This window comes from Paroedura picta, chromosome 7, assembly GCF_049243985.1.
Source record: "Paroedura picta isolate Pp20150507F chromosome 7, Ppicta_v3.0, whole genome shotgun sequence".
Lineage (NCBI taxonomy): Eukaryota > Metazoa > Chordata > Lepidosauria > Squamata > Gekkonidae > Paroedura > Paroedura picta.
The window spans coordinates 70,245,760-70,352,654 of NC_135375.1; the positions used below are offsets into that span (position 1 = coordinate 70,245,760).

At 41.6% G+C, this 106,895-nt stretch overlaps 2 protein-coding genes across 5 annotated transcripts; one reads left to right on the plus strand and one right to left on the minus strand.

Moving 5' to 3' along the window:
• Positions 1-1,363: 1,363 nt before the first annotated feature.
• LOC143841078 (cytochrome P450 1A1-like) lies at positions 1,364-41,614 on the minus strand. 2 transcript variants are annotated; one of them, XM_077344788.1, is made up of 8 exons: positions 41,529-41,614; positions 28,607-28,733; positions 9,891-10,733; positions 8,743-8,866; positions 4,193-4,282; positions 3,969-4,089; positions 3,077-3,163; positions 1,364-2,298 (listed from the first exon to the last, which is right to left on the minus strand). In XM_077344788.1, the coding sequence occupies exons 3-8, from the start codon at positions 10,731-10,733 to the stop codon at positions 2,016-2,018; spliced, it is 1,548 nt and encodes a 515-aa protein (XP_077200903.1). In that variant the 5' UTR covers positions 28,607-28,733; positions 41,529-41,614; the 3' UTR covers positions 1,364-2,015. The 2 variants fall into 2 exon arrangements, with proteins under 2 accessions (XP_077200903.1, XP_077200902.1); XM_077344787.1 differs by lacking the exons at positions 28,607-28,733; positions 41,529-41,614 and adding an exon at positions 16,510-16,655.
• Positions 41,615-42,777: 1,163 nt separating this feature from the next.
• On the plus strand, positions 42,778-89,274 carry ALDH1A1 (aldehyde dehydrogenase 1 family member A1). Of its 3 annotated transcripts, none has more exons than XM_077344791.1 (14): positions 42,778-42,796; positions 59,643-59,714; positions 70,357-70,461; positions 71,369-71,509; positions 76,082-76,211; positions 76,894-76,955; positions 78,015-78,143; positions 80,650-80,763; positions 82,067-82,169; positions 82,666-82,850; positions 84,117-84,281; positions 86,023-86,180; positions 87,668-87,742; positions 88,680-89,274. In XM_077344791.1, the coding sequence occupies exons 2-14, from the start codon at positions 59,652-59,654 to the stop codon at positions 88,750-88,752; spliced, it is 1,503 nt and encodes a 500-aa protein (XP_077200906.1). In that variant the 5' UTR covers positions 42,778-42,796; positions 59,643-59,651; the 3' UTR covers positions 88,753-89,274. The 3 variants fall into 3 exon arrangements, with proteins under 3 accessions (XP_077200906.1, XP_077200904.1, XP_077200905.1); XM_077344789.1 differs by lacking the exon at positions 42,778-42,796 and adding an exon at positions 54,588-54,667; XM_077344790.1 differs by lacking the exon at positions 42,778-42,796 and adding an exon at positions 58,491-58,618.
• The last annotated feature ends 17,621 nt before the right edge of the window (positions 89,275-106,895 follow it).

The following is a 106,895-nucleotide window of genomic DNA, read 5'->3' on the forward strand; positions in this document are numbered from 1 at the left end:
TTCTGCTCTTTCCCTGCTGGCTTTCAGCCTCAAACTCTAGATGGGCCTGAACTCCTTGTTTTCTGGGAGTTATGTGCCTGGCAGATTAGTTTGCTTCCACACCAAGATGGAGGGAAAGAAAGAAAGGCCAACAAAATAAAAGCTTCCTGAGAACAATGACGTCTCAACTTTTCTCTGTTTACCTGAGATTCTGATCCTCCATGCATCTCTTAGACATGAGGGAATCAACTTTGTTCTGTCTATCTTAGATCAACTAAGCAAATGAAGCAAATTCCAGAGTCCTCAGCTTCCATCCTTGCCCTGTTATTCCCATCCTCTACATTGTCTGTGCTACCAGTTTCTTCAGAATTCCTTTATGATCGTTCTCATACATGGAGGGCATGCTATTCTTTTACCTAAAAATTGAATATTACCATGGTCAAAAAATGAATACTGTAACCATTTTGTTAAAAGAACAGAAATTGTTCTGAACTTGAAAATGTCAAGCATGGCACTGATGATAACAAAATGGAAAAGCTTCACATGAAATTGCAACCCAACACAGAAAGAAAACGTAGATGGAAGGATGCCTATCCCAAAATTCATACCCAAAGTAATAAGGTAGAAATGATTGCAGGAATTCTTTTCTTCTTCTGTGTTACTGATACAAATATGAACTTGAACAGCCTTGCTTACCAGATAGAGGCCAAGCAGCCAATGGGGAGCTGCGTGATTGGCCACTTGGTCCCCGAGTGGCACTCGGAGGGGCGAATCAGGAGCCGCTTTGCGGCTCCTGATTCGCCCTTCCGAGTTTTTATCCCAGACAGGGCCCACTCTAACTCCTCCCCAGGAGGCCTTAGCGCTTTATTTAATCCGCTCCGCAGGAATGGTTAAAGATTGCTTCCTGTTGCGTCTGATGCTTTATATTCTTTTGATATTCATTATCAAATTATTGCTACTTCAGGAAAAATGTGTTCGTTTTTTATCTATTCACTGTTTACAAGTATCCTGGGTACTGTTTAGAAAGATAGGGAAGAAATTAACTGACAAAACAAATAAATATTGCTGATTTGTCTTTAGTCTTTGTCTCTCTCTAGAAGTTCCTTGTGAGTTTTTATTCCGATACTCCGCAGGGCAAGTGTTCCCTCCCACCCACCTGCGGTGCCAGCAATGTTTATTTTTATTTTCAAATGTTCATAGATACATGCCGCTCCACTGAGAAGAGAAACAAACCAGGGGGAAGCGGACATTGAAAGTGGCAATATGTGCATGCTCTGACATGCCCTGAAGTTTGGACAATGTTTGGTAAACCAGGCTACTCCCTGTGTTGCCCTGCAATGGCACTGGTTCAGCTGACATTATTTATTGAAGCATCACAGTGAGGTAATTGGCAGCAACAAATTTAATAAAAATTCAAAATAAGAATGTAAAAGAATCAGACAAACACAGTTTGAAATGTTTCCTTTTCACCAGAAGTATAGCTGAAATGGCTTCATTCCATTATAGTCCTGAGACAGAATTTGGATAGTTATCAACAAAGGATAGCCATGATATTACATGAAAACAGCCTAACCACACTGCAATATTTTTCACCCATACCAGTCAAAATAAGAATGAAATAAGGATTTAAACTATAGACTTTTGTTACAAAGATTTTAATTGTGTGATTTCCAATGCAATCCTAAGTATATATCTTCAGAAGCAAATACTGGTTTTTCATTACTCAAAAGAGTATTTCTCATCCTGTCTCATACATCCTCTGGTCTATTCATATACTACTTCAATTTCTATACATATATGGGAAAATATTTGCTTTCTTTAACAAGTTGGATGCTAGCATGTGTGTGTGTGTGAGGGGAGGGGACGGAAATGGTAACAGATCTATGAAATTCTGTTTAAAAATCCTAAATTTTAAAGTCACATTCTTCAGAATACATTGAGGATAGTAGTTCCACAAAACTCATGGATGTCCACCCATTAATATTACATTATGACAGAGTTTTAAAAGTGAAGCATTTCTCTTTTTACAGAGCTGATCAGGTGCGCGGCACCACCTGAAGCCGGTATGGTTTAGGAGACATCAGAAGGCTATATACTGGAGTTAGATCTAACTGATCTTCAGCAGGCTTCTCTAAGCTCAAGTGTTGCAAGATACTGGTGAGGATAACAAAGACTTCGTTGCGGGCTACTTCTTCTCCCAGACATTTTCGTACCCCCATTCCAAAGATCATAACCTTCTCAGCCAAGCTCTTGTTGAGTTCTCCATTTTCATTCAAAAACCTCTCTGGTTTAAACAAATAGGGTTTCACCCATAAGGTTCTGTTGTTAAAAAAATAAATAAATGTGTTTTCACTGCATTTGAAAAGTAGTTTTTATCTAGGAAGCAAAGACTAGCTAGCCTAAAACCACCATTTATTTCAAAAGCTGAATGCAACTCTGTGCTTATAATTTCTCATCCCTGAGAAATAAAGGCAATATCATCTACAGAATTTTTATTAAATTCCAATATCCCAGTTTTTAGTGAGGGAAAATGTTCTTTCCTTGTGACTAAGCATATATGAGTTTGAATTGTGGTCAGTGCTAAAAATATTTGAGACTGCATACAGGAAAGTAAAGGATATGTTGTCCAAATCAAGCATAAACACATAATATGATGGTCAATAAAGTGCAACCTATATTACTAAGGCTTCAATTGTATTGCTGCAAGAAAAAATACCACTAATTATCATAATGCATAATACGGTTTAATTTGGATATTATGACAGCTTACTAATTTGCTGGTAATTTACTTTTGCCTTATATCCATGTGCTTATGATCCTTGTTCCATTTAGTCTGAGGAAGAGTGCTTGGACTTGAAAACTCATGCCTTGAATAAATCTTTGTTGGTCTTAAAGGTGCTATTGGACTCAATTTTTGTTGTTACTCATGGATTGTACATCCATGTGCATGCACACGCACACAAACACACTTAAGTCACAGGAATATTTTACTTAGTTCTACCTCTGCATATACACGCGTAGTACACCATACCTTGTTAGCTATATAATATATATCACGTGTCCACAAGCCAATATTCTTTTTAAAAATGGTACTTACTCATCATGATTTACTTGATACATATTCACAAAGATACATGTGTTTTGGGGAATGTAGTATCCTTTAAGAACTGTCTCTCTGGTGGTACTAAAACACCAAACATACATCATTTTAGCTCAATATGGTCCACAATTTGCATCAGACATTTAGTAATATAACCTGCAAAGGCCTGTATGCAAGTTAGAACTGCCATTTTTTGTTTGTTAATTTGTGGAAATGTGGGCATCTGTATAAATGGTTCAGGGTTGAAATACTTCTGGCAGTCCATCTCTCCCACTACAAGGACAACAGTATCTGTGATAAAGTATCCCAACATTTTATTTTATTTCTTATATGTGCTCCCCAAATGTTATTGAATGAAAAGTGATGTAACAAAACTTGTAATCCCAGTAAAAGTGATTTTCTTGCTTAAGCACTTTGTAATTTACAAGCAGATCTATTATTTATATATTATTTATATTCCACCTTTACTTGTGTTTCAAGCTAACATACAACAGTAGTTAAAAACATTTTCAGTTAAAACCCAAATAAAATTGCAACCCCCCAACGTCTCCCCCATTCCTGTTCCAAGTCTAACTAAATGTTTCACAGAAGTGTCTGACTACCAGTGCCATTCTAAGCAGTTATCCTTTTCTATGTCCTCCGTAGGCTTACTAGGCTGTAACTGTTTAGGATTGTACTGCCAATTCCACTTTAACCCACCCAAACGGCTCACTGTCAGTTCCTGGTTTCTCTCCGCTTTCTTGATATGCCCATCTAGTAGATTACAATCCTTACCAGTAGGGACTTTTACTCAGCATCCTATTGACTCTGTATAAAATATTAGTAAAACAGTAGTGCTGGAGGAATCAGCTTTCTCTTAACATAAACTAGGTATAGTTCTGCTTCTTACCAGTGAGGAATAGTGAATGGCATAAAGGAGGTGTGCCTAAACACTTCATTGATGAATGCTTCCATATAATGCAATTTTTTTCGATCATCAAATCTTGGTGGGTTTAGTCCAATCTTTCCATCTGCAAAGAAGCAATTTGAATTTAATTACAGAGATGTTCCTACCTAAATGATTAATTCCCCCCCCCAAAAAAAATCTTTTTCATATATCAAGAATAACATTACCAATTTCTTCTTGAATTTCTGCTTGCATTTTGGGATATTTTATCAAATACAGGAGCATCCACTGCAAACATCCCGATACAGTACTAAAGCCTACAAAATAAACACATTCAGATAACAGTGAATTCACATCTGAGGATGGTTTCCCACTGAAGCCATTATCCAATGTGCATTTGTACATTGTATCGTTCCTGTTCTGTTCTATGTGAACCACCCTGAGCCTTCAGGGAGGGTGGTATATTAATATAATTAATAAATAAATAAATAAATAAATAAATAAATAATTATGTTGAAACCACTGACATTTCACATAATGTAGTATGTAAAACTACTAGAACTTATGTCCTTATGATGCTCTAAACTAAATTAATAGGTTTTCATATAACCCTCCAGACCTTTTGATTTTACCTTTGTGCAAACTTAAGTTAAAAGCCTCAGATGTTCTGATAAAAAAGGAAATCACAAGGCACAGTGATATAGTAGTCTTCTCTATGTTTATAGGTGAAAAGTTTATAACATAAAGTCATAAAGAGTCAACCAAAATGGGATCCTAGGTTAAGTGACCCGCTTTCTGTTTTATCTTCGTCAGTGGTTGCTCTTCCAATATACTGTCATAGTAGTAGTCGTAGTATCACATTTGCAAAATGCTCATAATCGTCTGGGGATTTCATGAAATGTTCTGATGCCTATGAGCTTTGTTCAACTGAAGCACTTCTAGTTCACTGTGATAGGCAGAGAATAGTAATATACTTCTGCAGCATTGCAACCAATCAGCTAACAGAAACTGTGTATTGGAGAAAAGATCCGACACGGTGTGGTTGTTAGAAGTTGGATTTGAAGGCTGAGAGTCATACATTAGCCTTTGATGGCTGAGTGAAGAGAGTTAATCTAACTGGATTGGGAACTGAGGTCTGAAGAGGTATTAGATCATTGGTGAAAGTTCCCTGTCTGGGTAGTTAACTGAGCTGTTACAATAGGCTTAGAAGGGTTTTGTTAGCCTTGGTATACAGAAAGCTATGTTGACATTATATACCTGCCCAAGAGAGTGGTTTCCAGAGGCATATAATGTATAAAACCTAATATCCTACACCCCCTGATTGTGTATTAATATTTACATCAGAACAAAGTTCTAGTCCAGTGCCATCTTTAAGACCAGCAAAGTTTTATTAAAGATATAAGCTTCCAAGTGCATGCACACTTTTTCAGATACAGTGTGTCTGAATTTGAATATTTCCCAATCAAGTTTCTTTTTAATTCTTTTATGGAAATCCTGGCACACTGTAGTAGGCAAGAAACTGTATTGTAATGGAGGAAGAAATCCTGTGAGGTGGTGTCTATGAAATCTTGTCAAAACCATGCATTTATACACTTTTACCATGACTATTGTTACTTCATTTTATCTTTCCTTGCTGTTAATCTGTGCATACATTTGTAGACCATAAGATGGGTTCAATTAGGATTCAGAAGGTGAGGCGTGAAGGCCTGGTATCTGCCACCTCTGCCATTACATTGGGAGGGATAGGTGGTAAATCTGCCTAATGTTTGGGCACAAGTTATCTGTGTCTTTGGAATTCAGGCTAGGCTGCTATGTCTGGTGGCTAATTTCATTTCACCATGAGAAGTCATAGGAGGGGGAGCCATCAGAAGTTTCCATGCCTGAACGACATCCTGAGGGTCCTACAGATCCGTGGGGAGGTAGGGAGACCGAACTCTCCAGATTAACAGCGGCGTGTGCTCAAGGTCACGATGGCGCCCTTGTCGCAAACAACTCTCTAAGCTTGAAACGACCAGCTGACCCTACATTCTTCCCAGACCATCTTTTACCAGACTGACAGGAGCTGAAGTTTACAACAGTAAGGATTGAAAGCTTTCTGGCTTTTCCTTTTCTTTTCCCACAAGCTCTTCCCCCCCCCCTCCTCAACCAATTTACAAGTGAATTCCCTCTTTCGTCGAGTGAGAGACTCCCAGCTAATTATACCCACTAACCAAACAAAGAGAGAGCTTTGAAGATTTGTTGGTGAAAGTTCAGTGGGGGAAACTGACTTGATACGGAGATCGACAAACTGATAATTTGGGATCGCTCGTGCTCCCGCGAGACCTCACGAGACTTTCTGTTTATAGTTTGTGACTGCCTAGAACTATGGAAGAATTAACTAAGGCACAGCTTTTCCATTTGTTATGCGAAGGAAACTCAAAGATACTGAAAGCAGTCAATAAGCTGGAAAAGGAAATCCGTGGGATTAAGGGGGAGCTTTTGGACAGAGCCCATGGTCTGGAGAGACCAGCTGATGACGCAGCTCAGCCAATAATAAATCAAACGAAACTTCAATGTTTGGAAGTTAATCAACAGGAGAGGGAGAGAGCTAGAGATGTAAAAACTCAAAGTACCTTTGAAGAACTTGGGAAAACAGATTTAAGGAAGGAAAGCACCGAAAACCTGGAAGTCTATTTAGAGCAGGAAGTGATTTGGATCAGCAAAATAAAAAGAGTCTATTCAAAAGCGACAGCACCCAGGAAGCTATCAGGAGATATTTCTGAGCGACCAGAGGAAGAGATCCAGATAGATAAAGTATACAGAGCCTACTCAAAGGCGACTGCAAGCAAGAATCAAGTAAGAGACTTCTTTGGCCCTGACAGAAGGACAATCAGAAACACTCTACTATGGAAAAAAACACAATTTCATTTTATGCGACCACCTGAAGGATGAGTTGAACAATGGAGTATTCTCCTGGTTTCCTGTGGGGAAGACAGCAGCAGTAACTTTTAGGACAGGACCAATATATGAAGGGAACTGACTTTATATCATCTAAGGCAATAATAGAATATATCCTTATAATAGATTATACTCTCATATGTATCAACAACTACTCTGCTAAGAAAGATGGTAATAACTTCTAGATCAGGATCAATATGTGATGGGAACTGAATATGTATGCCAATATGTATGCTAAAAGAGGATGACAAACTATGCTTCATAGGTATTAACAAGACGGCAGCAGTAACTCTTAGGTCAGGGCCAATTTATGAAGGGGACTGACCTTATATCATTTAAGATAATAACAGAATATATTCTTATAATAGATCATATTCTCATATGTATTAACAATCACTTTGCTAAGAAAAATGGTAAAAACTTCTAGATTAGGAATAATATGTGATGGGAACTGAATATGTATGTTAAAAGAGGATGGCAAACCATATCAGCTGGTCGCTTTTTTCTTAATTTTTCTGTAAATGCTTCATATAATAATAAATAATAAAATTATAATAAAAAAAAGAAGTTTCCATGCCTAAAGTTGGAATCAGGGAGGGGGGGGGGGGGAGAAGGGGATGTGATGATATAGGAAAGCTTTGCATCAGTCTTAGCAAAGAATCAGAGAAGCCCTGTTTTCACTTGTTTCTGAATAAAGGTATTTTCTTCAATGAAGTCTGCTTATTGGGAATTTCAACTGGAATCTCATATATCCATTACATGCATTAGTCTTTTCATCATAGCTGCAACACATTATGGGTGTTAGAGGCTGACTGAAAAATTAATCGGTACTCCTGGAACTATTGTTTTCAATTATTCAACATGTCCTGATTTCCAATATTACTCATGTTGAATAACAAAGTGAACTGAACTAGATTGTCTGGAATTGTATTCTAAACATGTGCTGAACATTTGAGATATGATTTGACACAAAGATCTGAGGACTCCAAACCATCTATGGAGGTCAGACTAGAAAATATCATAGCAGGAAGTGCAGGATCTACCATCATCTTTCTTAACCTCTCTAGTCTTAATTCAGATTCACTCTTCCAAGTAATCTAGGAATACCCTTCTGATTGCCCACAAAGCCCTTCCTAACACAAAAGATCATAGATCTGCTTAGAATAAATGCATTTTAACATCCGCATTGTCCATTGTGATTTTAATACTGTACTGACAGTCTGACTCTTAGAGGGTATGTGGAACATACCCAGGGGCTCTGGGGCTACTTGGTCAGGGCTTCCTCCCTCCTTTGCAAACACACATACACAGAGAGATTCCCTTACATTCTCCCCTCACCTGTTGATTTCCCAACCTCCTCCTTGGTTCCTCCTTACTCACTCACTCACTCACTCACTCACTCACTCACTCACTCACTCACTCACACACACACACACACTTCCCGTCCCCCTTCCATTTACCCCCTTTACCTGTTCGTTTTCCAACCTCCTCCCCTCCCTCTCTCCCTCCCTCTCAAGCAAACACATACACACAGAGACTCCCTTCCCCCTCCCCCTTTTATCTTCTTACATTCTTACCCTTGGGCCGCCTCTTCTGCTTCCTCAGCCCCTGCTGGCAGCTCAGGCTGGGCCCACAGGAACAGTGCTGGCTGGGCCCCCAGGGGTGGCATGGCCACTAGCTGGTTCTCCAGCAGTGGTGTGACAAGATGGTGCCTCAGCCTCCTCAGCTGCCTTGGACTCTTCTGGCACACTCCCATGGGCAGGGCTACGGACATCACATCCGTATTCATATCCATTTGAGGGGGATGCCAGAAGATGTTCCACATCAAAAATATACTTACCAGCTCCAAAGATATCATTAACAGTATTTATTATCTTCTCACTAGATAAGGATGCAGCTTTCCCATCAGATTTTTTTTCATTGCTCACACTTAACAGAGCATCAGTGATGTCTCGGAGATGGTTCTAAAAAAAACAAACAAAACCCTCAATGCTGTTTGTGCCTAACCACTTTTCAAGCTACATGATTTGAAAACAATTGCATGTTTGTTTGACAGTCTTGAATGAAAGGTGGGAGTGCAGAATAGAATTCTCCTTCCCAAAGGTCCCCTCAGCCTAATGGAAGAGAAATGGCTGGATCTCCTGAGGTGAGGGGAGCTCGAAAAAGATGAGAAAAGCACTGAGACAGGGCTGTATCTTTACCTACAATTCTTGCTTCCTGCATGAAATCCCAGCCTGCCCATCAGGAATTGTGGTAGGCTGGGTTGCCCAGGCAGCTCTGTCGCAGTTGTCCTGCTCCAAAATAAGTTCTTGGACTCTCTCTCCAGGCCTAATGGACCAGTTCAAAGTGAACTGAGTTTGGTCTCGGGAGTGGGCAAGTGCATGGGTGGGCAGGGCAGGGGCCGCCTTCTCTTTCCCACCCATGCATACAGCCCTCTCTGTAAAACAATATAGGTATTTATGTATGTATGTCTGTGTATATACATACATACAGTATACAAAGTATTGAAATAAAATAATATTTCAGAGTTACAAATCTTTTGCTTAATGTATATAAAATTTCTAAAAAAACACATTTGACAGAATATTGGCAATAATTTTTTTTGCTGCCATAGCAAACAGACATTCTATATGAGATGTTAGAATCAATATCTGACTTCAAGAGTATCATAGCAGAGTCTGATTCTAATTCTGAATACACCTGCTTAAGATTGCTCTCAATGTGCTAGAAAAGCAGTTCTACAGAACTAGGTCCATCTAATTGCTTTTACTTAGACATGATTCAAGCCTCATGAATCAGGGAAATCAAGAGGAGGTATTATGCACAATTCTTTTTTTTTTTACCCTTAGCCACACAGTGCATAAGATTTAATGCCTGGATGTATTTCATTGAATGTGGGATCATTTGCTACCTTATACATTGCTAATTATCAAGCAAGGAAGTCTTTCTGAGATGTAGCATTTAAAATCTCTATTTTTGAACTCTTACCTCATCATATGTAGCAAAGTGGTCTTTAACACATTGGGCAACAAATTTATTGAAATTCCCATAAAATTCACGAGCAGCTTTTGCATTGGGGAGTGGAAGGTAACGAAGACAAGGTATAAAATCTGCTGGGTTGAACACACTGGAGGCTTTCTGAAAATCATTATTTAGCTTGATGATACTTAAAAACTCTTTGTCAGTGTGGTCGTATCTCTTGCCAAAGCAGAGAGCACAGACCGCATTAGCCACAGCCAAGGTGGTAACAGCAGTGGGGTCAAAGCTGCCATCCTTTGCTGAAAGTTCCACAAAGGTTTTCACCAGTTCTGAAGCTTCAGCACAGACATGTTCTTCAAGAAGACAAGTGCAATCTGAAGACTTGGCTTCTGACTTAGCAAGGGATCTTAAAGCTTTGCTGGCAATTTTCTTCTGAAGTTTCCATTGTTCATCATACTGCACTGAAAAAGACATGCTTTCTCCATTGGCAAAGAAAGAAAAGGTATGCATATCAGGCCGACCAGCAAAACTTTCCCCATCTCTCATCAGTACCTGCTTCACGTTATCAAAGCCATTTACTACCACGACTGGCACCATTCCCAGCTTTATCTGAAACACATCTCCGTATTTCTTCCTCATGTGGTCAAATGAAATGTAAGGATGCTCCCCCAGCTGCAAAAGATTCCCCACAACCGGCAGTGCCCAAGGGCCTGGGAGAAGTGGATGTTTTCTTGTTTTGATAGTAATTAAAATCCATATAGAAATTAAAATAGATGCCATTGTAAAAAAGACAACAGTGACTTCTGGAAAGGAAAGCTCAAAAGCAAAATTCATTTTTGGTAAAGAAAGCATCTGAAAAAGAAAATATTGTTTTAATTGGAGTAGGTTACAAGCTACTTTGAATACATGTATTATTATAGGAAGACAGTTTATAAATATATTTTTTTTTTTTTAAATTCCAACAACTTGTATGTGGACATGTAAACCATCAATATCAAACTACAATTTTCCAGCCTTTCACTCAATAGAATCCAATTACTTTTCAGGGTCATATTTAAGGGCTTATTTACTGATGGAAGGATTCAGAGGTTCAGGTTTGCCATCCTAGAAAAAAAATGAAATGCCATGTTCTTAACCTACCTATTGTGGCTTCAAATGGTAAAAAAAAAACCACTAGTTTTCCTGAATAAGAAAAGGCCTCAAAGCACTTGGTAAAGTATCAGCCTTCTGGTTTTCAAACAGTCCAGGAGCAATGGGACAGGTCCTGTTCGGGTTCTACTATTTCACTTCTTGTGGATCCATATGAAGAAGACGGAGAATTGATTCTTATATGCTGCTTTTCTCTACCCAAAGGAGTCTCAAAGCGGCTTACACTCGCCTTTCCTTTCCTCTCCCCATAAAGACACCCTGTGAGGGAGATGAGGCTGAGAGAGCCCTGATATAACTGCTCGGTCAGAACAGCTTTATCAGTGCTGTGGCGAGCCCAGGGTCGCCAAGCTGGTTGCATGTGGGGGAGCATGGAATCAAACCCAGTTAGCCAGATAAGAAGTCTGCAGTCTTAACAGTTACACCAAGCAGCCTTGCTGGTCAGGCTAGGAGGTGTATAGATGCAGTTCTTGGAACCCAGAGGTTTCCCCTCTCTCAGGATTAAATCATTATTACTGAACACCAATAAGTCTTTTCAGGGCTGGTTCTGCACTTTGTTTTTTTCCCATTGTCAATCCTGCTGAATTCAGATCTATTTGAACCTGGTTCTTCCTCCTTCCTATCCCCCGAATTGAAACAGAAAGTGTTCTGCACTTGAGTGGGGAGGGCAGTGATGGTCACAAATCTGCTTGTTTATGTTTCTTTTCCTGAACAAGTGAGCGGGGCGGAATTAATGGAGAGTGTTTTATTTCTTGACTTTTGATTCCGAGCCAGAGCAAGCCAGAGGGAGGATCCAAGCACAATGCGAGGCTACTTGTTTTCTTTTCCTGAAGGAGAGGGAAGGGGGGAGGTAGCAGCAGCCTCATAGGGAATGAGGCAAATCTCTGCTGAGAGAAGTGTGGGCTACTGAGGTGCAGTCACTTTAAAACAGGGTGAAAATAAGTCCTGGGAGGGGAGTCATGCAACCAGGAACCAGAAAGTCTTTGAATTGACGCCCTGGCCAATCAGGGAAGACTGCTTTGCTACATCAGCAAAACGCAGAAAATCTACACCTATACTGGGTGCTTTCAAAGCCAGTTTTCCAATATAGCAACTTATATCCACAGCTGAATATTGTGGGGGATAGGTAGGGTCACTGTGATTCAATCATGGAAGTTGCAGAGGGAAAATTTAAAGCACCTAAAATCAAAACGGAAATCAAATACAGCGCAGATGGGAGGGGTTTATTCGGGCTGGGAGAGGATAAAAAGCAAAGGGCAGACTCGACCCAGGACTAACTGCACTATAAAATCTTACACTGAACTGTAGGTTGCTTTTTGAAGGAGAAATATTAACTGTATCCAATAAAGTTAATATTTCTCCTTCAAAAAGCAACCCACAGTTCTTTGAAAGCTGAATACAAGCCATGTATAAAATATGTACAATATATAATCAGTCTTACTTAATCGTATATATTTTATATCTATCCTACTGAATGGACTTTGTAAATTGTAGCAAAGTTCATGATGAGTCATGATTTGCAAACTGGGTGTGGCACACAAAGCATCAAACAAATTGCATTTCCCAGTCAGTGCACATTTGTGTTCACATGTCAGATAAGACAATCAAAAACTATTAAGTCATATATGCAAAGCAACATCTCTCCTTCTGAGGTCTGCTTTACCATTGTACAGATATGAATTGTAGGTAGGCATACTGGTTCACTGAAAAATTACCTGAGGAAAAGTCATGTAATGCCCTCTATTAGAACCACCAATCACAATATCAAAAGGAAAGTAACATAACCCAATTGGGCTTCCATTGACTTTTTACCCAGACTCAAAAATTATATTCCATCTTTATTAAGGAAGGTTTCCTTCCTTGTCTAGCAATCTTAAAGCCTAGATATGTGTGGTGGGTGGTATTGGATTACTAGTGAAAGATATGTTTTTCTGCTAAGAGGTACGGTTTGCTTTATAGGTTACAAAGTTGAATCCTGACCTTCCCTTTGGTAGCTGCTACCACACAAGCTAACCCCAACTTCTCTGCTCCCTACAACTCTCCCTATGCCTGAATTCACCCAAAGGTGGGATTTGTACATATGGCTTCCTGGTGACAACTTGGCCAACTGAAGAAAATTTTCCTCCAGTTTTCACTGATCTGTCACCATATCCACAACTATCTCCTTTCCAGGATGAAACTTTGATCCTGAAAGCATATTACTTAAATCAAGTCCCAATTTTGAACACAGCCAAACATCCCAGAATCATATAAACCAGCTTGGATGTAGATAGCATCACAGTGCTTCACTCTTCCCCCTTCTGCAAGCCAATGAGTGTCAGAGAAGGCTTACTTCCTCAGTGCATGTGCGTGAGGATCTCAACTCCTTTTGAGAAAAACCCTACTTCTCCAAACTCTTACCCTGAGGTTTTGGGGTCCCCTTTTTCCCATAAGCTGCCCTCAACTTCTCTATTCCCTACAACTCTCCCTATGCCTCAGTGACCAGAAGATGGGGTTTGTACCTATACGCAGATGAGTGACAAAGTGAATGGGTATTCAATAATATCAGATCACTTTACAAGATGAACATTGCACTAACTAGCATCTATCCTACAGAAAAGTCAATGTAGATATATGGGAAACTAATCAGGATGTTTCAGGGCACTAGAAATAAACCATAAAGGAAATAAGCAGTTAACCTATGCTGTGTTACCTTGGCATTTTTTCTGCCAAATGTGGTGGGAACTTAACAAAGGCTGGTCTTGAGCCTTGCAAGCCATCAGGTTCTTGTTCCCCAGTTCCTCCTATCTCTTATTTCCTTTCTCCAAACAAGCTGACCATTTTAACTCTTCATCTTCCAGGCGAGACAAATCATTTGTCTACCTACTTTAAGGTTTAATGTTAACATATTTTACATTATTGAGTTTTAGGGCCCAAGCCAGAAACTATCTATCTTGACTTCCTGGTGACAACTTGGCCAAATAGAGAAAGTTTCCTCCAGTTCTCAGTCATCTGTCACCATATGCTTAGCTAACTAATCTCAAGATGCAACTCAAGAGGTGTGTGTAGTTTTCTAAGCTAAATGATCCCCCATCCATTACAGATGTCACTTATGACTCACTACATCTCAGGTAACCTCAACAGAAATAACTGTCATCAAACAAGCCCCCTCCGCCCCCTTAGAAGAACAGGCCAACAGCCCAATTCAGCCCACTGAAGAATGCCTGGCCTCCTATTGCCAAGAGGGGTCTGAATAGATCCATAGTTGTGGCTTCAAGGCAGTTCATTCTGGGATGTGAGGGCAGGATTAGGCTTGGAAGTGGTTATGTTTCAGGCTTTTCCCAACCTGACTCTCAATATATGGCTTGGTCAGACAGCAGCACCTAAGGACTAAATTCCTAAGTACCTCAGGGTTTTCTTAACCCCAAGCTGTCCAGGGGGCATAATTTGCCCCTGTTGTGTGTGTCTGTTGAGGGGGGCCACACACATAATGTGAGATTGTTTAGCTGCAACAGAATTATATTTTCTGATTGGAAAAGTCCACATTTGTCTTGATCAGCATGAAACAGCTGCCTTCTATGGTATTACTGAAATAAACTGCTCTCCAGTGAGCTGCAGTTTCCCTGCTGGTGCCCCAAAGTAGAAAATGTTTACTTCAAGATTTCCTTTTCCCTGCTTTAGAATTCCTGGAAAATATCTTACTTCTATGACATGAATTTTGTGTATGCTGTTAGGTTTTTTTGCATTTTTTTTTCAGGCGCAAAAGTCCTGGAAAACATAATATGCACCAATTGTCTAAGTCTAACCCTTTAAGTCTGTCTCTACAACTACAAAACTATCCTTTCTGTCATAACTGGAAGGTGGCATGATTTAAATGTTTTTCTTCCCAGAAAAAAGTTAGAAAAGGAAAATATTTGATCCCTTTCATAACAGAGGCTTCCTTTCCACCTACATTCCTAAGGTCTGTGCTGTTTCCCACACAGATACATGCACATGCAGTTATTCTACTGCAGCTGTGGCTGCCAATGCAGGGTAGAAGCAACAGAGCCTGGCAAATCCCTGCCTCAGTCCCTGGGAGTGGCCATTCCCCACATACACACACACACACATGTACGTATGTACGTATTTATGTATGTATGTATGTATGTCTCTCTCTCTCTCTCTCTCTCTCTCTTTCTATATATATATATATATATATATATATATATATATATATATATATATATATATATATATATATATATATATATATATATATATATATATATATATATATATATATATATATATAATCATACCATTATAATAATTTGTACTAGATACTTTGAATTCTGAGCTATAATTTTTAGTCTCTACCCTTTTCATTGCAGAGATATTAGGGGGAGGGCATATCTCTGCAATGAGTGAGACTTTTCAAAAGATTTGGCATTCAGAGACACAGTACAGATTGTTCTAAAGATACCTAATTACCAATGAAAAAAAGAAAGTCCCCATCATGGCAGGGAGATGGCCGCTGCAGGGAGAAGGAAACAGATCAGGTGGGTAGCTGTGTTATTCTGTAGTAGTAAAACAAAGTTCCAGTCCAGTCCAGTGATACCTTAAAGGCCAATACTCCAGGGGTTAAACTTTCTTGAGCCAAAGCTTATTTCATCAGATTTCATTGCCATGATTTCCCCCAAAACCTTTCTGCAAGGCAGATTTGAAAAAGATCAGAGGAAATCCATGGAAACCCTGGAAGATGCTGCAGGGACACAGGGGAAAACTCCCTTCCCAGAAGCATCATACACAAGGGAGTACAGCTCAGGCTGAATAGGCCTATGTTTGTATATTGGACCGAGAAGAAATGTCATTTAAAACAGCTTCTCTTCTGCCTTCCATGTTGAGAAATGACAACCTGAAGATCCGGGAAAAATGTTCTTAGCATGACTTATCTACACTGGCAGCCACGGCGGTATAGGGGTTAAGAGTGTCAGACTAGCATCTGAGAGGTCCAGGTTCAATTTCCCACTTGTGCCAAGAAAGCTCTCTGGGTGACTTTGGCCCAATCACACTCTCTAAATCTAACCTACCTTAAGGGGTTGTTGTGAAAATAAAATTGAGAGAATTAAGTTAGCAGCTTTGGGCCCTCACTCTTATTTCTTGGCACAGAAAGCACATTTCGGGGTCCAGTCTTCCTGCACTGCCCTGAGACATCATAGTTAGGGGCAGTATATAAATTAAACGAATTAGTATTAATAATAACATTAATAATAATTAGAAACACCAGATTTAGAGTTTATTTTCTGATATTGTGCATATTCCCAAACAATATAACTGTTGGACAAGCAAAGAAGAAATCTCACGTTTCCTCCCCTGGAAACAGGAGATGAATTAGACGTAACGTGCCCCGAAGCAAAGAACAGCGCCCTTTCGTCCTTAAAACATACTGGTGCAAACCAAACCCAAACCCGATCGTCTCCTCTTTCGTTTAACCCCGCGGAGAAACTCTCTGCACACAGCTCACCTGTATGTGAATGCAGAAGATCAGCTGTGATGCGCAAAGTGAATTCTCGAGGCGTTTTCTATTCCTACCGACTCAGGCGGTTCTTTGCAAACAGCAACCCTCCCGGCCCCCTCCCGCTTTCCCAGCACAAGCCTTGCTTCCACCGGAGAGCTTCTGGACGGAAACTCTCACGCCCCCCCCCCCCCCATCCTTTCCTGCCCTCCGAACGCCAGGGGACATTGTGGAGATCAAAGCTTTGGCTTCGCACGGCTCCCCGCTGCGCTAAGGGCTGGAGTTCATTGTCTATCAGTGGAATTACGTTTCGAAGCGGGAGTGGAATCGGCCGCGGTGGCCGGACGCGGAGGGACCCTGTCGATTGCAAGAGAAAGTAGAGCTTTGAACGGGTGCGGATCTCCTCCTCGCCAGCGATCGACTGAGACCTCAGGCCGCAGCACAAAGCTGAGTTTTGGGGGGTGAGAAGGCACCTCGTGGGGTGAACGTCGCGGCCTCCCCCTAAACTTGAGCCCTTCTCCGACTGCCGGTATAGAAATAGGTGTGTTTGGAGACACTGCTGAAATCTGTATGAAAAGAATGGCGGTCGATGAAGGTAGTCTCATAGTGCTAAGAGATGCCCCAAGTGTCTGACATGCTAGGTTCGGGTAGTGTTAAGTATGCCCTCCTTTTGGCAACTATCTGTATATAAAGTTTTACATTCAGATTACCCAAAGCCCATGGTGAACCGCCCCCCCCCAAATCTGTGTGAAAAAATAGAGTGAACTGTTGCTGCAGTCACAGAAGTTATGTTCATGCACAGCCTAGTTCACATTGACATTTCCCACTGTGAGAAATGTTACTCCCAGGTTCACAAAGTGGGCCATGAATTGATTACCATGGGTACAACAGGTGTGTACTTATATGATGCTACAAACAGAAAAGCAGTGAAGCGCTTGATGGTTTGTTGCGGGGGGGGGGGGGTTTGTAACAGCACATTGGCAGCCTGAAAGTATATAAATGTGATATATAGAAAGAAAGAAAGAAAGAAAGAAAGAAAGAAAGAAAGAAAGAAAGAAAGAAAGAAAGAAAGAAAGAAAGAAAGAAAGAAAAGCATGCTTTTGAATGACATGCATTTTTTTTGTACTGGGGTAAACCCCTTCTAATTAGAAACAAAAATTCAGGCCTATTTCTTATATTTAATCCATTACATAAATAAAAAGAGCCATAGGGCTTACTGAGTGAGTCTGGGCCAGTTACTAGCCTTTATCATGAGGTTATTGTAAAGATAGAAAGGGGGGGGGGAGAAAACCACATATGTGACTTGAGATCTTTGGTACAGTAAAGTAATAGCATGTTTTAGAAGAAGAGTTGATTCTTATATGCTGCTTTTTCTCTGCCCGAAGGAGTCTCAAACAGCTTACAGTCGCCTTCCCTTTCCTCTCCCCACAACAGACACCCTGTGAGGTGGGTGAGGCTGAGAGTGCAAAATTAAACCCGGTTTGCCAGATTAGATGTCCACACTCCTAACCACTACACCAAACTGGCTCTCTTAAAATCCTTCTCTAGATGTATTACACTTTTTGAAAATGCTGAACTACCAGGGGAAATGAAGAAATTACGTGCAGCCCTCCACAGGGTATTCTCTGCACAAAGCATATAATAATCCAATCTCATTGGGATGAACCAATCCTAGAACAGAATGGTTGCCCAGCATGGCATAATATTTTGAGGTCCACAAATAAAAACTGACAGAATGAAGAATGGCAACTAAACAGCAATGAAAGCATCTTGTACAGCAGTCTCTAGACCTCATTGTGAACCTAACTTGTGATTTTAGCGCAAGTCTTCAAATTATGTTCCTAGTTCTATTAAATATGAGAGAATGTCTTATACATTATAAATTCCACCACTGTAGACTACAAACGCAGAAAGCTGCTTTAGGGGAAGATTGTTCAGCGGGAAGGCTTTGTGCCTGTAGGTCTGCCAGTGAAGTTCCTACACAACTCAAACATTGGTTTTCCATGAGTTTTCCAGGCGTTGCTGTTTTTGTATCCTGGGGTGAATCTGCACTGGGATTTTACCCCAGTGATCCCGAATTAAAGAAAGTCATCTATATGTTATTTGATTTCCATTTTGATATTTAGCTCTTTAAATTTTCCCTCTGCAACATCTATGATTGATATGCAGTGAAATTACCTTTCCCCTGTGATACCCAGGAGCAGATATAACTTGCTACATTTGAGGAAACCGCTCCAAGAATCGCAGTATTAAGTCTAGATGTTCTGAAGTTTGCTGGATGAACTTACTGCCCCATGCGTCCAATGCTGATGTAGCAAAGCAGTCTATTGCTGATTGGTCAGGGTGACAATTCAAAGACTGTCTGGTTCCCAGTTGCTATTCCCTCACAAGACTTTTTTTTTTTGCCCTTATTTTGGGATCTATTTTAAAGTGACTGTGCTCCAAAAATCTACATTTTTATGAGCAGAGATTTGCCTCTTGGATTTACTTTCACCCGCCTCGTTCTCTGCCAGGCAGCTGCCTCCCCTCCCTCCCTCCCACCACCCCGCTCCTGCAGGAAAAGAAAGATAAACAAGGAGCCTTATGCCCCACTTGCCCCTCCCCCAGCTTGCTCTGGCTGTATCAACAGGAGACAAAAGACAGGAAATAAGCACTCTCCAGCCTTGTGCTCCTTCAGTGCCAGTTGGAGCTTCAACCCCCCCCTCCCCCAATCAAGCAGGAAGGAGACTGAAAATTGGGACAATGCAAATGCAGAAAGGTGATGTGTTTAAAATCAGGAAAAAGGAAGGCTGTAGATACAGGTTCAAATCGACCAGAATTCAGCAAGATTTACAGTGGGGAAAAATGTGAGTGCAGACAGTAGGTTTCTGCTACTGTATTCTCATCTGTTCTTTTGTTTCTGTCTTTCTATGGTTCAAATCTGTCCAAACTCCTGTTGTCAAGTGATGGCATTCCATTCTCTTCCCACACATTCCACTTGGAGACTGCTTTTCCATGAGGACTCCAATCCAGAAGGCACTGCAGCAGAAGTGGCCAGCTGCCGACACAACGGAGGAGCCACTGGTCCATGTCATTGGACATTCTGTAGGGGCAAATAACCAACGGCCCTCTGCACAGAGACCCTACTACACACCCAGAGGCTATGGTACCCGTGAATCAGCATCTGTGAATCAAGCAGCAACAATCTTGTCTAAAGGAAGCTTTAAATTTGATGAGGGAACTATAGGGACACAAGAACCGAAAAAAGTACTCAAACATAAGAACAGTGAAGTTGTTATGCTCAGACGGATATACATATCAAGGGGAGGTGAGTGCAAGAGAATCCTTTTCTCTTGCCATTTTGTCAATTTGCTGAATTACTTTTACTGTCCAGATTATGACTACAACCCAAGGCTGCTTCATACCTAGGATTTATCATGAGCCAGATAACTGTACTATAGGGAGAATGTATATATTGTTATGTCTAGTACAGTGTGCTTTGGTTTTCTGAGAAAACAGGCAGTCCAGCTACCTCAGTTTGTTTTTATGAGGAAGCAAGGGAACAACTGACAGGATATTTGCTGGTATGGACTGACGGCTTAAATCTGACAGCTTCAACTACAGTTAGAATCCTCTTAAAGAATCGACCATTGCTTCCTTTCCTTATTATCAAATCACAGTAACTTATTTTCTGCATCAAGACAGTACTTAGTGTGTTTTTCAGTTAAGTAAAGGGTTAAAGCCAGAGTGTGTGGATTCCTAGAGAGTTCCACCCCAACCCTTGGTGAGTTCCTTTCTTCCCTTCCCAAACACATCTGTCTAATTTCTCATATAGAAACACTGAAAGGATTAAATGGATTTATTTCATTTTTCTTACTGTGCTTGCCTCCCACTTTTCCCTAAACATTATTTAATGATCTCAAGGAATTTTTGTTTATGAGCCAGTATCAAGTCTTAGCAATCTTTCACTTAAGGAAAAGGGAAACTTACTAAGGCCTCTCCTGTAAATGACCACAAGAGTGTCGCTCTTCCTGCAGCTGGTGGCTATACAGTAAGGAAATCATCAATACAAATAAATAAAATTGTTATTCTGGAAGAAAAACCCAAGCCTGGGTCCCTCTGAACCACTGCTTCCTCAACTAGTAAGCAGTGCTCAAACCTCTGGGTCTTTGAGGTTAAATGCACCCAAGAAGACCAAAATATTTAGAAAAATACAAACAATCTTATTGAGCAAACAAAATTAAAACTACTACTAGGCAACACAGTCTCTAGAGTTAATTAGCAAAGATCACAACAAAGGCTAACTTTTTCTTTCCGACACTTTAATACAGGCTTTCTCAGCCAGGGTTTCATGAAACCCTGGGGTTTCTTGATGGCCATGGATGGGTATCCTGAATGGGTGGGAATTAATTAATGTTTAATATATTTTTGAAATTTGTTAACATTTATTGGGTGATATGACCATAAATGGTCATGTCTATCCATCCTCACTCCCCAAATGACCAGTGATGGGCCTGGAGGGGGTGATAAGGGGAGGGGACCCAGGTGGGCATGTACACAGCTATGCTTCCCAACCATATTCCTCACTATTGTGCCACTAAGACCGTGGTTCTCAACCTTGAGGTCAGGACCCCATTTGGGGTCTCCTGGCCCCTTCCCCATGGTTGCCAGGTTGCCTGCCGCTGTGGTGGCAGGTGGCAGCATGTGAAGGTGTGTGGTGGTGATGGCAGGTAGTGGCAGCAGGGCGGAGGCCGCAGCCGGCGGAGGTGGGCGGAGGCAGCGGAGCCATGACAATGGCTGCCTCCAAGCCACCTCGATGGCTGTGTGCATGCATGCGCACACACATTTCCAGTGCCCCACTGGCTCCTTCTGTAGCTGCTCAACCTGTCTGGAGGGTCGCGCCAGCACCTACCGAGGAATGTGCCAAAACGCTTCACTCAGCTCTTTCAGAGCTGGCAAGAAAGCGACCCCATCCCCCGCGGGTCCAAAGTCACCCCATCCTGCCCGACTCCATCCACCAAGCCCTGCGTGCTCTGCAGCAGGGCCGCCGTGGACACCCCCCCCCCCACGGTTAAAAGAAGGGAAATAGGAAAGAAGCGTCAAGTCAAGGGAGCAAGACGTGTGCCCAAGCAGGGCCTAGAGTGGGACAGCAAGCAATGTGGATGTGGTGGCAGCGGCGGCAGCAGTCCCCTTCCCTGGGCAGGGCCCTCACCCCCCTCCAGTCACCTCCTGCAGGGGGTCACCCATGGTCACAGCTGGGGGGGGTGGCAGAATTGCCTCTGCAGCGCTAGCTGGCAGCTCCTCCAGCTGGGTCCCTGCTGGGCTTCGGTGCCGAAGTTGGGGTCACAGCGAAGAAAAGGTTGAGAACCACTGCACTAAGGTGGTTTAATACCTGGCTGTACCAGTCAAAACTGCAGAGTCCTGGCTAGAAGCCTATGCAATCTTTCCCATGGAATCAAAAGTCAGTATTACCCTTATCTAAGGTCAAATTATAGTTTCTTGCTTTCTGGCCTCAGATGATCTTTGGAATCCAATCAGAGCTCTCCAAGAGATTGTGCAACTTCCTCCTGGCTCCCTCCTCCCATCTAATTTTACTGATCAGAGTGCAGGTTTTTTTAACCAATTACCACATTCTGATATTAAGCCTTGAAAGAGATACAGATAGTATCTTAGAGAAAGGCTAATTAGAAACACCTGCAAATTGAACCAGGACCCCCCCCCCAATTATGTGTGTTAACCCTTGGTAAAACTAGGGTGCTTTGCCCCTCAACCAGGCACACTGTGGCCCTTAATTTTTTGCTCTGTCAGAGAAAACCATTTCATTAGATTATCCCCCCCCCCAAAAAAAATGTTATGTCTTAACATTTGGGAACCAAATTAGTCATATAATGGTAAGCTAAACAGTATCTTTTGAAAACTACTTTCTTGTCCACCCTAATCATTAAAAAGTTTCTGATCCAGGGGCCTCAGTTTCTGTTATCTTCCAGGTATTCTGCCATGTCATAAGTTTCTTATTCATTTTGCTTTTCTGAGAACTGAACTGCCACTAGACGTGAAAAATACACCAGTGTCCAGACATAATTATTTAAAAATGTTAATGCGTATTCATCAGTTGGCATAAACAAGATTTTCATTTGGGCCAAATAAAGTAGAGAAATCAGTGTAGATAAGTATATAATGTTTAGCAGTAGAACAAAAAAGCAAAGTAAATAATTTAACTAAGTGAATTATTAACATCATGAGTATGCCGAGTTCAGTATTAGAAAAGCTATGAACTTTCCTGATGCTGAATAGATAAAATGTTTATCTCTATTTTATGCAATTCATTTTTATGTAGTGGCTCTGCAGCCTATTCTTTACCTGTACTTGAAAATATTGCACGATCACATCATTTCATATTAATTTTGAGGATCTAACAATTTGGTCCAAATGCATGATTTGGTCCACAGTACATATTAGGTGCTATCCATTTTTAAATTTCTTAGATTCCTCCTTTGAATGAATGAGATTTAAAATATTTCACTTAAGCTGCATCAGGCTTTTTTGTCAATAGGAATTGCCACAGTCTGGCTTTACGACACTGTTTCCGGTGATTCCTAGGGCAACCCTTTTAAACGTGTGTTTGTTTTTACTGGATGTGACATGCAGTTGGCATCATGATTTTTGGACATTTGTTCACCACCACTACTCAGAGCAGGAGTAGAAGATGAGAGACCTTCCTGCCCTGCCCAGGGAACTGGCAGCCCTAAATACAGTAAAATAGCTTTTAACTCCCCCCAGGTCTTATAATATTCATACAGCAACTTACAACAATTAAATCACATAATAATAAAATCAAAATAGCCCCAAAACAAATCACCCAACTTGCAAATGCTAAATAAAATTAAATAATTAAAAGCACAAAAAAGAAAAAAAACAATTCTAAATGTGATAGAGATGGAGTTCTCACTTCAAATGGGTTCTCTGAAAATTGCATAGACATTTTTGAAATAAATAAACCTTTGATAAGTCATTCCATAGATAAAGTACCTCGGTGAAAGATGTAAACAATACAGAATCAGGAGCAGAAACTAGTGGAACTCAACTGGCTTACATATTCGTAAGGGTCATAGCATTGTCAATTCCAGGCTGGGAAATTTGTGAAGATTTGGGGGTAGAATCTTGGGAGAGCGAGGTTCAGAGAGGGAAGGAATTCCAACTGGGCATTGCCATAGAGTCCATCTTACAAAGTAACCATCGTTCCGCAGGGAACTGATCATTGTAGTCTAGGGATAATTTGTAATTCTGGGAGATAACCAGGCCCCACCTGAAGGCTGGCAACCCTAGATACAGAAGGAGGCAGTACACCAGGCGGTTCAAGGAATAGGAATTCTGTATGCATGTCCCATACACCCCCATCCAACAGTTCTCAATGGAAGTTGGGGAAATGTAGGGAAAATGAGGAAATGATGGGCTAGACATGAAGCGTGTATCACCTGTGCACTTGTGCTGGAGAGGAGATAAACAGGGCTGTGTTGAGTACCGTGGGGATCTTCAACATACAGTTCCTGTACATTTCTAAGGGAAATCGTGCACTTAAAGTCCTAATGCTTGTTTTAAGACAAAGATTTAAAATATCGTATTTCTAAATTCAGTTGTTTCATTTTTGTCTTTTCTAAAATATCCAAAGTAAACTATCCTATGTTTAATTCTGAAAGAAAAATCAAACTGCTATATAAAATAAAACCTAGGATAAGCTGTTTAAGATTTTCCACCAGTTTCTATACTTATTTCATTCAAAATGTTAATAAAAGAGGGAAGAAGTTTTAAATGCAGAAGGATCCCCTATTATTAATCTATATACTTATTATTTCACTCGAGAGAGCACCAGAAGTTAAGTCTGTACAATTTCAAAATCTATTGGAGCAAAAATAAAAATGTTATAACTACAGGTGATGAATACAAACATACTGTGGAGTCTAAATGTTTTTGATCTTTATTTACCAAAAAGGGTGCTTTTTTACCTAATAAAAATAGAAGAAATTATAGTTAAAATATCAAAATATATGTATAGCAATATTAAAATGAGGAGGATAAAAAGACACATTCACCACAGGGAGAAATTCATATCAAAAGCATGGTTAAAATCACACATTTTGTTTGCTAAGAAGTAATAGATCAAATTAATTATTAAAACCCTATTGTTCATATGTGAAGTAACAACAAAAAACTAAGAGATTCCTGAATATATGTTTGTTTATTACATTTATATACTGTCCTCCCCTTGTGGTTCAGGGTGATTTACAGAAAACATAAAAACCATATGACAGATACAACATGAGCTGAATAACTGCATCAATGAACAAGCCAGCTTGGTGTGGTGGTTAGGAGTGTGGAGTTCTAATCTGATGAGCCAGGTTCAATTCTGCACTCTCCCACATGCAACCAACTGGCTGACCTTGGGCTCGCCACGGCACTGATAAACCTGTTCTGACCGAGCAGTGATATCAGGGCTCTCTCCGCCTCACCCAACTCACAGGGTGTCTGTTGTGGGAAGAGGAAAGGGAAGACGACTGTAAGCCACTTTGAGACTTCTTCGGATAGAGAAAAGCAGCATATAAGAACCAATTCTTCTTCTTCTTCTAACAACGATAACAATAATATCACTAACAACTAAATTGTTAATATATCGACTATAACCCCACAGATTAATCAGTGTGGGATTGCCCCATGATTTGCTTAGTGGGCATATCTGAGTGGGAGGGTGTTCTGGGGGCCCAGTAGATGTTTTCAATTCAATTGACCTCAACCAAATGCTTGGTGGAAAAGCTCCATTTTGCAGGTACTGAGTAACTGTAATAGCTCTGAGAGGGACCTGATTTCCTCTAGGAGCTCATTCCACTAGGTGGGGGCCAGGACAGAGAACAACCTGGCCCTGGTTGAGGCCAAATGTGCTTTCTTGGGGCCATGTTAAAATAAATTGCATTGTGTTTGATTGGTAAAACATTAAAAAAATGATAGGGTACAAATATAGATATATTAATTGGTCTACGTACAAGAAGACTATTAATAAGGCTATACTGTGCCGAATCCTAAGATAACATTAAATGACTGATGACAAAATTTGTTTGCGTTGGCTAACCTTTTTCACATTTTTAGAATTGCAAAGTGCACTCAAGTACTAAGGAATAGATTTTGAACAGTTTCTAGCCTAGATGTTCTCTTTCCATCCCCAGACCTATACTCCATATAATAGATAAGGGATGACCTTGCACTTGTACAATTTAAGGTCAAGATCAATAAAGAAACCTCCTTTTGTTTAATAAAACTTTCAGAATAGCTTGTTGCAGAAGCACTGAAGTTTACAATTCAAGTTCTCACTAAATGTGATACCCGGATATTTAAATGAATTGCACTGACTGATAAAATTTCTAACTATGCTCCAAGAAAAAGTTTTAGCCTTTTTTCTAAAGACCACTCTTTCATCTTATCGTAGTTCATGTTAAGACATTCTTCTTTACAATAAACACTAAGTTGTTGCAGTAGCCTTTGCATCCCAGTCTTTGTGAGGGAAATTAGAACGCATAAAGTAAAATTGATACATTTTTTTCTCTCCAAGTGTAGGACATACAAATTGTGGACCAGAGAGTATTTCTACAATGATTATATACACATTAAACTACAGGGGGACCAACACACATCCCTGCTTGACATCCTTGCACATTGATATTTTGTTAGTTAAGGAGCTGGAAATTCCCAGTCTGATTTGAGCATGAATGTTCAAGTGCAACTCCCAATGCAGGAACAGGAGCCACTAGCTACAGGCCATTTCATTTCTGAATCTTACATGTAAAGAAAGGGTTATACCTTTTTTCGTTAAAACAGATCGACACTGCAGAAAATTAGTCTCCATAGAACAGGGCCTTCAACACAGCACTGGAAGATGAGATGTCTCTTTTAGGATCTCCAAGATTGTGACCTTTAAAACATTAGAATCATAGAACATTTAAAAAACACTAAAACATTTTGGACATTGAAAAGCATTTAGAATATAAAATATTTAGAACAATTAAGGAAGACATAATATAAACACATACAAACTATAAAATGCACACAGGAAGAAGGGCCAGTATGAATTACTAAGGCAACGTCAACTAAAACATTGCCTGCCAGGAAAAGATAAAGAGGGAGGGAGATGAGTTTCCTTGGCAAGTTTCCCTGTTTAAGTTCCTGTTTAAGTTCCAAGTTTCAGTGCTGCAACCAAGAAGGCCCTCTCTCAGGTTGCTACCCATCTAGCCTCAGATGGCTCAGGCACCCAAAGCAGGACATATGAGGATGACCCGAGCAGTTGCATAGGTTCCTATGGGAGTGGGCAGTGTTTGAGGTATGCTGGCTCAAGCTATAAAGGGTTTGGAAGGCCAATATCAGCACTTTGGGCCATTTCGCACGGCTTCAAAGTAGCAGAATGGTTGCTATTTGGAAACGCTACTAATTTGCCATAACCCACGACGTCGTAGACAATCTGCAACAATCCTGAAACCAATCAGCAAAAAGCGCTTCGTTGTGGCGCTTTCAGGGGAATCCAGAAAAGTGGATTCACCCTCCGGATAGCGATACACTCCTGCAACCAATCTGCAACAGTAGCGCTAAAGACCTGTGCGTTACCATTGTTGCTGGTTCTTCAAAGTCCCTCCCACTGGCTCTCTCCTCCAAACTTCCGGCGAAGCGATCGCCATTTTTTTTTCTCCGAGCGAGCGGGGATAAACGCACCGGCGAGCCTCTTTCTGTTTAGAGGCTTCCCTGGCTTCAGTCCTTCACCTTTAGTCACTAAGCACAAACCACTGAAAAGCCCGTTTGCTGAAATAAAGTCCCTTTATTTTTTACAAATAAATTCAGCCGAAAATCGGGCCCGTGAGAGGGGGGGGGATTTTTTTTTTATCACTCGAGGCAGCGTGCAAACGATCATACAATCAAACGACAGCTCACATTAGGCAGCTGGATGGGTCTCTCCGTAGCAACGAATCTACCTAGATTCGTTGCTATGGGTCGTTTTTTTTTTTTTTAAACCTTTCTTAAAGGGAAAGGGGCTGTTTGGGAGCATGCTAACGGCTGCCCATTGGCTGCTTGACGGCCAGGGGCGGGACGAGCTTGGCAATAGCGCTTCCTTTCTAGCGATTTCTGCCGAGACCGGAAGCCTGTGGGAAACGCTAAAAAACGCAACTGATTCCACTACAAAGGCAGGTATGCATAACAACGAATTCCACTATTTTAAATGGCGATTTTTCATTCCGCAAACAATTTGCAACAAAGATCCCTGTGCGAAAAGGCCCTTTGAATTGGTCCTGGAAGCAAATTGGAAAACAATGTAGATGAAACAGGGCTGAGTGATATGTTTCCTGTGACTCTTTTCAGCCAGTGTTCTTGCCTTAGCATTCAGAACCAACCGTAGCTTCTGGACAGTAATCAAGGGCATCCCTATGTAGATAACTCTGCAGTGATTTTATCTATATGTTCTAAGGGCATGCATCACAGTGGCAATATCTGTTTGTGTTACTGAGATCAGAATCTTTTTGTTGGGGAAGATGGAATTATATTTGATCATTTATCCTATGGCTACATTAATCAATATCCATATGTACAAAGAGATGAAATTGTCCTGTCGAACAGCTTCTGGAGGGTACATATTTATCAGGTTAAAGCTAATTCAGGATAAATTCCAGCAAACATATTTTTATGGAAGTAGATTTCCCTACAATCAGTGAATTTCCTTACAGGTAAATATGGTCAAGAGAAACATACTAGTTGTCATACAAATCAAGGTCTTGTAACATGACCCACATTTTTTTTCATGTTATCATTAATACCAGAACCAAAATTCTTAAGCAAGTCTAAATAGCAACATTTACCCACAACTTTTAATAATATTTCTTCTCAGAAAAATAAGTGACTAGCAAACAATCTCTATAGTAACAGTGATGGAATGCTAAATATTCCATTTTAGACTGGATTTGCGCACTTGTGATTACCAAAGCCTGTTTAAATAATTCACTTTTCAATTTAGCATTCGCAATGACATTCAGTAATAAAGTAAAATGCAAGCTTCTGTTTCATAAACAAATATCTCAATGAATACAGTTAATATGCCCACCTTGGAGAAGTATGAATGGATTTCTGTTCTGGATTCCTTCTCAATTACGTGGTTGACTTCCCACACTTCAGTAGCATTCCTCTTTAGTACAACAGTTACCAGAATATCTCAGAAAACCTTCAAAGAACTGTAGTATAAACATGTAATTGCCAAATAATATATTCGATTGTTCAGCAAAGGCTTGATATAAAGTCCTTTAAAATACAATCCTCTCTAAAGAATCAAGTTTCTTTCGGTGAGATAATTTATCAGATTCAGTCAAGTAGTTGTTCTACAGAAAACATGGTTAGAAAACAAACATTCAGAGACTTGGCCCACTGAAGATCCAAATGTCTTTTGGACAAGCTTCTTGTGAATGACTCATCCAAACTCCAGCATCTCTCTAGGATACCTGCTTTAAACTGCTGGTTCCTGATCTTTTAGAGATGCTAAAAACATTAAATGGAACATTTCCATGTACAAGCACACAGGATTGCTTGGCCCTGGTCATTGTCATCCTCCGTTTCTGGTGCAAAATCCATTGAAAAGTCAGTTGATTCACTCCTCTCTTCTTGTCGACAGAAAGGATGGTAATTTCCCATATTTTCACACTGGATGTTTTTAACATGCCAAGGCTTATAAACTTATCAGTAAACATTACTGACCCTGACAGTTCAAGATGGCTTCATAAAAACCATGCCAAAAATCCTAAACAGAAGTCTACGAAGACTCTTCTGTGCTCAGTTTGCCAGCATCTCATAATGAGTCACCAGTTTTGTTTGGGAAAGAAAAACTTTTTTAGCATTTCCCCTCCTGGTGATTATGTGCTATAGAACAAGGGACAGCAAAATTGGTTGCTTAGCAACACAATTAGCACTATCCTATCACAGCCACTTCTAAGAAGGCTCAAAAAAGAAAATAGCCTGTTTTGTATAATGGCACATAAAGTGTTTACTTAATTTCAATTTTGAACAAAACAGCTTTCTAAGAATTAATTAGAATGGCATTTACTTAAAAATAGATAGGTTTAACATATTCAGCAGTTTGTAAAACAGCTTTACCATGAAGCCTTCTCTGTCTTTTTTTAAAGGTCTGACTTCCTGGAGCAACTAATAGGTGGACAGGTGTGCAGGTGATGCCAGAAATAATTTCCCCCCCAAAGTTGTTACACAAAGCATGCCTCTCTAAAGTATCAAGACTCGTGATTCCATAAGGGGTGGTATTCAAAAAGCATTATGCATCTATGATTAGATGCATAGGCATTTCAACAGAGAACTTTGAATTTTTTTGGAAAAAAAATTAATAGGTATCACGGGACCTTTAAAATAAGGAAAAAGGGTATTGGTTGCCTAGCTTGATTGGTAGGTGGGAGACAGTCACATGTAAAGCATGTTGCTCTCACGCTATTTCCAGCAGGTGATATGGAGGGTGAAAAGTGCAAAAAGGCGGCAGACTAGGGCGAGACAGCAAAAAGGTGAGGAGGGACTGGGAGGCACTATGCCATTCTGCTGGCATAATGCTATTTTTGTCGATGTGCGGAAATGCCAATAAAGATTTAGATTCATTCATTACATTGGTTCCAGTATTCAGGGTTATCCATGGCTTTCTCATGACTATGTGCTCATGTGCTGAAGTCAAGATTGCAACTTGCTGTGCCCAGGAGAAAGGATAAGAGAAATGCCCCAGAAAGGGTTGCCATTTAACCCTAATGGCTATTGGCTAATTCTTTCTCAGTGGTATTTCATTTTCCATCAATATCAGATATATATTCTCTGGTCTCTACCTCTGAATTCACTCATGTCAGGTTAAGCATTTTTGAGACTGTCTCTGGCTGTTGACATGCACACATGCTGTGCTGATAGACTTCTAGCTACAAATGTGGTGGTTTTCCAAATTGATAGATGGAGTTTTGGTTTACAGTGGCTTTTCAATATTCTGTGCTTTACAAAACACATGTGATAATAGTCTGTGCTTCGATCCCAAGTTTAAACTGCCTTCCCCCCACCCCCAATTTTTTTTGACGGAACATCTAGGACTCCTCTGTGGCTAAATACCTTATTTAGGAAACCAGTTGCAACATTAAGGGAACAGCCCATCATTCCTAATTATGAGTGAACAGTCAACAAAGAACATCTGCTTCCCTCAGTATCCATGTATTTTTTAGATCACACTTGATCTGAAATCTGATACTAACATAAACTCAGGCACTGAAAACCAAGTATTATTGAGAACAAAAGTAATCTTAGTACTGAATGAAAAATCCCAAAATGCTAAAATGTGGCATTGTGCTGGTGTTTTGAGCCACCTCCATGATTGCCCAATAGGGTGTGATAATACTGTTCAGAGCATACAATGCATAGGGCCCACCTAGAGATTATGCTGAAGAGAATCATTGTGTGTTCATATCTAAAACAAGGGGATGGTGTATCAGGGTTAGTTCACTGCATGAGTGACATGAGCAGGTGCAACACAGGAATTACTCCAGACAGGCATAGCTGTCCTTTCAACTGTTCCTCCTCTCTTCCCCTCTCATTGGGAGCTGCCTTTCAAGCAGTTGTGGCGGATTCCTCTATGGTTATGTGTAAAACTGAAAACAAGAACTCTACAAATGATCCTAATTCCCAGACAGTATATACACTTGTTTTATCTTCTAGAGAGGGTTCCAACTATGGGTTAGGAAATCCATTGGAGACTTGGGGATGGAGCCTGGGGAGAGCAAAGCAGGGAAACATCTCTCTAGTGTGATCAGCTGTAATTCCAGGAGATCTCCAGGCCCCAGCTGGAGATTAACAACCCTACTTCCAGATATACTGACACCTCCCCCACACATGGTCCATAATGAATACCTTAATGAGGCAGCCAAAGTCCTGCCATGGAATAAATACCTTGCTGACTGTCATCTCCTAGTCTTTGCTCCTACAAGAACTTTAAATAATACATTCAAATAAAATGCATTTATCCAACCCAGACTCAAATTGAAAAAAAACAGCTACAGTGGAAGCTGCTGTAGATAAGAAATGGGGCAGAGGAGATGTTTCTGGGAAGTAAAAGGGTCTTTTTCAGGTTTCCATATTTTAATGTATTGAGAAAGCATGAAGAATCAGCATTTAATAATGAAATTGCCATTTTCTTTTGAATTGGTCCATATATGTATGTATGTATGTATGTATGTATGTATGTATGTATGTATGTATGTATGTATGTATGTATGTATGTATGTATGTATGTATGTATGTATGTTGTTGTTGTTGTTGTTTTTATGTGTCATTGTTGTTTTTATGTGACTGGAAGTTGAGTGCGAGAAGAAATAGGACCTGGAGGAGGATCTTAGTTGAAAAGGCTCAGCCGTCATAAGGGATCTCCAGGGTCATCTAGTCTAACCACCTGCAGAATACAGGCAATTCACAACTACCCACTCACCCATAGTTACCCCAAGAGGCAAGTTATTTTTAAATTATTAAACATGTGCTGGTTTAGTGAAGCCTTGGCATAAAGGGCCAAACTAGACATTATATTTGTTAATGAGTTGGGTTATGGTTTCTGAAACCCAGTTCTCATTTCCTTTATAGCCAAAGTGTGTGTGTGTGTGTAAGTAAAGCAGGGCCTGTTTGGGCTCAGAACACCTCTGCATGAGGGAGGTGGACTTTTCTGCACGCAATAAATATAGTGAAATGCTTACCTTGTGAAGACACTATATTCTGGCTACTCCGCAATACATCGCCAGCCTCCTGCATCTGGCCAGCAAACTGCTCATTACATCTGCCATTTTAAAGTGCTAGTTGGGGAATCGCAAAAAGTGGATTCACCAAACTAAAAGTGCTTTCCCCCAGCGGACAACCAGCAGCCACCAGCTAAAGAGGCAGCCACCAGCTATGGAGGCGAAGAAGTACTACATCTGCCTCCCATGTCCTGCCTTTGCACTTACCTCCCTCTCCCTTCTTCCGGGAGATGGGAAGTGCTTTTTAAAAATGGAGAACTGTCTGGATCAATGAATAAGCTGGCATGCCACTCGGCTGAGATCGTCTGTGCCTCTATGAAGATTTGGATAGCTATTTAAATGAATAAGTCTATTTAAAAAATTTTTTAATGGCGATCACTGGAAGTTCATCTGTCAATCAGCCATGGTGGGAGGGATTGGCTAGCCAAAGTGATTGACACTGGTAAGCAGGCCAAAGCACAATATCCAGCCTTGCGCTGGATACGCTCCTTCCTCCAGAACCGGACCCAGAGGGTTGCAGTGGGGGATGAGCTCTCGCGCCCTTATGGACTCCCTTGTGGGGTCCCACAGGGCGCGGTTCTCTCCCCCACACTATTTAACATCTTCATGCGCCCTCTGGCCCAGCTGGTACGGAGTTTTGGGTTGGGCTGCCATCAGTACGCTGATGTCACCCAGCTCTATCTCCTCATGGACGGCCACCCAGACTCCCCCCCGGAACCATTCGCCAGATGTTTGGAAGCAGTGACAGAATGGTTTGAGCAGAGTCGCCTGAAACTCAACCCCTCCAAGACGGAGGTCCTGTGGCTGGGAAGTAGGGGGCGGGAACAGGAAGCGCATTTACCCACCCTGGCAGGGGCGCATCTTACCATCGCGTCCCAGGCCAGAAACTTGGGTGTGACCATTGATGCCTCCCTGACTATGGAGGCGCAGGTCAGAAAAGTAGGCCAGGCATTTTTCCATCTTCGCCAAGCTCGGCTACTAGCGCCCTACCTATCCCCCGAACACCTGGCCACTGTGATCCATGCAACGGTCACCTCCAGATTAGATTTCTGTAACTCGCTCTACGCGGGCCTATCCCTGTCTCTGATCCGGAAACTCCAGCTGGTACAAAATGCAGCCGCTAGGGTCCTCACCGGCACAACTTGGAGGGCCCACATCCAGCCTGTGCTGAGGCGGCTGCACTGGTTACCAATTGCTGTCCGGATCCGGTTCAAGGTTCTGGTTCTAACCTTTAAGGCTTTACGCGGGCTGGGACCCACATACCTGAGGGACCGCCTAGTGCCCTATGCCCCCCGCAGGGCTCTGCGCTCTGCGAGTGAGAATCTTCTGGTCGTTCCCGGCCCTAGGGAAGCATGCCTAGCCTCGACCAGGGCCAGGGCCTTGTCGGTCCTGGCCCCCACCTGGTGGAATGAGCTCCCGGGTGAGCTGCGGGCCCTGCGGGACCCTTTAACGTTCCGCAGGGCCTGCAAGACGGAGCTCTTCCGCCAGGTCTATGGTTGAGGCTGGGGCTGCCGGGGTACATCGACTGCTCTCCCCCGGGCTTCTTGAACATCGTTGACCTCCTTCTCCTCCACCCCCCCCCGTTTTTTAGGAATGGGGGTAGGAAGGGGATCTTATTATTGTGCTGCCATGTTGTGACATTTTAAAGTCTTTTAATGGGAGTTTTAATGGGTTTTTAAGGCATTGTAACCCGCCGCGAGCCATTTGGGAGTGGCGGGAAATAAATCGAAATAATAATAATAATAATAATAATAATAATAATAATAATAATAATAATAATAATAATAATAATAATAATAATAATAATAATAATAATAATAAGTCTACAGTGGGGAAAAGTGGCCAGAAACATGTGGGGCAGCTTGAGAAGTGTGGAGTGCTGGTGAGTCGCAATTATTTCTCGCACTTTGCAATACAGCAGGCTTCACACTATAATGCCCAATGTGTGGAAGAGCCCGGAGTGTTCCTGCTTCCCCACCCCAATTATTGTCTGTGCTGTGCTTTGTTTTTTTCCCCAGCACTGCTTTGTCACAGAAAATGGATGGGGGAATGCACCCTTCCTCCCACTTCTGCAGCACTGAGAGCTCAAAGAGACTCTACCCTATTTTTGAATAACTGTCTTTAATAACCACACACCAACTGCAGAGAACCTTTTAAAACCCAAATGTGTAGGCTGGCCCTCAGTGATATATCAAATAATACCTCCTAGGGCCCCTTTCAGGTAATAAAATCATGGGTGAGTGCTATAATTCTGATCTGAATCAGGCCTCTGGGCCATTTGGGAAATTAAATCCTAGCAACTGTCCTGAGGGTATTTGGGGGTGGAGTCTGAGGAGGTGCAGAGGATTTGGGGTGCAGAGTGATCTCAGTTGGTTATAATGCCTTAGAGTCCACTTTCTAAAGCAGCCATTTTCTCCAAGGGAACTAATCTCAATAACCAGTGGAGACCAGTTGTTATTCTGGATGATCTCCAGCTACTACCTGGAGACTGGCAACCTTATCTTTACCTCCATTAATTCCAGAGACATATCCAGATAGGTTGCCTTCTGAGTTTGTTTTACCAATACAAAAAAAAAAAACAGTATGGGACACCTTAAAAGCAAACAAACAGTTTCAGTTTACATGGCTAGAACTGATTTCATAGGATACATGAAGTGAATCTTCAGTCAGCAGTTGTTGCTACAAAGATGGATATAGCTTGAAGTGACCAAATAGCTTCAGCTGATAGAGGACATGTTTTTTTACAAACACAGAGCACATTGCCTGCCTCTTATTCAAGTTTATTTAATTGCATGCTGGCAAGATACATCTCATATGACTATGCCATAATAATGCTGGTGGATTTCTTTAATAAACTCATTTGTATTTTCTTCAAACTTAGTAAGAGTCTTGTATATATCAAATTTTCTGGTTAACATCTGTAAACAAGTGTCCAGTTGCATATGCTGATCTCTAGACATTTTTCGTTCTCTACTTCAAAGGGAGAGATTTGATCTCTCCAGGATGGATTAACTTGGTCAGGCTGTTCCTAATGTGCATGATGATGTTACTAAATTGTCTAGCCACATTAAAATCAGGATGATCAATAATTTCCTGTAGCCACATTATAAGGGGGCAATTTGTGACCTATATTTGTCCCCCAAATTGATGAATTCTGCTTGAATCAGGTTGGATCCAGATTCCCTCTTCTCATTCCTTCATCACCACATCCACAGGCAAGTATATCTGTTCTTAGTATGTTCACTACTAATCAGTAGTATTATGCTTTGTAACATATAACACATTTTTAGCCCTTTGTTAACAAAGTTACTTGAAGATTCCAGCTGAAATACAAGGAAGAACTATTTTTTTTTAATGCACAAAATCATTTAGATAAATATAACCACATTTCAGTACTTCCTTGTGTTTGACAACCAACTCCTCTCCCAACCCCCAGTTCTGGATCTGCATGATGGTATTGATTCTTTTCTCCACTAGAACTATTCTCCAGGCACCCCAACTCTAAAGTCTGTACCCTTCCAGTTCCATCCTTTCCCTTTTTCCCTTTTTTTCTTGACAATGTCTGGGAGGGTTAAGATACGTCAGGTCACACCTCAGCCTGTCAGGACATGGCGCCTCCTTTGCCTGGCTCCAGCCCATCGCTTCATTTCATTTGCAAGGAGGCTGGCGACGGACTGGCTTTGTTAGACACAAATAACTACCGTAAGCCAAAGGCAGCCGACAGTTTCCTTCTCAGTTACCTGTCACATCCCCTTGGCTTTTACTAAAACAGCCAGTGCTGTTATTAACCCCAGTCAAGGCCACGGCTGCAGAAGACCTAGACACATGTGTAGACAACAAAGGCCTTGCCAGGGGCCAGAGTTTCATTTGATAACTGCCCTCCAAACAGGAAGAAACTGCAAACTGACTCTGATCGACCCTATTACACCCCATCCTGACAACCTTTTTAATGCTGTTCCCCTCCGTTCATGTATCTCAGATCATATTCTGTAACTCCTCCCAATTTTCTTAACCAACCAAGTGGAATCACTTTGAACATGCCTTTGAAAAGTTGCATTTTAATTTACAAATTGTTCCCCAGTGTCTCTAGTGTAACCTTTACTACAATTTTAATTTTCTGGTTTTGATTGCCCTTTTCCAATATTCCACTTTCTTAATCATGAATGTTCATCTCCCCACTGCCCAACACACACAATTTGATGCAGCATGCAGGACAAGCAGGGTCCTTGAAACAGGTTTACAAAGTAGCCAAGTTTTGCTTCCTCTGAAAGAAATTAAGTGTAGGGTTCAAAGATGTAATGATGTAGTCTCAGCACTGGGAGACCTTCTGGTCACAAACGTATCCCTGTTTCAGTCATTACCAGTGTGACTAGGAACCAATAATGCTTACAAAATTCTCCATTTTAAACTAACAACAACCCTTTGAGGTAGGTGAGGCTGAGATTGTATGACTGGCCCAAGATCACCCGGTGAGTTTCCATGTGAGAATGGAAATTTGAACCTGAATCTCTTAGATTCTAGTCTAATACTCTAAACACAACAATAGGCCACTAAATATCTGCTTTTTGTGCTGCAGTTAAAAAGTATAGTTCAGATGACATCTCCTTTTATGTCTGCAGCAAAAACATATCCTCCTTGGGTTTTCTGCACTGGTTGCCTGAAATCACGGTGGAACACTTTTTAACCCATCAAATACAGCACAATAGTTAGTAGTGTGGCAGAGCTTTACCAGCCCGTCTCTCAATCCACAGCCCAGCAACATGGCAAAAACAGGAATTTTATTGAGGCTTCTGTGGGCTACCAGACGTGGCTGGTGCGCTGTGTTCATTTTGATGGTATTCCTCTTCCCCATTACTACAGTGGCAGTGAAGTGACAGGACTATGGTGTCACATCGTCATGCCAGCATAACATTCTAGAATTCACCGAAAATTCTGTGCTTTAACTGCATGGTTTGTTCATAATCCAGATTCTACCACTGTAATTCCAGAGAAACTCTAATTCCCACCTTGAGGTTAGTCACTGTACAACACCACTATGGTGAATCCAGGAAAAGTAATTCCGGTGATGCTAATGGATAGTGTTTCCAGCTCTAGGTTCGGAACAGATGCCAACTATGCATTGTGAAAAACCTGGAGATTTGGAGGGTGGAGCCTGGGGAGCCTGGGGAAGGGAGGGATATATATATGCATCCTACTAAGCAGCCATTTTCTCCAGGGGAACTGATCTTTGTAATCTAGGAATCAGTTGTAATACTGGAAGATCTTCAGCCAGCCTCTGGAGGTTGGCAATTCTGCTTGGGAAACACCTGGCAGTTTGAAGGTTGGAGCTTGAGGAAGGTGAGGTTTATGGATGGGAGGAACCTTACCAGGCTATAATGGCCTACAATTCATCTTCCAAAGGTGCTATGTCCTCCAAATGCACTGATTTCTGTTTTCTGGAGACCAGTTATAACTCTGGAAAATCTCCAGCCTCCACCTGAAGGTCAGCAACCCTACTACTAGAACATTTTAAAACTGTGGCACTCACATACACTCAGCTATTTGTTATACCAACCTTTCCCCAGAAATGAAATTTGTAATCACCTTACAGATAAATGCTTGGGGACACACAGTAGAATTGTATTGATGAAATGTGAGTATTAAATTATGTGGCTGACAAATACATTCCTATGAATGATCATGCATATACAAATATGCACATAAATAGTACACTGGGTCTGGTACATAGGTGATTTTCATTAAACGTCTGCTGCCAATTTAGTTATGATACAAATTTATATAGCAACATGAGTTCTGAAGAATTTATACAGTTATTGTTAGCTTATTTTAATTACTTATTTAGGTTGGGAAATTATTGTTGTACAATATGATTAAGTGACAGGCCAAACTGCTCCACAGCAGTTCTAGGAGAGCCTATACCAAAGCTTCAGATTATGAAAGGTTCAACTTAGGACTTGCAATATCTTATCCTACTGGTATCTTGGCAAAATAAATACATAAACAAATTATCCATTTTTAAATGTAAGCCTGTTGTTATACCTGAAAAGTAGGGTTTTTAAAAATGTTTATGTGTGGTAGCTTCTTGACCTGGGAACTATACAAGGAACCATATAGATGAAACTCATTGGGTGGAGACTACACTGCCAGAGATTCCTAGTGGAAGCAATCACTTGTCCACTTAACATAAGACATAAGCCATGTTGGATCAGGCCAATCCAACACTCAACCAATCCAACACTCTGTTACATGGTGGCCAACACCCAGATGCCATCAGGAAGTCCACCAGCGGGGCCAGAACTCCAGAAGCCCTCCCAGAGTTATCCCCAAGCACCAAGAATACAGAACATCAGAGTCTAAAACATAACCCCATGGTGCTCCAAATGACTCCCCCAATTTGGACCCTCTGCAGCCTACAATCAAAGAGAGATGGTATGGACAAGAAAGCAATATTCAACTTCAAAATCTGTGACTTTATTTACTTACTTTATTTGCATCCTGCCTTTCACCCCAAAGTGACATCATTCACCTTTCCTTCATCTGAAGTATCTTCAAAAGAAATAGGGACTGCAATTTAATTACTAACTGATGTTGGTGGTTTCTGTCTGCTATAAATATTTTACTTGTTTCTAAAAGATAACATGTTGAAAACGTATCCCTGGTCTATAATGTTGTCTTACTGTACCCATTTATACCCCTACATAAGTTGAAACTGAGCTCTTTTTAGTTAATCTTTGTTCTTCCTATGATTACCCCTCCTTTCCTGCAGTCCATCTCTCTCTCCTTCCCTCTGTTCTCATTCTCTCATTAGTTAAACGTGAGTAAATTAGGAAGAGTAGCCAACGTTCCATCTCTGATGTGTTAAAACAGAACAGTCCCACAGAGCTACAGATACAACTATGTGATTTGATTGTGTCAAGGAGACGGGAAACCAGTGGGGCCTCCTTTATCAAGGCTAACATCTTCGCAATACTTAATCTGACTGGCTTGAAAATCTTCCACAAATACAGGATCTAGGATAACAATCTTTCCTCCCCTTCCCCGCTCACCCCATTTAATCACTGGTAAGAATAAGTGAATTGGATTGGCATGGAGGTGATGGAAGAAGAGAAATGGTCTGAATGTCAAAATGACAACGTATATTACATGGTTAACAGAATAAATTGTGCAATGGCGGTGGGCATAAGTGAGGCTGTGACATAAGTAAGATCCTGTTTTTCCTCCAAGTGCATCAAGATCCCTCTCATTTCAATGCAGATCTAATGTTTGCCTGAAGGATCTCTTTTGGTGAGTAGTCTCTCTTGATAAACTGAAGTAGGGCTCTCAACAGCCACTTGTTGCTGCTGTGGTTCTCTGCATGTCTATATATCTATAGAGCGAGAGGGAGAGAGAGGTCATGCATGGTGGTCTGACTGTAGTATTCATAGCAGACCACAGAACGGCACAGTCAGTTGAGGCAAAGTGCAAGCCAGCTGGGGAGCCAACCTACAAGTGTGAAGGTAAGGGCTTGGATTCTTGATTATGTCTGTATATCCTAACTTTGGAACAGGTTGAAATCAATTCATTTCCTTTTATCACAATCTCCGATAAGTTGTACGTGAGACTATTTTGAGTCTGCCTTCAGCTGTGTTGCAGCTGAAGTGCTTCAGACAGGAACCTCGCAGGTTGCCAGTTCTTAGAGTAACACTGAGGTAGAATCATAGATGAGGTAGAATCATAGATGAAGTACTTCTGCAGTACCAGATCTTGTGTGTGCTTTGAAACTGAACAGTTGATCTGTTATCTTTCTCAGTATAAATGCATAGATAACAGAATAGTGTGTACTACACAGTTGTACAGGCAGTAGAAATAAGTGCACTATACTTTCTTTAGTTGTCCTGCACTTATTTCCACAATAATAGTAATATGACTCCTACAATGAACATTTTCTGCTTCCTTTCACATTCTGTTTGGAATGACTTGATTGCATTGGGTAAAATAAAAGATGACTTTGTGATGAAACTTAAGTAAACTATATCAGATCAGATGAAATAAAATAAATAACAAAACAGCACCTTTCAGACCAACAAAGTTTGTACCTCGAATAAAACTTTGTTGGTCTTAAGATGCCACTGTTTCACACCAACACGGCTAACCACCTGCAAAGCCTACATGTTTTGAGAAATTGTATTTTCTTCTTAATAAACTACCAGAGTCCTCTGTTCACCTGATGGTACTTAGAATACCACACAAAAATTCTTAAACATCTGGTTATATTTTTAAAAGTTGATGTGTTGTAATTTTACTATTTTTCCTTTGAGAGCTAAACAGATGTAAAATAAAACACTTGATTTTAACATTCCACAGCATTAAAAGTAGGGAAGGATGTTCCCTTAGTGACTTTTAAGGGAAATAAATTGAGATGGCAATATTTTTGTTCTAATCAAAGCACCTTTTAAAATCTTAACAGCTAAATATAATAATATTATATATATACAGAGAGAGAGAGAGAGAGAGAGAGAGAGAGAGATGTTTTAGTAAATAAAGTTCTGTAAAATTTAGGATTTGAATTGGTTAGTTTTCAGCTGTTAAACCAGTGATATCTATAATACTTATACATGTATTTTGATATATTCTTTAAAAGGCTCTTCCCCTTTATTGTTTTTAAATAATTCTTAAAAATCTACAGGGGAGACACAGCTCTGGATTGATTGTGTTTATCTATAATGGTTAGAAAACTGGTTCTCCATTCCTGAGCTTTCATAGTCGTCATCCTCCGATAATATGTATACAAACAAACATAATATGCCCATCGATTGAACATACATGGCACACTATTCCAGAACTCCGGTTTTATTAAAGAGCTTTTTAGTGAGTTGTTTAAAAAACACTCAGATATTCTTAAAATAGTAGACATCTAAGAGATCAAGGCATTAAACTTCTGTTAATCTATTTTGCTGTTAAAGAGGGAGAATCATACTTCACACCACAATTAATAAGGTATTTGTGTTGAACTTATAGAACCAAAATAATTATTACAAATATTTCATTTTATTTACCATTTGCCTTTGAAATTGTAATTATATACACAGTCATCTGCTCTTATATGGTGGGGATTATATTATCTAAAGGCATACTATATAAGTATGAAATGCTATACTGTAATATGTTGACTATACAGTTTATACTAAAAAGAAAGATGTCACATCAGTTTTTACATATAGATTAGCAAGTATTTAATGCACTTACTTGAAATATAATTGCTCGGTGTCCTACAATCAGTACTCCATGTTATGTCAGCAGCACCAAACCTAACAAAGAATAAAGCAACTGCTTATGTAGAATTTAGCTCCCAAATATTTGTAAGCCATGTTGTGAAGAATAAAGGTGTTCTCTGGTCACTGATTTTCTGTTTACTACATAACTTGAGAGGCTGTGCAGACCTTATCAGAAGCTGTACACATTAGTTGCCACAGGATGCTAATCACATGCATTCAAAAGTTATTCCAAGGACTGATCACAACCATTGACACAGGGTTTTTTTAGGCCATAGAAAGTCTAGATTTTTGGAGCAGTATAAACAGACATATTACATGGAAGTAACTTCTGAAGCAAAGAACCTTTCTTAAAACTAATCCATATAAAATGAAATTGCATTACTTCTATTATGAAAGTGCTAGTACTTTCATTAATAGTTTGCAAGGAAATAAGGATAATCATGTGCTTCAGAACACATATTAAGCATAATTTTGTTTCAAGTAATACTGCATTAAAATGAAGGGGACAGCTTCTAGATAAAAGTGATTAGGATCATGGAAACAGTCCTATTAATTTTGACCCCATTAAGCACATTGCATACAATCCACCGCACATGTCAGTATCCTGCTTCTGTCCCACAGTTCCGTAACCCTTTTCATCCATTAGTTCCCAGTTCTGAATGAGGAACCTGTGTGATAATTCCACTGCATATAGAATTATTTTTAAAATTATCTACGTAGTTGCTGATTAGAGCCAAGTTTGCACAATACAGAGTGGGACTTTCTGATTCTGAATACATAGTTTCCATTTAATAGCTTTTAAATGTTTCTTTTTAGTAATGATAAATTTCATGTGAGGATTCATTGAACAGCAGCAAATTCATGATTTTCACTGTTTCATACAAACTTCTACAGAACATGAGCTGCACAGAATAATATTTACAAAAAATTGTGTATCCCAAAATCAATTCTTAATAACAAGGCAGCAGTCATTACAGTTAACAGAGCTAAACTTCCACAGGCATAGGTACATTTGCCTGTAAATAACAGGTACTCAATGGGTTTTATTTCCACAAAACTCTGTGTAGTAATATTATAATCCAAAAAGCGTTTAAAGGTACATACAGATTATACGTTTTCCTTTTTTTGGTTGCATGATTGTCACTGGCTACCTTCCCCCTCCCCAGACATTTTGCTGTGTTTCCAGAGCACCTGATCAAATTGAAATCCACCTTCATAGAAGCCAGCAGTGCAATACGGGTTTGTACATTCATGTCTGATTATCACTAGTAATTTGGTACAAGTTCAGAACTGTTTTTATGAGGAAAGGTTGTTCATATCAATGTCCCAATGATCGTACAAAGACTATGATAGTGCAATATGGCATTCTCTGAACTTTTTGAAATATATGTGCTGTCCTGCCCCCATGCACACACACATGAGTGCACCCCTGGGACCACCATACTCTAAAGGGAAAATTGCTTCTATCTGTAGGGGGGGGAAATACTAATTGGCTACAGAACATCCAGAGTGAAGGCTCTTGTATTGGTGATCTTATATCGCAGTGCACATCTAGGAACCCAGGAAAATATGCTAGGATGAGGCTAATACTTTCCCCTCAGGACACTTACATAGTCATAGTAAGAAAACCAATGGGCATGGACTACATTGTACAATAAAATAATGTAAAACTTGTTGATTATTTATTATAGTGCACAATTAAAAACAGAATAAAAACCATAAAAACTATACAGAACTAACAGCACATAAGACCAAATGTGTTTCGACCCTCCTGGGTCTTCCTTAGTGGTCAGAACCATGATAATACACTCTATATAAAATATCTATATTAAACTCTATAAAGTGTTGCTGAGTGGTTGAATGGGATCTGTAAATTATAGCTCCAACCAGTATATGTGAATTTTATCCTTTTTGGAGACCACCTCCTGTGATATATGTCTTGGGTCACCACTCTTCGCTATTATATAATTCTGTGTTGAGAGTGTATCTTATGTGTGTCAGAAAAAAAAAACCTAGCTGCTTGCTGTACAATAAGAACTCTTAACTCTAAAATTTTCATATTTTTATATGCTATAGCACCATGCACTACAGATCTTTTCCAAAACAGGTTGCTTCAGATGGCATATTTGTGATTTATATAGCTATGAAGTACAATATATACCATGTGCAGTTCTCAAAATATAGGATATTGTTTGATTTCAAACTCCATAAATATGCTTCAGCATATTGAAGCCTCCTCTTAATATGCCTTGCTTTAGTATGGCCTTATATTTTTTGCTGAAGAAAAAGAACTGATGTAACTATGTACTTCCCTTCATTGCCAATCACTGTATTTGTATGTGAAGTCATTCCTTTTGACATGTCATCTAGAAGAAGAAGAGAAGGAGAGTTGATTCTTATATGCTGCTTTTCTCTACCCGAAGGAGTCTCGAAGTGGCTTACAGACACCTTCCCTTTCCTCTCCCCACAACATATACCCTGTGAGGTGGGTGAGGCTGAGAGAGCCCTGATATCACTGCCCGGTCAGAGCAGCTTTATCAGTGCTGTGGTGAGCCCAAGGTCACCCAGCTGGCTGCATGTGGGGGAGTGCAGAATCGAACCCGGCTCGCCAGATTAGAAGTCCCCACTCGTAACCACTACACCAAGCTCTAATAGATGAAGAGCTAGGAAGGATGTTTCATGCTTGTTGCACATATAAATCTATTTTATTTAACTGACTTTGGATGTAGTAGTCTTATTCTTGCTGAGCAAGTAGCCAGATGCACACAAGATTTTCCACTCATCCTCTCAGTCTTCTCTACATGACAATCAGCATGTGTAGTGGTTAGAATGTCAGGCTAGGATTTGGGAGTCTAAATCCTAGCCGTGCTATGGGAGCTTGCTGGCTACTTTGGACCAGTCACACATTCTCAGCCTAACCTCCTCACAGTGTTGTTGTGAAGCTAAAATGGAGAAGAGAACAATATAAGCTGTTCGGGTTGCCCATTACATAGAAACATAAAGTACAAATGGTCACCTGTAGACTAGATTATTGTAACTCACTCTATGCAGGCCTGCCCTGGCCCTAATTCGGAAGTCCAAAACACTGCTGCACAGTGTCCTCACTAGGACACCATGTAGGACACACTTAAGACCAGTCAAGTCAGCTACGGACAACCGACTAGTGATCCCTGGCCCCAAAGAAATAAGACTGACCTTGACCAGGGCAGAGTCTGCACTTACTTTCTTTATTCCATTGTCAATCCTGTTGAATTCAGATCGCTTTGAACTCGGGTCTTCCTCTCCTCCCCCCTCCCCATTGAAACAGGAAAGTCTTCTGCACGTGGTTAGTGAGGCTCAGAAGGTGGGGGGGCTCTTTCTTTTCTTGAAGCCTCTTTCTTTCTTTTCTTGAAGGGGGGGGAGAGTAGCCAAGCAGGGAGCCTCTTTCTTTTCTTGGAGGGGAGGGGGAGAGGATCGAAAAAGGCAGAGGAGGGAGGAAAAATCCAGGACCGACAGAAGTTGAGAGAAGTTAGGGGCTTCTCCTTTAAGGCTAGTGTGTCATATGACCAGGTGTAGCCTATCAGAGGTTCTCTACCATGGAGCTTTCTTTATTCAGGATTTTCAGCAGTCTCAGATATGGCACAATAAAGGTAGGGTCACTCCAGATCAATCCTTCTTGCTGCAGAAGGAAAATTAAAATTGCCCAAAATCCAAACGGAAATCGAATTCTGTGTAGAAGGCAGGGACTGAATCGATCTGGGGTTGGAATAAAAGCTCCGTGCAGTTTACACCCAGGACCCTGGCCTCTCCCCCACCTCCCCATTGAAACAGGAAAGTGTTCTTCACATGGTTAGGGAGGCTCAGAAGTGGGGGGAGGAGGCAAATGGAGACTCTTTCTTTGTTTTCTTGAAGGGGGAAAAAGATCCAAGAAGTCAGAGGAGGGAGGAAAAAATCCTTGCTTTTCTTGAAGGGGGGAAGGCTCGAAGAAGGCAGAAAAAAAATCCAAGACCAACAGAAGTTGAGAGAACTTAGGGGCTTCTCCTTTAAGGCAAGTTTGTCACATGACCACCTGTAGCCAATCACGGGTTCTCTACCATGGAGGAGAGCCCAGATTCAAAACAATGCGATTTTTAAATATATTGAGGATTAAAAGCACTCTAAGATATTGCACAATAAAGGTAGGGTCACTCCGGATCAATCCTTCTTGCTGCAGAAGGAAAATTTAAATTGCCCCAAATCAAAACGGAAATCGCATTCTGTGCAGTTTACACCCAGGATGCCCAGAAGATCAGAACACCATATGGGCTTCCCCAATCAGTTGGGATCTCCTCCCACATCTCCCTTAGGAGGAACTTATTACATTATTCCCCTCTGCAAGGATTAATATTAGATTTTTAGCAATTTTAATGTATTTATATGTTTTTACTGGTTTATTTATAATGTTGTATGCTGCCCTGAGATGATGGGCTCAAGAGAGGCAGCTTATAAATCTAAACAATAAATCTAAATAATAAATGAAATTAATAAATAGAAATAAATAATTGGGCCCTGATATAAATGTGTTAATTTGAAGCTTTGATTTATTTGATCAGTAACATTACTTCCCAATAACAAACTTATAATATGTTTAAGATAAAAAAATGATAATGCCCCTAGTATCTTTCCAGGCACTGTGTTTGTTTTTGTGTGTGGTTGCTATTGAAGGATGTGGTATTTGTCAACATGCTAGAGAGTATTTTTGTTGTATTGTGCGCAATACAGTAACATCTAGTGTGGCAAATGCAGAAAGATACATTCCTCTAAGTTCCCTTTATTATTTTTCTACTTTTAATTTTTGTGTAGCGATTTGGAGTCTACCAACTTATATCAAAACAGTCCAAAAATGTCTCAAATCAAGGATTAAACAAGCCCTTGTAGGTTTCATCTCTGTAGGGAGTCTAGCCAGCTAAGAAGCAGCCTCCCAAGACTTGGAAAATGCCGAAGTGAAGTTGGCAAATCCTCAAGGTAATATCTGAGAAAGCTGCATGTCATCACAGTTTCAGTTCCCATGGATTCTCTGCTGTGAATGTTACAGCACTGACATTAAGTTTTTCTTTTAAAATAAGCACCACAGTACCTATCCTCAGCCCTTCTTATCCTAAGATAAGATAGCCTAAATGAGAACTCTAGTTAAGACATTTTTAGCTTATTTCATTTATATCCCACCAGCCTTTCCAGTGGGGACCAGGTAAGTAGTCCCGATATCCCCAAATCCCAATATTGGCATGGCATTCAGATTTGTCTCCCATTCTCTATAACAGAGAATTAATATGGGGATATCTGGCCCACTGAGGGAAGAATGTTTTTTGAGGTAAGAGGCACCAAATCTGCAGCCTAGCTGCTGGTTTCTCTCCTTTAAAAAACCTCCTGTTTCAAAAAGATTGGACCAGGGGATCCAATTCTATGAATACTCAGTAAAGGTGCCCCTAACCTCCGTTGTTTCCAATAGGGGGAAGGCATTTAAACTTTTAAGGAAATTCAGTCCATTTACATTTGAATGCCTTTTGCAAGCCACAGAAACAATGCATGTGCAAAAGCATTTAAAGGGCTCCCATTCTTTTTAAGTGCTTCCAAGCATTTGAAAGGTCAGAGCCCTTTAAACTGTAGCTATCTGGTGGTCCCAAAAATCCCAAATATGTTCAGGGTTTTTCAGGCCAGCCATTTTTGATAGGCAAAAAAATAGAAAACAATATCCAGCTGAATTCATACCTGAAAGATACCGATAAGGTATTTTCCACATATTTTGAGTTCATATTAGCCTAATGGGGACCCTGAGCAATTTACATTATTACATTATTCCCCTCTCCTACATTTTATTTTTAACACTTCTGTGGGGTTGGTAAGGCTGGGATTGTATGACCAAGCCAAAGATATCCAACAAGTTTCTATGGCATATTAGGGATTCAAATATGGGTCCCCCAGATCTGAGTCCTTCCCTCAACTAACTATGCCACACTGGCTCTCATTGTAACCCAAATGACAGACCTCTGGATAAAATAACGTGTTATGATATAAACTCAAGAAGGGATACCAGCCTCTAGGTGGCACCCAAGGACCCCCCGGAATTACAGCTCATCTCTAGACTACAAAGGTCAGTTCCCCTAGATAAAACTGATGCTTTTGAGAGAGGACTCTATGGCATTGTACCTCACTGAGTGCCCTATTCCCCCCAGGCTCCAATCTCCAGGAGTTTCCCAGCCTGGAACTGTCAACCTCAGCCCCCCCCCCCCATCCCTTCCCAGTGGCCAGGGAGGACCTGGGAACCCAAGGACGAAATCAGAGGAGATGCAAGTTTTTGCACATTACAAACCTTGAAAAATAGGGAGCGCAGAACAACAATTAAAGCGATGGGGCTGAATAGTTTTAGCACAGTACATAATGGAGTGAATCTACAACTTTAACTTTTTAAGGAATTGTTATCTGTACATTAGTAACAGTGTCCCCAGGGTAAGAAAACGTACACAGTTTTCTTTGTTTTAAAAAAGGAAGCATCTGGGGGCTGAAAACACTTTGGAAAAATCAACTTATTTTGCAGCTGGGATTTCTCCCCCCCCCCCCCCGGTAATGTAATGTTCTGTAGTCATACAACCCCTGCCTTATTTTGCAGATTAATGACTTTAGAACATGCCACAGACCTGAGGTATTATTAAAAATACAAAAGGAAGAGAATCTAAACAAAAATAATTCCATCTCCCAAGAAAATGTGTGTCTAGCTTTTAAACATTTGAAAGACACAGAGTTCTGCCACCAGAACCAAACTTGGAACATCTGACTCCCTTGAAAGCCTAGCTACACTGTTATGACTGCAATCAAATGTGTATTGTGAATCCCATGCTGGGAACTTAAGGCTTACTCTGAATTGAGACCACAACATGCAGGAGAGTTGTTTTAAGCCTCCCCCATTCCATTTTCCAAGGTGAAATAACTCAGAGCTGCTGTTTCCTTCCAGTGAAGCCAACAGCAGACCCCTGGTGCAAATGAAGCTCCCTCTCCCTTTGTGTTCTGGTTCCAGTGTGAATTGGGTTTGGAATTAAGTTCCTGTCAGGGTCAGACCCAGGGAGGTTTTGGGATGCATTTGGCATTTGACATGGAGTACCAAATAATTTGCACTGGTTCTTTCATTAAAATATATATTTAGTAAGGGGTGCATTGATTCTTGAATGTTCATACCCTGGAAATCTTGTTGGTCTCTGATGCTACTAGACTTGAATCTAAAGCAAAAAATATTAAACATTAGGAGTAAAAGATATATGGAGTCTTCACTGGGGGGATTCCCCTAAAATATAGTAAATTCAAGTGTTTGGGGAATTATAGAGTCAGTAAAATACATAATCATAAGAACCATGCAAAATAGTAGAGCTGACTTTTCTCTGCTTGACAGAGTCATGCTATAATCTGTATTTCAGTCCTTAGCTCATTTACATGAAAGTGAGAGAGTGCCCATGTGATACTTCAGTGCAGGTGTTCCTCAAAAACATATTTGCATGGCCAAATGATTGTACCTGTGGCTGGCAGCAGTTTCCTTTGTAACAGCCGCTGGGAAAATTGCTTCCATAAGCTTGGGAACTGTTGTGAGCTCTTGATATTATTGTCTGCTTCATTTGTCCGTGCAAGTGCCTGCTCAAGGGTGATTGCAAGAGTCCTTGTGTATTAAAGAAGGATTTTGTGTGTCAGCACTGTGTTCTGCTGATTTCAGTGGGAAATGCTTCATTTGATGGGGGGTTTCTCACCACACAGTATTTTGACATATTTCCTTGAAATCGGGGGGGGGGGGGGGACTCATGTAGCAATGGCTCTCTAACGATTCCTTGTATTTGCAGATGCCCACTTTTACAGAAGTTGTCTTGTTCTCTTTTTCAAAGACAAAACATTTTGCTTACCATGTACAGGAATCATTGTATGCATAACACCTTTCTCACTGGAGAAAATTGCAGGAAACTTCTTAAGGTTACCAACAAACCTGTAGAAAATATCCTGTCTCTTTGATAGAAGTTTAATGTAACATTCTTTACCAGTTAGAGTCTTAATGTAACGTTCTTTCCCAGTTCTTTATCTCCATGCCATGAAAAGCTTGAACTACCCATTTCTGTGCATCAAGACTTTATTGAAAGGACAGGGCATTTCTAAGGCCTCTTGGCAAATCTACTCACTATGCATGTTTGAAGGGAACCCAGTGAACACGGTCCAAAGAATAGGAACTAAAGATACAAAAAATAAAATGGTGTCCTATTGATTTCAAAGGCAAGTAGGTTCAGCCAACTTTTTTGAATCCCCAGTTACTTAGGAAAGGATTATTTGTTGACCATTTATAGATCATTTCTTGATTTGACTGCAAAATAAAAACATGTTTTAAAATGTTCAAACAGAAGATATCCAATAAACAGTACAATTCTCATAGGCTGACAGGATTAGAAAACGCTAAAAAAAAAACCTCAAAACCCTGTCTACGGCATAATGCAGATGGCTATCGAGGTAATATAATGAAACAGTTTAGGAGGTCGCTTGTAAAAGCAAGTAGGATTGCAGTTTATTACAATGCTTATTGTATGTATAACTTTGCTTTTCCTGGATTGTTCTGAAGTTGTCTTAGAAATGGCTGTTCAGTTTTATAATGGCACAATATGATGTTCTGTGGGTTTTATAGTCAGTGGAGATGTTGGCGGTCGTATTGGATATTGTGCCCTTGAATTAAATGGTCAAATTCTGAACATTCCTTAGTTTTGGTTGTTATGCATAAAGCAGTAACTGAGTTCCTATCTCACCTTTCTTCCACTATTGAACTCAGAGCTGTAGGTCAAGAATGCCAAAAAGGTCTCCCATCCAGGCACTCATCATACCTGACCAGTTTCAGTGAGATTGTTTCATGCAGCTACCTTGTTTCATCCATGGCCTAGTTATGATCCTTCAACCAATATTTGTAATATGAGTGGGAAACCATGATTCTCACGGAGGCTGGCAAGGCTCCAGGTCCCCCCACCTATTATGATGCCTGTAGCAGTTGTCCTTAGCTGCTGTACCTGGGCCCACAACTGTTGTTGGCATCCGCTGCTGCTGCACCTGGACACAGCAGAGAAAGATGCCAGCCAACACTTCAGATCCAGAGCATCAGCCAGAGTCCATCTCCATTGTAGTTGAGACTACAGCAGCTGCCAGCATATACAGAACTGCAGTGGTTGCTGGCATCTGGCACCATTGGCCTAGGAGCAGCTCCTGGCATTGACGCAGAAATGGAGTTGCTCCCTAAATGCATTGTTCTGTGTAGATACAGATAACACAATTCTGTTCTGTAGGAATTTAAAGCCCCTGATTAAAAACATATTTCAGATTTTTTTGCAAGCTTAGGGAGTCCCCCCAAATTTGAAGGAAGATCTGTTTAGTGTCCTTGGGACCTCGATTGATGGATTTAGCTATCCACAGATAGGAGTCACACATAATTATATTTTTGCATTTGAGCATGTAGTAGAGTAATCACAGAATTGGGGACCTACCTTTTCAGTATTGTATTGGCATCACCGTATTGGGGTAACTATCGCATTCGTCCAGAACATTATAATACAGCAAGTTTAAGTTTAATGGGACAAGTTTCAGTTGAATGCTAGAACATTGCCTGATGTGATGACATCACTTTTGTGTTATGCAGAAGTCATGCATCAGCAGTATTCCAGTTGCCACCCCCATTTCTCCTGGCATTTTCCCATCACCACAAGCTGAGCAGTTTGTGCAGGGTCTCCTTAGTGTGTGGTGCTCAGAGACGTTGCTGACTGAAAGATACAGGGTAAATCTCAGTGGGTAATTCTTCCTGACAGGGTTGTGGGGCCATCACCAAAGGGCAGAGATGAACCTGGTAAAATCATAATTCAACTGAGAAATGACAGTGACTTTGTTGGAGTGAAATGGCCACAACTCTCATTGGTTACAGTTGACAGACCTTTGGAATAGCATTACAGCCATGGATCCTGGCTTCAGCCCATCCACCTGCCAGCTGAAACAGACCACCCCCAGTCTGCCTTTTAGGAGTTACCAGAGGATAGCAGGATGTGGGATTTCACAGGGGCACAAACCATTGCATAATTTCCCCACCATTGGAGAGTGAGGGAGAAGGAAATAGGGACACAGGCCATGTTTCCCTCTAAAATGGGGACATAGACCATGCCCCCTCCCAACAAACCTGGCCTCATATTGATATTACCAGAACATAGTTATGGCAGTGCACTTTGTCCACAAAACCCAATTTTAAACCTATAGTAAACAACTGCCCATCAACACAGCAAGGTTTTCTTTTAGTTTGGCTGGGTGGACCAGAAGAAAGATTCCCTCCCCATGATCTGCCTGCGTCCTGAGTCCTGCTCCAGGAGGCTTCTGTTTGGCAAAGATGGGGGGCTGAAGGAGGCAATGCCACAGCTCTATGGAGGCTTAAGGAACACCACACAGCCATGCTACTGGACCCAGCTAGGTTAGCTACATCACATTCCTCCCTGTATGTCTGGGGTTCTTGCATGTAGGATGTTTTAAGCAGAAATACATCTGTTGTTAACAATATGGTGGACAAAAGGGGACGAGAGGTCATTCAGAACACCAAAATTTACATAAAGAAATTAGAAAGGCCATTAAGAGATAATCAAATTAAAAGGTTTATTGATGACTTTGAACCTATTTTCAGAATTATAGAAATGTTTGGGTTTTGAAGGTGATACATTTCCTTGATTTTGATTCCTTATTTTTCTAGGTTCCTGGTTCATACATGTTAACCAAAATCCATACGCAACAAAGACCTTTTCCAGGCAAATCTGTGTATCTGAACCTGAGTTTGTCTTGGTCCCTTTGTATCTCCTATGAAATCTTACATTGGGAACACTAATGACATTATTTTAAAGGTGGAAAGAAATTGTTATGGTCCTGAGGGTATTTTACTAACTGCAGATTAATGTCTTTGAATCCCATATAAAACATGAGAAGGCTAATTTGGTAACTGAATAATTTTAGAAGAAGATGGAGACCTGAGCTGAATCTGCACAAAGCTTTTATTGCAATCCCAGATTGATTAAATCCCTCCCATCTGCACTGAAATCGATTTCCATTTTGATTTTGATCGATGGAAATTTTCCATCTGTAACCTCCATGACTCAACCTGCATTGACCTTACCTTTTCAGTGGAATATCAAGGAGCACTTATTTTCCGGGATATCCAACTAAAGTGCTCAGGAAGCCCAATAGATGAAAGTGTAGATCCGTGGCTTCAGATTAATCGGCATACCTCCCCCCCACACACACTTTTTTACAATGCTGTAAACGTATTTACAATGCTGATGTAACACTGATGTCTTTTGCTGATTGGTCAAGTTGCAGACTCAAAAAGAAAGGGCTGTCCTTTGTATCCTTTGCTTGAGATTATTGAGAGACTGATATAATTCCATTATTCGCTGTTTTATGCTACTCTCCGCTCTCTGCTCACTAATCTGAACATACATTTTATGTGGGCCTTTTCTTTCTTTAAAAAAATATTTAAGGGGCTTGAGGCATAATATATTCTTTGTCTAAATGGAAACTCAGATTTCTGGTGACCTCTCCTCCGAGCTCCAGCTCAGCGGCACTTGCAACCCCCCCCCCCCTTTTTTGGCCTCAGCCATGCATTTCAAAGGCTCATTCTGCCCCAGGGCCCTTACATCTTGCTATGCTGGAGGGAGAGGGGGGCCGATACACGCAAGGTTGCTTTAAAGAGTTGCGGTGGGCGCTCGGTTTCCTGGCAGCCCACCACAAACTGGGGGAGTGGTGGTGTGATCGAAAAGCACTAAGGAGGGCTACAGTCAGGTGGGGGAGCCCACCCAGATGCAGATGGCGAAAGCGACTGAAGGCTGTTTCGGTTCATGTAAACTGTTGCAGATCACTTACTATGTCTGGGCCCAAATTGAACAGAGAGCGGTAAGAATGAATGCGGGAAAAAGCATTCAATGCAGAATAGGCCCTGATCTGTTGCTTCAGCATTTTGTCGCAACTACATAAAATATTTCTGGAGAAAAAATATTTTTTTCAGCCTCTAGGTGGGACCTAGGGATTCCACAAAATGACGGTTTATCAACAGATTAAAGAAATCAGTTCCCCTGGAGAAAATGGGTGCTTTGGAGGATGGAGGGCATGGTGTTGTATCCCACAGAGGTCCCTGTCCTACCCAGGTTCATCCCCAAACTGCAAGTATTTCCCAACCTGCCATTGGGCAAAGGGTACTGGCAACCCTACCATAGGCAAGCCTTAAAGTATGCAAGTCATTACCCTGAGCAGTTCCCTGCAGTTCATCTTTGCACATTGAATATAAAACCTTGCATCCTGCAGAATATGAGCTTGCGTCTAGCTTTTTCATGGCCTTAGATTATGCAGCAAGTGTGATCCAAGCAGCAAACAAAAGGTTTGATTGCAACAGTTTATATTTCCAAGAAAGAACATTTTCATTTCCATGGAATATAATCTCTAATCCCACACATTAAAAACATAATTTTAAAACACTGGCATCTGTGGTAGGATTGAGAAGGACTAGGTCTATTGTTCTGGGACATAATAGATTTTAAAACTCAAAGAAAGCTTTCAGGTTCAGTTGGTCATTTGGACATGTAGAATGTCCACAAGAGGATCAGATCAAAATCTTAGTGCATAAAGAGAGCAGGTCATTTATGTTCTGATTTGGCCATGTGTTCTCTTATGCACTTAAAACCAGAATTTCTGAGCATCACTGCCAGAACAGAGCCAGAACAGAATTCTGAAGGCACCTTTCTTAGAGAAGAACAACAGCACTACAGAGGTGCTTGTTGCTATTGTTTGTTTTCTTGGTATTGAAAAATCACATGCATTTGTATAGTTGTTACAGTATTAACATATTGTTGCTTTAATGTGAAATATTTTGGATTTATGCTTTGGGCTCTCCAGACCTAATGTAGCTGAATGACAGACTTCTGTTCGTTATTGGTTGTCTCTGCCTCTTTAAGATTAGACCAAGCAGTAACTATTTATAGAACAAAGTTAACCTTTGGGTCACAGCTGTTATAACTTTGAATTTTGTTTAGCCCAGACAAATGGACTTTTTCTGCCTCCCTGTTTGAATGGGTAAGGTCTTAAAGAGTTTGAAATTGTTTAATTATACTTTATTCTGTCCTAATTTGATATATGTTCACTGATATTTTTTATTTTATAAACAGGAATTGCTTTGTGTTTTATTTCTAAACAAGTTATTTATAGCAGAAACCACGTTTTAAAACAACTTTAAAATAACTAATAACTTTTTCTACATGCTTTGAAATGTGTGAGAGTTTATTGGGGAGGGTTTGCTAGGAGAGCATTTCAGATCTAGTGCTGACTCTCAGTGGCTGACTCTAAAATTCTTTTTTTTTTAATCATCCTGAGGGGTAAAAAAACAAGGTCCTGTTAGAATTCTGTACTTCAGTTCTGCCTGATTAGATTTTTCTTGCTTATAACAGCTGACATGTTCTTATTTGACTTCTTGCATAAGTTACTCTGATATTTCATAACAGTGTTGTAAATTGCTATTGTTTCACATTGCTTGATTGTAACTTTTCTCCTCACTGGTTTTGTTGCTGAGATTATCATTGATATCTCACAAGTGAAGGAGCTGCAAGGACTGTGGGGGTGGTGCTTCATTTCCCCTCTCCCACAATTGCTTCTTTTCCTTCCCTGAAAGTCCCCTCAGACCCTCCTTGTTCCTGTGACTTCCTCTTCCACTCATCTGCCAGCCTACTTATCTGTCACCCCTTCTTCAGCATTCCCTTCTTCCCTCCCACTGGCCTCTACCCAGGAAAACCATTTGTTCAGTGCTGGCCACCAAGCCATGCCTCGTTGTGTGGTGTGGACCCCATAAGGACTCACTTTACTCTGTGTCCCCTTCCCCACACTATTTCCTCTTTCCTGCCTCCTCTCAATTCCCACGTCCTCCCCATCCTCTTTCACTTCCCACCCATCAGTTTAAGCCTCCAATCTTCAGCCATACTTGCTTTTCATATACTTCATCTATACTCCTCCTTTCACCACAATGGACAACCAAAGCAGCTTATGTCATTCTCCTCTCCTTCATTTTTATCCTCACAACAACCTTGTGGGGTAGATTAAGCTGAAAGCATGTGATTGGCCCAAGGTTCCCCAGTGAGCTTCTGTTGAAGAGTGGGGATTTGAGCCTGGTTTTCCCAGATCCTGTTCTGAAATATTAACCATTACACACATAGGCTGCTTTTTAAAAAGTAGCAGGCAACCAGGTCTGGGTGATCTATGGAAATTGGGTGGTGGCAATTTGCCCAATGTTTCATGTTAAGCCTGGGTGGTTGAATCACCTACACCTACATACACCCTGCATACATATCTCACAGCTCTATAAAGAGCTCTTCCCCTCCCCGCTCCTTTTGTTGACAGAAACCAAGGCTGGGAGTACTGTTGTGATTGCCTATCAAATACCTCTGAAAGCATTTGTTTCTTAAAGCTATAGGAGTTGCTTCTATTATGGGGGGAGGGAGTTAACCCTCCATTGAACTTTGTTCTTCTTTTTTATATTTGAGAATGAGATATATTGATGTGGGTCTAAGTGTTGTATCACACAGTACAGCTAATTTTACAGATTCATCCTCTTTCATCCAACTTCAGCAAGATTGCTACCCCATGCACCTCCTGTACAAACAGGACTGCAAAGTGACTATGAACATGGGCCCACCATTTTGCAAATATCTCTTTCCACATTTCTGTGATTAGTAGTGTGAGAATGCATGTCATACAACAATTTCTTGACCAAAAATTATAGGGGAGGCAGAACAGGCAATATGAACAAGTAGCAGCACTGAAACACCTATGTCATATTTGCAACCAACCTTTCCTGTGGGGAGATCTGGGCATGTAGTTGGACTGGGACCAAGTCCATTTAATTTTAATTCTCATTTTAAAAACCTTTCTCCTGTATAAAAAACCCAAGCTTTTCTAAGAGATATTTTTCTCTCCGCAAAATAGTTTGATTCACGCATGGATAATCTTCCACTTGACTGTTTCAGCTTCCTCCTTTCTGGTGTTGCAGACCTCTTCACCCCCACTCAATCCATTGTTCTGTGATCAAGATCACTTATGTTTTTCATTCACTTGGTTGTCTTGAGTGCTAGGGAAACAGTGCTATATATTAATTTTATAAAATATTGAAATAAATATATTGCCCCTCCTTAAATTCCTGGGCCTAGTCTGCACACAATAGATAATGCATTTTCAATGCACTTTAGAAGTAGATTTTCCTGTTCTGCAGAGGAAAATCCAGCTGCCAAAGCACATTGAAAGTGCATTATCCTACATGTGCAGACTAGGCCCTTCTCAGAGTACTCTATAAATAATAGGGCTGAGCTACAAACTCCTATTCCTTCATGTTAAGGCCTTGATTTCATAACAACAAAGGAGGGGAAATTCATCCTGGGAGCATGCTGTCAATTTAATGTCCCCTGTGACATCATGTATGTCAATCTAAACCACATTTTGTGCATCATGGCACTGCAGGCAACCATTGGGAGAGCAGGTCCCATGCTTTACTATACTGTGATTCAGGAGATCTGGATGGGTGAAGGGGACTAGTGGGAATGTTTGACTAGGGGCCAGTGGTGGCTTACATCTGTTCTGCAGAAACATGCAGAATATTTTTATTTACCTCTCATTAATTGCAACAATCCCTTCACATCTGGAATGTGAAGTCTATCAGGATTAGTCCTGTCTATTCTGCGTGGCAACAGCTTTCCCATGCAGGATTGCTGGGGGAGCGGGAATCCTGCCCCTCTAATACAGACTTAGTGTGTGGAAACAGGCAACTGAAGCTTTTCAGGGCCTAAAGGTAGATATAGTCCATTGAGCCTTTATTAAGGAGCCAGCTCTTTTTTAAATCTGATGATTGGTAACCCTACCTCAGAATCTCTGTAGAGGTATTTCACTTTACTTATTACCCAGTTGTTCACTGGAGTTGCTGTTAATTGAGCAAGGGATCCTGTGCATGCAAAAGAGGTACTTTCCCACTAGGACTGCCAAGACAAGGGCTATCGGCCTGCCGTCTTCTAGGGAGAATCCAAAAATAATGTCGGTCCTCTCTAGGAATCCTAGAGCTGTGGGTTTTCCCCATGGCAGATGGGGTGCCATGTTTCCTGGCCCTAATCCGCTTCTTTCAGAACACATAAGCAAGTGACACCTCCTTCCTTTTTTTCCTGTGTGCACCAAGAGCAACATTTCTGATCATTCCAGTGCCTGTGAAAAGCATAGCTGCAAAGTAAGCTTTAAAAGTTGGCAGTGTTAAGAGTGAAGCACACAATCTTGATTTACAAGGTGAACTCTGGCTCTACTGAGTTTAATGAGTTTATAGAAAGGAGTGATTTTCAAAGGTGTGTATGCTACAGAGGCCATTCCATTTTCTAACTGCACACAGTAACAGAGGAGCTCCCATGTGTGTTTTTGTGTGTGGGGGGGTGGCGGTGGTTATGAATGCACTCCCGATTCAGTGCTAGAAAGAGGTTATTCCAGTGCACGCACACACACAGCATAATGGGCGCTTCTAGCTACATTCTTGCAACAAGATATAATAGAGGACAAATGTTAAAGGAACTGCAGGGCTACAAGCCAGATGTTTCATAAGGCAAACAGTACCATGCCAAGACTGTGTCGCAATCTGCAGGACTAAAGGGCAAGGCTAAGGACTTACAGCCTTACAGATATTGCAGAGTCTTACGACACATTGTGTGTGATCCATGCTGTAGAAGGATCAGTTTTGGAGAAGAGATTCCTTTTCTTTCTACTGCACAGCTGCTTTCCTTTCCCTCACAAGGAGGGATGTTTGGGGACAGAAATTCAGAACTTTTTAAAGAGCAAGAATTTAACAGGCAGCACTTGCTGAATTTTTGCCTGTCATGCAGATGAGAGATCAAAACAGAAGGCATTGCTATCTTCCTTTTTCTTGAGGTCTGTACAGCCCCAGCTGTAAACCGGAATGTCTCCTTGGAAGTAAATCCTTCTGCCTTCAGCCAAGTTTACTCCCCTGCAAAGGTATGCAGGATTGCAGCTTTCATTTAGGCCCATTATGCACGGCAGCCAAAACGGCGATTTCGGGTCACATGGAAAACGCGGAGGGGGAAGAAGCGAAGCAAACTGCTTATGCACGGGATGGGACACAACGGCAGCAAAACCCAAAGTAACCAATTATGCATGCGGCGACCCCGGTGCCGCTTCTGGTTGCGCCCCGGTCACCCGGAAGCTGCGCTTTCGTCTGCGTTTCGCTAACGCGGGTTTTTCGGTGGCATGCACTGAATCTGCGGCCAGTTGCAGCTGGCTCCATGCATTATCAGTGATTTTAGTCGCCGCCATTCCACCCCGAATGCGCGCTATTCCCCCCCCCCCCCCCGTGCATAATGGGCCATAGTCATGTTGGATTCTTGCTGCATATGAAAAAGCTGCTGCTCTGTGGATGATGCTTCACAAATCTGATTAAGTGTTAGAAGGGATGGCTGTACTTTCATTAAACTGTGATGCTACAGATTAAAACAGCAACTCATCAGACGTTTTCCCAAGGAGGTGCACCTCCTAGCCGGGGTAATTTTCTCTTTCCAGCAATGGTTTTACAACTCTAATGCCACTCTTTTCTTTCTTCATCTTATCACCCTGTCAAGAAAGCACAAATAGTTACAGTTTTCCTTGCCATGTTGTTGATATAAGAAGAGGGACGTTAGGCGACATCTAGAAGCAGCACATTTGCGCTTATCTCCAAAGTTCCAAGTTCACTTGTGAACTCCTCATAATTTGGTGGGGGGAAAAACTAAAGTGGGCAGTTATTTGCAAACTTCAAGCTGTAAGCTTCTGCAGACTTTTATCTCTGAGCACGCAGCCTGCTTTTTTAGGTGTTATAAATCAATTGTCCTTTTTTTTTCTTACTACGTGATTGTTCATCCAATCACAGCCTTGCATGCAAATATACTATAGCCTGTTTGGATAAAAAGGCACAATTAAATCTAAGTGCTCAGTCAGGGCAAATACCACCGAACTTTTCTGAAACCTCCTTTCACCTGCTTTCCAGGCACAAAACATGTCAGCTGAAAAACCGTCTTTGCCTGCACCCCTGACTGATCTGAAGATTAAATACACCAAGGTAAGGGGCGTTTATGTCAGTCAGCTTTCCTGGAGTACTGATATCGTCAAGTTTATGATGTTCATACTAGCTACTGTTGTCCTTGTGTGCAAGCCTGTAGCTTCTGCTTGAGATTGGTTGACAGAATTTCCCCTCTGTGTGACTGTATTCTGATCCTTATTAGAATTCAGTAGACATCGCAGTTGCTCTTGCATGAAGTACTGCGCAGAACAAGCGTATGTAAAGTTGTAACAAAGGCATCTTTTGGTTCTCTAAGCACACATCAGCTATGATCCTAAATGCACTATGAACATCCCATTCATGTTTACTCAGAAGTATGTCCCATTGAATTCATTAGTATTTACTCCCAAGTAATCATGCATTGGGTTGTATTTAAAGGGGAATTTATATGAAGCCAGTCTTGAATGGGATCCAGTTGGAAATTACATGGAAATCCAGACAAACCACAAACTTAGTCCACAACAGCATCTTGAAGAGCTGGGGGTACTAAAGGTATCCAGCAAGAAATATACACAGAATGTTAATAGTGAATGTGAATTTGATATGTATTTGTTCCTTCTCAGCAATTTTCACTGATTATAAGCTCTCCAATAAAATGTGTAGCATTTTACATCCATTTAAATGCATGTATTTGTGGTTATGTGCATTTAAATAAATTAGACACATTTTGCAGCTGTAGGAAATGACTTGTCCCTGACCATAGGCTTCCAATCTGTTCTTATTTTGGGATTGTTCTTTGTTTAGAGCACCTATTATCAGTCTTGTTAAACTGAAGGACTTGGGGTTGATTTGCGCTCTTGCGTTAACACTGAAATTAAGAGAATTTCACTCAGATTAAGCATTGTTAGGCTTATGAGGCTGTTTTTTATAGACTTGAAACCTTGCCTTTTGACTTCACTCCTAGACCACTTTCTAACCTGATCCACAAAATCTTTTAAGCAGCTGTAGCTACATTTAAACCTGTTTAAAGTCTTCTAATATGAAAGTATCATTTAATTCAGGGAAGCTAATGCAACACATTTATGTGTTCCATACTTTTATGACTATTTAAGAAAAAGTTTATTACACAGTGGCCTGGTTATCTAGTAGAGGTCGGTATGCAGTAATAATCTTCCATAAATTGGGCTGGATCTTCCAGCTTTTCCATTGGTGAAAAGCTACAAGGGATGAAGTGAGAAGGAGAACTAGGCAAAATCAAACAGCAAATCTGGCAGGATTCTGCTCATCATAATTCTCATGCTCGCACCCTTTCTAGGCATTATGTTTCTGGCATTCCTATCTCATGTACCAGATTAGCAAACTATGCAATCCTCCCAGTATGCATGATGGCCATTCTGTGGTAAATGAAGAACATGCATGTTTTCCAGCTGCATGGTACCAGAAATACAGTGGAGGTTTGCTTGGATTTTTTTTTGAGGGTACACATTTATAATGACTGAAGCTGAAAAATCCATGCATTGTCCATATCACATAAAATGGTGTTTGTGCATACGAAAAGTATCTGTCTGTCTGTCTGTCTATCTAGGGATTGATATTCCACCACTCCCAAAGGCTCATGGTGGAACACTATATCAATAAAACCCCATTAAACCAACCAGAAAAAAAACATAAAACATAACATATACATAACAAGTGGTGGTAAAATTCTTTCCTCACCTTCCACCCAGTCCTACTAAGTAAGACCAGATGTTATGGTCAGCCCGGGAAGGGGCCCCAAGTCTTCCGAACCCCGGCCTCAGCCAAAGACCTGGCAGAAGGGCTCTGTTCTTCATGCCCTGCTCTTTTGCTACACAAGAGAGGAGCACCAGAAATGTTATCCCTGAAAAGGGGTCCACTCAATTGCAAATGTCCATCTGGATGTGAAGTACCTGAAGTGATCTTCATTTGCACTCCAAGTATGGGATGGCAAAGTGTTTTCTTGTCTTGAAGGAAGGAAGGAACATAAAGCTTTATTCACTATCTCTTTAGATGTTTTGAACAATTTGTAGTTTATGGAATTCAGTGTCTATACAGGACTGGTCCATTCATGGATTGGAGGGGGTTCTTAAATTACAAATAAACCCTGTTCTCACTGTTCTTGGTTTTACATACATACGTACGTGTGTGTGTATTTATATATTTGTGTGTGTTTGTGCTTGTGTGTATATATATGTATACTGCTATGTACTGACAAGGACAACTTTGCAAATGAGAGTACAAGCAATGTTGCAAATTCTTCCAGTGATGGTGTGAGAAGAAACAGGCAAAACAGACTGTCTTAGCAAATCCTTAAACTGTAATTTTTTTCCTGGGTTGCTTTTGGATTGCTGATTACTCAAGATACCTCTGGACTTTGAACAGATACTTAGCAACCTCTTTTGAACTTTTTGCCTGCTGTGGTTTTTAGGTGCGGAAATAATTATCAATACGATTAAGACAGCATTACGAGGACTCTTTGCTTATCATTTTAAAGAATATACGTATCTGAGTCCAATAGTAAGAAGCAGTTGAGCCAGTGTAGGCTCAGGGAAATAAGCTTTCTAAGAGTATAGTTACAGGCACATGGTAGGAAATAAAGTTTTGGCTGTGAAAAGTTTCACCTGCTGATTTCTGTATATTAAATGGTAAAAGCACAAATACATGTTAGGCCAGTTTTCTAAGGTCAGTTAAAGCCAAATATGAACACTTAAATCTCATCAGTTTCACAGGATAGATCATTTGGATTTAAATTTACTTAACTTCATCTGGATTGTGTCCCAAATGCATGCCATTTCTCAAAACAAAGATGACAAATCCAGGGAATTTTCTTCTGAGATGTTATTAAAGAAATTTTTTAAAGCATCTATATTCCCATAACACTAATCTACATTTTATCTTAACATTCAGTTTGAATAACTGAAAGTCTTCTAATATGAAAGACTAACAAGTGCCCCCCCCCCCCAAGTTTCCCACTTGGTCGACACATCATCATCCTACAGCAGGATCCAGTTCCTAGGCCTTTCATCACAGCCATCTCAGTGTTTGTATTTCCTTGATAAGGGCAGCTGAACTGGGAGGAGAACCTGGCAATATTTAACAGGTTGCAGAAACTGCAGCATGCAGCTGACAGCTTGAATTCCTGTGATCCTGAAATACATCAGACGCTCCAGAAACTGTATGCTAGAAGCATGGGAATAAGATCCTCGTTTGCAAAGGGGAAACAAAATTACCACTGAAAAAGAAACGTTTTTGTACCATCATTAACCAGGGATCCCCAACCTTTTTGAACCTGTGTGCACCTTTGGAATTCTGACACACGTGGTGGGTGCAGCCATGAAATGGCCGCCACGGAAGGTGAAGCCAAACACAAAATGACTGGTGCAGCTTATTTTCAGTTACCCAGTGAAGGCCATTTTGCAGTGTTAGTAGTGGCCGCAAAAGAAACCTTTTGATTGGCTGTGCAGATTTTAAAAATATCTAGTAGCCAGTCAGAAGTCTTGCTGGGGAAAAGCCTCCTCAGGCCCCTAGGGTGTATCAGGAATGGTATTAGTGGGCAGCCACTGGGACCATATTGGGGACTCTGAAATAAGAAGTATTTGAAGCCTTCTTCACTGACCTTTGTCCAAATACTTAACCAGCCGAAACATTCTCTATGCACCTGCGGAATTAACTAATATTTATTTGTTACTGTCAAATAATCATTGGCTTGGGTGCATTAGAGCATTCTGTGGACAGAAGGATTTCCAGCCATGGAGTGTCTCACTCCCTTCCTCCAAAGCTGCCCCAAATGACACCAAGATTGTGTTCCTGGAGGTCGGTCTCCAAGGAGCAGCATTTCAGGAGCTATTATGGGATGCCACTTAAAAGGGAGGATATAAAGTCATGCTCAGCAGATCGAAATATTCTGTCCATAGCAACGATCTGGTGCAACCAAGCCTAATTTCCCCCTGACTTTGATTCAAGGAGCTTTTAAATCAAAACTTTTACTGGCATGGTTTCTTAAAGACATCTTTTTAGTGAAGCCCTGAAGGTTGTCCTAGGGAGAGTCTGCACTTACTTTGTTTATTCCATTGTCAATCCTGTTGAATTCAGATCGCTTTGAACTCGGATCTTCCTCTCCCCCCCCCCTCCCCATTGAAACAGGAAAGTCTTCTGCACATGGTTAGGGTAGTTCAGAAGCGGGGGGGAGGCAAGCCTCTTTCTTTCTTTTCTTGGAGGGGAGGGGGAGAAGATTGAAAAAGGCAGAGGAGGGAGGAAAGTTGAGAGAAATTAGGGGCTTCTCCTTTAAGGCAAATTCATCACATGACCACCTGTGGCCAATCACGGGTCCTCTACCACGGAGGAGAGCCCTGATTCAAAACAATGTGATTTGATAACATATTCAGGATTAAAAGCACTCTAAGATATTGCACAATAAAGGTAGGGTCACTCCGGATCAGTCCTTCTTGCTGCAGAAGGAAAATTTTAAATCACCCCAAATCCAAAGGGAAATTGCATTCTGTGTAGAGGGCATGGACTGAATCGATCTGGGGTTGGAATAAAAGCTCCGTGCAGTTTACACCCTAGTTTCAGTGCATCTTTTCCCATTGAAGCAAAGAGTTCACTCCAAGAAAATAACATGAGAGAGAGATGTGAGTTGTGTCACAGGGACCCATTATGCACAGGCCGGAACGCCCAAAATGGCAGCGACAGGGCTTCTGGGAAAATCCTTGATTATGCCCGATGTCGCTGCCATCCAGGGGCCAGCCCGACCCAGACCCTTGGAAGTCCTGTGTTAATGAAACGCAGGTTCTTCCGAAGTCCTGGGACTCCTGAGCGCGCAGGCAAGGGCTAGCCCAACCAAGCCCTGTGCATAATTGGAGGAGCCAGGCTTATGGCCCGGCTCTTCCCCCGAACTATGGCACCCCTACAGGGACGCCTCTCACCCCTGCCAGCTCCATGGCTCTGCAGAGCCAACAGGAGCAACCCCCCACCCCCAACATGGTGGGAGAGGAGCATCCTGCAGTGGGGGGGCCCTTCCCCCAATCCCCCTCCCACAGCCACTGCTACCGCTTAGCAGTGCTCCTGGCACTTCCAGCCCCACGTTCTGTGTGTGGGGCCGTTGAGCTGGCACAGCTGGCGGAGCTCCACCCCCGTGCATACATGGGGGATGGTGGGGCTTTTGGCTGCCACCATGCATAATGGGTCAGGGTGTCTGTTGTGGGGAGAGGAAAGGGAAGGCAACTGTAAGCCAGTTTGAGATTCCTTCGGGTAGAGAAAAGTGGCATATAAGAACCAACTCTTCTTCTTCAATGTCAGTAAGTGGGATCACTTCAACATGGCAGAATGAACTGGGGTTTGTTTGCAGTTTTTTTTTCTGGTCCTGCCCACAGCACTGCCCTTTACTTTGCTCCAGCCTCTGTGTGTTCATTATTGCTCCCACCTGCTCCACCAGAGGACTTTTTTATATTGCTCAATATGTCAATTACTAATTAAGAAAAAAGGGGAAACCTTTTGGTAGCACAGAGGAGAAAAGTGGCAGGTGTTGGAGGGAGGTGGGAGCAGGGAAACCCACCATAAAGATGCTACATGTCTATGTAGAAATGGCCTAGGAGAAATAATAGTAAGGCATGATCTGCAGTTACATAAGGAGACAGACATCTGGACAGGTGCTTCTACCAAACATCTTGATTCTTTCTCCCACAAATCTTAACTCTTACATTGCTAAGACTACCAATGATTTCACCACTCTGTATGAAGTCATCCACCTGTATGTTTTGGCATATATTTCTATGTAATAAATACATATACAAACATGTGTCACAAATATGGAGAAATAGTAGCAACTAGAATATAATTTTCACTGAATTACTCTGTGACACTCGTCTTAATATAATGAGCCTTAAATACTTTCCCTTGCACTTCACAATTATTAATTATTAAAAGGGCAAGACACTCATAACAAGCAGCAGCCAAATAGAGCAAAAGACAAAGGAGAATACTGCTGATGAGCACATCCTGGGAGGAACATGGGGAAGTGTCCTAGAAAGTGTGCTTATTAGGGAAGGCTGTCTTTTGCAAGTTACTTGTGAGACAGACCATGAGGCAGATGTCTTTTTTTGACATAACAGAATTATTATTAAATTACACTGATTTTGTATCAGAAACCTTTGCGAACACAGGATGGAAATATCCAGGTCCGAGGCATTAGTGCAACACAATATTTTGGGCAAGTATACAACCGCTCAAGTTAAATGTTCTAGTAGTATGCATATCATATTTATGCAGCCCACATTACCTGCTTCAAAGGCTATTTCTTGGAGCAGTTTTGCATCTTAGGGTGGTGAGCCATGGAGACCATGAAATTTGAGCACAGAGAACACAAACAGTACTCAATGCTGCAGTTAGTGGTGCAGACCTTTCTACTGCTGCTCATAGTGCCATAAATCACTGTGGACTGTTGCTGTTTGGGCCACCAATGTGCAGTTCACCATCCATTATTAATGACATGCCAGTTACTGATAAGCCCTTATTTTGCCTTCAAGGCAATTTTGTACCATTGTATGTAACAAGGTGGATCACAAGCACAGTGGAATAATTACATGACCATTTCACATTGTAATCAAATTGACATGTAGTCCAACAACTGCGATACAGCTTGACTAATTAGGCTGCAAGAACTGGCCTAACTTACCTTAAAGCCAAATGTTTCCACCTCAATGGATTGTAGGTTAGACTAAGGGTATCCTAAATTATGGCTGAATCCTATATTTCTTACATGCTCCAAACTTCAGCTAAGAGTAAATAAAAAACCTTACTAAAAGAACCTATTGGATAAGGAATGTAGGAATGAACTTTTAAAATATATGCTCTGGTAAATATTTTATTTGGGTGTGCTCAGGGTCTAAATAATTATTAACTTAGGATGTTATCCTTTAAATGTTTCTTCCACATGAAGCTACCTTATATCTTATTGGACCATAGGTATATCAAGGTCAGTATTGTCTATGCCAAAGGGCAGTGGTTGTCTAAAGTTTCAAGTTGAGATCTTTCTCACCAACAATTATGATCCTTTTTAACTGGACTTGCCAGGGACTGAAGCTGGAACCTTCTGCTTGCCAAGCAGATGCTCTACCAATGAGCCACAGCCTCTCCCTCTATTATATGCTGGCGTTTAAAGAATTATTTGCATAGTTACTTAAAGAAACCCCCTCAAAAAACCCTCTTTCCGTCTTTGTCAATTTTGGGGAGAAAGCAAAAGACAATGATAAAGCATTCTTTACTAAGATCAAAATTTGTCAATACTAATATAAGCATTAGGTCGCTTACATAATCCCTAGGCTGGCACACACATGGTCTATTTCTGTACAGATGAAATGTTCTCTCTCTCTCTCTCTCTCTCTCTCTCTCTCTCCATGTAAGGTCGATGCCCAGTCATTCAAAAAGCAGTAACAGAGTATTCATTTGATAGCCTACAAAGGTTTTAACCTTTAAGGCCCTCGCGGTCTGGGACATACATACTTGAGGGACCGCCTCACACCCTATGCCCCCCGCAGAACCTTGCAGGTACAAATTTGTTGGTTGTTCCTGGCCCTCAGGAGGCGCATCTGGCCTTGACCAGGGCCAGGGCCTTTTTGATCCTGGTCCCCACCTAGTGGAATGAGCTCCTGGAAGAGCTGTGGGCCTCCCATATCTAGTTGTTTTTGAAAGCAAGTTTCCTTTCCTTATGAGGGAAGGTAAACTTTTAGGCTGCACCTTGACTAAAATGTACTAGAATTACTGATGGAGAGAAATAACTGTCTTACACAACCATAAAATCTGAATTCTTATCCTTCCCAAGTCAACTTCAATCATACACAGATGGATGAGGACTTCCCTCTGTAACATTGCATTGGCTCAACCATGTTGACCTGCAGCGTTCCATTCAATGGCATCAGAACCAACACTATTCTGAAAGGTAGATCAAAGGCAAAGAAGTTGAAGAGCAGCAGAAGTCTTCATATGGGCACTGCTGCAACCTAAAAAATCTTGACATGATCAAAGGTTGTGCATACCAGAATATTTTAGGCTCAAAAACTCTTGTTCATCTTCTTCCTCTTTTTAAAAAAATTCAGACTCAGTGCATCACAAAAAAGCCTACATGCTGAATTATGCTGCATGGAGAACCCAAAGCCACAATTAATACATTAAACATAACTAAATACATTTTATCAGTTTTTGTTTTTCAGTTCTTGTTCTTGCTATCCAAAGTAAAAAGGTCCAGTTCAGGTCAGTCCATGGGCTTTTGGGCTTATTTGTGTTGGAATAGGCAAGATCTCTGGTGTGTGTAATTCAAAAGTTTATGAAGAATATCCTATAGGGGGCATCAGAGGAGATGTGTATTTAACATAGAATAGGAACTTCCTGATATTTTTCAAATAATTTCTTGCAGCATTATGATTGGCTAAATTGGAGACTTTGTGCTTTGAGCACACTTCTCCCTGATTACCAACAGAACAGAATGGATGAAGAACAACAGTTGGTCAGTTAGAACTCTGTCTCTCCACTCTTACTTACCAAGTTGTTTCACTTCTTAATAAAACTATTGTATTCTTTAAGCAGTTGGTGTTTTGTTCCTCTTTGCATATTTAAACTCTGGCAACATAGCTTTGGGCCCAGCATGAGCCTTCAGGTGGCAAAATAAGGGTTAGATAGTCTTGACAAACAGAAAATAGCAGTTTCCTGCAATACTCAGCATAACTACCTACTGGATGGGCTTACTGAAGGCAATTACCTGACCTGGAAGGACAAAATAAAGAAAATGAAGAAAAACTTGGGACTGTGTTTGATTTTATTGTTTCTTACCAATTATAGCGCAGATGTGCTATGTGCAGTCCTTCAGTCAAACTTTTGGCCTGAAAGGTGCAACATGCAAATTTTCAGTTGTACCGGTTGTTTATCAGAATTAGGGGTCTGCCCCATATAATTGATAAATCAGAAGAGAAGAGCTAAAGTGATCATGTTTGCCAACTTGGGTGATTTGCAGTGGCTTGTCAGGGTACCATCATCTCCACACTGGCTGTTGCAATTTGCAGCACTGAAATAGCCAAGCTATGATTTAAAACAAAACATCCCAAAAAATATGTGTCACAATTTTTCTATTACAGACGGATATGAATTTGACCTATTTCACATATCTGACACATTAATATTTACTTTAGTCCCTGTGTCTCTCTTTTTGAGATCCAGTATTCTTGCCAAGTAGGGATTCCGTTTGTTTCACACTCCAGGTACTATGTACTCATGCCTGATTTGCTTTTTAGAGTAACATGGGCATAGGATCACGGTTCAGTCCTAGGGCTTTTTAAAAATTTACATCTGGGCATGGCTCTCAGCTTCCCTATAAAGTTTTTTTTAATCAATGTAGAAGATAACATATTTACTTGAAAGGAAGGCAGCCCTCAATGCAAGACAACTCCCCCCCTTTAAAAAGTTATACCCCCCATTTTTGACCCTGGGTTTATTATATATATATAGGGGGATTTGTGGACACCTGTTTGCTTAAAGGTTATAACTGCATATGTAAAAGACTTCCCAGCAATTTTAAAACTGCTTTTGAATGTCTTACCCTTGGCATTGAATAAATAACAAAACATTAAAATTATGTTGTGATTATGATTATTTTTAAAGGCAGTTATGCTTGGGGAGTTTAGAAAAATAACACTTTACTTTGTAGTACATTTGTAATACATTTGTAATATAATAGGCAACTTTGGTAGGCAGAGTACAGCAATTATGGAAGTCACTGCCACTATCAGGAATTCCATGGATGTTAATTGGGAAATAAAGGATGAAATCCAGTGGGAAATTGGTTTAGTAGTTTCCAACATAATACATTATTTACATCTGCTGTGCAATACCGTGGCAGCTCTTGGATTTGATCCCGTCAGCTCTTCCTCTGGTGCAAATAGGTGGAAGAATCTCTTTTTACCACCCAAAAGTTTATACAGGGGATTCTGTTAGAGAAAGAGAGTGGTGACTGCTTTCCTTTTATACTTCATTGGTATATGTACATTAGATTATAAGGGCTTTATTTTTAATGAAACTCTACATGAGCAAGGGGGGAAATCAGGAATTCTATTTTTGTTTTCCTGTGGGATGCTGTAGTACAGTGGTCCCCAACCTTTTTATCACCAGAGACCACTCAACGCCGGGGACCACTCACCGGGGACCACTCAATGCCTTTTACTGAGGCCCGGTGTGTGGGGGGGGTAGTTTACTCCTCTACTCTCAACCACTGGCTTAGCGCTCTCTGATCGCTATGGTAATGTTTAAACATCCCTTCAAAATAAGATACAGACACGCCACAACAATGAAGTGTGTTGTAAAGGGCTGGGGGGGAGGAAGTAAAGGGCCGGGGGGGGAGAGAAGTTGTCCTTTGGGGCCCACCTCCAATTAGTCAAAGGACCACATGTGGTCCGCAGCCCATAGATTGGGGATCGCTACTGTAGTATACTGTCCCTATTTTTGTACTCTGTGTTAAAACAAGACTTTAGACTGTCATATTGTTGTTTAGTATCATTTTCTTTGCCGTGATGAGGGGGCGAGCTAGCCTATTGCAGAGGCAGGACGATTTTCATTTGGAAAAGATGTTTTCTGAGGAAAATGATACAAATTGAATAAATGATTGTCACACTTATTTCTTCTGTCTTATTTTTCTTTACAGATATTTATAAACAATGAATGGCATGACTCTGTGAGTGGCAAAAGATTCCCAGTTATTAACCCTGCAACTGGAGAGAAAATTTGTGATGTGGAAGAAGGAGACAAGGTAGACGGTTTATGTTTTTCCCTGGCCACAAATAGCTTTTTTACTTGTCAGTTTTTCAAACCATTCTCAACTAATTAGCGATGTTAAGCAAATAGTCCACCAAAATGTATAAATCCTACAAATTATACTAAGAATTGCAAACTCAATATTACACAGCTATTTAGCTGCAAGACGTTGGACTTGAATCTGTGCAAACGATAAAACTCACAAAGGATTTAATATGGCCTTTAAGTTGCATTTGTTTGTGCACGCTTAGAAAATAAAGAGATTGTCTAATCAGAGTCGTACAAGGGAATAGAAAACAGTATCCTTTCAATTAGATTGTTTGTTCCACTAGATAAATCTAAAGGTCGCCAGTAAATAATGTAGCAAGATGACGTTTATTTAATAAAGAGAATAAAAAGTACATTTCCTGCAAATGTTTTTTAAATCCATGGTAAACCTGACTTGAAAATAGTGCTTCCTAGTATAGACTACTGCATTGAATCTAGTATCATGGGGCTTGAACAGCGGATTTTTCTTATGCTCATTTGATTTCATGTTAGCTCTGTGTGACAACAGCTCTAGCTCTGTCGCAGACAAGTCTCTTAAGTGGTATAGAATTACTAATGCCAGCCTATTCAATGAGATCAAAGAATGTGTCTCTTGTTTTCAGCCGATACATAATTGCCCTATACATTCAAATAAGATTAGTCTGGCAGCGCTGGGTCCTACTAGATACCTTGACAGTAAAAAGAAGGATGGATGTACTGCCAACAATAGCTAAAAAGTACTGCAGCTGTGTAGGAAGTGTAGACTGAGAGATGGGATGGTAAAATGCTTTTAACCCTAGAATTTTTGGGAACAAGTGATGTGGTTCAAATAAACTTGCGCTAAAATATTTACTTGACACAGATTTTATGTTTAGGAGGATGTTGATAAAGCGGTTAAAGCTGCAAGAAAAGCCTTTGAGCTTGGGTCATGCTGGCGAACAATGGATGCTTCTGAAAGGGGAAGATTGTTGCACAAACTAGCTGATTTGATTGAAAGGGAGCGGCTCCTCTTAGCTGTAAGTAGAAAATATTGCTGCATTTTAAGCCACTTGCCTCTTCTTCCTTGTCCAGCATCTTAGCTAGTACACTTTACTGGCTTCTTCATATTGTGCTATTGTGGGGGGAAACCTGTGAAAGGAGACTACTCACATGAACCTCACAGTGACTTTGGACATAAAGGTTGGCAAAGCAGATTTGGCTTCTGAACCAAATGTGAATGTCAATGGCACCTATTTGATTTCTGCTTCCAAAGACACAGTATCATTATTGCTGTGCACTTCTCACTTTTGCTAATGGACTGAAGATCCAGAGGTAAGGCTTATCAGTGTTGATTTCCTTTGCAGGAGACAGCTGGAGACTGTGGTCATTTTCTAGTATTATCTTTATTTACAAGTAGAGCACAGGTGGAGAATAGGGCCCATTCCGCACAGGTTTAATGTAGCAGGAGTGTGGCAAATTGTAATCTCTACTAAAATGCAGTTATGCACAACGTCGTACACAATCTGCCACACTCCTGAAACAGTCCCGCTAGAAGCGCTTCATTGTAGTGCTTCTAGGGAAATCCCAGAAAGTGGATTCACCATCTGGAAAGCGCTACACTCTTGCAACCAATCTGCAACACTAGCGAAAAGGTTCTGTGCGTTACCATTGTTGCGGTTTCAGCAATGTCCCTCCCCCTGGCTCTCTCCTCTGATCTTCCGGCAAAGCGATTGCCATTTTTTTTTCTCGGAGCAAGCAGAGAGCAACAAACTGGCAAGCCTTCATTCACCCAGCGAGGCTTCTCCGGCTGCAGTCCCTCCACAGAGCTGCTTTAAGTCACCAAGGACAACACAGCCCCGTTTGCAAGTTCCCTTTATTTTCACCGAAAACTGCGTGGGGGGGGATTTTTTTTTCACTCGGGGGAGTGTGGCAACGATGAAACGGCAGCTCACACACCAGCTGCCAGCTAGATGGGTCTCTATGTTAGGAGGAAGCAAGGAATCAAGGAATCAAGGCATATTCGTTGCAACGTGTGTTTTTCTTTTTTTAAAAAAACATGTTCTTAAAGGCAAAGGGAGCATGGTAACAACCGCCCATTGTCTGCTCATTTGATTGACGGCCAGGGGCGGGACAAAGCATGGCAAATATCGCTTCCTTTCTATCGATTTTTGCCGAGACCGGAAACCTGTGGGAAATGATTGAAACGCAACTAGATTCCACTGCAAAGGCAGGTATTTAAAGCCACTATTTAAAATTCTGCTTTCTCTTTCCGAAACCAATTTGCCACATTGATCCTGGCGCGGAATGGGCCTAGAAGTCACTTTTACAAAGCAGCAGATCTATCATCTTAAACCAGGTATCCAGAGATCTCGTACCCCAAAAGTGCATCAGCCCGCTCTAAACTTCCTAAATTTAAACTGCTTTTTCTTTACATGTGGACACACATCTGTCCCTTCTTTTTGGCTAGGAGGAAAGGTCACCTCTTCCATGTCCTGATGAGTAGTGTTTCCTGATGCTGAACATCCCTTGACAAGAGAACTACAGTCACTGAGAAAATCACCCTTTTGTCACAGGTTGTGGCTTCATCCAAGCATTGATGAACCCCATAAAATTCAATTTATAACAATATTTTGTTGCAAGTAGACCAATCCAAAACTGTGTTTGTAGAAAATAAGATATGAGAAGTGTTCATAGTTGGTTTAAATACTAATATGAAGAACAGAAGACTTGCTGCCACATCTGACTTGAAAACAGTTTAGTTCAGAAGACAGCTAAATGCACCTAAAGAAATATAAAAACAGGGCCTTTCCATGGGGTTTGTTGCCAGCACTTAGGAATCAAATGTATAATATTAAACTACATTTAAAACTCTTTAGTATGCCTTTATGTTGTCTAAGTATTTTGATGACTACTGTAAAATAGTTAGCCTTGCAACCTGACAGGGATTAACATCTCCCAGACAGGGCAGGGCTGGGCATTTTCCCCAATAATATAGGTGTATTTACCCAGGATGGAAGAACAAAAATAAACGAGGAAGAATAACTAGATGAGTTACTCCTTTCTTTTCAACTCTCTACTTAGCCAACAAAAACCAATCTACAATTAGATTAGAATGTATTTATTTATCCATAAATACCAAACTAATCAAGATTCTTCTAAAGCCAGCCTCTCTTGTTCTGGAAGTAGTTCTCCACTTCAAGCACTGCACATTAAAATCCTTTTCAGTGCTTCTTGGCAAATTATCTACTATTTTAATCAGCTTCAGGCTTCTTTGAGTGGGATGCAAGGAAGTGGCAGTGCTGCAGGAGAACTGGCACTCTTCCTTGTCCTCTTGAACGTCTACATCACTGAACAGGGAATGTCAGGCTTTGAGCATCCTCTTCAGCCACCCACATCTTCTGTCCCTGAGTGTCCTATTAGCAGTAATGGTTCTCATTAGGCACTGGGGTGAAGAGAGGTTGCCGTGAAAGAGGGAAAGCATGGCCGATAAGGGAGGAAACGACATAATCTACTGCACTTCTTCCCCTTTTCCATAAATTGAAACTAGTGGTTGCCGACTTAGCTTGGGAAATTCCTGGAAATTTATTTATTTATAATTTTGCTTTTATACTGCCTTCTCCCCGTTAGTGGTTGGGGAACGGTTTACAGCACAGTGTTTGCAGATGGTTTAGAAAGGAAAGGAATGAGAACTCAACTGTGATGTCACTCTAGGACTTCTGTTTTTCCTAGAATCTATGGTATATCATTTGTCCTCCAAAACTGCCATTTCCTCCAGGGGAACTAATCTCTGTAACCTTTAGATAATTTGTAATTCTGGAAAAAACTCTGTCCCATCTAAAACTTTGGTGATCCCTTTTGTTTGGTGTAGAGGGTTTGTTGGTTGGTTGCCTTGCTGTAGGTCCCCAATGTAACCTGATCATAAACTTTGATGTTTGAATTCGGCACACAGTCAGTCACTGACCTTATATATATACTAGCTTCAAAGCCTGTTCCTAAGAACGAGCCTTGAAAGGATCCCCTCCCCTGGCCCCTGGCCAGGCAGCTTAAGGTGGCTGTGGGCCACAGCTCCCAGCCAGATCAAGTGGGGCAGGCAGGGGCTAGCTAGCTCATTAGCAGGCCCAGGACAGAGCTCCTTAGCAGGTAGTCAGCAGGCTGGGAGGCCCTGGTTAGCAGGCCCTCCACCATCACTCTTTGCCCAGGGCCCTTTCCCCTTACCTGCTGCTGGCTCCAGGCACTGAGGCATCTGAGAGCAAAGTGGCTAGAGTCCAGGGAGGGAGGGAGGGAGCTGCAGGGGCAAGGCCAATCAGTGTGCAGCCCTATTCCAACTTGGCCCTATTCCAACTTGGACACCTGGACATGTTCCACCCCCCAGGCTGTTTCACAAATATATAGAGGAACCATGGATAAGGATTAGCAGTATTATATTTTACTGCATTTTTCAGTTGTACAATTTGTGGCCACTTTACAACTGTTTTCCAGCTTTCTAAATCATCAGGAGACTCATGGTTTTCCAGTCCATTAGTTAATCATTTCTTTTAAAGAGACACAGGATAAGCTAGGCCCAGGGTTTTCTAAGGCATGGTAACAAGTGAGGGTTAGGGGAGAGGAGTAACATAAGTGATGGTGTGACCTCATTTCCTGGGAAAACCCAGATACTTGTGAATTTCTGGATGTTCAGTCTGTATCACTCGCACAAGCTTGGCCTTGTTTGATACCTGGTACACTATGAGGCTTCAGCTGAAAGCTAGGATCAGACCTAGAGTGACTATAAAGAGCCTCAATCTTATGAACAGAATCTACTGCCAATCATCTAAATCAAATACTCTTTGATTTGAAGTGATTAGGAACTTTTATAGAACGGTTATTCTCTTTAGTTTGTTGAAAACAGCTCTTGCTAGCTGCCCTAAATTTTTGGAACAGAGCAGATTAAGAGTCTTTGACTACAATCCTGTGCACAGTCAGGCTATTATCCTCACTGGAATCTACGAGAGATGAGAAGCCCAGCTGTGCAGTTTAAATACAGTAATAAAAAGCTCAGCTAGTCCTTGCTTGGTTTTTGTTTTGTTTTTGTTTTTTGTTCTGTTATTACAAAAAGACAAGTTTTATCCCCCAGTTATTTTGATAACATGTATTTTAAGAAAACATGATCCAAAATAGTAGTATGTTTGCTACGGTCAATAGCGTTTGATCATAATCCATGAAGCAATTCCTCTGCAGTCAAACTTGACAGGTTGTGCCAAAAGATATTGCTGTGGGTTTATTTTACTTCATGGACCTCTTCTTTCATGATCACAGTTGGATGGCTAGTTGATTTGTTATTAATTCATATATCCATATTAGATAGCAGACTCATTTGATTGGCACTTCTCCATGCACCCCCTGTAGCACCTGCTGTTTCAGACATAGAAAGAGCACTGGGGAAAGACTTTGTGTGGTGAAGGTAGGCAGAGTGTGCCATAGCTATTTTCCCAGGTATTTTGTTCTGGGTTCTGTCAAAGTCACTGGTGAAGTCGTACTTAGTTCATCTTCGTTCCAGTGTAGAACTATGATGGTCTGTTTAATATAGTTATTATTTTGCTCTTTTTATTGATTTATTTCTTTTGTCCTAGACAATGGAGAGCCTTAATGGGGGAAAGCTTTTTGCTAACTCCTACCTAATGGACTTGGGTGGCTGCATCAATACTTTACGCTACTGTGCAGGCTGGGCTGATAAAGTCCAAGGACAAACCATTCCCATGGGTGAGTCATCCAGAAGTTTATGAGTGCTGTGTTGATCTGATGTAATTTTTTTTAATCCTGCAGCTAAATAAATTAGCTTTTGGGAGGGGGGCATTCCTAAATCAGTTACCTAAATGGAAATGTGAGTTGGGTGTAAGTTTACCAGCAAGTGATTCTAAGGATTTTTCCCACCCAGGTCTTCTAATAGTGCAGTCCTAAGCAGAGTCACTCCCTTCTAAGCCTATTGACCTCTGGACTTAGAAGGGTGTAACTCTGCTTAGGATTCACCATAAATGTCATGGAATGTGACATTAAACAACAAAGCATGTCTGCATGCACAAAGAAAATGTGGCACTGTAGGGTGCTCAAATTATACTTATGTACTGCAGTTCCTTTTGAAAAGCCCTGAGAAGAGGTAGGCATTTCAGTACATTCACTTTTCCAAACCAGCGTAGCAGTGTAATACAGTAAGCTGAGCCTCCTGAAATGTCCCCCTCCTGCACTGGTGTTGTAATGCTGAAAGCAAAGCCATCTGTGCCTTACCAACTTGTTTGCTTGGTCAATATTGGATCTTCTATTTAGATTTTTCTTCCTACCGTATCTTATTAATAATAGTATGCAGACTAAACTCAGCAAAAAAGGTGTGGGTTTTTTCCCTACTAGATGTACCCTACTGATTTGTTTTGTTTGTTTCCTTGTGTAGATGGAAATTATTTCACATTTACAAGACGTGAGCCTATTGGAGTTTGTGGCCAAATCGTTCCTGTAAGTTAGAGCCATTTGTATGAAGGACAAAAGGTTATCTTATTTAAATAACCCTCTGTTCTATATTGTTTTGAGAGATACATGGGGAATAATTGGAGCTGGAGAGTTTTTCTTGATCCATATTACCAGAAAATAGGTTAGAAAGAAAAAAAGACAGTTTGTACTGCATTAAATTCCTAAAAGTCTCATTCTATTGTTGTTGTTTACCGTCAAGACTCATTCAGAGGTAGTTTGCCTGCCCGCCTCTAGCAACTGACTTCCTTGGTGGTATGCCATCCAAATATTAACCAAGGCTGAAGCTTTTTGTGCAATGTTGAAAGGAATGTCACATTTTTTATGCTGCCTGCTGAAAATGGATGGCCAGGCGACAGACCTTTCACATGACTTGTCATATAGCACCCTCCATCCTCGAGAGACCTATGAAAGGGAGAAGACAGAGTCAATGCACGAGTCATCTCCAAAGATGTAGAACACTCAAAAAAGGAGCTTGGGTTACATCTGAAAAAAATAATCTGGAGGAAAGGATGTGGTAAACTAGTTTTACGTAGCAAAGGGAGCTAGAAATAGAGGTGTATATCAGTCCAGTTAGCATACTTTCAGTTAAGATTGGAATTTGCTTCAAGGTTTGGAGAAAATGGTTTCATTTTCTGGATTTGAGACTGGCTCATAGAAAAAGAACACAGGAGTGAGAAAATTGAGGTGTCTTCTTCTGAGGTGTTACCACAGGCAGAGTGGGAAAGCTGTGCAGATTGTACAGCATGCAGAGCTTTTGTCATCTCAGCCCATCCTAGATATAAGCTCCATGTTGGCAGACTCCAGGGGATAAATGTCAGCTTTGGTTCACATGTGTTGTGCTAACCAAATCCTTACACCTGTCACGGAGGGTGTTGCACCACCCTGCATGCAATTGCCTGTTTCATTGCTGCCTATTGACTGTAAACATTCACAAGTTCATTCACAAGTGCTGAAGAATATAAACAATATAGAGAGAAATAAGACTACGGTATGCTGGTTTGTTAACACTCAGTGATGTTGTCTTTTCTCATGCTGCTCTTTCAGTGGAACTTCCCACTGGTTATGTTTATTTGGAAGATCGGCCCTGCTCTTGCTTGTGGAAACACAGTGGTCGTCAAACCAGCCGAGCAGACTCCTCTGACTGCTCTTCACATGGGCTCTCTCATTAAGGAGGTGAGTGGCCATAGCAAAGCTACCATCAAGCTCTTCCACGCAGGAGGGAGGGAAGGTTTCCTTCAGCATTGCTTGCAGGCAGTCATCTGTTTTATGCCAGCACAGCTCACAGCATGTCTCGCCTTGTCTTGGGGAATTGTAATGTGCTGCAAACCACTGAAGCAAATCAAGGGCAAGAAGCTCACATATTTTTCAGCCTAAATTGCTCAGAAAACAAATCATTAGCAGCTTAGTAAACTGAATATCTTGGCAAGGATCAGTGCCTTCTGGAATCAAAAGGAAGCAAAAAAGCAAAATGTTTGGTAATAGTGGGGGCTTTGGGTGTTTACATGAGTGAAATGAGGGATGCAGCTGATAATTTAATTTAACTTCTCTTAAATATTTGCACTAGGCATTAACTGGAGATAAATGGCATGTTCAGGGCTCACTGAATAAAATACACCTGCTAACCTAAGCACCTTTCTGAATTAATTCTTGTTCAAGCAGATGAGATTTAGGATAGATCTATATGTGCAAAAGAATGTATGTATATGAGATGTATGTATGGATCCACTTGTGTAAACGGAACTGCAGAAGGATGTTTAGGCCTGCAGCTCATGTGGTACAGTGATTAAAGACTCTAACATGAAGGACAGGGTTTGATTCCCCACATCTCCACATGAAGCCTGCCAGTCACAGTTCTCCCAGAACCCTCTCAGTCACACTTTACCTACTGAGGTGTCTGTTATGGGGAGAGGAAATGTAAACCACTTTGAGATTCCTTTGGGTAAAGAAAAGCAGGGTATAAAAAACATCTTTTTCTAGGTATTTTTAATCCTCTGTGTAGAATATCTTCCCTGAATGGCAAACTAGCACAGCAGAAAGAAAGGACAGAACTATTTTTTTTACCTACAAGGAGTTTAAATATGAGGAAAAATTCCGAGGCGGTGTTTTCTGGCTTAAGAAAATGTATGCCTCAATAATTTTGTTGCTGTATGGCTGCAAGAAGATTCTTGAATTTTTTTTTGTTCATCCAAGAACCGTGATACCTCACCTGTCCTCTGAAGTAGTACAATATACTCATATCACCCCAAAATTCTACCATCTCATTCTCTTATAGAATTGCCAGACTCTAGTTGGTGGCTGGAGATCTCCTGGAACTGGTCTCCAGACCACATACGTTACTTTTTATGTGTTTAACACTTTTATTCCACTCCTAGTGGTGAAAATGGCTGCTTTGGAAGGTGGACTGCATGGCATTATACCCAATCATGGTCTCTCCCTTCCCTAAACCACAGTTACCCAGGCTCTGCCCTCAAATCTCCAGGGATTTCCAAACATGGAGCTGGCAGCTCTACCTCCTGCATATGTAGACCAGGCCTTACTTCCAAGTAAAGATGGCAACGACTTTATGGCTTCAGTCGTTTTTAGCCATTCTGTTGGGCTTGCCTTTTTTTGGCAGTTTGTTCAAGAATCTTATGGGGCTTTTGAGCTGAATAGAAACCTAAGAATTTCACCAGAACAGCACTTACACTGGAGAAGAGTGAACAATTAGGGCTGCACAATTACCCACAATTACATAGAAAATACTCCGTAGAGCTCAGTGGGCGTACCTCAGAGTTCATAGGATTGTGTCCTGAACTTCTGACCTGTGCATTTGCACCGCAAAATCAGGTAAACTCAAATGAATGTGGCTGCTGGTTATAATTAAGAGGTCAGTAGTCTGGCAGGGTGCTGGCAAAAGTGACTCAGCATATCTTTCTTTTCTTGCCTCAACAACAGTGACTCATCAGAAATGAGAAAATAGGCAATTGCTATATGCAATTAGATGTTTAGAAATCAAGATTAAATGCTGCTAGGAGTGACATTGGCAATGATTTCTGGGGATTAATACCTTTAAAATTGCTTCCAGAGAGGGAGCTAAGAGTTCTGTGATAGCTTAAAGATTAGCATATTTATTGTGATACGAACTTTGAAGGACTGGAGCTGTTTCATTTTGCATCCACAGAAATGGACTCCAGGCTTTAAGAACTTATACTACAGTAAATCTGTTTCCCTTTAAGACACCACAAGATTTTATTAAAATTTCTCTACATTATTTTTTGTCATGGCACTATCTTATTTATTCCTGGTGGCCTAGATAAAGCAATGACAGTTCTGCACAAAAGACAGATTGTCTGTGAATTAATCCTTAAGACCAGTGTGGGTGAAACAATATCATTATGGACTTTAGTTGGTTTTTAGAGTCTGAGCCCTTAGGATGGATGAGGGCTTGACCACATACATAAACCGTGTATAATTACAGCTATCCTGTGTTCCCGTGGTTTTCACACTGTGAGGTGGGTTCTCCTGGGTGGGGCATGAGAGACATGGAGTAATGGGGGGGGGTGAATTTCCCAGGATGCAAATGATCCAACAGATTCACTCTACCTCCTAGTTAGAGGAAAATGTGAAGCAGAACAAATTCCATGAGTATTACTTTTTGTGATGAAAAATCTAAATGGTTCTTTTCCCCTGTAAAACTCAGGCAGGATTCCCACCCGGTGTTGTGAACATTGTGCCAGGATATGGACCCACTGCTGGAGCAGCCATTTCCCATCACATGGATGTAGACAAAGTGGCATTCACTGGCTCTACTGAGGTATTTCCCTAACATTGCCAATAACTGTAAACAGAAAATCCCTACAGGTCTGATTTTGGGCAATGATTGAATGCCTAACTTGCTTTGTGTATCTATGTTGACTTTTTCTGGCACTGAGCTTTTTAAACAATGTCAGTGTAATGATTTGTTCATTGTTATAATGAATTTAAACATGTTTATACAGTGTTTGAATTGAAGGAATAGTCCTCCACACAAAACAAAAATCCAGGGAGATAAAATTGATCCTAAATCATAGCAACACTTTCCAGAACATTGATGGCAAAAATTTCATTTGAAGTTACTGTTCACTCTACACTGCTATGTGAGTGAAGAAGGGCTCGGAACAGCTTCTGACAGTCTTTTGTGACACCAGTAGGGGACAAGAGCACCTGAGTTTTCAGCGAGGGGGCTAATTGCCGCGGTGGGGGCTGACGCCCCGGAGAAGAATGCTGCCGGGAGAGCTGGGGACTACATTTCCCAGCCTCCCTTTAGGGGCAGCACGACGGTGCCGGCGGAGAGGGGAAGGGCCGGGCTGGAGCTCCTTGAAAGGAGCATTGTGTGGCGGGCCCGGCCTCTTTTCCTCCTCGGCGGCTGAAGCGGCACCCACCCTCCCTCCCTGTATGTTGGGAATTTGGAGTTTTGAGAGTTATATAAAATTGTTAGAATGTCACAGCCGGCGGATGGTATGCTGGAAGTGGAATTTTGATGGGGGCCAAGCTTGCGTGCTGGCCTACCGGTCTAATGGGGACCCCCGTCAGGGGCCGTGTGGATGCAGAGCCAGTTGAAGGGCTCGCATTTCCGGATGACAGGCGAAACCCATCAGAGGCAAAATGCCCAGCGGGTTCGCATTTGGGATATCACCTCCCGCAGGCTAGCAGGTCAACATTCGGGGAACAGGCATGTCAGCCAGCATCACCCGTTGAGGGACCTGCTAATGTTTGGGACTGCCTTGGGGTCAGATGACCACAAGAAGGCAATATCCGCTTCCATGCTACGCCACCCTCAAGGGAATAAAATCGGCTGTGGCCATTTTCATGCCAAAAGTATATAAGGTGCGTCTATTGCCCCCTGCAAGGCAAAGGCTTTGACCAATGTCTGGGCCAGAATCACCCGCTTTATGATAAGAATTATTGAGCAATTCTGTGAGGAATCCTAGGAGGAGATCTGCCAGTGAACTCTACCTCTAAAATACACTTCCTTGTTATGCAGCTGTTGGCTCATGATGCTCAGTGATAACCTCTCAAAAAGCAGTGCCTGGGTCTAGATTACATTTTCCAGTTATTTAATTAGTGTTCTCTTTCAGGTTGGCCAAAAGATCAAAGAAGCTGCTGGAAAAAGTAATCTGAAGAGAGTCACCCTGGAACTTGGAGGGAAAAGCCCTAATATCATATTTGCAGATGCTGATTGTGAGTGACAAATTTCTCTTGGGTTTCTTGTGAAAGGCAGTCACATTAATCTGTTTAGCAGAACCTTAGCACTGGGGTGGTCTGCCTAAAGCAGTCCTCACCTAGATGGCCCAGGCTAGCCTAATCTTATTGGAACTTGGATGTTAAGCAAGATAAGTCCTGGATACTGCTTGGATGAGAAACCACTAAAGAATTCCAGGGCAGACCATTTCTGAATGTCTCTTGCTTTGGAAACCCCATAAGTCACCTGTGACTGGGCAGCATTTTACGCATACACATCCAAAACAAAATTGAGATCATGGCACCACTTTGTCACACAAAAGCTCACATCTCAAATAAAACTTTATTGGTCTTAAAGGTGCTATTGGGCTAAAGTTTTGTTCTGCTACTTCAGACCAACATGGCTACCCACCTGAATTTTGCAGTGTTATTATAGACCTGACATAAAAGCCACTTGTATGACTACAGGCATCACTATGTGCATGTGTCTTTGCAGTGGACAGTGCAGTGGAGTTTGCACACATTGGCCTGTTCTACCATCAAGGTCAGTGTTGCATCGCTGGGTCTAGGATTTTTGTGGAAGAGCCAATATATGAAGAGTTTGTGCGCAGGAGTGTTGCAAGAGCTAAGAAAAATATCCTAGGAAATCCTCTGAGTCCTGGGGTACATCAGGGTCCGCAGGTAACTTTCAACTTTAACATTTTAGTTCAAGGCTATTAGTCACAGATACAGAAAAACACAATTCTCCTTGAACCTTAACTGATTGCCCTAATATTTCATCCTCTGATGTGGTGTCTCCCATACTGATGATCAAAGGTGGGAATGTCCACAACCCCTATATACCCTTCCCCTGACACAGCCTGTACGTAAAGGTCTTGTGAAGGTGGTCTCCCTTCTTCTATCATGGCTGTGCCTAACCTTGTTGCTTCTCCCCACCACTGCAAGGTCAACACTTCCCCTGCATGCCCAAAACATTTGGTTTACCACCACACAGCACTACCCTCTGAGACTTTTCTAGTGGGTTACAAGGATGTGGTTTCATAGTTCTACCATGAAAATACTATGCCAGCAATGTAGTGAGCAGCTTTGAAACATCCTGCCCTCGCCACATGGAGCTGGTCTTACATTTTAGTGTTACCTACAGCATCTTTGTAAGAGCCATGATATTTCATCTTAGTAGTGCTTGAAATTAAACTTTAAAAAATGGACAACATCCATCACTTAGCTTTGGAAATATTTTCTATAATCTGCAAGTACACACAAAAAGCCATAATTTTACAAGTGAAACAACTCACAGAAAATTCTAGGGTTCCAACTTTTATTTCCTCTTTTCCCATCAATGCAGGAAATGTTCTATGTAAAGATATTATATAAACTAAAGTGTACCTTTTGTGTACAGTTTGATAATCATAGAGCTAGAAGGGGTCATACAGGACATCTAGTCCAATCCCCTGCTCAATGCAGGATCAGTCTAAAGTATCCATGATGCTTTTAATGGTCTTGCATATAGTCTTCAACTCAGTTAATGAGCAGTTGACTGAAGCCAAGGTAATTGGTTGTAGGATGGCCTTGAAAAGTAGTTATTTAGGAAGAAGTCAGAAAACAAATACTCAAGGTGTACCTCGAAACCTAACTGACCAATTAATCCCAAACTCTTTGAAAGGAATTAATATTCTGAGGAAAGGGAATTTAAGAAAGTCTTGGTCCATGAAAACAATGCAACTTTATATGGCACTGCATTGTTTTTTTCCTTCTGTGTTTAACATTTCTAATTACTGAACTTTATGGGAAAAACTGGCCCCCATCCAACATCTTAAAGGCAATTTAGTTCTCTCCTGTTGTTTCATGTCCAGCTGATGAAGATGTTGTTTCTGTTTTGTTAATGTTTGAGGCCAAGCGAGTGTTCTGGGGGAGAGTGTCTTTATCAGTACAATATTTTCTGTGTAGATTGATAAGGAGCAGTTTGATCGAATTCTCGCACTGATTGAGAGTGGGAAAAAGGAAGGAGCCAAACTGGAATGCGGAGGAGGCCCCTGGGGAGAAAAGGGCTTCTTCATCCAGCCGACTGTGTTCTCGGATGTTTCAGATGACATGCGCATTGCCAAAGAGGAGGTAATCTAGTTTGGAACATTCTGTGTTTCCAGTCAATGTTGTAGAAAACAGAATATACACATAGTCAAACAAGATTAAAAAGTACATGAAATAGATTAAAAAGTACACCCTTGTTTCACATACATACCACCCCTGTTTATTCACCTGTAGACAAAGCTAGTGTTTAAGATACTTGTCATAGTTCGGATCATACACATGGAATGTGCCAGATAGAAGGCATTTTCTACAGTGAGCTTCAATCCATGTTTTCAAAAACCCATGAGAAGTTTTTTTTTTTTTAGTGCAGCAGTGCATAGAATTGGGATACGTGCTGCTATTTAATGTCATCAGAACAACACTATGTGGCCCACGCCCATAGGAATGGATGGATTCTTTTCTACTGTGTAGGACTTCCATGTATTGGCTGTGCTTGGTGTTCAACTTAATCTGTCTCCTCATTAATTACAGAAATATTTATTATACAATTTCGGAATTTGTATGTGCAGTTTTTGTCATTGTCCCAGTTTTTGGTTTCTTCTATTGTAGGGTTTTGTTTTGTTTTTTTGCTGCCTTTCAGATACACATGAGCAGTTGTACACACTAGACCACTGCAGAATTCTTTTCAGAGTACAATGGAGTGCATAGTCACATCCACATTCTTTTGCAAATTCCATGTTAATATATCTTTCAACTGACAGACTTGCTAGTCCTTCTCAAGGTCTCCATTCTTAATTTGTTGGCATTCTCAGCATTATTTCCAAACTCCAGCAAGCATTAAAACATCACACAGCTTCTACTGGCACAGTTGTGCACATAAATTAATGTTCAAAGTCAAATCACATTTCTTATCAGATTTCCCACTGTGCATATATGCACATCCTTTAAAAAAAGAAAAGAAAAGCACATTCTAAAAGAGTTGCTAAATTGTACTAAGTTCTCCATTTGAAGCTCTGGCTCACTTGTTATTGCATGCTAGTAGTGACCGGGAACCCATAATGAAGTAGCACTCTAGATGAACCCTAGCAGTAAATGAACCATTAATGTGATCAGTGTAAATCACATGCTCAAAAAGTATTTTTTTTAATTGTGAATGATCATTCATGTTCATGGGTTAGATGAAGAGGGTGGGGGGGGGACCTTGAACAATGAAAGAAACAGAAAGCTTTGGATGACCAAGCAGTGTTCTTCACAGGTTCTGGAAGTACCAAAGGTAGAATGGCAGCAAGCCAATGTACTAGTACTCCTCCAAAAGCCAAGGGAACTGAATCTTTCAGTCTAGTTGCAGTTTGTGGTGGGTGGGGGAATCTGGAAGCATCACTAAGACACCAAGTACAGGCCAAGCACTGGAGCTTTCCCTGGAGCTTTTATTTGTGTCATGTAAAAGCAGAAAGATAAAGCAACATGCAGCATTTGTCTTCTTCTGTTTACGAGCTGTCTGTATTGTAATTTAAATTGGAAGTTTAGACATCTCCCTACCTCAACAAGATGCACTACATGGAATCCCTGAGTTCTAGTCAGGGAGAGTCCATATTTAAATAAAGCACAGTCCAGATCTTCTGCACATGGTGAGGTAAGAGAAGAGTAGCTGTCTCTGAGAAGATCCATTGCTGGATTTTCAGAGTCACTGATTTTGTTGCACATTAAAATATCTTGAGATTTTTCTGTCTGGAGACCATCATTGTAGATAATATTCCAGGCTTCCTTTTTAAAAAAACATCTTCAATTTTCCCAGTTATTTATCACTTGTTTTGGTTGGAAACAGATATTTGGACCAGTTCAGCAAATCATGAAGTTCAAAACTATAGATGAAGTTATTAAAAGAGCAAACAATACTCACTATGGCTTAGCAGCAGCTGTGTTCACCAAAGACATTGATAAAGCTCTGACATTTACAACTGCTCTTCAGGCTGGAACCGTATGGTAAGTACCCTTTTCACTGCTGGTTCAATAGAGCATTGCCATGTGGAATCCTCCATTCACAAGAGGTTTTTCGCTTTGATCTGTAGGCAGATTGCCTTGACAGATTACCTTTAGTACATTTTAATTCATTAGTTCTGTTAGGCCTGCAGGACAGAAGCAAGAACATTATGTACACATTGAAATTGGAGACATAAAAATTTGTTCAAGATGTTTTTCGTATGGACTTCTGTAACCCAGCATTCCCAAGATGGGACATTCCTTGGGGTCAGTGGTGAATTGGGAACAGACCAACGTACAACCATGCTTCAGGAAACTGGATCACAAACAGGCACAATCATTATGGTAGTATCTGAAAGAATTAGAAAATGACACTGACACTGATATTGCATGGCAGCAACCAAGCTGGGCCACTGCTTGGGAGTGTGTGATGGGGCTGTCCATCCTGGATTTCTGCCTCCACAATCCCACCTTTGTGGAAATTTTTCTTAAAAGCCCTATTTGGCTCTGTGTGAGCGCAAAGTACCATGGAGCCAACAGGGGTGTTTTTGGTCCCTTTTAGGATGCTTTGGGTGGAAGGGGAAGCCGGGCTGAAAGGCCTGACTCTTCCCCTTCCACAATGTCTTGCTCTGGGATAGGCCCGTTGGTACCTGCAGCAGAAAAGGGAATGTGGAAATATCTGCATTTCCTCACCACGGGGCAACAGAGGGACTAAAGCATGCCAGGCCCTGGAAAGGGCTAGGCCAGTGCTGACAACATGTGGAATCAGGGATTAGGCCCGCTGCCATATGAGTGCTGGCCTGGTCTTTTTGCTAGTGTTGAATCGGTCTGATTTTACCTTCCTTCCAGAACACTATTTCTTACTTTCTTGTTCTTCTATTCTATACAGTCTCATGTGCTTTGCTTTCCTTACTGCACTGACCTTTTCTGGTTTCTACTGTTCCTCTTTTTGTTCTTTTTTTTAACCAGACACTTTCTTTCCCTTGTTATGCAATGAATATATAAGTCTGCATAAGTCTGGTAGTCCAACTTTTACATCTGTCACCCTCTCTATAAGTGTTAATGACATAGAACCATTACCATTTTCACAGGTGGCAGTTGAAAGTAAATAATGTATGTACCCAATATCATCTTGGGAATTTACTTAATCTAATAGAGATCTCAGTCCAAAGTTGTCAGCCTCTAGTCCATAAACAAACTAAACAGTATCCTAATCCTTTTCATGTAATAGGGAACTTGGTTTTCCTGTAGTTGCCTATGCTACACAGAGATACAGAAAAGAATTGTCTCATATATTCAACAGTTGTTCTTATTTTATTGTTGACATAAAAAAGAGTCTATAGCAAGACAAATAAGAGATCTATGAGACAATACCATAAGGTCCAGCTGCACTTTTTTCTTAGATTTCAGAATTCTGTACACAGTGTATAATTACCCAGAAATCTTGTTGACACATAAAGTAATGTATTTCTCTTTTACTGCCTCATCAGGGTTAACTGTTATAGTGCAATGACTGCTCAGTGTCCTTTCGGAGGGTTCAAAATGTCAGGCAATGGCCGAGAACTGTAAGTAAAGTCATGGGATGGGGAGATCAAGATGTTTTCAATTGTATGGAATTCATGCAATTTTAAGAGTGAGTTCACGTGATCAGTTTTAACATCACTACAGTTTTCTTATTAGGAAAGAGGTCATCTTTATTCACTTCAAATTTCAGCTATATTACAGTTGTGGGGACATCCAAATGTAATTTCATGGGCCCATTATGCACGGAGAGGAAGGTTCGGGGTGGAATGGCGTCGCCTAAAATCACCGATAATGCACGGCGCCGGCTGCAACCAGCCGCCGAAAAACTGGTCACATTTGGTGCATGCCGCCGAAAAAGCCGTGTTAGCGAAACGCAGAAGAAAGCGGAGCTTCCAGGCGACCAGGGTGTGACTAGAAGCGGCGCCGGAATTGCCGCATGCATAATCGGTTACTCTGGGTTTTGCCGCCGTTACGTCCCATCCTGTGCATAAGCAGTTTGCTTCGCGTCTTCCCCCTCCGCTTTTTCCATGTGACCCGAAATCGCTGTTTCGGAGGCAGTGCATAATAGGCCATGTACAGAATGATCATGTAAACTCACTTCAAAACATGGTATTCTTGGAGCATTTTGCCAGAAATTATAAGGATATTTTCTCCCAAAGTTGACTGTTGGATATGCAAGATATATTTTCCTGTTACTGTGGCAAACAAACAGCATTTTAGCTAGGAACAAAAAATCATGTGCACTAGAGTGACTTCTTCAAGACCTGATGGTTATGGTAGTTTTGTACATTTCCAGAAGCAATGGTCACTGTGAATGTAGAAAGGGTTGCATGTAACTGTATGATTGTTACCCATTCCCCTCCTGGCAACTGCGTAAAACAGAACACTGACCACATACTCAATGAACTGGAATGAGCTTCAGAAATAAATTATGTTGTGAGGGCTATTCTTACCATTTCTTCACTGTATTTTTTCAAGGGGAGAACATGGGATTCATGAATATACTGAAGTGAAGACTGTCGTAATCAAAATCCCACAGAAAAATTCGTAATATCACTTTGATGGACAAGACCTGACATGTGCATATGCTAAGAAAAAGTTGCAACAGCTGGCTATATTGTGAAATGTTTTGTGGCCAACGTTTTCATTTAATTTTGTTTCTCCTATCAAAACAAGTGCTTCTGTTAACTATTAAAAGTAATCTAGAAAGTCTTCTATCTGGTTTAATAAGAAAATGTTTAATGCCTAGAACATAATTAACATCAAGGTTTGAATCTCACTGAAAATGTCGATTTTCTTTCCCCATTTGAATATAAATGTAGTGCTCTGAATAATAAACTGTTTTAACAAATATTGTTTACACAAATTGGTTTAGTGTGCTTATAGAATTAGTACCTGTCTTTTCCTGTTTTTTATGAGCTTGGAAAAAGCACTTACATGTGACAATCAGATATGGCTGTTGTGGTAGCAAACAAACTCTTCTGTGCTATGTGTCTTAGAGGCTTGAATATGGTGATATTGGCTACTGCATAGAGATATTCTGGATATAAACTTTATTAAAGTGTATCAAGAACTGCTTGTCTTTCCATTTGTATGTTGTTTGTTCTAGACAAGTTTCTACCATTCTGTTAAACTAGGGCAGTGTCTTGCACTTACTTTGTTTATTACATTGTCAATCCTGTTGAATTCAGATTGATTTGAACTTGGGTCTTCCTCTCCCCCCCCCCCATTGAAACAGAAAAGTGTTCTGCACGTGGTTAGGGTAGTTCAGAAGGGGGGAGGGAGCCATGCACAGCCTCATTCTTTCTTTTCTTGAAAGGGGGGGAGAGGATTGAAGAAGGCAGAGGAGGGAGAAAAAAATCCAAGACTGACAGAAGTTGAGAGAAATTAGGGGTTTTCTCCTTTAAGGCAAGTTTGTCACATGAGCTGCTTTGGCCAATCAGGGGTTCTCTACAATGAAGCAGAGCCAAGATTCAAAACAGCCTGCTTTCTCAAACCAAATCTTAAAATATTGAGGTTTAAAAGCACTCTAAAATATCTCACAATAAAGGTAGGGTGACTCTGCATCAATCCTTCTTGTTGCAGAAGGAAAATTTAAATTGCCCAAAATCAAAATGGAAATGGCATTCTGTGTAGACGGCAGGGACTGAAACAACCTGGGATTGGAATAAAAGTTCCGTGCAGTTTACACCCAGAACAGCTTTACAAATTTGCATAATCAGTCTCAAAAATCAAAATAATGCTATCAGAAATTTTAGCGTTCTGTGAGCAAATTCAGACGTTTGGCTCCAATGCAAAATTTCTATAAAAGGATAAAATGGAAAACCTTGCTTTGACAAAACACGCTCCATTATATCCAAGCCAGAGTCCTTGGAGAAAGATTACTGTGAGTGGAAAGCCAAAGCCAGTTTATCCATGTAGCATGTGCTATGGGCACCACATTTCCAGAGACTTCAGGGCCATGGCTTCTCTCATCCCCCCTTTTCCCTCTTTAAGGGCACTTGGAGTGACACCCCTTTCCATTGTGTGAGGTCCCTCTGCCCCCAGTCTGGTTACTCTCACTGAAATGGTACTCTTCTAGGGCCTTGCAAATCCTTAAACTGACTCTGGTGCTATGGGCCCCACAAATCCTTAAACAACCCCTGTGGAAAGTTTTAATCAGGCAGCCCATGTGTAAGAAGAACTGTTGCCCCTGCTTGAGGGCTATGCACACATGAGAGATACAACTTGTTTGAACCATTTCCCTTGAAGAACTTGCAGTAGCCCGATGTACAGCTTCTCAAGACTTCACAAGTTCACAGAAATGCAATTCCAGAATGGCCATGAACCTGACAACAGCTGCCCTCCCCTACACTTCCCAGAGGAGCTCAAACATTCCTTGAAGCATCCTCCATTCCATGGAGCCCCACACTTACAAGGGCAACAATGTCTCATAGGGAAGAAATGAGGATGCGCATAGGGTTATCAATCAATGGCTGGCAACCAGCTGGAGGGGGGGCATAGGAATGAGGGAAATGGTGCTGTTCTAGTGGTTCTCTAGAAGTGACATCACATTACCAATGTGACATAGATGCTCTAGGATTTGGACAAAATTATTATTATTATAGATTAAATATCTATACTGCTTTCCCAGAATGGCTCTGGGTGGTATACATAATATGGTTAAGAATTAACAATGAATTAAAACCAATGCAATAAATATAAATATCAAATATTAACAATAAAAAACATAACAATTTAGCACCATTTAAGTAATAGCAGCATCCAGATAACTTATCACTACCCATAAATCTCCAGGCTCTTTGGGGGTGTTTTGTAGGGGAGGGCCATAGATGTGATTAAGTAATTCACCCCAACTAAAAGTTTGCTGGAAGAGCTCTATCTTGCAGCTCTGATAGAGCCCAGATCTCCTCTGAGAGCTTATTCCGGCAAGTAGGGCTTGTTCAAATTCTAGACTATTACTCTTAAATCATGCCAGCAACATGACACCATTTTTTAAAAAAATTCCTCCTGCCAGGCTATGAGGGTGGATGGGCAACAAACATTGGGACCTGCTGAAGCAGGAGACTTAGTGTGGCAAAAGGCACCAGAATTTCTGACTACACTCTATGGTCTACGCCATAATACTGCCAATTGCTAAAAAACTGAAACACTTCCTTAAAATCAGAATCCAGTAGCTGGGGCCATCCCTGCTCACTCCCTTCACTCCCTATTTTGGCAGAAAGAGCCAATACCCTTGTCCCAAGTCATTGTCTGAGTCTTGGCTATAAGAACAACCTTGTTGGATCAGACCAGTGGTCCATGTAGTCCTGCATCCTGTCACACAGGCTGCCATTCTCCTGAAGGACCAACAACAGGGTATAGAGGTCAAGACCTTTCCCTGATATGGCCTCCTGACACTGGGATTCAGAGGTTTAGCGCTTCTGGACATGGAGATTCCCCTTGGTCACCATGGCTAGTAGCAACAGTCCTTCATTAACATCTAATTCCCTTTTAAATCTGTCTATTACTGCAACCTTCACTACAGCCTCTGACAGTGAATTCCACATTTTAATTACTGTGTAATCCTGAATCTACTGCCCATCAGCTTTATTAGATGCATTTATATTCTATGATTTTGGGAGATGGAGAAAACTATCCCTGTCAATTCTCTCCACCCCATGCATACATTTATAAACCTCTACTATGTCCCCCACTCCTTAATCATGTCATTTCTAAACTGAAAAGTGCCAGACTCTTTAGTCTTTCCTCGTAGCAAAGGTTCTGTAACACTCTCATTATCTTAGTTGCCACCCTGGGTACTTGATCCAACTTTGCAATGTCCTTTTGGAGATATGGTGACCAGAACTGTACACAACTGAGGCTGCATCACAAGTCTATAAAGGGGTATTACAATACTGACTGTTTCATTCACAGTCCCTTCCTAATAATCACTAATGCATACTTTGGGTTTTTCACCGCTGCATCACACTGAGTTGGCACTTTAATTGAGCAATCCTGAACAACCCCAAGCCCTATATCATCCTTGCAGCTCTCCTCTGAACCCTCTCAATTTTGTCTGCATCCTTTTTGAAGTGAGGTCTCCAGAACTGTACACAGTACTCCAGGTATAGTCTAACCAATACAGTATACAGAGGGACTATGACATCTTTTGATTTCAATATGATGCATTTGTTGATACAACCCAAGACTGCATTTGCCTTTTTACCACTGCATCACACTGTCTGATCATATTTCGCTTACAGTCCACAAGTATGCTGGGGCCAGCGGCTTCGTGGTGTATTTTGCAGGATGCTAGTGTGCGGAATGCTGGCCAGATGACTGGCCACCAGAGGTCCTATGGGACATGACCTTCCTTGAGTTTTATCCGAGTCTGATCGCCGTCCTTCTTTGGGGAAAGGAATTCGCAAATAAGAAGGTGGAGTTCCCGTGCGACAACCAGGCGGTGGTTTACATCGTCGATCGTCAGTCATCGGGTTCAGCCAGGGTCATGCGCTTCATACAACGCTTCGTCCTGGCCTGTTTATTTCACAACTGCACCTTCAGGGCCCGCCACGTGCCGGGGGGTCACTAATGAGCTGGCCGACGCTTTCTCTCGGTTTCAGGTCGAGAGGTTTCATCGGATCGCTCCCGGGGCGGCCAGGGACCTGGAGGTTTGCCCAGCGGAGACATGGCGTCTTGGAGTGGATTGATCCTCAACGGCGTCCTCTCTTCCTTGGCAGAAGCAACAAGGCGGGCTTACCGCCAAGCAGCAGTCGGATTCCTGGAATTTTTAGGGGCGCCTGGGCAGGACCCAGCCTGGCCAATGGACGAGGAGGCCGTCTTACAATACCTGGCTCACCTGCACGAGCGGGGTCTGTACCACCGCTCACTGAGGGTCACACTATCAAGCCTGTCAATCTACAGCAAGGCCATAGGTACCTGGGACCCGGGCAGGTCGTTTTTGGCTAGGCAGGCCATCAAGGGTTGGGGGTGGCAGGCTCCGGCAAAGCCCGATGCCCGCTGTCCTATCACATGGGAGGTTTTGGCATGCTTGCTAGAGTGCCTCCTGGACGTCTGCCTGTCCAGCTGTGAGGCCATTTTGTTCAAGGCCGCTTTCTGCATGGCATTTTATGGAGCATTCAGGGTAGGGGAATTGACCACACATTCCCGCTCTGACACAACATTCGCAGGTTTGCAGGCCAGGGACGTGCGCATCGAGGATGACGGGGTTGAGTGTTTCCTCCACCGGTCCAAAACCGATCAACGGGGCAGGGGCTGGCACGTTCGACTCCCATCCCTCCGGAGGTCCCCTGATTGCCCCCGGCAAGGCATGTCTCACTACCTTATGGCCAGGCCCTCCCTCCCCGATGCCCTATTCTTACACCGGAATGGAACTTGCCTCTCTCGGTTCCAGTTTAGTGCTGTTCTCAGGGCATGCTTGAATGCCACGGGGTACCAGGCTTCCATGTATGGGGCTCATTCGTTCCGCATAGGGGCCGCCACTCAAACCTATATCGTGGGCGGCACCCATCAGGACATTCAAAGGCTGGGGAGGTGGCGTTCCGGTATGTTTAAAATTTACATCCGTCCACGGCAGGATGACTAACGTGGTTTTTCAGGCATTGCACCAGCAGCATCGGTGGCTATTGTGGGGCACAGCATACCGTTCTGTGCCGGCCGACATGCATCATCGTCAGGGCAGGGACCGGACCTTGGACTGGAGGACCGCTGCCGAATCGCATGGTGGGCCAGACGCAGGCTCAGGTCTGCTGGAGGTCGTGGCCAACAAAGTCCATCGCAGTGGGGTTCCAGACGTTCTAGTCATCCACCTCGGTGAAAATGATTTGCCTGCGATGACTGGGCAGCAGCTGAGCATGAACATAGCAACTGACTTAGCCGTCCTGAGGCAGCGCCTTCCCAGATACGCGTTGCTGTGGTCTGAGATGCTTGACAGATTGTCTTGGCATTATGCTGTCCAGCAGGAACGGGTGAACTGGGCCAAACAGAAAGCCAACAAGGTGGCCAAAAAGACAATATACGCACTGGGAGGCAGGGTTATTTCGTACCCCGGGATTACGTTCCGTTCCCCATCCCTTTTCAGGGCCGATGGAGTTCACTTGTCCACAAGTGGCTGTGAACTCTGGCTATTTGATGTAAAGGAGGCGTTGTTGAAAGTTTTGGTTCAGGGTTGGCAGGAACAGGAGTAGTCACACCTACTCAGTGGCGGTTATGCTAGGTAGGGAGCCTGTTGGCAAGGAGCCTGTCTGCGTGTGGGACTCCCTGAGGTGGGGGTCTCAGTAAGGAGACCTGCAGTTACCTGGGCACGGCCTATCCAGCTGGGAGGCCAGGGGCCCAGGAGTCAAGCGGCAGGGGGACCTAATGGAGGCGGACGCCCATTGGGTCCCTTGTGGCCACTTCCCTGGATTCCACGGCGGAAGGCATCCCATCCTCCCGGCTGGGAGTGAGGCGTGGAGCCGGAGCGCCGCAGGGCATGGCAGGCAGCCGGACGGCTGAAGGGTCAGGCTTCCTTATCTGCATAGGGTCAACCCTACGTTGGGGTTGTTTGTCAATAAACAGCTGCGGCCAAGTTATTTGCCAAAAAAGCTGGAGTCGTGTCATTGCTGGGTCAGTCGCCACCTGCCAGTCAATGCACTTTCAATGTGCTTTGGCAGCTGGATTTTCCTGTGCAGAACAGGAAAATCTACTTCTAAAGTGCATTATCTATTGTGTGCAGAATAGGCCCTGGTTAGATCAGACATAAATTCCAGCTAATCCAACACCCTGTTCTGCTTAATGGCCATCTAATGCCACCAGAAAGCCCACAATCAGGCCAGGAAGGCAACAGCCTCTTGTGATGTTGCCCCCCAGAGAGTGGTATTATGATATACTGCCTCTGAATATGTAACATCAAAGGGAAAAGGCAGCATTCCAAATTTAGTGGGAAAAGCAAGGTTCAAGAAGGGGGGAAGTGGGAGTGAGAGGCCAAGAAGATACAAGAACTAAATTCTAAGAATCAGTAACCATCCCCAGAGGATTATGCAATGTGTGTGAGTTGGCAGGTTTAAGCACCAGGAAACGTCTGTAGTGCTGAGAGATATAATTTAACATTGGCCCATAATATCTACAAACAAATATGAATTCCTCCTTTCCATTCAGGGGGAAAATCAGCATACTTTTTTCTTCTCCATTGGAGACATGCCCAGACCTTGATTAATTCAATGTGGTACTGAACATGCCTACAAATCCTGCCAAAGCAAAGAGATACACCTTTCGTCAATTAAGAATTCAAGCCAGCCTAAGACTGAACATGTTTATGTTTGTGCAAACCATCCAAGGAAGAAAACCGCCAACTCAGCAGGTACTGCAAGATCTGACAGGGATTCGATACTGGCACACTTGGGCAATGGTTTGCAATCATATGCGTGAGGTGCTTCAGAATTGCCTTACAATGAATTTGGGAAAGGCTGAATTATATCATACTAATGATTGCTCTGAACTCTGGTGCTGGAGAAGACTCTTGCGAGTCCCTTGGACTGCAAGGCGAACAAACCGGTCAGTCCTAGAGGAGATCAGCCCTGACTGCTCTTTAGAAGGCCAGATCCTGAAGATGAAACTCAAATACTTTGGCCACCTCATGAGAAGGAAGGACTCCCTGGAGAAGAGCCTAATGCTGGGAGTGATCGAGGGCAAAAGAAGAAGGGGACGACAGAGAATGAGGTGGATGGATGGAGTCACTGAAGCAGTAGGTGCAAACTTAAAAGGACTCCAGGGAATGGTAGAGGACAGGAAGGCCTGGAGGATCATTGTCCATGGGGTCGCGATGGGTCGGACACGACTTCGCACATAACAACAACAATGATTGCTCGTGGATAGTTTTCAGAATCATTGTCAGTTGGGGAAGGTTGTAAAGCTGTATTGTGGAAAGAAATTTACCCCAAGTTGCTGAGGTGAAGCAAGGATTATAGCTAGCCTGGGGGGGGGATGTTCTGTCCTTTTAATACCTTTACCTTTAATATGTGGGCATGGGCAGCTGAAGCTTTTCAAGTCATGGAGGTAACCTGGTAAATTACATCCTATTAAGCCTCTGTTAAAGGAACAGTCCATGCATTCTTTTAGGAAACTAGCAAACCTAGGAATAGTACAAATATTCTATGTCCATTTGATAGGCTTAATTTGAGCCTAAGCTTCACTCTGCTACTTATTTATGGTGTGACTGTTCAGAACAAATGTAAAATAAAGAGTATCTCAGAGTACGTACAGAGAGTTTCCTTTCTCTCCACTAAAGAATAGCAATTTACTTTGGCCTATTTGAGATCTGAAGTAAGGTAAACAAAAAAGCAGTTTCTGAGGCGGGTTTCAGCAAAGTTATTAGATTGCAGTACCTGAATGGATCCAACTAACTACAGATACTTACAAGCTCATCCCTTACTATTGTTAAAGATACCTTGTTTAAAAGTATGTGAATTTACAGGACCTCTGTTGAGCAAGGAGGAGAGATGAGTAATTGATCCTAGCTGCTGTTCTCAATAGAAAGTGATCAGGACAAAATTGAATAGTTAGTGCTCTCAGTTTATACATTTCTGAAATTTGCAGGATCCCTGTCAGGGGAAAAGGGGGGCAATTTTAGGTAGCAGAAAAAACCCATAAAACTGAAAAAACCAAGTTTAGCATAAAGGTCTCTCAGAGGCAAATTCCAGTGTCAAGATAGAATATTAAGCCATGATGGGGGGGGGGGGGGGACACACAAGAATAGATTGACAAATAAAGGACAGCACTGGAGACACCCTAATCAAGACTAGCTCAGCCATGAAATAAGAGCCCTCTGAGGCATCTCAAGCACTACGTGAGCAATTTTGAGCAAGCCACTAAGAATGGGCACTACCAGAAGGAATGCAGGTAAATGGCAGGTGGCTGTTATGCAATGCTTCTTCTCACCCCACCCTTCTGGGTGTGAGCAGCACCCATAAAAATCCACCCTGCGTACATTCCAAGGGTTATCCATTTCACCTTCCCATGCCAACCATAATGTACAGTGACAGGTCATTTGCACAAACCACAACAAACCATCACTCTGGGGAAGCAAAGCATTTTAAGCAACTCTTAAATCCCTGAGCCCCTCCTGCACACCTGCTGGGAACTGGCTGGTGCTTGTGCATCTGCCTCAGGTGCTCCCCTAGCCTACCAGGTGGACATCAAGAGGAGTCTGCTTCTTGCTATCTCATGCCCAGGTCTAGCCAACTCCCACAGATAAATCTGGCAACCTCCCATCCACTTGAATTATATCTGCTTCCCCAGACACCACCTGACAGCTACCTTCACCGCCCTGAAAAATCATGGAAAACAAATAATAAATGCATTATTCGCTTTGCTTCTCAATGTATTCCTGAGTTAGCAGAACATACTGTTACTCATAAAGATTATGGTATGACTTTCAATGCAACTCTATGCAGTTACTCCAGCCCCTTGCAAAATGCTGCATTGTTAGACCCAGAAAGAGAATCTGGCTTATCACAGGCAAATTTTTTGGAGGTAAGTGGTTTGCCATGTGGTTAGGATTGCCATCCCAGAGTTCTCCCAGAGTTACAACTGATCTTCAGACTACAGAGATGGGCTCCCATAAAGGAAGCAGCAGCACTAGAGGGAAGGTTCTGTGCAATCACAGCTCTGCTGAGCCCTCCTCTCTCCCCTAGCCCCAAGCTCTACCTTCAACCTAACAAGCAGTGGCTTTCCCCATAATGCTCACTTTGCGGGAGTTTGAGAAGTAGGCAAATTGGGGGGAATGGTCTTAGGAATGGAATATAAGTGGGAAGTGCAGTCGAGTTGCAGCCAGCTTATGGTTACCCTGTGGTGTTTTCAAGGCAACAGATGAACAATGATGGTTTATCACTACTTGCCTCCGCATCGCAGCCCTGAACTTCCTTGGTGGTCTTATATACAAATACTGGCCAGGACTGACCATACTTAGCTTCCAAGGTCTGAGGAGACCAGATTACCATGGACTATCCAGGTGAATGGAATATCATGTAGTGCCATCATGGTATAGGACCTAGAGTGTTAGACTGGGATCCAGGAAACCTGCATTCAAATTACTCCCTGTCATGTTAAGCAAAATGCCTGGGGAGGGGAGGTCAGCAACCCGAGCAGCCAGCATCCGAGTTCAGAGTATTGCTTGGAGAGCACACAAGTGCTAGTCTTGTCCCACAATGAGGTCTGTTATCATAGGTGCTGATTCAGGGTTTCTAGCATCATAGAATACAGTCCAGAGAGTCTGGTTGTCACTGGTTATAATTCAGGATCTGGAACCATTAGGGAGGTGGTAGAGGGGAAAACAACATTGTAAGGAATTGTGGGCCTTCATCAGGAAGACAAGTGGAGTGGACCCTCAGACTCTTTGGCCGGGTGTCTGGAAGCTGTGGTAGACTGGCTCAAGTGCAGTCAGCTGAAGTTAAATCCAGCTAAGAGGAAGGTCAACATGCCCTAGATGGGAGAGTGCAGCTCAGAACCTGATGGGATCCAATCCTTTGGTTTATAAAGAGTCTGGCCATGATCCTGGATGCCTCTTTATGTATGCCCACCAGGCATTTTATCACCTTTTCCAGGGGCAGTGGATATAATCTGGAGATTCCCACACAACTAGGATTGCCAGTTGACAGGGATCCTCTACTTTTAACAGATTTATGTCAGACAGATATAAAACAGGTGAAGCTGCAATAAGTGACACAGTACGAAGATATTTTTTTCATTACCTTTCTGTCTAAGAGTACTGCAGTATTGCTGAAGAAATAAATGTTTGTATGCTGATCATGAAAACATTTTTTTAATGTTTTTAAATTAATACAAAGCCATCCCTGACATCAGAGGTTGTAAGCTATTTTGTAATTGAGCATCAGCAGAATGAAACAACTGTTTAACAGTTTCTGGGGTCTTATAAGCATGGGGAAATAAATGGATCTTGCTCTCAACCAAAAGGACTGAGAGAACCAAGAAGTACTCTTCAGAAGGGCATCTTGCTTTTGCTGCGTTAATTCCCCCCCCCCCCACCCCATTAAGGCTATAATGGTGTTTCAACAGAGGATTTGGCTACTGGAAAGAGTGTATCAGCCTTCTGGAAACCAAATGAGTCAACAAATATTCAAAAAGAGTGCACTAGGGTATATGGGAAAACTCTCAACATAAAGATTTAAGTGAATAGCTTAAGAATCTCTCATTGGCATGAAACATAAGATCTAAAGTCTGTGAATGCACTGACTTAATCTCAGAGTTATCTATATTGAGTTACCTCAGAAATTTCCAACCCATGATTTCACCTGACCTTTCCTATATTCAATAAAATATTTTGTTATTTTTGAATTTCAAAACACCACAAGTGCCATTTAAGTGGTTTAAGTTAAAGACAAGTCCTGATCATTCCCTCAGGTTCCTGGGCTGAGCCAACAGCCAAAATATTGTACTGTGACAGGATGGAACAGCCCGAGTTCATCAGCAAAAAAGAAAACACGTTATTAGGGAGGCTCAGTCATTAAAGAGAAAGAAAAATGGAGGGAAAATTTTGCATCTGTGGGAAGGAAGTGGATGGGGCCAGTACATGTCTTGAGTTTTAATTGACTTTAGTCTCTAAAAGCACTTTCTAACCACACCAGACCAGGGATCTCGGCACTCTTCAAAGCTATCACCTTATTCAGCCTGGGAATGGAATATTTTTCTCTCTTGAGTAGATCCTTAGCCGAAATGGGAGTATTTGCCTACTTCTCAAACTTCCTTGACAACCTTTCCCCAGTTCTCCTGTCCTTGTTAAACTGTTCTCAATCAGGGCTGAATTCCAAAACTGTCAGTACCCGACTGTTGTCAGCTAGGCCTGAAATCAGATTGAATTCTCTGTTCGGTCTTTGCTCATCTGGTGCTAACCAATCAGATATCATGGAGCAGCCTATCACGCAAGGCTCACTGGCTCTGTGAAGAATTAACGCTTCACATTCCTTTATCTGTTTACACAGCACTTCTGTGCTTTTCAAAGTTCAGTCTGTCACAAAGGCCATCAGCGTAACCACAGCAACCTCCTTTCTTCATGAGTGGATGTGCAGATTAACTCCAGGCCATTATTGGAGAGAAACAAATCCCTGATTGAACTCTTTGAGTTGTACTTGAGAAGTTGCCCATTTGCCAGCTCTTGCGTGGGGGCTGATGATTATTTCATGATTGCTGGGGCCTTGAACATAATTTGAGGTCAGGTCATTGGAGATTTCTCCAAGACAAACAATCCTGCTAATATTTGTGTTCACTTTGATCACTTGACACAGCATTGTCACCTTTTCTCTTTACAGTAGAGAGATCTGTGGAGTCTTTTTCTGGCATTAGGGTTGCTGCCTATAGAAACTAAATCCTGTTCCTTTAGCACAGGCTCAAGAGGGTGTGATTTATAAGGGGATATTATTTGCCTTCATGCCAGAAAAAGCCTCAGCTGTACATTTCCATATTCACAGGGACATTTCCTCCAAGCCTCCATGACACAGACAAGGAGAAAGCTCCAATTATCAAATGGTTGCCTGTTAAGCAGAACCAAAATCCTTCTAGAAAGGCTGACAACCCTAAGTTAGCAGTGAACTAAGCATATGGTTTGAAGTTCCTTTCCTTTCCTTTTAAGAATTGCTGTTTCTTTTCAGGGTCCTGCTCCTCTGTCTGAAACAGCCTGTCCTACCAAAAATTAGTAAGTGACCTCTTACCATGTACTTCCATGTGATGTAAAATTTCATCTGCAAGTGAGGAACAGTCTTTCCCAAACCCTGTTACTTGAGATCTTTTAAATAGAAATAGAAGGACCTTGTGCACAAAAAGCATTCGGTTCATCCTTGAATATGAATCTTTCCCCAAAGATTCAGAGGTACCTTTTGGCCAAGGTATGGGGCTCAACTGCACAACTTTAAATGTCTCTGGACAGTTCAAGATGCACAGCACCCTTAAGTGTCCCCTTTAAAAAGCTATTGAAAGAAACAGTACAAGAAAGAGCAGATCCAAATGAGAAGTTACATATCCTTGTGACTGTTCAATAATAATAATTGTGTACTTTCAAATTGGAATCAACTCATGACAGCTCCAGGACCACTGGGTTTTCAAGGCATAAGTGGTTTGCCATTGACTTCCTGTAGATAGCAGCACAGTTTTCCCTGGTGGTCACCTATTCAAGTATTAACAGTGGCCAACCCTACTTAGCTTCCAAGCTGTGACAAGATAGGGCTAGTCAGGACTATTCAGGCAGCTAACAGCTTAGCAGAAGTGGGAAAACTGGCTAATGTGTCTTGTCCTCACATAGGCAACATATCTTGGCCACACTGGATTTTTTAATGCATACTAATAGGGGTTAGGATGGACCTCTACATTACAAGATCTCTCCATAGTGGTGATAAGAGGGACGAGGAAAGTTTAAAATGGGTTTGGTAAATGTCCTTGCGATTGTTAAACACTGAAAAAGTTGACTAGGGAGATTCATAATGGCTCTCTCATTTTTAAACATACCAAACAATTCTTCCTAAAACAGTCATTTTTGGATGTTCGCAGAATAAATTATTTATTTTGAAGGGGAAATATTTAATAACACCTTTGGACCAGACACTAAGGAAATGTATAACAAATGGGAGGCCAAACACAAAGCTTTTCAGAGACCAGAGACCACAAGCTGAAAGAAGCCAGAAACAAGTTAAATATTTAAAACTAAAAACTCTCGTTGTTTATATAGAGACATTGACTAGAAAACGCCTGTTTATTCATCAGAATTGGAGTCTTTTGCCATTGTTAAGTAGATGGATGGATGGATGGATGGATGGATGGATGGATGGACGGACGGACGGACGGACGGACGGACGGATGGATGCTACACACATGCGTGACACAAAAATCAGCTTCGGATAATAGCGGTGTTGGTCTTAAACAACAAAGCAAAGTTGAGTCTACTGGCACCTTTAAGACCAACAAACCCTATACTCACATTTAAACTTTGTTGGTCTTAAAGGCGCCACTGGACCCAAACTTTGTTCTACAAGAAATAGCTGTGTGTCTAAGGTTTGTAGGTCATCATGAGTATCTATTATTTTTAAAATTCTATAGGCTATTGTATCAACCCTGGTCAGCATGGTGGAACAGTTTCCAGTGGTGTCATCATATTGAGGATAAGTCTCTCAATGGCTACTAGTGAAGGCGACTGAGGGGAATCTCAGAGGCACTAATCTTTTGAATCCCAGACCCAGGAGGCCTTGGCCTCTTTGCCCTATTGTTAACTGTCCAGAGGAACAGGTTGATCACTGTGTGAGACAGGATGCTAGACTACATGGATAATTGGTCTGATCCAGAAGGGCTCTTCTTATCTTCTCTTGTATAATTCTACTCCATTAAGATTATAATCCAAGGCCACATACTGTATGCCACTGTTATCCAAAATTAGATGGGTAAACATATACTATAAAGTCTTTTTAGTGGTGGTTCCTCCAAAAATGGGTCTAGCTAGGCTTAGACAACTGTGTTTGATTCTAGCTTCACTTATGTAACATTTACATTTATTTACCCCATTTTTATTCATTTTTCTCCCCACTGGAGATCCAAAGTGGCTTGCATCATTCTCCTCCCCTCCATTTTACTCTCACAACAACTCTATGAGGTAGTTTAGGCTGAGAATGACTGGCTCAAATACAAGCTTACATGGCAAAGTAGAGATTTGAGTCTGGATCTCCCAGCCTCTAGTCTGACACTCTAACCAGCCAATCTAGGAAGAAGGAAGTATGAAGGACCACTTTTGAAGCCTTTTAATGGCTTCCCCTCCCCTCCCTGCTGAATGGCAGTGCTTGGACCACCAGGGCTTAGTTGTGAAACTGAGAAGGAACATGGCTGATGTGTGAGGGGTTTTTGAACATTTTTTAGCTATTGGTGCTTCAACACTGACCTAATGGAGAATCGGGGGGGGGGGTACATGCAGATGACATCCCCGCAGACCTGCTCCTTGCAGCTGCTGCTACCACAGCATTCCCCTATGTGGGAATGGCCTCCAATTTTTTAAAGCACATTTAATCTTACAAAGGATATGGCTATACTCGTTACAGAATTTCATAGAAATCTCATTTACAAGGCAACAGTTACTATGTTACTATGTGGGTGGGTGGTTATAGACGGATAGAAAATAAAATATTGCATGGCCATTTTACGTCTGCATTTATGTACCTATGGACCTGAGTCAAGTTTTGCCACCTCTCAGAATTAAGTCTTGAGAATCAGAGGATAGACTAGTGTGCTTGCTGAGTTTTATAAGCCATCCCCAGCAGCTACCCAGTAAACAAAATAGAGACAGAGTTTTAGTGGGGACATTGGAACTGGAACTGGTAAATATAAATCACGTAGAATAGATAGATCATTGAGGTGCAACAGAAATCAAGATCCACTTTGGTCCAACGAAAGTCAGCCAGATGCCTTCAAAAGCTCACTCAGGACATGAACATTCCCTCTTGCTCATCCCTAGGCTTTGGTATAGTGTGTCTGTCACATGCTGCAGTCCCATAAAGCTGCTTTTCACTGTAACAGGCCACTTACCACTACAGTTGCCAGGCCCAACAACCAGGAAAAACATGGAAGTGCTGTTATGCTTCTCTAGGGCTGATTCTGCAGAGATGAAAAAGGCTAGGGAAGTGTCACATGGACCTGGGGCTAATCCCTATGTTCACCTGATGTTGCCACCAGGCTGGTGTGGATCAGGCTGCAGAAGCCCCACACTTTTGCTGCTATGGAGGTCAAGGGGCCTGACCTGTGGCAGGCCCATCTGGATGGGAAGAGCTGGGCCTTCCTGCCCACCCTACAGAGGCTGGCAGGGGGACAAAAAATGCCCTGGTCAGTTTCACGGCATCACGGAGCAGACCAGGAATTTATTCCTCCAAAATAACCCCCCTGCCCTCCTCCACATGGCACAACCTTTCTGCCACACTGTGTTTCCCAGGAGGACACATTTCAGTGGGACATTGGGTGTCTCGCTGAAATGGGTCCCTTGTGGACCACATTTCGGTGCCAGACCAGATCCAGCGCATCTCCACAGCCACGTACCGGCAGCAGCCCAGAGTGGTGTCACTGGTACAGAATCGCCCTAGGAATCACTGGCAACACCATAGAGCTTTTGGAAATTCTTAGAGAGGAATAACATCATTTGGGGGTTTTATTTCTGGTGATTACTAGAGAGGACCAGTGTCATCTCCAGGGGAAACTGCAACATTGCTGACAGGATTTTGATTTTTAAATATTTCCCATCCCCAGAAGGCATATGGCACCAAACATACTACATGATCTTAACAAAAACAAAACCCTAGAGATGCTGTGCTTTGAACATGGGACCTTCAGTATGGCAAGAGGATGTTATGCCACTAAGTCACTGTCTTCTTCTGAAGCTGAAGGTTCCATTTCACTGTTATGGCTAATAGCTGTTTGCAGATCAATCTGACATGGATTGATTTATTCTTTTAAACTGAATCTACTGCAGGGGAACCTTGTATCAATGAAAATATTTAAAAGGACAATGAATTTAAGTAAGGTACGTTGAGTCCTGCCCTCTAGTGGTCTGATGGCTTCATTACATGCATAGCTTGTTCAAAACATGAATGCACTTCAAAAATGTCAGCTTTGTAAAAGAGAAAATGTACAGCCTCATATGAAATTATAGTATTTATATTATAGCATGAGAGCATTTACACAAAACCTATCCAGCCAGTACAAAATGCAAAAGATAGAAAGGAAATAATAAATACAAAGGGTATCAAAACAAAAAAAATCATATTTAAAAATCATTAATAAACATTAAGTATTATTTTAGTAGTTAAAACATATTGAAGTGAATCCTACAGATGCACAAGTGGAAGCAGCTTGTGGAAGCAGATGATTCCTATATTCCCCTTTCTCCAGTAGCCTCCAACAATTCTTTTCAGAGGGCTGGGGAACCCTTATGAACCAAAGTCTACCTGGAACTGGAGTATGTATTGGGTGCTGGAAAAAAACAATGGCATACAAAGAAAAATAGAAGAAGACTTTGAAGGGGACAGCATCAAGACAATTAGATAGGATAGCGAGGTTAGCACCTTCTCTTCTGTTAAGTGTCCTTCCACGTAGGTCACCAATGCACTCCTCTTCCTTCTTGAAAGTTCCTCACAGTCTTCTCTCTCTCTCTCTCTCTCTCTCTCTCTCTCTCTCTCTCTCTCTCTCTAGCCAATTCCTCATGGAGGCATAAAATGCGCACCACCTCCTGCTTGCAAATGCATGATAGAAAACCCCATTAAAAATGTTTCAATCAGGAAACGGAGAGGGGAGGGTGGGTGAAACGCTACCAAGACTGCCATGCACTTCTCCCTCCAGACAGGCTTGCCCCTATTTGTGCCCTGCTTTGCAGTGCAACAAGAAGAGGGAAATTTGGATTTTGCAATTTCCCTTATCATGAAGCAAACTAAACAAAAATTTATGCCAGGTTGCAGCAGCTCCAGGTTGCTGCTGACATCATGTGGAAACAGCACTAAAACCCACAAACAATGAGATGCTGTCCAGGGGCAAATTCCTCATGCAGAATTTGTCTTTCACCTCTTTCTCTCCTCTTGACTATCAAGTATGTTAGTTCCTAAATAAACCGTTATCTACTTTTTAATTAGATTGTTCACAGCTGGTGTGCTAATTACTTTGCCAACATTGGAGACCAGGATTTTAGCCTTCTGCTAAAAAACAACAACAACAACAATCTCCTCTGCCTAGGGAAGAAGAGGTGTTTTTTGCTACAAGTAATTACTGGGATCGTTGGAGGCTGCTGGGGCAAGATCCTATGTGCCTCTATGAGCTTCTTTGCTCCCTCTACCTTAGGGTCCAATCTGTGATTATCTTCAAATATTGCAGAGAATACCCTTTGAATTACCTCCAAGTACACTAAAAAGTAGTTCACAAAACATAGAGGTACCAATCCAGCTAAAAGTTTACCCACACAAGCCCCATTGACCATGAGTTCTTGTGATGCTCCCAATTATTTAGTTGGGGACTGTGCAGAATTCCTATTTCATTACACACAAGAGATCAGATGAAATACAATGTTGTTGTCATATTTAGAAGTCAACCCTCCTCTTTCTCACCACAAATGAAAATGAAAATGAAAAGAATGTAAATCCCCCCCATGGAGTTAAAAACATTATTTTCAAAGCATGCTTTTTACTAACAATCCAGATTTAAATGTCACTAAAGTGTTCACATTTTTACCACACTATCAACAAATTAAAAAAATAATCTTACAATAACAGTACTGACCTTTTATACTGTTTTTAATAGCCTATATCACATTGTTGCTTTTGTTTTTTAGCATCTGTACCTTTGTAGGATGCTAAAATATTTTCAGCCATTTGAGAGCTAGACTGGTGTCATGATTAGTGTCAAGCTGGCACTTGGGAGACCCAGGCTGAAATTCTTACTCTCCTACAGAAGCATGCTGGGTGATGCAGGGTAGTTGTGGTGCCAGAATGAAGGAGATGTGAATGAGGGGAGCCCATTAGGGAACAAGGTGGGTTATAGATGAAATAAATAAACTGCAGTTGCATAAAAGCCCCACAATATATGGTTTTGGGATTTCAAGGAAGTAAAGTTGGCCACACTGAAACTGAGTAGACAACCATGGAAAGTCACAGAAGAGCTTTGTGCTTGGCCAACACAAACAGGCTAATGGTCCCC

Bases quoted from the DNA above. Each gene is read 5' to 3' on its own strand.
- LOC143841078 (XM_077344788.1), bottom strand. From the start codon at position 10,733: ATGCTTTCTTTACCAAAAATGAATTTTGCTTTTGAGCTTTCCTTTCCA. The intron at 4,283-8,742 runs GTAAGTATATTT...TTTATTTTGTAG, and splicing joins TAATGATATCTTTGGAGCTG to GCTTTAGTACTGTATCGGGA. The intron at 2,299-3,076 runs GTAAGTACCATT...TTTTAACAACAG, and splicing joins TATCAAGTAAATCATGATGA to AACCTTATGGGTGAAACCCT.
- ALDH1A1 (XM_077344791.1), top strand. From the start codon at position 59,652: ATGTCAGCTGAAAAACCGTCTTTGCCTGCACCCCTGACTGATCTGAAG. The intron at 71,510-76,081 runs GTAAGTAGAAAA...CTTTTGTCCTAG, and splicing joins GGGAGCGGCTCCTCTTAGCT to ACAATGGAGAGCCTTAATGG. The intron at 82,851-84,116 runs GTAACTTTCAAC...TTTTCTGTGTAG, and splicing joins GGGTACATCAGGGTCCGCAG to ATTGATAAGGAGCAGTTTGA.